Genomic DNA, 119750 nt, shown 5'->3' on the forward strand with positions numbered 1-119750 from the left:
AGCCGCCCCGGCTTCTTCCTGAGTGTGTGTGGCGGAGGGGATGGACGGGGATGGCACCGAGGTTGAGAAGGGGGGGGGGCACATGTCTCCTGCTGCCCAGCCCCCTCAGAAAAGCACAATGGTAAAAAATCCTGTCTGCCCAGCCTGTGGGCAGAGCCTACGGGGGACTGGACACAGCCCACAGAAGGGAGCTGCCCGCATCTCCCCCAAGGCTTCGGGAAAGGAGCAGTGCAAAGTCAGTGCCCTGTGGATAGCTGGCTGCCCCTCGAGGGGGGGGGAGCATTGGGGACTTCTCCACAGGGGGTGGGGGCTTCTTCGGAGCATTTGCCACGTGCTGCCCACGTCCCAGGCCACTGCTGGGAGGGAGCAGGCGGTGTCCAGTCTCCAGGCAGCAGGGCTCAGTCACTGGTCCTGCCCCAGTGTTGGGTGCCCACCAGGGGCACTGTCTCCCAGGGACTCAGTGCTGGATAGGGCCCTGCCCAGCCCCCGGGGGCGCTGTCTCCCAGGCGTGGGTGCCCTGCAGGGGGCGCCGTCTCACAAGCGCGGGCTGCTCTGCAGCAGCGTGGGGAGGGCACTGTGCAGGGAGGCAGCCGTCTTGCGCGAGGCCTTGCGCAGCAAGGGGCTGTCGGGGTGCTGCTCCCGCAGATGGAGCAGGTGACCCTCCTGGCTGTCGGCCGTGCAGCCGCACTCCTCGCACACGTAGAGCTTGGCCCGCCGCTCCTTGTAGGCGTAGCGCTGCTGCACCCCGTGGATCTTCTTCAGGTGTGACTCCAGCGAGCAGCGCTGCGTGAAGGCCTTGTCACACAGGTGGCACTTGTACGGGCGCACGCCTGCAGCGGGGGGAGGGGGATGAAGGGTTAGCACTCCCTGTGCACATTCACCCCTCACATCTCCCTTCGTTCCCGGGGACCTAGCCCCCCTGACTCCCGCCTGCACAGATCCAGCCCCACAAGAGCCCCCACTGCCCAGAAACCCAGTAACCCCCCTGGTGTGTGCACACAGACAGACACAGCAACCCCCAATCCCAGCCCCAGGGGCCCGTTCGTTCTACCAGTGCAGAGAGTGGAGAGGGGTTAAGAAATCCCCCAGAATCCTACATGTAGGGCTAAGGGGTGGGGCCTGTAGCCAGGGCTCACCTGTGCAGGTGCTGGGGCAGGGCTGGGGGGGGGGGCGTGTCTCAGCAGGGGGGCTCTCACCTGTGCAGGTGCTTGGGCAGGGCTGGGGGAGGGTGTCCCAGCAGGGGCAGGGCTCTCACCTGTGCAGGTGCTGGGGCGGGGGGGTGTCCCAGCAGGGGGGCTCTCACCTGTGCAGGTGCTTGGGCAGGGTTGGGGGAGGGTGTCCCAGCAGGGGCAGGGCTCTCACCTGTGCAGGTGCTGGGGCAGGGCTGGGGGGGCAGGGCTCTCACCTGTGTGGGCGCGGGGGTGAGGCTGGCGGGGGCAGGGCTCTCACCTGTGTGTGTGCGGACGTGGCGTTTGAGGTCGAAGGTGTCGTTGAAGCCCTTCCCGCAGTAGGGGCACAGGTGGCGCTTGACCTCGCTGTGGCACTTGAGGTGCCGGTTGAGCATGCGCTGGTAGCTGAAGCCCTTCTGGCACACGGGGCAGGAGAACAGCTCGCCCAGCCCCGCGCCCAACGTCACCTGCCAGGGGCAGGGATGGAGCTGTCAGACATGGAACCCAAGGAGAGGGGTGCCCAGTGGTGGGGCTCTGTCTCCTCCCCCAGGCTCAGAGACACCCCACCACCACCTGCAGCCCTAGGGAGCCGTCCCAAGCACCAGATCCTCCACTGCTCCAGTCCCCTCCCCAAACCATCCTCCACTTCCCTGGACACTCATAAACAGGGACCCCACCCTTCCCCCAAACACCCCCCCCCAGTCTCTGCCCCCCAGCACCATGGGACAGCAGGGGAGCTGGGTGTCAGGATTGAGGGGCATTGGCAAAGCTGTGTGGGCGAGGAGCTCAGGACTGGGACAGAAGGAAGCTGGGCATCGGGAATGCGAGGTGCTCATGATCATGCTCAGACCCTCCCTTGTACCCAGCCACAGTGCAGTGGGCGAGAAGGGGGTTCTCTGGGCACAGACGGATCCTGAGGTTCCCCTGGGCAACCAGCCTGCACAGTCCAGATGGGCCTCACGGGGTCCCTATGCACCCTTAGCCCGGAAGAGCCCCCGACTCGCCTGGCCCCCAATCCATACCTTCATTTTGGGCCGCGGGAACCCATTGTGCTGCCCAGCTGGGGGCACCTCCCCAGGGAGCTGGGCAGCCGTGTAGCTCGGATCTCGCAGGGTCAGGTCCAGGGGCATCGGATACGAGGGGGCTTCAGCCACCGAGGGCTCCAAGTCCTTGCCCAGGGCACAGCCCCCCAGGCAGACTAGGAGAAAGCAGAGGGGAGGGTTATTGGGGGGCTTTGCTCCCTAAGGTCTATGTTGGGGGATACAGGCAGTGGCGGGTGGGAATCAGGCCCGTCCCTCCAGGGCCATATGGGAGATGAGCCACCTGGGCTCCACACGGCCCCATGAGCTTGCAAGCCCCCCAGCGGGCCTCACCCATCATCCACCTGACCCACACTGCATGCAACGGGGGTGATGCCCCAGCAGTGGGGAGTTTCCAGGGGATCCCCCTTCCCTGGCAGGCTCGCCACCCCACCCTCACCCCCAGTGTTCACTGTCTTCCCTCTCCCCTCCCCCCACCAATCAGAATGGAACCAGGTGAAAGAGGCGCCAAGTGGAGTCACCACCTTGGGACAGCCATTGGCTTGTTCACACTCCCCCCTTCCCCGCCACCAGAAACGGAGCAGCCACGGACTGGGGAGGGGCGCACCCTGGCAGCCTGGAGACAGGGGGGAACCGGGCCAGGAGGAACCCCCCACCCATACCCAGTCCCCACCCCCCGAGCCAGCCAGTCCCCCAGCTCTGTGATGGATCAAAGCCAGCACCCCCCAGAGGAGAAGGGCTCCCATATCCTTTTCCCCACCCAGACTGGAGGCAGTGCCCCCCAAAGGGGAACCTCCCTGTACCCCATTGCCTAGTGCTGCAGTAAACAAGCCCCTGGAACCGGTTCCCCGAGATGTTATTGGAAAGTCCGGCCCAGCCCAGGCGGTTAATTGAGCGTTTCCACCTGGGTGTCACCTGCCCCTGGGCCAGCTGGGGAGGCGGGAGGGGGGGGGGTAGAACTAGTCCAGCTAGCCAGTCACCCCAGCACTCCCCTCCACAGCAGAACAGCCTCAATACCTCTCCCCTGCCTCACAGGGTCCAGCCCCCCACCTGTCCAAGGCTTTTATCCTGCAGCCCATCACCATAGCATCCCAGCACCTTCCACAGGAAACCAATAGCAACACAAAGGTCCCTAGTGGACTCCATGGAGTCTCTGGCCCTTCTCCCTTTACAGGGTCAGAACTCTGCATGGGGAAAGGGGTGATCAAATTGTGAGTGTCACTGAGAGCAGAGAGGCTCCATCAAAGAGCCTAGGCTGGATCCGGTGAGGGATTTCCAGTGGCACTAGGGAAGCATTAATGCCCCTGGCCGAGGCAATGGGAAGAGCTCAGCGGGAACACCGTGCGCAGTTCTGGTCACCCGTGTTCAGGAACAAGGGATCCAAACTGGCCCGGTGCAGAGAAGGGCTCCCAGGCTGATCAGGGGAGAGGAGACTGAAAGGCTGGGCCTGTTAAGCCTGGCCAGGCAAAGGCTGAGCAGGGATCTGGTTGTGTCTATAAATATGGGGGGAGGGAGAAGGTCTATTGAAGCTAAAGGACAGTGTTGGCACAAGAGCAAATGAGGATAAACTGGGCAGGAATCAATTGAGGCTGGAGATAAGAAGAAGGTTTCTACCCATCAGAGGTGAGATGTTCTGGAAAATAACACAAGAATGGCCACACTGGGTCAGACCAATGGTCCATCTAGCCCCGTATCCTGTCTCTGATAGTGGCCTGTTCCAGATGCTTCCGTGGGAATGAACAAAACAGGGCAATTTCGAGTGATCCATTCCCTGTCATCCAGTTCCAGCTTCTGGCAGTCGGAGACTAGGGACACCAAGAGCATAGGCCTGCGTCCCTGACCATCTTGGCTGATAGCCATTGATGGACCTGTCCTCCAGGAATTTACCTAATTCTTTTTTGAACCCAGTTATACTTTTGGCCTTCACAACATCCCCTGGCAATGAGTTCCATAGGCTGACTGTACATTGTGTAAAGAAATACGGTCTATTTTTATTTTAAACCTGCTGCCTGTTACTTTCATTGGGTGATCCCTGGTCCTTGTGTTATGGGAAGGGGTAAATAATTCATGATTTTATAGACCTCTATCACATCCCCCCTTAGTTATCTCTTTTCTAAAGTGAACAAACACCATCTTTTTAATCTCTCCTCATAGGAAAGCTGCTCCAGCCCCCTCATCAGTTTCATTGCCCTTCACTGTACCTTTTTCAATTCCAACATCTCTTTTTTTGAGTTGGGGCTGAGCAGAACGGCATGCAGGATTCAAGGGGTAGGCGTCCCATGGCTTTCTATAGTGGGATTATGATATTTTCTGTTTTATTACCTCGCCCTTTTCTAATGGGTCCTAACATTCTCTGAGCATTTTTGACTCCCACTGTCCCTTGAGCAGATGTTTTCAGGGAACTACCCGCAGTGACACCAAGATCTCTTGCCCTGAGTGGTAGCAGCTAATTTAGACCCCATCATTTTGTGTGGATAGTTGGGATTATGTTTTTCAGTGTGCATTACTTTGCACTTACCAACACTGAGAGCCCAACCCAGCTGAGGATGGAGCTGGATGCATGTCTGTCAAGGGGGTGGGTGACTGTGATAGCAGGGCCTGGGCACAATGGCGCAGGAGGTCCCTTTTACCTGGTGTTGGAGAGGAAGGCTTTGCAGGGTTTCCTAGAGCTGGTCAGACTCTGGGCTAGCCTGGTGTCTGGAGGACCGTTGCACGGCTGGGTCCTCTCCCTAGAGAACGCTTTGTCCCTAGCTCATCTTCACGCTTGGTGATGGGATCTGCACGTCCCCAAGGAGTGCAGCGCTCACTGCGGTTTATAGATCAAATATGGGCTTTGGTGCAGCTGGGGCATGATCCCCTAATTGCTTTGAAAATTAGGACCAAGGCTTTAAACTGACACCAGGAGTGAGCTGGGAGCCAGTGGAGAGACTCAAGCACAGACCCGAGCTATGAAAAAGGGAGGCAGCTGCTTTCTGTACTGGCTGGAGCCTGTGCATCATCTTCACATGCAGCTTCAGTGAATTAATAGATACCAAGGCCAGGAAAGCCCAGTGTGATCATCTAGTTTGACTTACTGTAGTACCCAGCCCATAGGGCTTCCCTGTATTAATTCCTGGCTGAATGAAAGCAGATCTGGTGCTGCTATGGGAGAGAGAGGGGGATTATCTGGACCTCTGCCATGGGAAGTTCTGCATTTTCTCAAGTCGTTCTGCAGCGTTTCCCCACCAGCTCGCCACACAACGGCCTGAAATTCTGACCCCTCCGCTAAAGTTGCTAGAGCTCGGGGCCGTTCCTGGAGACTTTCGCAGGGGGGTCATGTATAAAGCCAGAGGTCTTCCTTCTATGTTTTTCTGCCACTGAACAATTACATCCTACTACGTATGCCCCTGGGGGCAAGGACTGTACCGGGTTGTACAGCACCAACCGCAACAGGGTCCAAATAGCCATCAGAGGACAGCAAAGCACATGCGTGGCCAGACATAGAAATGTGGGGCTGACCTCGAGGCGTCACCTAGTCCATCAGCCCCTGCTGAGGCAGGACCAAGGAAACCCCAACCATCCCAGACAGGTGTTTGTCCAAGCTGGTCTTAACCCCCACAAGGACAGGGCTGCTCCAACCTCCCTTGGGAGCCTGTTTGCAGGATCAGGGCCTGTGTGTGTAAATAGATTCCAAGGCCAGAAGAAACCGATGGGATCACCTAGTCTGACCTCCTGTGTAGCATAAGGAAGCCCTAGGACCTGTGTGAAAGCCAGGCTGAACTTGAGCAGATCTTCTAGAAAGCCAGCCAGTCTTGATTTTAAAATGGCCAGTGACGGAGAATCCACCCCAGCCTTTGGTCTGTTGTTCCAACGGTTAATTACCCTCACGGGTACCAATTTGCTCCTTATTTCCCGTCTGAATTTTTCCAGCCTCAATTTCCAGCCATTGGATCTTGTTAGACCATTGCTAGATTGAGGAGACCCTTATTAAATATTTTCTCTTCCCCCGTAGGTAGTTCTATACTGGGATCAAGTCATTCCTTAACCTTTACTGTGTTGAGCTAAATAGACTGAGCTCCTTGAGTCTCTCACTACGAGGCACGTTTCCCAATTTGTTAATCATTCTGGTGGCTCTTCTCTGAGCCCTCTCCAATTTATCAACATCCTTCTTGCATTGTGGCCACCAGAACGGGGCACAGGATTCCAGCAGTGGTCACACCAGTGCCACCTATAGAGGTAACAGAACCTCCCTAATCCTATGTGAGCTTCCCTTGTTTATACAGCCAGGGGTTGCATTAGCCCTTTTAGCCACAGCATTGCACTGAGAGCTCCTGGTCAGCTGATTATCCACCAGGACACCCTTCTCCCAAACCTCTCGCAGAGTCACTGGTCCCCAGCATAGAGTCCCCTCTCCTGTAAGTATGGCTGCAGTCTTGGTTCCTAGCTGTATACGTTTATATTTGGCTCGGTTGAAATGTATATTGTTTACGGGTGCCAGCTTACGAAGTGATCCAGATTGCTCTGGAGCAGTGACTTGTCCTCTTCATTGTTCCCCGCTCCCCCTCTCCATCTGTCATCCGCAAGCGTCATTAAGGAATGGTTTTTTGTTTTCTTTGAGGTCCTTGATAAATGTTAAAAAGCACAGCACCGAGAACCAATCTTAGTGGGAAACCAGAAACACCTGCTCACTGCTGAGTCCCTGTTTACTGTTACATTTTGGGTCCTATCACTTAACCCATTGTCAATCCATTTCATTGGCCGTATTGATCTGGTATCATTCTAGTTTTTTTTACTCACAATATTATGACACCCAATCAAATGCTTTACAGAAATCTACATCTATTACATCACCACTGTGGCCTTTGTCAACCAAACTTTCAATCCCACCAAAAGAGATATCAAGTTCATTTGACAGGATCTATTCTCCATAAACCCAGGTTAATTGGCATTCATTATCTCACCCTCCTTTCATTCTTTATTAATAGAGTCCTGTATCAGTCACTCCCTTATCTTGCCCAGGATAGACATCAGGCTGACAGGCCTATAACTGCCTGGGTTGTCCCATTTACCCTTGCAGAATATTGACACAATATTCTACCACTGACTCTGGGAGAGCAGTGGTCACAGAATATCAGAGTTGGAAAGGACCTCAGGAGGTCATCTAGTCCAACCCCCTGCTCAAAGCAGGACTAATCCCTAGACAGATTTTTGCCCCAGATCCCTAAATGGCCCCCTCAATAATTGAACTCACAACCCTGGGTTTAGCAGGCTAACACTCAAACCACTGAGCTATCCCCTGACAGATAGGCTAGAAGTCAGCTAGGACTCCTGGGTCTCATGTGCTATTTCTACCTTGGGGTGGGGTGGGATGAGAATCTAGTGCTGTTCACACGGTAACGGTGAGGAGAGGGGATCAGCCCCCTCCCTTGCTGTGACTTGGAAAGGAGTGGCCAGGGCTTAAGACAAAGGGGAAGGCCAGAAATACAGGCGGCAGACAACACTGCTCCCCCGCAGGAAATTCCCCAGGAACTGATGCTGGGATCCGCCTCCCCCGCCCCATAGGAGCATGGACCAGGAGCACCAGGTCAGAGATGGGATGCACTTGGCCCCCAGAGCCAGTGACATGCAGGGGCCTCCATGGCCCTGGCTGCCATCTGATCGCTCCCACAGACAGTGAGAGACAGTCCCTGCTCCCAAGAGCTCACAGTGTAAAGAGTGGGAGGGAAAACTGAGGCTCAGAGAGGGGAAGGCCCATGCCCAGGGTCAGTGACAGAGCTGGGAATAGAACCCAGGTGTCCTTAGTCCCAATGCCAGATCAGCTGGTCCCACACAGCTGCTTTGCTGAGCACATAAGAGATGGGAGGAGTTTCGCATGCAGAGACAGCTTCCAGGAGCAGCACTTCCCCCTACACCTGCTGTGCTAACAGAGTCACTGGGACCCACATTTCTAATGCCCTCCCTTGAGCCTCCCAATCATATCACGGCCTGATTTAGCCATGCCAGAATTCACAGAGGCAAAGGTAGGACCAGGATTCAGCCCTCCCTCCACTCCCAGAGCTGGGATAGAACCCAGGAGTCCCAGCTCCCAGACCCCTTTGCAAGTGTCTAACCTGCACTGATGGATATTTAAGCTATTGGCTCCAAGGGATGGTGCCAATTTGAAGGGAGACCCCAAAGTAGGGCTGAGAGGCTTATCTGATCAGAGGGGGCAGCAAAGCTTGACCCATCAGGGGGAGGAGACAGGGTTAAAGGGAACCAGGACCAGCCAATCAGTGAGTTAGTAATCTGTCAAGGGAGAAGTGAACAATACTGAGAGGGAGTAGTGGATAGAGCTGGGACTCAGGACTCCTGGGTTCTATGCCAGCTCTGGAAGAAAGGGTCAATTTCTTTCCCCTCATTGGCTCTCCGTTTTCCCTCTGACATGCGACAAAGATCTCACACTGGCCCTGAGGACGGGGCGGGGGGCATCTAACTGAAATCAGGCCCCTTTGAATTAGTTAATGACCCAGACGGACGCCAGGTTCTGCCAGGAATCAGCAGGTTGGAATCCACAGACAGCTACTCATACAGCATCCGGGTATTAATTACCAGCTAATTACAGACTCCAGGGCCAGGCACTCCCAGGCAGGGTGCTAATACACACTCCCTGCGTGCTGCAGGGTGGGTCATGAGCCAGGTACTCAGCGTCCCGTTGATTTCATTGGGGGGCCTTGCTCAGCAGCCCTGATTCCCCTCCTACCATCAGATTTACAGGTCCCCTTACTCTGATCATCTCCAGCAGCCCTTGGGGCTTCTATGCCCAGCTCTGGGGAGGGATAACTCAGTGGTTTGAGCATTGGCCTGCTAAACCCAGGGTTATGAGCTCAATCCTTGAAGGGGCCATTTAGAGATCTAGGGCAAAAATCTGTCTGGGGATTGGTCCTGCTTTGAGCAGAGGGCTAGACTAGATGAGGTCCCGTTGGACCCTGATATTCTATGATTCTACCCTGTGCCTCAGTCCCCTGTCTGTAAAATGGGGATAACCTCAACAGCCATAGATTTAAAGGGACCTTTAGACCATCTAGTCCCCCTGCACTGAGCTCAGTCACTTGTGTTTGACTAAAGCATGTTCCCAAAAGGCATCTAGGCTTCTCCAAGAGATGGAGATGCCACCCCTTACCTTGGCCATTTGTTCCAATGTTAATCACCCTCACACTTAAACACCTGGGGCCTCCTTTCTCACTTGAATGTGTCTGGCTTTACCCACCCATTGGTTCTTGTTCTGCCTCTTGCAGCTAGATTAAAGGCTCTTCAGTACACTATTTGCTCTGTTACCAAGTTACCTCTCAACCTTCTTTTTGAGAAGTTAAACCAGATTACCTTCCAGCCAGAGGCTTGAGCTCATGTTCTCCAGCCTTTGAGTTTAAGGTCTGTCTGGATCCTAGACAGGTTGAACAGTTAGAACAGGCCCAACCTAGGATTTCTTTGCTTGCATAAGATTTTTTTTTTAACTCCATTCAGTCAAACTTTGAGACCATTCAGTTAAAAAAACATTCAATTAAACTGGTTTCTAAAGCTCCGCTCACTGACTTCTAGTCTCATTCCCAGCTCTGTGAAGGAAGTAGGGTCTAGTGGGGGGGGGGGGGGGGGAGGGGAGTCCGGACCCCTGGATTCTGTTCTCAGCCCAAAGAGGGGAGTGAGGTCTAGTGGTTAGATGGAGCCAGGACTCTGGGATACAATTAGTTCTGGTGTTCCTATCCTGACTCGCCAGTTTGCAGCACTGCCAGGCCCTCCCCCCTCACCGCTGGGAGCCAGCATCCCCACGCACCTCCCAGCCCCTTAGCTAACAAACAAGCTAATCCCAAGAGGGAGTTTAAACATTAAAAGCCACTTCCCTAGCATGGCCGCTGGAGTTCTGCAGAACTGCGCTTCCCCCACTACCTGAGCAGCCACCCGGCTGGGGCTCCCCCGACTGAATGGCCAGGCAAGAAAATGAAGAAGCTGGAGGCTGGCCTGGCAAAGATTCCCAGGGGAAGAGCAGTGTCCAGAAAACGCTGATTGGAAACCCTGGTGGGTCCCTGTGGGGATCCTGGCTCCCGTCCCTAGACACACACACGGGCTCTCATCCGCAGATCAGTTAAGGAAATGAGCTGAGTCCAAAGGTCACCCTCCTGGAATCCGACTCTCGCCACCAAGAAACCGTTGCAGACCCTTCCGTGCAGAGAGGGAGCACGGACTCCTTGCCCCCCCCCCCATTCCAGCCGGCCTGGAGCTGTATGTCAGGGCAGTGCCATTGCTTTGTGTGGCGAGCCCCACTCCCTCCAGCCCAAGCCACTTCCCCTCTTTCCCCAGCGCTGCTGCCCCCCAGCCTCCTGTGCGGAGTTTGGAACAGGTGACTTGCCACCCCAGCAGCAGGCACGATTCGGAAATAGGGACCGTGTGCCATCCACAAGCATTAATGGCAATATTTCTAAGAGCTCTAATCTCCAGCAAGGAAGGCTGGTCTAGGGGTTCGGGCTCTTGCCTAGAACTTGGGAGACTTGAGTTAAATTCCCTCTCTGCCACAGACTCCCCCCGGCGGGACCATGGGAAGTCACTTAGCCTCTGGGTGCTTCAGTTTCCCTTTCTGAGCAATGGGAATGATTGCCCTGTCCTGTCTCCCTTGAGGGTTGTGAGGTGCTCAGATAGCAGGTGTTGGGGGGCAGATAAGTATCTGCCCAGATCTAGCACCCTTCCTTCAGTCAGACTCACCTGGTACATAGATCTCTCCTCTCTCTTCATCGGGCAATTCACTCCAGTTCCTCTTGCCCACAGACACACAGGATTTTTTCACTAAGAAAGCCCGAGGCATCTCTGAGATCAATTAAATTGCCTGGGATTCTTAAACAGATCAATAAATAAATACAAGACTTCTCCCTCTTAGCATAAAAACAGGGAAAAACTTTCCCCCAACTTGGGAAGGGGCCTTTTCCTTTCAAATAAAATAAAAATAAAACAATAAATCAGCAGCGAGAGGGATTTCCAGGGAGTATGTGAAGTTGCAAGAAGAGCAGCGAACAAAGTTTCCTCCACGTTCTAAGGATGGAACGTTGCAACAAGCCAGGCCCGCAGCGTTCTGGGGATGGACCGTTGGGTCCTGGTCGGTTTCACCCAGAGCCGTTCCTTCGCGCGCAGACTGCGCTCTGGTCAGTTTCAGCCTCCCAGCAGGTCAGCCGCGGAAGTTGCGGGGGAAGCAACCGGGGCGGGCTACGGAGCTGGCAGGCTCCCGGGGTTCTCCGATAGCTGCTTCCCTGCCGGGAGAGCCAGGACTTTTGCGGGCTCCGATCCGGAGGGACAGATCGGATCGGGAAGGGGAAAGAACTGTACCTGAGCTGAGCTCATTAGCGAGTTTGTTTTTGAAGGAGGGGGTGGGGATGGCGCATGCGTTTGGAAATAACGGTGTCACCCACCTGTGCGCTACCTGCCCAACCGGTTCCCTGCCAGGAGGAGATTGTGTGACACCCACAGCTGGGGGCGCCCCCCCCCCCCTTGTTTTCTTGAAGCTTCAGCGTTTCCGAAGAGGGAGCCGCTTGGGGCGGCGAGTTGAACAGGGGCGTGAACACACACTCCTGGGGGGAGTGCAGCGGGGGGGAGCAGGGGGTGCAGTGAACACGCTGTGCTCGTGAGTGCGGATCCGTCCAACCCAGGTTGACCCAAACAGCTGGAGCTTGGTGCCATTGAATTTAACACCAGGAAAGGTATTTTCTTGGTTCAGGTCAGTGATTGGCCATAAGGACTTGGCCACACTTCAGTTGTTTTAAACCAGTGTCGCTCCTCCCCCACCCCCACCTGCCCCACTGTATCACCCCCCAATGCACACAACACTGGACTGGTGTGAACAGCAACTTACACTGCATTGTCCTGGTGGTGGAGGTACTGCACCACAATTCATAGTGAGTTGCACTAGTGCAACCTTCTAGTGTGCATGTGCCAAGGTGGTTTGCATGAGTGTGGTCTGGTGTAAAAACCACCTGCACTGGTAGGGCTTCATTAATGCACCCACGTAGGTGCAAGGACCCACTGCCCCACTCTGAGATTTTCCATCAACTAACAGGCCCAGATCTCGCTGGGTGGTCCCCAGGACCCCAAGCCTATCTCTCAGCAGCTGGCACAGGGTTTTGCCCATGCATAGGAGCTGGCAGAATCAAGGAGGGGGCCTGGCTTCATGGCTGCCCGACTGGGGACACCTTGCACCTGATCACTAGCGGCACCAAGCTCCCATAACCCCACATTGCTCCCCTCTCATTTAGGCATGGAAATAAGCTGCTGAGATCTTTCCACAGGGCTCGGCGCCCCCGTCTCTTATGACAATCCCCCCCAAATTAGACCTCACTGGTGCTATGGATCCCTGGGCAAAATCCACCCCCTCCGTTGTGGGGCACTGAGGCCCTGGGAATCAGGCCTCAGATGTCTCACGATGGGCTCCTGCAGCCAACAGTAGATGTTAGTCCCAAGAGCCCCAGGGGAAGGGGTGGGAAGGAGAAGCTGTGCTGTTTATTCCTGGGTGCAGCTCAGCTCCATCTGGAGGCGTCTGCTCCTGTTTCAAGGGACAAGTCAGCGGGGTGGTGCTGGTTGCGTTAGAAGGGAATGTCAGCACGGCGTGGGTTCGCGGGATGGAGGTTAGCCAGGCTGCACTTAGCCAGGCCGGAAAAGCAACTTGGCAGGAATCATAGACTCGTAGGACTGGAAGGGAGGTCATCTAGGCCAGGCCCTGGCACTCACGGCAGGACTAAGTATGAATGAATTCCTCCACTGAGACACACGCATGGCGAGGGCATCTGCAAAGGTCCATGGAGCAAATTTTAACACGCAGGATGTTCAGAGTTCAGATCCCGCACACGCACCCCCAGCAGTTCTCCCCCTCCCGCATGGAAATAGAAGCACACACCCCAGAAACAGGTGCATCCCAGGTCTCCAAAGCACAGAGTTTGAATGTGTTGGAGGGGGGATTTTGAGGGAAGGGTGTGAGGGGAGGGGTGTTTTGCAGGGGAATATATGGGACTGGGGAATGAGATGTTCTGGGGTGAGTGGTTGCGGTGAGCAAGGGATTGTGGGGGAATTTGGGGTGGCATTTTGAGAGGCTTTGGGGGAGAGTTAGAGCAGGGAAGGCTGGGAGTCAGGGCTCCTGGGCTCTATCCCTGGCTCTGGGAAGAGAGTGGGGCCCTGTGGTAGAACAGAGGGGGCTGAGGCTCAGGACTCCTGGGTTCTATTCCTTGCCCTAGGAGGGAGTGGGGTTAATTGGGCTAGAACAGGGGGGCTGGGAGCCAGTACCCCTGGGTTCTGATCCCAGCTCTGGGAGGAGAGTGGGAGAAGCAGGGGGTAGTGAAGAGGTTTAGCCATGACCCACACATCACAGCACTTAATCCCATATAGGCCCTTCTAACCATGTGTCCCCTGCCTCCCCGAGCGGCTGCTTCGTGCAGCCCAGCAGATTCCCCAGCCTGGGATGGGGAAGGAACTGTTTGTGATTCACCCGCTGCTCAGGAGAGCCGGAGCGTCGGGCGGATGCTGGAAGCCAACGCCTGGCGGGTGCGGGGGGAGTGGGGACGAGAGCCGCGGGCCCTGCTAGGCCCAGCTCCAAAGAATCTTAATTGCAGCCGGCTTGGCACCTGTTGGCCGAGATGCTCCTGTCCTGGCACACGCAGCACATTCCTGGGGCCAGGAGTCCCGCAAGCCAGGCCTTGACACACATAAACCTGGGAGCGGAACACAGGCACTTCTTCAAGGGCTGCTGGCTCAAATCCAGGTCCAGGATGTGGGGACTGGTTGGCTCAGAGGGGTGGGGGATGGGACATGGCCTCTCCCTTACCAACTTGGGGCTGGATGGGAACTGGTGCCCCCTAGAGGGGAAAGGCCCCATTCCCTCCTCCTCCCAACCTGGATTGGAGCAACAGGCCCAGAATATGTGCCCCTTATCTGGGCGGGGAAGGTATGGACCCATTAATTATCTGTCCAGCCCCGCTCACGACTAGTACCAAGGAAAAGCTTGAGGCCTGAAACATATAATTATCCTGCCTATGTTTCCTCTAGTGGCCCTGTCCCATAACACGCCAGAGAGGGGCAGAGATCACCCCACCCACAGCTGCAATGCGGCCAGCCCTGGGGTGGAACGCACTGGAGTGGTGGAGTGTAACAGCACACAGCAACGCTACACAGCACTGGCAGCTGGGGGCGGGTGGGGGGGAGAGGTGGTCCAGGTTCAGTCTGAAACTGGGGCACAGAGAGGCAGAACCAAGTCAACAGAGCAGGGGTTTGGCCAGGACACTGGAGTTCACACCCCAGCATGTAGGGAAAGTGCCAGGAGGTTTAACAACCATAAATGGGGCAGGGTCATGGTTTTACATCTCACTCGAATGAGTGAATCACAGTGATAGGAACAGCACAGCAGCCCCCCCCCCCCCCATGAAGTGGAGAGCACCCCCTCTACTGAGCTCCCCCCTGGTGCTGCACTGGGGCATTGGGGTCATCACTGGCTGTGAGAGGAGGGTACCCCTTATGAGCTCTCCACCACACTCCCTGCAGCACAGCGCCCCTTTGCACTGCAGTTGACCACTGGGGCCAGCGGTGACTGAGAAGGGAGAGCACCCGCTACCCACTCCCTGCAGCTCCTTAGTGGTCTCCCCTCCCATCCCAACTGAAACCAGTCCTGCTTAGCCTGCCATCTCCAGGCATCCCAGCATAGGCAGGGCTCCGGCTGCCTCTTGAGCCTCAGCCCACAGGCAAAGCGGATGTCAGCATGTCTTGGATGTGGGAAACACCCAGGGCCAGGCAGGTGGTGCCAGCCCAACGGGTTCAACCAAATACCCGGGTGAATAACCTCAGGGAGGAGAAGACGACAAACAGGAATTCTGGGATGGCAGCGTATCTAGTGGTTACAGGGGGAGCGAGGCCTCCTGGGGTTTAGCCCTGCTCCTGGCGGGGAGTGAGGTCAGAACAAAGGGGGCGGGGCTGTGAGGCAGAACCCCTGAATTCCATGCCTCGGTTTCCCCTCACTCCATTGAGGGGATTCTCCTCGCTGGGCGGTTTCATTGGCAAATGTGAGCACCTAGCTGTGAGGCTGGTGATGATGAGCTGGGCTGGGCACTGCCCAGGCTCGTGGCACTGGCAGCCCGTGCACTGCAGCACATAGCCTGCATCTATAACATGCCTTCAAAGAACTTGGCTAATTAACGCACGGGTGAAGCAGCATCAAAACCACTCACACAGGGAAACTGAGGCACCACCACTTCCTCGGAGCCAGCACTCGGGATACAACCCAGTTCTCACTCCCAGCCCCCATAACCACTAGGCTCCCCTCCCCTCACACAGCTGCAAATAAAAGAACCCAGGTGTCCTGGCTCCCAGACCACTAGACTCTACTCCCAGAACCAGGGATAGAACCCAGGTGTCCTGGCTCCCAGCCAGGCTCTCTGGGTTGGGGTGCTCCCAAAATCCCAGCTGGAGTTTCGACCTGGCTAGTTCCTGGTTTTGGGACGCATCCCAGCCTCAGCCCCAGGGGGGAATGAGTCTCGTGGCAGGGATGGGGCAGACGCGGGGGAACCAGTCTGGATGTGGATGGGAGGGGTGCGGCCGGAGCCTGTGGGGGGGGGGGGAGGGCTGTCCCTAGCTCTACCACTGACTCACTGGTGATCCTTCCCGCTCCTTGCCTCAATTTCCCCATCTCCTCATGGGTATGGCGTCTCTGAGAGGCTACCCAGAGACACCGAATAGCGCCATGTTCATTATATACCACTAGTGCTTTTCATCCCCTGCCCAGTGCTGAGATGCAGCCACCTCGGGGGTGGGGCACAGGGGCTGTTTAACAAGTCACAGTAACACCACATAACAGTTTTGGACAGGAAGTGAAAAAGAATTTTGTATCCGATTGAAACTGCAGGGTTTATTGAGACAAGCTATAAACAGTAGAGGTGGAATTTGTCTGGGCACTGGGGTGAAGTACCCTGAGCTAACCACTAGCCCCCACTGCCTTCTCAGAGCCATAAAGAGAAACCAGGATTTCTGACTCCGGCCCCCTTCACCCCAGGCCTTGCTGCTCCTCCTGCCGCTGGGTTCCTCCCTTCTCGCCCCCGCGCCTGGCTAGGGGAGCAGGAAGCTCCCGGCTCCACGTGGGGGCCTCTCCCTGTGCCCCAGGCAGGCCCCGTTCCCGCTGCCATACAGTTAAGTTTCGCCGCCCGCCTACACTCCAACCTATCCCAGCCTTCCCGAGCAAGTAACTCCCTCTCCTCATCCCCTAATCCCAGTGCTGGGGGATCTGGACCTGCCCAAGCCTCTGATTACTGGCAGTGCCGAGCCCCAGGCCAAGAGGGTATCTCCAACCCAGCAGTGCCATGGCTGCTGGCTGAGGGGGGAGGCAGAGGGTAGGAGTTGTATCAGGGCAAGTGCGTGAAATAATGAGGGGGATGGAGGAGTGGGGAGAAAAACAGAAGATACAACGAGCTGCCCTGTGCCTCTTTCCCCCATCTGCCCAACCCATGTCATGCCCTAGGCTCAGTGGGGCACAATCTGCCTCCATGTGTGTCTTCTTTGGCCCCACAGAGCTATGCATGTGGTCAAGGGGTCCCAGGGATAGTAGGGGGCTTCAGGCCAGGATTTTTGGGCCTTGGCAGAGCTGGGGGGGAGGGGAATCCAGAGTTGGGATAGCAAGAGGCTGTGGGTTGGGATTGAGTGGCATTAGCAGAGATTAGGGGGGCCAGGCTGTGATAGCAGGTTAGGGAGCACCACTCAGCCCCTAGGTACCTGCAACCTGTTAGCTGAGGTCTCTGGTGTGGCTCAGGTGGGGGTGGTTTAATGAGACTGTTACTCAGAGGTTACACAACGAAACTGAAGCAAGTCAGCACCTGCTTCTGCCCCCTCATCCCAGACCTCCGGGGCAACAGAGCCAGGACTCAGCCATCGCCTCCTCCGTTAGATGCTCTGGAGACAGAGCCCTGCCACTCCTCCCTGCTTCATCCCATAGGCCAGCCCTGCCTGTCACCCTCAATCCTACCCCCTGCTATCCCAATCCTGGGCTCCTCACCAGCTCTGCCTGTGCCCCTCAATCCTGACCCCCAGCCCCCTGCTAATCCAATCCTGGGCTTCCCACCGACCAGCTCTGCCACTGCCAGTGCCTGTCAGCTTGGATTTGCAGCCCCCTGATATCCCTCCACCCAGTGCCCTGAAACTGACGAGGATCCTGAGCGGATGGGGTGATGTGGGGTGATAGTCCTTGAGGGTGAGAGGAACCCCTGGCTGGATGGGCCCATTGGTCGGGGGGCGGGGCGGAGCAGGCAGCGACAGAGAGGAGAGGGGTTGCTCCGGCTGGGGGACGGCAATGTTGCGGGGCGAAGGGGTATACCCAGAGCAGCGAGGCAGGGGGAGGGGCCGGGCAGTGACTCGGGGCAGGAGGATACGGGGGTAGTGACGCGGGGGGGGGGCAGTAAGGCAAGGGGGATACCCGGGGGGAGGGGCCAGGCAGTGACGCGGGGAGGGGGATACCCGGGGGAGGGGCCGGACAGTGACTCGGGGGAGGAGGATACGGGGGTAGTGACGCGGGGGGGCAGTAAGGCAAGGGGGATACCCCGGGGGGAGGGGCCAGGCAGTGACGCGGGGAGGGGGATACCCGGGGGAGGGGCCGGACAGTGACTCGGGGGAGGAGGATACGGGGGGGTAGTGACGCGGGGGGCAGTAAGGCAAGGGGGATACCCCGGGGGGAGGGGCCAGGCAGTGACGCGGGGAGGGGGGATACTCGGGGGAGGGGCCGGGCAGTGACGCGAGGACATACTGGGGAATACAGCCCAGCCGACCGGTTCTGGCCCCATCTAGCGGCTGGCGGGGAAGCAGGAAGGGCGGGGGCCGAGGCGGCTGCTGCGTCGGGCGGTGAGCGGGCCGGGCTGGGAATCAGGGGGATGCCCCGGGGTTCCCCCGTGGAGGGGGCCGAGTAGGGGGTGCGTCCCGTCCTTCCCTCGGGGCGGGGCTTCCCTGGGCCTCTCTTGGGGCCATCTCGGGCTGCCGCATTGAGACCCCCCCCCAACACAGCCCGCCAGGAAGTCCCACCCCACCGCATCCGTTACCCCCAACCTCCCCCCCCCCCAGCTATTGCCCCAACACTCCCCACTCCCTATCACCCACAATCCCCTGGGACCCCGACCCAGCACCGCCATATTCTCTGTTACCCACACACCCTTGCGTGGGGTCATCATGGACCCCTCCCCCATTGCCCACACTCCCCTGCGTGGGACCATGGACCCCCTCCCCCATTACCTACACTCCCGTGCGTGGGCCCGTTCCCCAGCCGTAGTCTGTTCTCCAGGATTCTGAATCTTCTGAACACCCTGCCCGCCCCCAGCCCCCGCTCGCTCTTACCGAAACCCCAAGGTTCCCACTCGTCCCTGGCCTCAATCGGTGTCCCACAGGGCCCCTCCAGCCCCTTTTCCTGGGATTGCTACTTGCCCCATTTTCTTGATGCCTCAATTTCCCCAGGATTAAAACTGGGTTAGTAGCAGGCTGGCCCACAGAGAGAGTCCTGATTCTCAGTTCAATAATCCCATTACATACAGGCACTGAGATGTCGCCACCACTGAGGTGGGGTGTGGGGGCTGCTTGTACAAAGATCCCTGTCCAGTGCTGCCAACTCTGGGGCAGGGCTTGAGCGAGACTAGCAGCTTGTGGCTCTCGTGTGGGACACTCTTTTGCTCTAACAGCTTCTCTCTCCCACCCAGGGGTTGCCATGAGTGTGCGGAGTGGGGAGAGCTGGACCCAGCTTATAACAACCTTCCGAGCAGGCCCCACAGCCTTCCTTCTGGCCCGTGGGAGTGATGATACCTTCCTGGCTGAGCTGCTGCAGGACCTGAGCAGCGAGAGGATCAGTGAGCAAACCAAGGTACGTGGGGTTGGGCAGGACGCCTGGGTTCTATTCTTGGCTCGGGGAGGGGTGTAATGGGCTAAAGCAAATTTATACAGGGACTCCTGGATTTTATCTTCAGCTTTGAAGGAGGAATGGAGTGGGGTTTAGCGGTTAAAGCTGTGGGGGACTCCTGGGTTGTCTCTTTGGCTTTGGGAGGTGAGTAGGGTCTAGTACTTAGAGCAGTGGGGCTGGGAGTCAGGACACCTAGCTTCAATCCCTGGCTCTGGCAAGGACTAGAGCAGGGGCATGAGAGTCAAGACTCCTGGGTTCTGTCAGTGGCTTTCCCGTTCTATCTCTTGGTGGTGCCTCTGTACATTGCAGCCCCCTGACTGCACTCCTCTCTCTTTCTCTCTCTCTGTTGCAGGTCTCCATGCTGACCCTTCTGCTGGAGTTCCCCACCCTGCTGTGCCCAGACCCCGAGGTGGGCGAGCAGGTGGCTGGCTCTCTCCTGGCTAACTTTGCCCAGCTGCCCCACTCACCCAAGCTGTCCTGGCTGCGGCGCCACCTGCTGGTGGTGGTGGGGACTGTGCTGATCTCCACTGAGGCCTTTGGGGAGGGCTCCCAGGCCTCCCGTGACTACCTCTCTCTGCTGCTACACCTGGCCTCGGACCTCAACGACCAGCGGCAGGGGCTGGGTGACCGCGGGATGCGGGCGGCCGCCTGCGAGAGTCTGAGGGAGCTGGAGTGCTGCTACCCCGGCCTGTTCTCCCGGCGGTTGGACTCGCTGCGCTCCATGCAGCAGCAGGAGCTCACGCCTGTCCACCAGGGCTATACGCTGCTATACAGCCTGGCCCTGCGCAATGCCGTGCTGCTGCTGGCCTGCCGGGGCAAGGGGGCTCTCAGTGAATTGCTGGCTGGCAACGAGGGGCTGGCTTGGGAGGCGGTGGGGAATGCTGGGGCAGTCTCTCCAGCCTCCATTGACCGCCTGCTGCTGCTGCCCACCCCGGCCGAGACCAAGGAGCTGAAGTCGGTGCTGTCCCAGCTGCTGGATGGCTCCTATCTGCTGACACCACCTGCCCAGAGCCAGCTTCTGTGGCATCTGGCCCAGGTGTTGTGCGTGATCCGCACCCAGTCACCTGCCATCTTCAAGGCGCAGCTGGTGCGGTTGTTTGGCACAGCCCACGTGGCGCTGCTACACGCCAGCCTGCAGCTCAAAGGGCTTTTCACCGACAGCCTCTTCACGGCCGAGGACGAGGCCTTCCTCCTGCGCCGCCTGGTGGGCATGGCCCAGCATCCCTCACTGCCCTCGCCCCTCAAACTCTTCTACCTCGACTGCCTGCTGCACTTCCCCGAGAACCGCCCGCTGGGCTCTGGCTCTGAGGAGGGGCTGCCCGTCCTGCTCACACCCCGCCTGGCCTCCTGCCTCTTCCCCTCCCTCTTCAACGACCCGGGCACCATGCTGGCACGCCTCAACCTGCTGAGTCTGGTGTGCCTGGAAAACCAGGGCCCCGAGGCTGAGCGGGGTGTTGGGTATATCTTTGAGCATGTCCTGGCACTGGCAGACACCGTGGCAGGCAAAGGTGGGTGTGAGGCCACTGGGCTCTTCTTCCGAGCCGCCTACCTCTTTGCCCGCTACTTTGGCTCAAGGCCGCAGCTTATGGCAGAGCTGACGAGCACCCTGGTGGGGCTGTATCGCCAGCGCTGCTCCCTGGCCCCCAACCTCATAAACCTGCTCAATGAGACCCAGGCGGTGCTGGATGATCCAGCCTGGCCCGCATCCTTGAGCAAGGCCCTCCAGGAGCTGACTGTGGGCATGCCGCTGCTGCCACCCTGGGAGCAGGAGCTGGGCTGGCACCTCAAGCTGTTGGCCCGGGTGGCAAAGGAGAGTGGGGTCCCGCAGGGCAGCACACTTGGGTTCCTGCAGCGCCTGGTGCGGCTGGCAGGTGCTGGACAGGTGGGAGATTGGCACATTGGCCAGGCTTTGCTGAGCGTCTGCCGCAACCTGCTGCAGCACCAGCCTCCACCTGCCATGGGGTGCCAGCTGGCTGAGCTGCTCCAAGACGTCTCACTGAGCTACCCTGATGTGGATGTGCAGGATCGGGCTCGCTTCTACTACACACTCCTGTCGTGCCTGTCCGGGGACAAGCTGGGGGCAGTGCTGGCACCTGGGGGGCGCCTCAAAGCCCGGACTCTCTCCTCCTCCATCATGGCAGATAGCGAGAACTTCGCTGCTGCACTAACCGTGCACCCAGCCCCGCAACCCCTGCTGCAGCTGCAGCGCGAGGCCCCAGCCAAGCCCACCCTGGTACCAGTGCCAGCCTTCCAGCCGTGCCCTGCTGATGCTCAGGAGGTGAAGGACTGCTGCCGACAGCTCCTGGAGCTGCATTCTCCAGCCCGGCTCAGCCTGACGTACCGGCTGCTCCACACAGGGTCCTCACCTGAGCGACTGTTCTGCCTCCTGCTGCGCTTCGAGCGCTCTGACAACTTCTATGAGCCAGTGCCTGACGTGTGCGTGCCCTGCCTCTCCACCACCCACCCATCACCCATCCTCTCACTCCACCTGCAGCCCCGCTGCCCCTACCCCACCGAGCTGGCAGTGAGCGCCTTGTACACCACGCAAACCGGCCTCACCTATTGCAGCCAGCTAGAACCACTGCAGGTGGCCTTTCCGGACATCTTCCTGCCTCTGGCACTGCCTGTGAATTGGGACTGTGAGAGCCGGCGCCACCTCTTTGACACCCTCTGGTCCTCCCTGTGCCCAGATGGGTCAGGTGACTGCGCTGAGAGCCTCTTTTGCTGGCCCACCACCCAACAGCCCCTGGGTGTCCTGGTGCAGGCTCACTTTGCCAGCTACCTAGTGGCAGAGGAGCCAGGCACCTACAAGATTGCCATAGCCCTGCCACCCCACTACCATGTGCTGCTGCAGGCACAGGGGACCCAGGGGGCAGCGCGTGTCACCATTCGCACTGACAACTGGAAGGTGCTCCCCCACCTGAGTGCCTATCTGCGGAAGGTGGTGGAGTGACAAAGCCTCAAATAGGGATTGAGAGGTATCTGTGAGTTGGACACCCCCCAGGAAGGGGGATCTGTGAATGGGAGTAAAGGGGACATGTCTCCAGCCACCTGGGGGGGATTTGAGAGTGGACATAGCGGGACACATCTCCAGTCCCCCGAGGGACCAATCTCTGAGTGGGGCTGGGAGCCCGAAATGTAAATTTCTGAAGCTCTGTACAAATGCCTTTTGCAAGTAAAATTTGCAGTGAAATGAACAAATTAGTGCATGTGGGGAGGAGTGCATTGGGGTGGGGATTGGGGTGGTGCATTGGGAGCTGTGGGGAAAGATGCAATGGGGTGGAGCTGGAGGAGTGTGGAGGTGGTGCTATGCATTTGTGGGGAGTGCAATGAGGTGGTGCTATGTGCCTGAGCTCCTGTACTGCTCCCAGGTAATGGGGAGGCTCCAGCACTGGTGTTGCTTGGAGCAGCTGAGCTGTAGTGCTGAAAGGACAGTTGGGATGCATTCTCCCCCTCACAAGCTGGAAGACTCCATGCCTGCCCTGTGGGCCCAATGCTGAAAGGAGGGTTTGGTTTCTGAGGCCTATTCGGTCCCTGGCTACTCTGCTGGTACAGGGGTTGGTGAGCAAGGGCTGGCCCTAGGTGTTTTGTCACCCAGGTTGGAAAAGATTTTTGGTGCCCCATGCCAGGGCTCTGGTGCCCCCAAATGAGGTAAGTTGGTGTCCCTGAATGTTGGGTCCGAGGCTGGCCCCCCTGCTCGCCGGCCCCCCGAAGCCTGGCTCTGCTGGGTCGTGCCTGTGGGGGATGTGCAGGGAGGGGGACCCTGCTTTATTGGGAATACAGCTCGCAATGCAATCAGCCGTCTCCATGGCAACTGCTGAGCAGGGTCTGAATTAGGGTTGTTCCCCCTGGTACAAAAACACAGGCCAGCCGGCAGCTCCCCCTGCACGGCTCCCTCCAGCGGGCAACCCCGCTCTGAATGCAACCCAGTGTCCTATCCCTGCCCCGAGCCAGCCAGCCAGGCCCTGCTCTCGCATGTGGGTCAGCGCGGGGAAGGGAGGCGCTCCAGAGGCTGCTTCTCCATCTTCCCGCATGATTGGAGGGAGGGGTTTCACTCAGGGTGGAAACTACCGCGCCCATCATGCACCGGGGCGGGACTACCACTCCCATCATGCACCGGGTGCGAGGTTTGCCTCCTGTGGCATGCGCTGGCCTCAGGACTACACCCCCCAGCATGCACCGGGAGAGGCGTGCGGTGCGGTGTGAAGGGATTCCCGTCGGCGTCTTCCCATTCCCCTGCTGTGCGCGGGACGCTCGGTGAGGGCGGCAGGTGAACGGGGCTCCAGGGTGCCGGCGGAAGTGGACGCGCCCAGCACGAACCGGGCCCGGAGACCCCCCCTTACTACTGCCCCTTCCCGGGCAGGGTCCTGCCCACGTGGGGATGCGGATTCCTGACAAGGCTCCTCCCCTGGCCCCCCAGAAACTCCCCCCCGCAATGGATGAGGCGCCCTGGTCAGGAACTCCCTCCCCTCCCCCCCGCAAGGGATGAGGATCGCTGGTCAGGAACTGCCCCCACAACCCTCCCCCCCTCACTGTCTCTCTCGCCAGGCCCCAGCTGAGCAGTGCCTGTCTCTGGAGCAAGATGTCTGAGAGCAGCAGCCCCATTCGGCTGGACCTGAGCTCCCTGCGGGAGGCGCCCCAAGATGTCTTACACCTGCTGCCCTGCGAGGTGGATCACAACGGCAGCGCCCCTGTGGACAGATACTTCACCCCGGCCATCCGCCAGGGCTCGCAGGGTTGGTGACTCCCTCCATACTTGCCAGGGATGATGTGCTGCAGGGAGCAGGATGGGGGCTCCTACCCCTTAGTCAGTGCTGACCTTAGGAGGCGCTGTGCTGCTGCAGGGATGGGATGGGGGCTCCGTAAGGGGTGCTCTCCCCTCAGTCAGCATAGACCCCAGTACCCCTGCATGGAACTTAGGTTGCTGTGCCCATTTCTCAGTCGAGTGCATCCCCTGGCCAGGTTCCTCTGTCTCCCCAGCTCAGTGTCGGTCTCTCTCCCCACAGAGAAATCTGTATCCTTCCGTGGCAGGAGCCTCAAGGGGCAGGAGGTGATAGTGCCCCAAGGTTATGTGGGGCTGGTTCTGAAGGAGGATCAAAGGCCCTGCACAGAGGAGGAGGTGAGCCCTGTGGGGGTGGGGTGGATAGGGGAGAAGCAGCCCTGGGATGCTAGCACCTGCCTGGGGGAAGGCTGTGGGGCTGGACCCATGGTCTTGCCTTGGGTTGTGATCCAGCAGGAGGGGGCACTGGTAGCTTCTGGGGACACATGCCCTCTTTGGGGCTGGGTGGGAGGGGTGGTGTTACACCTTTGGGGACAAGGCCATCAGAGCTGGGAACAGCGTAGTGTTAACCCTCACGCTAAAGGGAGGTGTGCCTTGGAGCTGGCTGGGGGCCTGCTCAGTCCCACTGCCTGTCCCCCTCCCTGACTCCCAGCCTCCTGTGCTGCAGGAGCGGACCGTGCGGCTGAAATCAACCTTTGGGACGCTGACAGTTTGGAACCTGGAGCGGGCTCCAAGTGCGGATGATGGGCTGCTCCTGGCTCTGAGCTGGCCAGGGATCGCCGAGGCCGTAAGTACTGGTGTGCTGCTCTCCTGTCCGTTACCCCCACCCCAGAACGGTGAGGGGGGCTGGTGGTGCGTGTTAGGGCCTGGTCTTGCTGCCACGGCAACTTCAAAGGGATGGGGGGCAAGATCCCCCCCCCCCCATTCCACAAAGACTCTTACACTAGCTCTGTGTTTGGTCCATTATAGCAATGAACAGGTATGTTCTCAGCCCTGCCCCATCCAATTATCAGGCTGCTTCTGTGGTTCGCCCAGTATCCCTTGAGTTGCTAGGGGTGAGGCAATCGTTACATCTCATAATACCCCTGCATTCACCTACACACTCTGTTAGTGAAGGGGGGCTGGCTGTGTGTATGGGGCCTGGTAAATGCCATAATGATTGGTCCCCTCAGAGTGAGTCAAATACTCTGGGATGAAATAACTATAGCCCATAATATATACCCTCCATGGACACCCAGCCATGCCCCTGCCCCATAATATATCCCCAGTACCCCAGCAGCTGTGAATAGGGGGAATGCCTCCAGGCCTGGCAGAGTGCTGAGGCTGTCTTGGCCTGCAAGGGGTGGCTGTGTGTTCTTGGGCCTTGACGTGGGCAAATGGAAAATGCTGTCCAAAGCATTTTGCCCAGCCTGGCGGGCACTACCCCGTTGTGGGGAAAGTGGAAAAGGCAAAGTAATTGCCGTGCAGGACTGGGGCTCAGAACTCCTGCCCTTGGCCCCATCTGTGCCTCAGTTTCCCCTCCACTCTGTTGATTATGACAGAGCTTCATAAAGCAATGAGTCTCATGGGGTGTTTGTGCAATGCTTGGCCCAACAGGAGCCCCAGTCTCAGTGGGGGGGAGCAGTGTAGTGCCTGGTACAATGGCGGACCTCCCCACTTTGTCAGGGCCTCTAGGCAGTACTGTGCTACACCTAACAGCAGCAGCTGTTCCTGCACTGCTATCCCTTCAGGGCTGGAATCCTATGGGTGCAGGGGGGCAGGTGACTTTTGACAGGTCACCTCTCTCATTGCAGATCCATGCACCAGTGTCGAGGAAGGAACAGTGAGCCCATGGCGGAGGCAGCGGTCCCACGACTGCTAGCCACTGGCTGCCTCTCAGGTCTGCCCTGGGGGTTTTTTTGGCCCCACCACCCTGCGTGGTAGCTCCATGCTGAGAATACATGGATCTCACAGAGATGCCTGCTTGGTCTGAGTCATGATTCCAGAGTTCACTGAGCCAGCACCTGGAAACAGGTGGGACAGCATCTCCCCTGGTCCACGGCTGGCTGTCTGCCCTCTGCCTGGAGATTGGGGACGGGAAGGCTGAGTGCTGTGGACCTTATGCTGCAAACACTGATCCCTCAGGTCCCTGGGACAGGCAGCTTCAACATCCGGCACAGGGCAAAACTGAGGCTTGCTGAAGTCTGGCCCAAGTCACAGCAGCTGAGTGGGATAGAACCCAGGTGACCTGACTCCCAACCACTCTTCAAACTACTTGGCCATGATTCTCCCTAGATGTCTCATGCTACCCAGGAAGGACTCTAATGCAGGAGCCAGGGCTCCTGGGTACTTTTCCCCCTCCTCCCTGCTGTGCCTCCATTTCCCCCTCTGAATGAGGCAGGGAAGAGTGCTAGCACATTCAAGAGACCCTGACAGGACTGACCAGCTAGAGGCAGGACAGGGCAGCAGGGTTGTGCTTGCAGCTTCTTCTCTCTTCCCCTCTCTCCAGGCTACCACAAGCTATGGCACGATGCGGGTCCCCGCCCAGAACCATTCTTGCCAAGGGAATATTCAGCATTGTTACTTTATGGAGGGGAGCACCCTGTTAGCAGGGCCTACTTTATGGGGGGGAGCACCCTGTTAGCAGGGCCTAACTCCGCTGTGTGGCTGCTGTTTGCAGGTGGGCCTGTGGCCAGACCTGGAGGGGAGGGGAGGGCAAGGCTAGTCAGGCCCAGAGGCTTGGCCGAAGTAGCGGGACGGGGATCAGCACCATGAGTCTGCCAGAGAAGCTGGTGGGGGGGAGGGAGGGGAGAGAAGTGTTTAGTGCTCAGCCCTAAGTGTCTTGGCCCAATGGCAATCAGCCCATCACCTGTCCATTGCTCAGTGCTGCGGCACTGGGGGACATCTGGTTCCAGATCCTGCTGTAACTGCTGCTCCCAGGGAGAGAGAAATGTGCTATCAGGGCAGGGGGAGCATAGCAGCTTTGAGGTCCTAAACTTGTGTTTGGCCACAGCTTCAGGCAGCCTGCATCCTTCCAGGGTTCGGGTGTGTTCATTGCACAGGGAGTGCTGCAGCTGGCTCTGGGGTGACACACAGCAGCTGCTGTTGGCAGGGACACTGCTCACTAGTGGAAGAAGTGGCTGCCCCCCAGAATTCCTGGGAGTCAGGGCCTGATGCTGCTCAGGGTATTGCACAGCCCTGGGGAGGATAATGCAGCCTGAGCACCCCTCATCCTTCTCTAGCTGATTAAAAAGGTCCAGGATCAATCATTTTCGTTCCAGGATCTTTATCAAAAACTCAGATCGAGTGACAGAGAAATGCAAATGCTGGCCAGCTGCCGAGGGCCCAGGGCCACCCATTCTCAGCCTTTGGGCTCCTCGGTCACAGCCCACACTGTACAAGGTGGCCTGGCAAGATGCAAGCCCTACGCACAAATGGGGCCCTCACCCTGGCGCTGAGACAAGGAGAGCAGCATGGGGGCCTCTGCCCCTTCCCATGGGGCTTGAGCCATGGCCGGAGAACGATGCAGCCCCAGCCTAGCCCTGTGGCAGAGCACATGATCATCCTTGGAGATGCTGTTGCCCAGTCTGTCCCGGCCCTGGGATAAACTCCCAGGAGCTGCACGTTAGCTGGATGTCTGTGAGGCCCCATGCCAGGGCCATGGGGGAGTGGGTGGCAGATAGGCCCTGCCTCTCACCACTTGCCCCTCTTGCTCCAGTCCTTGGGGGTGAAGTGCAGACACTTGGAGTCAATGCGCAGGATCCGCTTCAGCATCGCCCGCTCGTGCCCGTCCACTATGTCCTCTGAGAGCGTCAGAATGTACTGGCCCTTTAAGGGAGACAGCAGGGGCCCAAGTCAGCGATGGGGTTCAAGAGAAATGTCTTGTCAGGGTCCCTGAGAAAATTAGTGAAGGGACCTGAGCCAACCTAGCTGCTTGTCTCCATTGATGTGTTTTGGTCCCATGTGGCAGCCCAATCAGCATCCCCTGTCTCCCAGAGCCAGGGACAGACCTCGTGAGTCCTGCCTTCTGCCCCCCCTTAATTCAGCTACCGTAATGCCTTGGTATCTCTCCATGCTAGTGACATATACAAGGAAGCCACTTGCCCCTCTTGGGTACCGCTAGGAATCTCACTCCAGAGCATTCCCCCCAGGGTGGATACCTTGTAGTAATTGATGAGGTTCAGGTACTGCAGCGTGGAGATCACATCCTCCTTCTTGATGCTGGTGATCTCACTGATTTCACTGAAAGGGAATGGGAGACATGAAGGGGTGGAAGGCAGTGACCTGGGGGTCACGGAGGGGAGGGGGGAGTGCATGGGAGCCAACAGCACCTTCCCCATGTGCCCTGAGGCCATTCTGTCTGCGACCAGCCCTGGAATCACAGTCGAGGGAATGATTTTGAAGCAACCCTCCGTGAAGTGTTAACTCTGACTCCTAATGACAACTGGGTCTGTGTTCCCTGTCACTGATTATTGGTGCAGAATCCTCTGCTCTGGGATTGAGGGTGGAGTTTGGGATTGTGGGCAGGGCACTCACTTGATGGTGATCTGTGGGCGGGGCTTACTTGATGGTGATCTGTGGGCGCTCCCCGTTCTCAGACTTCAGGTTCATGAGGATCTCCAGGATGGTCTGGGACCAGTAGCTGCGGTAGGAGAGGAGCCCGAGGTCTGAGAGTGGCTTCTCTGGCGTCCCTGTCTTCCCTTCCACCTTGGAGAGCTCGTAGCCTGCCAGGGGGGTGGGAGGAGATGAGGTGAGGGAGATGGAGATCAGGGGAGGGAGCTGGGGTGGGAAGGTGCCACTTACTGAATTCAATGAGCAGCTTGCCATAGCCTCGCCTCTGGTACGGGGGCAGGGTCAAGATGCAGGCCACATTGTAGTCTTCTGTTGACTCCTTCTCCTACGGCAAACAGCAAAGGATTCACACCTCAGCCAGTGGCTGCAGATTGCTTTGATGCTGGGTGTTCCAGTGACTCCCCTACCATCAAGACTGCCACAGATCCCCATGCCTTGTACCATGAGTTCTGGCCTCATCCACTGCAGCCCCTACATGAATTCCCGCTCATGCCCCCTTCCACAAATCCTGACCCTGGCCACAGATTCCTGCTCACACACCCTCCCACGGATCCTCTCTCAGGCCACAATAGCCCCCTGCCACAGATTGGGGCCATGACCACATTATCTGGGCCTTCAAGCCCCACCTATGGCAACAGCCACACCAGTCCCCTCCCTCACCCCAACCACAAGTTCCCATCCATGGTCACAGCAGCCCCTTCCCCCTCATCCCAGATAGCCACAGCAGCCCACAGACAGAGCCTGGTCAATGGGGGAGTGGCTGTGACAAGGCACAGCGATTCCCTGACCAACAGCTAGTGTCTCAGATGCTCCCTAGCTTCAATGACCCTTCAGGCATCTCCATGGGGAGGCTCTGATCTCATCAGGCAGTGGGGCCAGCCCATGGGATTCCTATTATACCACAGTGACCTGCTCTGACTGGCCAGAGAACAGTGGGAGAGCAAGGGCTGTGACAGGAGCAGGGATGGAGGGTCCCATCCAGGGAGCGGGGAGCACAGGGCAGTGCCCCTCACCTTGGAGAAATAGCCCACGATGTGGAAGCCCTTGCAGTCATACTCTGTCATGACGTAGAAGAGGAAGGGGTCAGTGTCATAGTACAGGGTCTTGTGGTCCAGGAAGCACTTCGCCAGCAGGCAGAGGTTCTGTGAGTAGCTCTGCAGGGACAGCATAAGCCGGAAGCGTTAACATCCTCACTCTACTGCCAGGATATGTGTGTGTGTGTGTGTCAGCTAGCTTCAGGGGGCTGCTGGGGAGGGCCCCAGCTCTAGTTACCAGCCCCTGGCCCAACGGGGATCTGCACTCAGACCTTCTCCAGCCCGCTTCATCAGACTGGCTCAGGCCACAGTACTAAAGTCCCACGTTGCCCAGGACGCTGTCATAAGCAAACTAGAGAAATGTGACGAGGAGTCCGGTGGCACCTTAAAGACCAACAGATTTATTTGGGCATAAGCTTTCGTGGGTAAAACCCCCCACAAAATCTGAAGAAGTGGGGTTTTTTATGCCCAAATAAATCCGTTAGTCTTTAAGGTGCCACCGGACTCCTCGTTGTTTTTGTGGATACAGACTAACACAGTTACCCCTCTGATACTAGAGAAATGTGGTCTCAGTGTTTCTCAACCTTTTTGATACCAGGGACCAGCTTGCTGCCTTCCTAACCTGTGTCAGGGAGATCTCAAGGACTGGCTCTGGTCTAGATAAAGTTACTATATGGTGGGTGCACAACTAGTTAAAAGACCGTACTCAAGGGGTAGTTATCAATGGTTCACTGTCAAACTGGGAGGGCGAAGCTAGTAGGATGCCATAGGCATCAGTCCTGGGTCCAGTACTATTCAATATTGTCATTAATGACTTTAGATATTGGAGTGGAGACTATGCTTATAAAATTTGCAGGTGACAACAAGCTGGGAGAGGTTGCAAGCACTTTGGAGGATAGGTTTAGAATTCAGAATGATCTTGATACATTGGGAGAATTGGTCTGAAATCAACAAAATGAATTTCAATAAAGACAAGTGCAAAGTACCGCACTTAGTGGTAGTCCTGCTGAAAAGAATCGGGGGGTTAGTATGAGTCAACAATGTGATGCAGTTGCAGAAAAGGCTAATGTCATTTTGGGGTGTATTAACCGGAGTGTCGTATGTGAGATGTGGGAGGTCCCGTTCTACTCAGCACTGGTGAGGTCTCAGCTGGAGAACTGTGTCCAGATTTGGATGCCACACTTCTAGTTAAGTATTAGAATAGGTTTCCAAGGGAGGTTGTAAAATCCCAGTCACTGGAGGTTTTTTAAGACAGGTTGTTAGACAAACACCTGTCAGGGATGATCTAGGTTTATTGGTCCTGCCTTAGCACAGGGACTGCGCTAGATGACCTCTTGAGACCTCTTCCAGGCCTACATTTCTATGATTCTATGGAGGAGGAGAGTGTGACAGAATCCCTTACAGGGGAAACGGAGGCACGGAGATGGGAAGGAACTTCCCCAGGTTACCCAGAGAGGCATCAGTCAGGCTGGGAATGAACCCAGGAGTCCTGACTCCCAGCCCCTCTCTGTTGTAGCCACTTGAACCCATTCCCACAGCCAGACATCCCTGTCACATACCCAGGCTCCCAGACCCTGGAATCAGGCAGTCTCCTAAGGGTTAAAGGTGGAACAGAGAGCCCCACCCCAGCCGTGCCCTAGTGAGGGGACCTCCTGCCCCAGATCTGCCCCTTGCCTTGTTCTTGCGCCCATCAATTTCAAAGAAGGAGATGGTGCCTTTGCGGTAGATTTCATTCCCAGGCGGGTGCCGCAGGTCGCACTTAGTCTGTGGGAGAGAGAATCCCATGCGAGCAGTCAGATCCTGCACCTTGCACATGGGGCACCTCGATTGCAGAATGACACCAATGATTGGGGGCCAGAGGGGCTGAGTTCCAAGGGGAGAGGGAAAGAACTGGATGCATCTAGCAGAGTTCAGGGGAGCGGCTAACAGGCTACTTGGAGCCAAAGAGTAAACCCCCCAGAGATCGAGTCTGCCTCTCCCTCTCCTTCCAGCTAGTAGAACTAGGATTAGAGAATTATACAGCTACAGGGACTCCTCACCCTGCACTGAGATGCAACATCCTCTGGGGGTGGGGCAAAGGGGGCTGTTTATACAGGTATCCCTTGCCTGGTGCCAAGTGGGGCTGGGGTCAGCACCGACTTGGAGGGAAATGCAGCCCCTACTGAGTCACCCACCCTGCTCCCTGCAGGCCAGAGCCCCTAGTGCCACGCTAGGGAACACACTCAGGGGCAGAAGCCCTGGGATCATGGAGTCAAGGCTGTGCCTGCCGGGGGCCATGCAGGGGCATGGGGAGGGTGATACGTACTAGGTGCCTCTGCAGGCACTTGAGGCTCTTGACGTATTTGAGGCAGAACTCGCAGAGGTACAGCACAGGCAGGGTGGTGAGCTCCTGCGGGTAGGGTGAGAAGTACCAGGGCTTCAGGCGGTGCCGGCCCAGCTCGATGCATTCTATGTTCTTCATGCGTGTGATGATGTCGTCGTGGCTGCGGTCCGACACGAGGCTGCCCGTCATGCGCGGGGCCGAGGGGATGCCATCAGAGCTGTCCTGAGAGTCCTGCAGGCGGCACAGAGGCAGGGTCAGGAGCTGCTGGACATGCCCTCCTAACCCCTCCTCTCTGGGCCCCGCCCCCAACTCGGTCTCAAACCAGGCCTCCTTGTGCCCTTCCCAAGGGCCTCCAGAACCCAAGGGCTGGCTGCTGATGGTGTGTGCACGGTGGCACAGAAAGGAATCCTGGCTCCTCTCCCAGATCCTGCAGGGCTTCCAGGTCCGAGAGAATGGGCCTGGGAGATCCCCCACCCCACTTCTCCCCACCCAGCACACCCAACCCTGATGGTGCTGCAGCCTCGGCCTTGGGCAGGCTATGACTTCACCTGTACTGGGGCTCAGGGCTGCTCCTTGAGCCAGCAGCATCTCCCCCAGGGAAAGGGGCAGGAGCTAGCAGAGAGCTGGGGAGATAAAGTTCCGGTCAGCGGCTGCTCCAGGCCGAATCCTGGAGGGACCCCACTGATCACTCATGGAGTGGATCCCTGCCTGCTGCCCTGGGAACCTGAGAGAGCTCCTCCACTGCTGGCTATGGCTGGTGGTTTCCCTGGCTGGGGGCAGCTAACACCCCATCCCTCCATTCAAGCCAGGGCAGAGTTTACCTCATCTGTGCCCAGGCAGTTGGATTTCCTCTTCCTGCCAGGCTGGGCAGCCACTGCTCTCCTGGCTGAGCCGTTCTGGAAGAGAAGGTGAGAGGGGTATTATGTGCAGGCCATGGGTGGGAGGAGGGATCAGCCATTTCCTGGCAGCAGCACAGGGAGGGGCTCCGCCTCCCATTATCACCTGACCAGTGGGATGAAGCTAGGAACAAGGCAGTTTTACGGCAATCCGACACCACAAGGCAGGCCCTGGCCCCACCGGGAGCCAAGGAGTCAGGGCTGGAAGCATGGGGACCCATCAGAACTTCCCCCAGCAGGCAGGCGGGTGTCGTCTCCACTGGGGCTGAACCCTTTCTGTTCCACACACAGCACCTTGCTGAGTCCACTAAGCAGTGGGGCTGGGGGTTAATGCCCTTTGGAGATGCCCAGAGCAGCTCTATCTCGGAGGGATTGGCTCAGGCTCTCTGCAGACTCAGGCATTGCTGTATTGGTTGCATTTGGGTTACATTTTCTCCCCAAGCATGAGGGTGAGAAGCTGTGATTTTGCCCTGATCACAAAACTCCAGGAGCTCAGGCCCTGGTCTCAGGGTAATTGTGCCTGGGCCTACATCCAGCCCTGCGCAGGAAGGAGCAAGGAACAGTGCCCAGAGCTCTCCCTGTGATGGAAATACTCCTCGCCCCTGCACATCCCATCAACCCCTCTGCTCTTACCTGGGGGAAAACAGAGGCTTGAGTGGTCTCTGTGGAAGCAGGGACGGGGGTTGCTGGGGAAACCACCTCCACCTTCCGCTTCTGAAACAGACCCAAAAAATGGTTCATCCACATGGGATGTTGCAAAGCTTCACAGTCGTCCACCCCTGCACAGCATCCCCCGCGGGGGCAGCTTCTCATCTGCAGATGTACGGGCATCACAGTATCTTGTAATCTCAAAAGAAACTTTCTAGGCTGTTTATATGGGGATCCCTCACCCAGCACTGACTTGCAGCTGCCTCTGGGGTGGGGCACAGGGCTGTTTATACAGAGATCCCTGGCCTGGTGCTGAGAGACTTCCCCCCTCTGGGGTGGGGTGTGAGGGCTGTTTAACAGTGCATGACAGTGTAGAGCAGGAGGATAAAAATCTCTTTTCCAGCTAAAACTGCATGAAGTTCTAGGGAGGCAGAAAGTAACTGTCCAAGCTCTGATTTGGCTAGGACTCCGTGGTTCACACCAAGACTCTGAGGGAAGGGCCGAGAGATCTTTAATGACCAAGAGTGGTTCCTTATCTGCATCGTTTGACTGAGGTCTCACAGCACCCTCTAGCTTCACACTAACTGTGAGGGAAAAGTGCCCCTATTGGACCCCCACTGCCAGCAGCGCACTGCCCTCTAGCATCATGATATGAAGGACAGTGAGCTCTGGATGGGGGGGAGAATGCCCCCTAGTGAATCCCCAGCACCATGCCTTGGGGGTCTCCCATGCAAGTCCAGACCCAGCCCGACCCCGGCCAGCTTGTATGACCTGGCGCGATCCCAGCCTGTGGCCATGCCCAGACCATGCTGAGGACACGAGGTGGGGGAGGTATCCCCGGCGCCGGTGCGTACCGTTGTCCGATGGTTCGGCTGGACACAGGAGCTGGAGGAGAGGGGTTGGTCAGGCTCCCCGGGAACAGCCTCCCTCTCCTTGGGTAGGTTAAAGCGGAGCGTTATCTGCACTGGGATGGGCAGGGTTTTACCGCTGGCTGGAGTTGAGGCAGGTTGTAGAGACAGATCCAAGGTCTTCCTCTGAGTAGGGATGAAGATGGAGGTGTGGGGGGAGTTACCAACACACCCAGTGGGGGAGAGGATGCAATGCTGGTCAGGTGAGGGGGGCGTGGCAACACTGTCCCAGCTCGCCGCGGGCCAGGCAGCGAGAGGAGTACGTGGGTCCAGAGAGATACGATGACTTAGTGCTAGGGCCAATGCTGGGCCCTGCTCTTAGGATAAGTGGTACTCTAGCATCTCTGCCTTGGAGACCTGTATGTTTGCAACTCCTGGATCGGGATCAGGTGGAGGGAGCCGGTCTGGGCCATCAGGGAGAACACTGTTATGGGTAAGCGTCCACATCTCCCCATCCCCCCTTGCCATCCCAAGACCCTCCAACCATCCCTGATGTCCTCCTCCTGATCCCCAGGCCAGCACTCTCATCCCAGCCCGCTCCCTATAGCATCCCCCAGAGCAGCACTAGCATCCTCCCTGGCCTATGGCCAGCTCCTCTTACCACTTCCCGCTCTGGGGAGCTGGGCCGGGAGCCAGGCAGCCCATTCTTGGTGGGAGTCTTGGCTTCCTTCTTGGGGAACTGGATCTTCTTCAGGTCCAGCCGGTCATGGGTCACCCATTCGTCCAGACGCTTGTTAACTGCGGCGGTGGGGAGACCAGGTTAGTGGTGTTCTCTGTTAGGGTGATGGGAGAGGAGGAAAGAGGCCCCTGCGGACAGCCAGTCCCAGGCAGAAAAGTGGTGCTAAGATCTGCCCAAGGCTGGAGAGGGATGGATGAACTGCAGAGGGGAAAGCAATGCCTCACACTGGTGAACAGCACCACCCTCTGGCCATTTGGACAGTTGAACCCAAAACATTTAGCTCCATCAGAGTCTCGTCTCCAGAAGCAGGAGTCCTGGCTTCCTTGTATGAGTGAGGTTTATGATGAGAGGGGAAAGGTCTTCAGGAGGGAAAGTACAAGCCCAAGAACTCAGGACATTCATAATTATGCCACTATACGCAACGCCCCCACCTGTGTGTGCGCGCAACAGGAGACCGACAAACAGGACAGTGTCCTGCTGGGCAGTGGGGTCAGTTCTGATTCTGAAGTAAGCGCACTACCTACTGGGTCCCTGACCCCACTTGCCATGGTACTCTGATGGGAAACCTCAAAGGATCCAGAGTTCCTTGAGCTGGATCAGAGCCAACGCCCCCTAGAGGGGAAAGGCCCGGTGTTCCACTCCCTCCCCCCCATCCCCGAGCCAGCTAGTCCCCACGGTATAAGGCCAGATTGGAGACAACATCCACTAAAGGAGGAAAACCCCATAGCCTATTTCCCAGAATCCAGAGGAACTCCCTATTCGAGGGCCAGCCAGTTTACTCACAGTCAATGTAATGCACATAGAAAAGCTTCCGGCCACTGATGTCCTTAACACTGAGGATTTCAGCCAGAGCTGCAGGGAGAGAAGGAAATAGCATTTCAGAGGAAATTTCCACTCAGAGCAGAGATGCAAGAAACCCTCCCTTGTAATGTTTATTTAAATTAAATTTAAATTAATGGAGATATCCCATCTCCTAGAGCTGGAAGGGACCTTGAAAGGTCATTGAGTCCAGCCCCCTGCCTTCACTAGCAGGACCAAGTACTGATTTTGCCCCAGATCCCTAAGTGGCCCCCTCAAGGATTGAACTCACAACCCTGGGTTTAGCAGGCCAATGCTCAAACCACTGAGCTATCCCTCCCCCACAAAAACTCAATATCATAGAATATCAGGGTTGGAAGGGACCTCAGGAGGTTATCTATTCCAACCTCCTGCTTAAAGCAGGACCAATCCCCAGACAGATTTTTGCCCCAGATCCCTAAATGGTTCCCTTAAGGACTGAACTCACAACCCTGGGCTTAGGAGGCCAAATGCTCAAACCACTGAGCTATCCCTCTGCCCATATACACCACAGGGATCCAGAGTTAGGAACAGAATGCACAGGGTGGCTGCTTGACACCAGGAATTGGCAGGGGGGAACACAGTTACAACAGGCTGCATGAAGTTAGGTGCTGTGATGGGAGGGTCATGCCCAAATCTCTTCCCCCCCCACCCCCGCTTCTCCCTCTCCCCTCCCAGAGCAGAGAATAGAACACAGGTGGCCTGGCCCCTAGTGTTCTAGTTTCCAATCCTGGATGTGGAAGGGGAGTAGAAATCCTGACTCCCAGCCCTCAGCTCTAACCACTAGACCCAACTGCCTCCATATAAACACCACCCCAACGATGAGTAGTGAAGGCAGCATATTTTAGACAGAAACTGACAATTTTTCGAAATTGCCATATTTTGAAAAGATCTCAGTTTGTGACACTGTTTCCCAGGAAACACTCCGGCTCTGATGCTGCACTCTATAACATGCTAGAGGACTCAATGGGAAGTGCTGGGCATGGCGGGATCGGGGCAATCTCCCAGATATTGTTTATATTCCTTTCAAAACACTTTTAGAAGGGTTTTTTCTTCCTAACCCCATGTTGATGCTTATAAAGGGATTTTTTCAGCAATGAAGAATTTGACTATGGAGAGTTAAGAGTGAAACTGCATTGAGCTGTCAAATGCACACAGTGAACAATCTGGGAAGAAAAGAAAAAAATATGTATATTAGTTTGATTCAATTCCTTCAGTTCTAGTCATCTTTGGCATTACTTTTAACTACTATAGGTCCAAAAGGCGCAAGGTCACACAGCTAAGAGAGCAGGTGAACTGTTTAAGATGGGTATTGTATTGTGGAAAGCAGCAACTCTGAAAAGGTCATAGGGTTCATGGTAGATAACCAGTTGAACATGAGCTTCCAGTGTGACGCTGTAGCTAAAAGGGTGAATGTAATTCTTGGATGGATAAGCAGGAGTATCTCAAGCAGGAGCTGGGATGGGCTATATACAGAGGTAATAGCATTACTGGATACTGTGTCCCGTTCAGATGGCCACACTTCAAAAAGGAAGCTGAAAAATTGGAAAGAGAGCTACAAGAATGATTTGAGGTCTGGAAGTGAGTGCCTGACAGTGAGTGCAATCTATGTCGCTTATACAGGAGAAGGTTAAAAGATGACTGGACCATGCTACATGAGGAGAAGATTCTTGACAGCAGAGGGCTCATTAATGTAGCAGATAAAGCTAGAAGGTGATCCAACAGCCGGAAGCTGGATATTCAGGCTAGAAATGAGTCTGGAAATGAGTCTTTAAATCAAGATTAGACATCTCTTTCTAAAAGCTACACTCTAGCTCAACCACCAGATCTGGGCTGGATGCAGGAATGGCTGTGACGGATTCTCAGGCTTGGGTGATGCTGGAGGTCAGAATGGATGGCCAGGCCTTGGAATCCAGATCACTGCGTTCAGTTTTGGACACCCCAGCTCAACAAGAATGTACCAGAATTTGAGGGGGGGTTCAGAGATAGGTTAGCAATAGGTACCTGGGGGGGAAAAAAAACTCTCCTGGGAAGAGATGAAATGACTGGGATTGTTTGTCTTACAGAGGAGATGAAGAAAATGTTACACGATAAAAGTATATAAAAGAATGACTGGGATAGAGAATGGGGATGGGAACCTCTGTTCTCCATGTCTCGTAGCACAAGAGCAATGGGAATTTCAGAGAAACTTCAAAACAGATCAAAGGACATTCTTTTTCACGTAATACACCATCAGCCTCTGGAACTCATTGACACTTGACACAGCTGAGTGCAGGATCCCAAAAGAGACTGGGAGTTTATAAGGATAATGACACTGTCCAGGGTCAACAGAAAAAAGAACAGGAGTTTTGGAATCCTCCCATCCTCTAAATATTGGGGGAATCCACCCCGTATCAGGTTATTCCACTGCGAAGTAAGAGATTTTACACCTCTGCTCGTGGAATTTTTCCTATGCTTGTGGAATTGTTTAAGTGGGAAGGCTGTGAAGAGTATAAAATAAAAATACCTTCTGCAAGTTAGTTACAGATTTAGGGCAATGACCCACATGATTCTATTGGATCTGGCAGGAGAAATCTTCGCAGAACTTGGGAGGGTGACAATATAGACATATAAGAGGTTATCATGTTAATACAGGAGTATGTCTGGAAAAACACATGCTGTTTGGATTTCACTGGAATAAGACATTTTTCATGCTAGAGCTTGGTTTTGTCCCAACTCTGGCAGCATTTCACTACAGCCAACATTTTCTGTGTGTCTATGTCATTCATTATAAATCATAATTAATACACAAATAGTGTGATTAATTATATATTGATAAAAGAGGGCCCTGGGAGTCAGAACTCCTGAGTTCTATTCCTGGCTCTGGGAGGGGAGTGAAAAGTAATCTTTAGAGGAGAAGGGGCTTTGTACTGCCGTCCATAACTGTAGCATCGGAGGCATGGAATCAGGACTTGTTGGTTCTCTTGCCAGTTCTGACAGGGGAGTATGGCCTTCAAAAATCTCTGAACCTACTGGAAAGATCAGAGGAGTAGGAGTCAAGACTCGAAGATTCTGTCCCTAGTTCTGCCATTTGACATGTGACTATGGACAAGTTTCTTTCCCTCCCTGTGCCTCAATTTCTCCATCTATAAAATAAGAATACTACTAGTGACCTGCCTGGGATTGAGGATTCATGGAGCTTTGAGATCCCTGGATGGGAAGTACAAGGCATTACTATCTACATCTTTTTTATTATTCACTATTTGTATCATGATAGGGCCTAGATTGATCACAGATCAGGGGTCCATTGTGCCAGACAACAGACAGACTCATACCAGGATCAGGGGGTCTCCCCACTGTGCCAGGCACTGCACAATGAGAGACAATCCCTGCTCAAAAGAGCTCACAGTCCAAGTATATGATGAGAGATAATAAGTGAGTAGGAAGAAAGGTGCACAAGGAATCATCTGTGTTTATAGGTACCAAGGACCACTCAGAGGCTAGTGCATCCCTGCAGCACACATTCTCACCCGGGCCAACTCTGGTTCTCAATACAGTTCTACAGTTACATGAGATCATTCTGATTCTGGGGCAGTGCCCTGGGTATTACCCAGTGTCTCCTCCACCCAGTGTGTGACTAGCCCCTGCCTTCAAATGCTGCCCTGGGGTCCTCGATCATAACCTAAAGTGGGGGTGGTTATCCCACACACTTGGGGCACCCCATGTGATCAGGAGATGGGCAGGCAGCTCCAAAATGACAGGCCAACATTTCCTTCCCTAGGGAGCCTAAGACTCATACCTGGAGAATGCCAAGGTCTCAAGATGACCAACCACCCTCACAATCTGGGTTCAAGGCCTCTACAAGGAAAGAGGGGCGCAGCTCCACGTGGTTACTGCCCCATCACACTCCCCGTTCCATCTTCCATAAATATCCCAACCTTATCCCTCTTCCAACTAGGGCCCCCTATTGGCCCCTCCTCCAATCCTCCTCATTGGGCCTACCTCTCCCTCCACCCCATCTCTTCATTGGCCCCAACCCTATATCCTCCTTAGGACCCCGCCCTCCCTTTCCACAGGAAGCACCATATCCCCACATGTCCCACCCCCTCTTCTCCAGCTATCCCACATCGTACTCATATACCCTCTAGCCCCTCCCCTTTAAGCCACACCCTCTTCCAGTTAGCCCCGCCCCTCACTTACGCCATTCATCTTCGTTGTCCTGGTTGCGACGCAACACGGGCAGGCGGCAGCCCTCGGTTACCTCCCCCTGCGGGCGGGATGCAAAGCGGTTAGCGGGGACTCCCGGGAATCCCGCCCCCACCCTGCCGGACACCACCCTCCAGACCCCACTCACCACCTCCGCCATCTTGGATGCTCGCCGGGGAGCGCGGCCTTCTCTTCCGTTCCCCGCGCCGGGACACTTCCGGGATCGCGTAGAGTCCCTTCCGGTCTGTCATAGTTACTTCCGGCCCACTCAACATCAGCTTCGGTAGAGTTTGGCTCTGGCCCTGTTCAGAATTACTTCCGGGAGTATGAGTGACCCCTTCCGGTCCCGGCTAGGCCCCAGTCCGGGGCTGTTCACGGCGCTCGACTGGCTTGGAAAGGGAATCTGAGGAGCCGGCGGGGCCAGTGTTAGGGAGCGAGGCGTAAATGGCGGCAGCGGGGGATTGACCCAGGCACCTGGGCAGCTAGCTGGACTCATGGGAGGAAGTCATGTGACACCACGAGGCCAGTTGAGGGCCCGGCAGCGTGTGTCGAGGGGTCCCCGAGGTCCGGCTCCTCACCCTCCCCTGGTTCTAAAACCTCAACCCCGGGAGAGGGGGAGCCCCCGAGCCCGACACCGCAGCCAGCCAGCCTGGGCCCACAGCGACCTGACTTGGAGCCACAGAGACTCGTCTCAGGGGCTGGGAGCCAGAGATCAGGAGTTCAAGCTTCGTCCATTGTTTGCTGCTAATATTTCCATCCGCTTCCCAGCCCTCTAGCTAGGGGAGGTGACTAGCATCATTTCTATTGTACAGGTAGGAAGCTAGGGGCACTTAAAGCGAAGCTGGGAATAGAGCCCATCTCTCTAAGGTGGTGTGGCAGCGTCTCCCTCCATAGCACTTACGGTGGCACCACTTGCCTTGCCTCAGTTTCCCCAGGGTTCTTTAATCCCCTTTTTTGGGGCTTTCCAGGTCTGTCTTTTAATCACCCTTTAATTAGGAGTTCAGCCTCAGAGAGGCTGTTGACAGGCAATCTTTTATCTCAGCATGCCCAGGACCAGGGCCCCATTATGCAAGGTACTGTACAAACACAAAACCTACCTCACGATCTATAAATCAAGAAATGACAGATAGATACAGCCAGACAGGAACAATGAGACAATCCTGGTCTGCATGCTGGGCATTGGGTTCACAACACCAACAGCCTAAACATCATGCTTTTTATAGGCATTGTGACATAGTGGGGATTTTCCCTTGTTATGTTGTATGTGAGCCTATGTGACTCTTACTGTTTTGCATGAATGCTGTGTGTGCTTCAGTTTCCCTGTGTATTGCACCAATGTCTAGGTTGCAGGAATAAGGGTGTGTGACTTTTGTGGGAGTTGCTCCAGCTGCCTGCACGGATGCTATGGCCGCCCCTTTGTAACTTGAGAACCAGAAGGGGGATGTGATCAGGTGACTCTTGGCCCAGGAAGTGAGACAAAGGCCAGAGGAGGAACAACGGGCAGGGCAGGGGCCAGGCAGCTGGAAGCGAGTCAGTCTCTGCTGGCTTAGGGCACAGAGGGAGGACCAGAGCCCTGGCTCTGGGCTCCCCTCCTCCCAAGATGGACTTCGCTGAAAGTCACTGATTTCTGTGCTAACAAGTTCTGTCCCACGCTGTGTTCCTGTCGACTAATAAACCTTCTGTTTTACCGGCTGGCCGAGAGTCACATCTGACTGCGGAGTTGGGGTGCAGGGCCCTCTGGCTTCCCCAGGAACCCTGTCCAGGTGGACTCGCTGCGGGAAGCACACGGTGTGGAAGGGGATGCTGAATGCTCCGAGGTCAGACCCAGGAAGGTCGAAGCTGTGTAAGCTTCTTGCCCTGGTGACAATATGCTCAGAGAGAGGAGGCTCCCCCAGAGTCCTGGCTGGCTTCATACGGAGTAGTTCCAGAGCATCGACCAGGTGACTCCGTGACAGGCATCCCAACAAAGGATAGTTTGAAAGAGGACAATGAGATGGCTCTGCGGGTATTTACAGCGAGCTCCTCACAAACATAAGTGATAGCATGGGAGAAAGGATGAAGGGGCTGTTGACAAATGTAACAAGTGAGCAGTGGATGCTGCCAGTACAGGCTGATTGGGGATGGGAATTGGCTTCTTTATACTAAATGAGAGATCACAAGTGCTGGAACTAGGGGTGCTGCTGCATCCCCTGGCTTGAAGTGGCTTCCATTATGTACAGGGTTTACAATTTGGCTCAATGGCTCTCAGCACCTCTACTATACAAATTGTTCCAGCACCCCTGTGAGAGATTATAGGTCAGGTGGGGATTGGCCATGGAGGGCCTTGAAAGGGAAGAGAAGCAGCTTATGACTGATCTAGGAGAGAAGGGAAGACCAGTGAAGGGAAGCACAGAGAGGGGTGACACAGTCAAAGTAATGGCCTAGGAGAATGATCTTTGCACCAGCAAAGGAACTTACAACAAGGAGTGATCTCCCTGAGAGACTTCTGGGGGAAGAGGTAAGGTGATGTGGCTGTGTCCTCCTTAAGGGAGGTTGGTGTGAGTGAGTTTATTTGCTAATGGTGCCCATGGTGTCCTAGAGACAGGGAACAGAACAGTATCTCTGCCAGAAACAGCCTTGAGGGTTCACCTCTGAGGTCCGAAGCCCCAAGAGGTGACTGTAGGGCCATCAAACATTGACTCAGCCATTTACTGCTGTGGGCATTTGGCCTAAAAACCCATTGGGGAGGCCACAGCAGCTGTGCTAAGACTCTTATCCTTCCTGGTTCCTTTGTGGCCTTGTCACATCCTATATGGCATGTGCAGCCCCCTATATAATTTTGTAACACCCCACAGTGGTCCCTGTCCAATGCAGTAGTGCCCCACCCTAGTCCCAATCACATCTCATGAACTGGTCCCTATGTGGCCCCATAATGATCCACTGTAGTTCCTAAATAACCCCAGAGCACTCATTGGCCAGGTCCTTATACTAGCCCATAAAATCCCAGTCCCTATATGGCCTATATGTAATGCTTCTCCCTCTACCCTATGTGGTTTGTAACACCATGCCCTGGTGCCCATATGGACCCATTCTGCCCAATGTGTGGGTCCTATATAACAGGGGCTCTCAACCTTTTTCTTTTGGAGCCCCCCATGCTATATAAACTCCATGGCCCAGCTGTGCCGTCACAACTGGTTTTCTGCAAATAAAAGCCAGAGTGACATTAGTGGGTAGAAAGCTGGGCAACTGCCTGGGGCCCCATGCCACAGCGAGCCCGACACAGCTAAGTTGTTCAGGCTTCAACTTTAGCCCCAGGTGGCAGAGCTCAGGGCCCGGGGCTTCAGGTCTGCACAGCAGGGCTTTGGCTTTCTGCCCTGGGCTCCAGTGAGTCTAACGCTGATCCCTGGTTGAAAACTGCTGCTATATAATGGCCCAGCCTAAATGCTGCACCCTAGTGCCTATATAGCCTAATAGTGTCCCACACGCAAGTCCGTATGGTCACATGACACCCAGCGTATGGGTCCCATGTGGCCCTATGACGCCTTGCCCTGGTACTTGCCGCCTCTCTATTTTTCGTTCTCTCCCTCGCTGGTGTGGAATTCGCCCCTGCTCCATCCCTCGCTTCCGCGCCTGCGTAGAATCCCCCGCTCATTTGCATGGTGGGCGGGGCTTTCCCAGCAGCCGGGCGGGTCACGTGCCGCGGGCATTTCCGCGTGCGGCGTAGTTTGCGAACGGATACAGCGGCGGCACCTGGACCCGATCCCGCCGGAGGCCCCCGCCTGGACCACGCCCCCGGCCCCGCCCCTGCCTCGGACCCCCGATTGGAGCCGGAGCCCCCTTCCGCCTCGGAGCCCTTCGAGGGGCTGGACCCGCCCTAGCTGGGCTCCCTCTCGGACAGACTCCCCGGGGCATACCCACCTGCACCCCCTCCCGATTGGGGCTGGGACCCGCCATAGGGGTCGGGACCCCCGCAGGAGTCAGAATCCCCCCCGTTCCCTATCAGAATCCTCCCTAGTGGGGGCCCCACCCCAAAGAGGCCCCCATCTCCTTGGCGCCTACATCCCCCCTCTCGGGGTGGGACCAGCTGTTGTACTGAGACACCCCCGACCCCGCACACGCTCTTATTGTGGACTGGAGTCCATCTTCTGAGCCCCCACGCAGGGGCCAGTCCTAGCCTGCGGAGCCCCCCCCCCCCCCAGCCTAGTATCCCCTGGATTCTTCTGGTTCCCAAACTGGGAGCCCCCCTCCTTGACTCCCTCCAGCCAGGGAGCCCCTACCCCCGTACCTCCTTGATTCCCAGCCTGGGACCTAGCCTGACTTCTGGCAGAAATGGATGGTAAGTGTGTACCCCCAATCCAGCAATATGGACTTTCCCCCAAATCTAGAACCCCCATTTATCTCTGGGGTGTCTCTACTCCCCTCACCCCCATCTCTGGAGGGGTGTGTGTAAAATGGGAGTCGCTGGGACAGGTGGGTGTGTGGAAGCAGCTGAGTTCATAGGGATGTGGGGGGGGAAGCCCCCCATTATTGGAGTGCTGGTTATGAATATGGGGGGCTTGGAGAGCAGCTGGGATTCCCCAGGAGCTTGGGTTTCCCCCGCTTTGTCCCATCCCCCACCGCCCATTATTTCCCCAGCGGCTGCATTTCTGGGTCCCTGCCTTGTTTTGAAAAAGTTTTGTTGTGGTGATGTCTGGTGAGACCTGCTTCCGGGACCTTGGTTGGCAGCGATTTCCCTGTTTGCTTTGGGGGTCAGGCAGGCACAGTAGATTTGGGGGCTGAAATGTGGGGCAGGGGGAAGAGAGAGGGTTTGTGTCTCTTAAAAAAAGCCAACACGTTGGGAAAAACACAGATAGTGGAATCCTTTGGCATGGAGGAAGGGCCAGGCTGGAGTTGACTGGACACTGTAGAGCAGGGAAACGGCAGGTCTAATATGATGTATTGGGCCTGTAACCCTTCATATATTAACACCTAGTTCTTATATAGTGTGGCACTTCCCATATTATCCCATAACCCAGAGCGTTTCTGTCCCGCCAACCAGGGCAGAAATACAGTGACAGAGTAAATGAAATCCTTCAAACCGGAAGTGTTTTGTTGTTATGTGCTTGAGACTTGAGGAACTTAATCTGTTTAGCCTAACAAAGAGAAGGGCTGATTTGATCGGTCTGTGAGCACTACATGGGGAACAGAAATTTGATAATGGGCTGTTCAGTCTAGCAGACAAAGGTCTCACAACTTGGAAGCTGAAGCTACACAAATTCAGACTAGAAATAAAGTGTTTCTGTTTTTACAGCGAGGGGAATTAATACACTGGGACAACTTCCCAAGTGCTATGGTGGATTCTCCATCACGGGCAACTTTTAAACTAAATTGGATCTTTTTTCTAAGAGATCTGCTCTAGTTCAGTTGGGAATTAATTCGGGGCTGGCCTATGGCCTGTTCTACCAGAGTTCAGACTAGATGATCACAGTGGTTGTTTCTGGCGTTAGAATCAGCAAATCTTTGTATTGCAGTAGCATGTAGGAGCCCCAGTCATGGCCCAGGACCCCTTGTGCTGGGTGCTGTACAGACCCAGAACAGAAAGATGGTCCCTGCCCCAACAAGCTGACAATTCCTACTGAATTAACCCCGTGAGTGGCTCATGTGCTGGGTGCATCCCCCAGATGTGTAGCTCACTAGAACTGTACCACCTACAGACTCCAGTCAAGATTCTCTTCTGCCTAGGTACTTTTCATGTAGACGTACTCGGTGTTGCTTTCCTTAGAAATTCCGGGGTGGCGGAGCGGGGAGGTTTGGGCAGCTGGGCCTGTAGGCTCTGGAGAAGGGTTTGCGGCTGAGCCAGCCACCCATTTTGGCTGAATGGCTCAACATGAAACAGCTGATTGTGTGGCTGTTTTGGGACAGTCATCATTAGGTTTCAAAGTTAACGTGTCAAGTATCAGAGGGGTAGCCGTGTTAGTCTGAATCTGTAAAAAGCAACAGAGGGTCCTGTGGCACCTTTAAGACTAACAGAAGTATTGGGAGCATAAGCTTTCGTGGGTAAGAACCTCACTTCTTCAGATGCAAGTCATCTGAAGAAGTGAGGTTCTTACCCACGAAAGCTTATGCTCCCAATACTTCTGTTAGTCTTAAAGGTGCCACAGGACCCTCTGTTGAAAGTTAACGTGGTGATTGTGTGGGGGGAGGGCAAGAGCATGTTGGTGACAGTCTGTTTTTAAAGGGCTATTTTTTCACAACCCAGAGACTAGAAAGGATGGATATATCTGTATAACAAACTCTGTTTTCCACACCCCCATCAATTCAGGCTATCCCCACCCCAGTTCTCTGCTCCTCTCTGGCCCTTGTAGGCTCAGAAGTGGGGAACTACAACAAGCCCTAGAGGTCACCAGTCCTCATGTCAGGGCTTCTGTTGAGGGGTTGGGAAGGAATTTCTCTCCACCCCACACAGCCGCCTTGAGGAGGTGGGGTACTGGGCTGATGGAGCCCACTGGTTTGACCTGGTACAGCTAAGCCTAACACTTCCAAGTACCTTAAATAGCCAGACCCTGCCACCAAAACCAGAAGCCCAAATACCACTGGGGCAAGACCTTAGGGTTAAAACAAAGAACACCACCTTTTCCTGCTGCTAATAGTTATTTATTAGGTGTATTGCGGTAGCACCTAGACTCTTTTCCCCCTCCCCACCCTCCTGGCTGAGGTCAGGGGATGGTGCTGCCTAGACCTCTGGCTGAGACACAGCGCCCCCAGTTGTGCTGGGCATGGCCCAGACACACAGCAAGGGACAGGCCCTGCACGAAGAGCTTTCAAACCTTGTCTAAGGTAAAAGGTTTTGCCAGATATGTTGGCAGAACCCACAACGCGGCCAGCGCAGTGGAGACATCTTTGCTAGTATACCCTGCCTAGTGTAGACAGGGTGTTGAAAGACATGGGGTGAGAGGGGAAACTGAGGCACGGAGAGGGAAAGGGACTTGCCTAAAGTTGGTGGCAGACCTGGGAATAGAACCCAGGTGTCCTGAGTCCCAGTCCAGTGCCCTAGCCACTCACCCTGGTGCAGGGCAGGGATTGTCTTTCAGTGTGTGTCTGTGCAGCACCAGACATGGTGGGGGACTGTGTGGCTCCTGGCATCACAAGGTGTTCCCAGTCTTGGCCAGGGCCTCTAGACATTTCTGTAATACGAGTAATAATAATGGAACAGGTTATTCTGTTCCTGCTCTCTGTTATACTCCCAGTCCTAGGCGCTGATTCAGCAGAGTGCTTGTGTGTAATTCTATCCAGCATGAGAATTAGTATTGCTGTGTATTTCATATGTGCTGGTAGCACCAGGAGCCCCAGTCCCACAGCAGAACTCCATTGCGCTAGGCGCTGTACAAAGAGAACAAAGATATTCCCTGCCCCAGTGAGCTGGCTGGGAGTTACTGCAATGACTTACTTTGAACTCGGGCTACTTGCAAGGCTGGATCAGGCCTGAAGTCCTTCTAGCCCCATGGCTGACCATGGCTGTGAAACCAGCTGCTTCAGAGGCAGGCACAAGACGCCCCCATGGGAGCAGCTGAGGGGGAATAATCTGGCCCCCTTCAGTAGTCTCCTCCCAACTCTGTCCTCCCAACTTTGACCGAACAGAGAGCAGCTTCATCGCTCTGGCAGGAGGTTTGATGTCCTGTCCAAAGCTCTGTCTGATTTTACAGCCTCCGCCCTTCCAACTCCATGTAGTCTTGTTCTCCAAAGAAATGGCCAGTCCCTGCTCGGCCCCCAGCCTCAGTCGCAGCCTGTGGCAATGGGTTCTGCAGGTGAACGGTGCCGTGTGTGGAAATCCTTTCCTCTGATCAGTTCTGAATTCATTGCCTTCTGATCTCAGCCAGGACTCGATTCAGGGCATGCCTATGGCCTGTGTGAGACAGGAGGTCAGCCTATCTCAGGGGGCCCTTCCGGCCTTAGAATCTATGACTGTCCTAGTGCTGCCAGAAAGCAAGGGATGCTCCCAATCTCCTCTTTACCATCCTCAGCTCAGATCCAAGGTGAGCAGTCCCCACTGCTCTAGGCCTCTCAGCCTACTAGGAGCCCCCTGTGATTTTGGGCCCTGTGAGAGGCGGCGTTCCCAGTGCGCTGTGTGACTGCACCATTGGTTTATATGCTGGCATTGGAAGACCCTTCATCCCGCTCTTAGGGAGTTGTGTAATGTGTTTGCTTTTTGACTGCTGCTTTTAATCAATTCGTCCCATCAGACGCCTCAACCCTTGGTCTAATGCACTTATTCAATATTATTTGTATTATGGTTGTAACTCAAGGTTCCAACTGAGATCACGGTCCCCCCATGTGCACAGCTGAGGGGGGGTGAGAGGGGCCATCCCGTTGTGCCAGGCACAGACACACAGTGAGACGGTCCCTGCCCTGGAGGAGCTCACAGTCTGAATAGACGAAGGGTGGGTGGGGAGTCAGAGGCACCAAGAGGGGAAAAGACTTGCCCAAGGTCATGCAGCAGCTCAGTCGCAGATCTGGGAATAGAACTCAGGAGTCCTGACGCTCAGGCCAGTGCCCCTATCCACTGGACCACGCTGCCTCTTAATTCTTGTCAGTCATGTATCATAGTAGATTTCAAGGCCAGAAGGGACATTGTTGTGATCATCCAGTCTGACCACCTGCATAACCCAGGCCAGAGAACCATTCCCAGCCATTCCTGCCTCCAGCCCAGATCTGGTGGTTGAGCTAGAACACTGGTTTTAGAGTGACGTGTGAGCTGGATCGAAAGACCCCAAGTAATAGACACTCCACCCAGTCCTGGAGTCAGCTGTTCTAATGGTTAATCCCCCTTCCTGTTAAAAATTTGCAACTTATTTCTGGTCTGAATTTGTCAAGCTTCAGCTCCAGGCCATTGGGTCTTGTTCTGTCTTTGGTCTGCTGATTTAATGAGTCCTCTGCTCTCTGAAATCTCCTCCACATAGAGGTGCTTAAAGCCCAGGTTCGAATCAGTTCTTATACTTTGCTTGGAGAAGCTAAACAGACAGTGCTCTCAAGTCCTTTGCTGTGGGGCAGCTTTCTAGACTCATCCTGATCTGTCTCTGTAGTTTCATACTGAGTGGATAACATTCAATGATTTTATTTAAAAAAAAAAAAAATCAGTTTTTTTAATTTTTATTTTTATTTAAATTATACGTTTTCTTTTTCAAAATAAACCTGGTTAAATGAAATCTGAATTTAATACAAAATATGTAAAACCTATACATTTATTATAATCTTTTAAAATGTTATTAAATAAAAATATGCTGAATCCATGAGATTCTATTAAAAAAAACCCTTTGAGTTCAAGGCTGCCTTTCTGTATAAAGAAAGAATCAGGGGGAAACATCTAACTTTTGAGTTCAGGCTTTAGAAATATGGCACAATACGTCAGCCTAAGTAATATGGGAGCCTGTCTCATTTTAAAGAGACTTAGGTGAGACTAGGAATTTAAACCCCAGTCTCTTTCACTTAGGCATGTTTGAAAATGTTCCCAGGCTGACCTGAAACAATCAGTTTAATTCACTGACTACAGTTAATCCCTCTGTTTCTTTAATTTAGTTGTAAGCGTGAAACATGTTTTGATAAGAGAAGTTTATGGATCCAAAACATTTAAGGTTTTGTTTAATAAAAATGCATTTTAGATGCTGTTGTGTATTTAATTAAATTCCAGTTACCCTCCTAATGCGTCTTGACACAAATAATGAGCAAAAAGTTAATTATCTAGTAAATAAGCTATATATCTTTTACTATTTTCTAACATGCTGAAGATGTTCAGTTAATAAGAATCTGAAAATATTAAGCTATATAATTGCTAAAATAAATGCATATTGTTATAGTGTATTCTCTTAGGCAGCAAAAAGATGTACCAAATCTAGCATAAAGGCTCGGTTTAGTTGTAACTCAGCTTGTTTTAATGAGAGGGCACCTTTCTTTAGAAAATTACTGAAGTACAAATGGAAAAGTTTATGAAAATGGATGATTGAAATTGAGGCTTTCCACTTCGTAATTTAAATCACCTTGATTTTAAATCAGTCCACTCTGGTTTCCTAGAGTTTAAGGACACAAGAGACCATCAGATCGTCCAGTCTGACTCTCTGTAGAACACGGGTTCATTATCACCCAATTCTGCTCGTATTGAGCCCAATGCGTTTGAGTCCTCAGGAGACTAAATTGTTGTGAGCCCCAGGCAGAGAACAGGGAAGACCGAGGAGCCCACAGTGCCCAAGGGCCCTGTGCTGGCAGGGAATTGATGAGGTGAGCCATGCCCAGCTGATCCCAGGAGGCGACCTGCACCCTATGCTGCAGAGGGAGGTGAAAACCCCCAAGGTGCCTGCCAATCTGGCCTGGGAGAAAATCCTTCACGACCCCCAATCTGGTGATGTGCTGAACCCTGAGCATCTGGGCAAGGTCCACCAGCCAGGCAGCTAGAGAGGGGATTTGATACCACCTCAGAGCACTGGCTCACCCCATCCAGTGTTCCAGCTGGGCTGATCTCTGGTGCTTCAGAGGAAGTCAGAAAAAAATCCCCAACCCAGACATAAGAACGGCCATACTGGGTCAGACCAATGGTCCATCTAGCCCAGAATCCTGTCTTCCGACAATGGCCAATGCCAGGTGCTTCAAAGGGAATGAACAGAACAGGTAATCATCAAGTGATCCATCCCCTGTTGCCCATTCCTAGCTTCTGGCAAACAGGTCCATATGTAATATTCACCTCCCTCTGTGATGATCCACAGAGGATGGGAATCTCGCAGCTCCCAGCTACGCAGCCTAGCTCTGTAGCTCAAACTGTAATGACACTGTCCTAGTCTAAACTAGAAAGGATTTGTCAGTATTGCTATACCAGTACAGTCATGCCGGTAAACCTTTCTAGTGGAGACTCTGCTTATACCGGCAAAACACTCCTTATACCAGTTCCCTGAGCAAAACAAGCCACTGACAAGAGGACTGTTTTATCATTATTATCATCAGTGCTCTGAGTCTGTTTGCTGCTATAACCGTGTCTGCATTGGAGCTTTTGCTAGTATAAAATGTTGTTAACAAATCTCACCCATGAGTGACATTGCTTTACCAGCAAATGTTTCGAGTGTCAATCTGGCCTCAGCCTTTTAGCTCGGGAAGTCCCCTGTTCAGTCCCTGGGCTCAGCCAGGATTGGGGCTGTCCTGCATGTGTGTATTTTACATACACCCTCCCCTGTATGCACCTCTCGGGTATATACACAGGGAACAGAAAGTACCTACATGGGGACAGAAATTGGATAACATGAGGGCTCTTAAGTTCGGCAGTCAGAGGTGTAACGTGATCCAGCAGCTGGAAATAGAAGCCTGCGGAATGCAGATCGGAAATAAGGCAACATATTTTTACCAGCGAGGGGAATTCACCATTGGACCAACTGTGGGCTGTGGTGGATTCTCCATCACTGGCAATGTTTAAATCAAGATTGGATGGTTTTCTAGAAGATCTGCTCTGTCCTGGATGAATTAATTCTGGGCCGGCCTATGTTATATATAGGGCCCTACCAAATTCACGTTCCATTTTGGTCAATTTCACGGGCACAGGATTTTAAAAATCATTAATTTCATGATTTCAGCTATTTACAGCTGAAATTTCACAGTGTTGTAATTGTTGGGATCCTGACCCAAAAAGGAGTTGTGAGGGGGGTTGCAAGGTTATTGTAGGGGGGGGTTGCGACACTGCTACCCTTCTGCGCAGGTGCAGGCGGCGCTGCCTTCAGAACTGGGCAGCTGGAGAGCGGTGGCTGCTGGCCGGGAGCCCAGCTCTGAAGGCAGAGCCGCCGCCAGCAGTAGTGCAGAAGTAAGGGTGGCATGGTATGGTATTGCCACCCTTACTTCTGCACTGCTGCCTGCAAAGCTGGGCCCTCTGTCAGCAGCCGCCACTCTCCGGCTGCCCAGGTCTGAAGGCGGCAATGCAGAGGTAAGGATGGCATGGTATGGTGTTGCCACCCTTGCTTTTGCGCTGCTGCTGGTGGGGCGCTGCCTTCAGGACTGGGTACCTGGCCAACAGCTGCTGCTCTCCGGCTGCCCAGCTCTGAAGGCAGCGTAGAAGTGAGGGGTGGCAATTCCGCAATCCTCCTACCATAACCTTGTGACCCCCCTGCAACTCCCTTTTGGGTCAGGACTTCCAATTTGAGAAACGCTGGTCTCCCCTGTGAAATCTGTATAGTATAGGGTAAAAGCACACGAGACCGGATTTCACGGGGGGAGACCAGATTTCATGGTCTGTGATGCGTTTTTCATGGCTGTGAATTTGGTAGGCACTAGCTATACATGACATCAGACTAGATGATCGCAGTGGGCCCGTCTGGCCTTACAGACGAAGGACACTCTCTCCGTCTCCCCTGTACATCTCCCCTGTACATGTGTGCGTGCTTGTCACCCACTTTGCAGACAAGCAGGACACAAAGGCGGTTCCTGCTGGCATCCGAACGTTGATGGCTTTTGCAGAGAGATTTGGGAGGGAGGGGGTACTGGCCCCAGGGGTCAGTGGGGAGGCATAGCTTGGTTGTCTCTGGAAGAAGGCGGGAAAAAAACCTTGCTGCCTCCCAGACTCCTAGTCCCCACTCCCCTCCCAGAGCTGCAGCTAGAACCCAGGAGACTGACACATCACCAAATGTTCCCTGAAACTTGAATGGACCTGCATGTGGAGGCAGCCCAGTGCATAAAGCACAGGACTCCTGGGTTCTTTTTGTCACCTTGGGCAGGTCCCTCCCCCTCTCTGTACTTCAGTTTCCCCTCCCACCCTTTCTTTCTGTGTAGGTTATTAGATCTCCAGAGCAGGGACTGTCTCTCACTGTGTGTCTGTGCAGCAGCCCTGATCTCAGCAGGGTCTGTGCAGCGCCCGCCATGACGGGGCCCTGAGCTCGGCCGGGGTCTGTGCAGCGCCCGCCATGACGGGGCCCGGAGCTCGGCCGGGGTCTGTGCAGCGCCCGCCATGACGGGGCCCGGAGCTCGGCCGGGGTCTGTGCAGCGCCCGCCATGACGGGGCCCGGAGCTCGGCCGGGGTCTGTGCAGCGCCCGCCATGACGGGGCCCGGAGCTCGGCCGGGGTCTGTGCAGCGCCCGCCATGACGGGGCCCGGAGCTCGGCTGGGGTCTGTGCAGCGCCCGCCATGACGGGGCCCGGCACTACTGTAATGCCCGTAATTCATAGAGATGAGAAGTCCCCATCTAGTTCCGTTCTGTCCCCTCCACTTCAGCACCCAGGGCAGGATTGTCCCCCAGGACTCCAGTTCTCTGTCCTCCCTGTGCTGGGCTCCTGCCACTCCCCTGGCTGGGGGACTGTCGGCCCAGCCTCTGGTCACAAGATTCTTGCACAAAACAGATGACGTCAAGGGGAAAGAATTGTGTTCCCTCTGCCCCTCCCCCTGCATCCCAGCAGCTGCAGCATGCTGGGAGGGGGCATGGATCCTAGGGGACCAGGGCTCCCCATTCCTGGAGCTGGCAGGCCTGGGATCAGTGGGTACGTATGGGGCAGTGGTTAGAATATTGCCCCCCACCCCTCATTATTTCCACTTTAAAAACTTAGTGCTGAAACAGGCAGAAAACTCCCTTCAGGAGCCCTTCACTCCTGCCCCGCAGCCCCCTGCTAGGCCAGTCCTGGGCTCCCCAAACAGCTCTGCTGGAGCCCCTCACTCTTGCCCCGCAGCCCCCTGCTAGGCCAGCCCTGGGTTACACCTCCCCTCTCCCACCACCTGTGGGTTTTGAGTTGAAATACAGTTTCTGTTGTTCTTCCTCTTCCTAAATTGCTGCCTCCCTTGGTCCCTGCACAGGCCCCATAAATCACCTCCCACTAGCAGTGCTGCTGGGACAATGGTACCTGGTTAATGAGTGAGCTGGGCCCCTTGGGAACCAGGGTGCAGCTCCCAGCTCTGCAAACAGAAACTAAGGGCACTAATTGCTGGTCTGAGCCGAGCTGGGAGCCCTGGGCTGGGCAGAATCAGGCTGCAGTCCTGGAGGCTTCAGTGGGTGCTGGGGGAGCTCAGTAGGGGGTGCTGTCCCCTCACAGTCAGTGCTGGCCCCAGTGCCCCTGCCTGGTGCTAGGGGGCACAGTGCTGCAGATGCGGCCAAGGCTGTGATGTCTTCGCCCAGCAGAGGAGTGGGGAACGAGGGCAGCATTGGCTGCTTGTACGTATCAGGGCAGCGCCGGTCTAGTCCCACTTAGAATCATAGAATATCAGGGTTGGAAGGGACCTCAGGAGGTCATCTAGTCCAACCCCCTGCTCAAAGCAGGACCAATTCCCAACTAAATCATCCCAGCCAGGGCTTTGTCAAGCCGGGCCTTAAAAACCTCCAAGGAAGGAGACTCCACCACCTCCCTAGGTAACGCATTCCAGTGCTTCACCACCCTCCTAGTGAAATAGTGTTTCCTAATATCCAACCTAGACCTCCCCCACTGCAACTTGAGACCATTGCTCCTTGTTCTGTCATCTGCCACCATTGAGAACAGCCGAGTTCCATCCTCTTTGGAACCCCCCTTCAGGTAGTTGAAGGCTGCTATCAAATCCCCCCTCATTCTTCTCTTCTGGAGACTAAACAATCCCAGTTCCCTCAGCCTCTCCTCATAAGTCACGTGCTCCAGACCCCTAATCATTTTTGTTGCCCTCCGCTGGACTCTTTCTAATTTTTCCACATCCTTCTTGTAGTGCGGGGCCCAAAACTGGACACAGTACTCCAGATGAGGCCTCACCAATGTCGAATAAAGGGGAACGATCACGTCCCTCGATCTGCTGGCAATGCCCCTACTTATACAGCCCAAAATGCCGTTAGCCTTCTTGGCAACAAGGGCACACTGTTGACTCTTATCCAGCTTCTCGTCCACTGTGACCCCTAGGTCCTTTTCTGCAGAACTGCTGCCTAGCCACTCGGTCCCTAGTCTGTAGCAGTGCATGGGATTCTTCCGTCCTAAGTGCAGGACTCTGCACTTGTCCTTGTTGAACCTCATCAGGTTTCTGGTTCTCAGCAGCTCAGTCTTCTCAGGAATTCCCTGTTGGAGCCTTTGCTCCATGGAGGTGCTCTGTGGAGACGGGGGGGCTCAGGGCTCTGCCTGAGAGGTGATTGGGGCACCCAAAACCACGGCTCCTCTCCCAGAGCCAGGAATGAGACCCAGGAGTCCTAACTCCCAGTCCACTGCTCTAACCACTAGTCACTATTCCCCTCTTAGAGCTGGGACTAGAACCCAGGAGTCCTAGGACTCAATGCTGACCTGCCTGCATCTCCGCTGGGTCGACGCTCCGGACTTACGTTGGTATAACTACATTGCTCAGGGATGTGGGAAATCCACCCCCCGGAGCGATGCAGTTACACCGACTTAACTCCCAGGGCAGACAGCGCTGAGTCAACAGGAGAGCTTCTCCCACCGACCACTCCTGCCTCTTGGGGATGTTGAGTACCTACGCCGAGAGACGCTGCAGCACTGGAAGCATGGATGAGCCCTATGTGACAATGCCCCACTCCCTCCCCACTTGGAAGGATTTGGGTGTGTCACTGGGCAGGGTCCTTCACAAACCAGGCCCTGATCACCCCATGCCTGAAATCCACACATCACCTGGCTGGGGCAACGAGCACCAGGGAGAAAGCATGGGATTGTCTTCCCAAAGGAAGCAGCCAGAAGCCAGGTGCCTGGGGGTGTTCAATGGGAAAATCCTGTGCCATATAATTTACAAATGACCCACCCCAGAAGTGGCTGCATCTCAGTGCCAGGCAAGGGATCCCTTGGGTGTGTTTCTGAAAGATGTGTGCTTGGGAGGGGAAGCTCTCTGTAACAGGGTTTGTCTGGTGCTTGCTGTTACCCAGAGTTGGAGGCCTCTCTGGTCCTGTAGGAATGACATGTCTAGTGTGCAGACCATTCTATAGCTGCTATAGAAACCATGCATCATTTCATTCTCCAACAAAATGCAGCCACTTCTAGGGTGGAGCATGGCAATGTATAACAGCCACACAACAACACTGCACATGGGTGTCTGCGGTGAGTAAGAACAGCTGGAACTGCTGGAGCATCTAGGGAGAGCAATGGAATTGCCTGAGCTGGACATTCCCAGGACAGTGGGGTTGAGAGGTCAGGATCAGCACAGTGTCCCCTAGTGCTGCACTGGGGCATCTGTGCCAGCCCTGACTGCGATGGGAGAGAGCCTGTTCCCTTCAGCACTCAGTATTTCTCTTGGAGGTGTACCAGCTGCATCCTGACCTGGCAGTGCCTGCAGTCTGGGTGCCCTGTGACAACTGGGAGTGGTGCCAGAGTAGCACAGGCCCCATGTGAGTTACGGGAAAGAGGAGCAGGCTGTGGGAGCTGGGACTTTCCTGTCTCTGGGACAGGATCTGAGATCAGGAGCTGTTAACTCCCCGTCACGAGCCCCCTGCGCTGCCTGCCCAATTCCCCAAATCCTCATGCTGCCTGGACATCAAGGGGTGAAATAGCCCCGAGTGCAGGTGCACGTCACTTGGCATGTGAACCCTGTGTCCAGGCCACCTCCCACCCCAGCAGATTCCGTTCTTCCTCCCTGAATAACCCCCTTCTGTTTTAACCCCATTCACCATTTTCTTTTATTTCTAATTCCAAATGACTATGCAGCTGCTAGCCAGCCCTGTGCCTACCCCAGAGGCAGTTGGATCTCACCCCCACTCTTTCCCCTGGGGCAGCATGAGCCCCGTTGCTGGAGGGCAAGTCAGGATTCTGGGCAGCATGGAGGACTGGTCTCATAGAAGCATGTAATAGGCATGGGGAGTGAGAGTGGAGAGGGGATGAGGTGCAATGCCAGGTATGGACACTAGGTGGAGCTGATTGATTACAAGAAATCTGTTTTCCCAGTTAGGGCCCTTGTATGGTCCCATCTGCCTCCTGTACCTCTGGAACTCCCTGCTGCAGGAGGTTGCTAAAACCCTGGCTCTATCATGCCAATAATACCTCCCATTCTTGCCTTTCAGACCTGCTGCCACTTGTCCTCCTCCATCAGGACTGGGGCCTCCAGGGTGAGTCATGATTCAACTTGCATATTTAAATTGAATGTAATTAACAAAATTATGATTGTTAATAATGTATTTCACTAGCAACTGCTCTCCAAGGCTGTTAGAGCTGTCGAAGCACTAGTCCCTTGCAAAACCATCTCAAGCACTAGAGATTATCCCCGTAGAACCCAGGAGTCCTGGCTCCCAGCACCTCCTGCTGTAACCCACTTGATCCCACTCTCGTCCCAGAGCCAGGAATAGAGTGCAGGAGGCCGCTGTGCTGCAGTGAGTGGGGCAGGGGCTCAGTAGGGAGCACTCTCTCCTCAGAGTAAGTGCTACCCCAGTACCGCATCATGTCTCTAGGGTGTGCCGTGGTGCTAGAAATGCCATGAATTGCATGAGACACAAGTGACACTACATCTCAGCACCAGGTGAGGGATCCGTGTATAAACAGCCCCCTTACCCCTCCCCAGAGGCGGCTACATCTCAGCACTCCGGGATCCTGGTGCCAGGGGTTCCCCTGCCTGGTGGGGTGGGAGTTGGGATGACTCATCATGGACTCTGGATTAGTCACATTGTGAGGTGGATTCCTGCAGCGGAAGCTGCAGTCAGTGGTTGTGCCCTGTGTGACAAGGTTCAAGACTGGCTCTGGCTGGAGATCTCCTGGGGACTCCCATCTCCTCCCTGCAGGGCTGCTGGCCTAATGCCAGCAAAGTGTGATGTGAGGGGCTGTACATTCCACTGTTGCATTAAAGCTCCAGTCAGGGGAAATCCCCAAGAGGGAGTAGCTGCCCCAGACTTGACAGGGCTGTGCTGAGATGTGGGGTCAGGGGGCTGTTTATATAGGGATCCCTTGCCCCATGCCGAGCTGCAGCCACCTTTGGGCTGGGGGCATAGGGGCTGTTCAAAAGGACTCCTGGGTTCTGTCCAGTTCTGAAAGAAGAGTGGGATCTAGTGGATAGGGCAGGAGGGGCTGGGAGTCAGGACTCCTGGGTTTTATTCCCTAGTTCGGCCACTGACCCAATCCATGTGACTCAGTTTCCCTCCATGCTCCATGGGATTTATGTCCCTCACGCTAAAGCCATTGCTGATTGCAGAGGTGTGGGCGATGCCGAGGGTTGGTCTGTCCTTCGCTCACGTCTGTCTCTCTGTGCCCCCAGAGCCCACCCCCAGCAGCACCCCCTACGTGGAGATCATCGAACAGCCCAAGCAGCGCGGCATGCGCTTCCGCTACAAGTGTGAGGGGCGCTCGGCCGGCAGCATCCCTGGGGAGCGCAGCACCGACACCACCAAGACCCACCCCACCATCAAGGTCAGTCCCCGCCCCAGTGCACCTCTCCCCCACACTTCACCCTCAAGATCAGCCCCTCCCCACACTCACCGACAAGGTCTTTGCACCTCCAGTGCCCCCTCCTCTGCCCCCTATGCATTCCCAATCTCTCACCTCTGGGTGGGTGGCCTGGACCCCCTAATGAAATCCTGGGGAATTGAGCACTGCCTAGTGGATAGAGCAGAGAGCTGGGAGCCAGAACTCCTGGGTTCTATCCCTAGCTCTGGGAAGGGAGTGGAGTCTCGTGGGACAGAGTAGGCGGGGTGAGGGTGAGCTGGGAGCTAGGTTCTTTTTCTGGCTCTCTGGATTTGCTGCATGACCCCAGGGTATGCTGCTCCCCCACTCTGTGACTCACTTCCCCCCCCCCATGAGATTGGAGGAGGGGCTCTGAGTGTTAACACTCCCATGCTCCCACGTGGAGTGGGACCTCAACAATGCCTGATGCCAAAGGGGCCAGACCCCTGCAGCTGCTGCCCCCTGGAGGCTCATGGATGCAGTGAGTTTGGAAGGTCTCAGCCTGATTTCCAGTGGGGAATGGCGGGGAGGGGCTCCTTTCTAGCCCTGCTGAGGATCCTTGGAGCCCCTAACCTTTGCCCCCATCTCCCACCCCCAGATCAATAATTACACAGGCCCCGGGAAGGTTCGTATCTCTCTGGTGACCAAGGACGCCCCCCACCGACCCCACCCCCACGAGCTGGTGGGCAAAGATTGCAAGGATGGCTACTATGAGGCCGAGCTATCACCTGAGCGCAACGTCCACAGGTGAGCCCGGACGCCTGAGTTCAATCCTTTGGTAGGGGCGTGGGGTCAGCTGCAGTAGGGATGGGAGGCTGGAGTCAGGACTCCTGGGTTCTGTCCCTGGAATTCGGGGAAGGGTGGGCGTCGAGTGGGTTAAAGCCATGTGGTGGGGTGGGGAGCCGGGCATCAGGACTCCTGGGTTCTATTTCAGGCCTGGTCTACACTGGCGGGGGGATCGACCTAAGATACGCAAGTTCACCTAAGAGAATAGCGTAGCTGAAGTTGACGTATCTTAGGTCGACTTACCTCGTGTCCTCACGGCGTGGGGTCAACTGCCGTCGCACTCCCGTCGACTCCGCTTCCACCTCTCGCCGCGGTGGAGTAACAGGAGTCGACGGCAGAGCGATCGGGGATCGATTTATTGCATCTACACTCGACGCGATTAATCGATCCCCGATAGATTGATCACTACCCGCTGATCCATCGAAGTAGTGTAGATGTATCCTCAGCTTTGCTGCTGATTCGCTTTGTGGGAAACTGGCACCGCGAGGGGAGGGGACTTACCCAGGATCTCGCAGCAAGTTGGGCAGAGCTGGGGACGGAACCCAGGGGTCCAGCCCCCCATCCTCCCCGGGGCTGGGCTGGCACCATGCAGGGAGGGGCTGTGGGTAACCCCTGCCTGCATCTCAGCTTCCAGAATCTGGGCATCCAGTGTGTGAAGAAACGGGAGCTGGACGAGGCTGTGGCACAGCGCATCCGCACCAACAACAACCCCTTCAATGGTGAGTGAGGGACTGCCTGGGCGTGGGGCAGAACCAACCACAGCCCCTTCCATGGGAGGAGGACTGCCTGGGGGTGGGGCAGAACCAACCACAGCCCCTTCCATGGGGGGAGGACTGCCTGGGGGTGGGGCAGAACCAACCACAGCCCCTTCCATGGGGGGAGGACTGCCTGGGGGTGGGGCAGAACCAACCACAGCCCCTTCCATGTGGGGGGGGGAGGGATAGCTCAGTGATTTGAGCATTGGCCTGCTAAACCCAGGGTTGTGAGTTCAATCCTTGAGGGGGCCACTTAGGGATCTGGGGCAAAAATCAGTACTTGGTCCTGCTAGTGAAGGCAGGGGGCTGGACTCGATGTCCTTTCAAGGTCCCTTCCAGTTCTAGGAGATGGGATATCTCCATGTGGGGGAGGACTGCCTGGGGGTGGGACAGAACCAACCACAGCCCCTTCAATACGGGGGAGGACTGCCTGGGGGTGGGACAGAACCAATCACAGCCCCTTCGATGCGGGGGAGGACTGCCTGGGGCTTGGGCAGAACCAACCACAGCCCCTTCGATGCGGGGGAGGACTGCCTGGGGGTAGGGCAGAACCAACCACAGCCCCTTCGATGTGAGGGGGGACAAACAGGAACCCTTTGATGGGGAGGGGTCAGAGCCAGTAACAGCCCCTTCCGTCAATGTGGGAGGGGGAGAAATTGCCCAGGCAGGGTTGGAGCCAAGGGTCCCAGGAGAGGGGAGGTGGGGACGGGGATCTCAGCCACCCTGTGTGAGTCTCATTCCCCCCCTTTCGCCCCCACAGTGCCCTTGGACAACCAGAAGGGGGACTATGACCTGAATGCCGTGCGGCTCTGCTTCCAGGTGTGGGTGCAGGACCCTGTGGGCACTGGGCACCTCGTCCAGCTGCCCCTCGTGGTGTCACAGCCGATCTACGACAACCGTGAGCCCTGGAGGGAGGGGGCCGGGCCCAGCTGGGGAGGACAGAGGGATTGGAAGTGGGGGCCTGGCCCAGCTGCAGGGGTGGGGGGTCACAAGCACAGCAGTGGGGGAGAGGGTACCTAGGGGAGGGTCCTTGGCCCAGAGATTGGAGGAGTTGGTGGGGGTCCCTGGAGCAGCAGTGGGGGGTGGTACAGGAGGATGGAGGGGCTGAGGGTTGCTGTGGGGAGGGGGTCCCTAGCACATGGATATGGGGGGGCCCAGTGAGAGCCCCAGGGGAAGAGACCCACCCGTGCCCCCATGTTGGTTTGTCCTGGGGTCCCTGACTCCCACTTTCCCTCCCCAGGAGCCCCCAACACGGCTGAGCTGAAGATCTGCCGGGTCAATCGCAACTCGGGGAGCTGCCTGGGGGGGGACGAGATCTTCCTGCTCTGCGACAAGGTGCAGAAGGGTGAGTGCTTGGGGGGAGCCCTGAGGCTGGAGGGGGCTCCCTGGGAGTGTGGGTGCAAGCCTGGGGCTCCTAGCACGTGTGTGTGTGTGTGGGGGGGGGGGGATGAATGGGCGTGCTGGGTCTCCACAGAGGGGGTGAGTACAGGGGTCCTCTTCTTCCATCAGGGCACAGTTGGCTTTATCCCCAAAAGCTGGATCTCCAGCCTGGCTCCCTCCACAGGGATGGTGACTCCAACCCCTCTCCCCCCCATACACTCCCACCTCCCAAGCAGCTGGTTCCATTGCTCTCTGATGAGGAAACCAGAGGTTAGAGTGGGGCGGCCTGGGGTCAGGACTCCTGGGGTCTATCCACAGCTCTGAGAGGGCAGTAAGGTTTAGTGGTTGGGGGGCTGGGAGCCCAGACTCCTGGGTCCTATCTCCAGCTCTCCCATTGGTGCCTGCAGCCCCCTCATCCCCCCCCTTTTGCCTCCCCCAGAGGACATTGAGGTCCGGTTCTTCAAGGACTCGTGGGAGGCCAAGGGCTCCTTCTCGCAGGCAGATGTGCACCGGCAGGTCGCCATCGTGTTCAAAACCCCCCCATACCAGGACCAGGCACTCAGGGAGCCGGTGACAGTGCAGATGCAGCTCCGGCGCCCATCTGACAAGGAGGTCAGCGAGGCCATGGAGTTCCGCTACCTGCCAGACGAAGGTATCAGGGGGCCTTTCCTCTAGGGGGCGCCAGCTCCACTCTGGCCTGAGGGCAGGGGGCTGGCTGGCTCCAGGAGTGGGGAATGGGACCCCACCCCGGGGCAGAGGGGAATCAGCCCCCAGGGCTAAAGGGTCATGCTCTCCCCTAGGTGACTTCCACCGCATCGAGGAGAAGCGCAAGCGAACGCGGGACACCTTCAAGAACTTTGTGCAGAAAGCGCCTTTCACAGGTGAGGCTGGGGGTGGGCGACGGTTCTTAACGGGGCAGGGGGGCAGAGAATCTGGGCGGATGGGGAGGAGATTGTGGGGGTCTCTTTGCTGAAGGGGTGGTCTCTTAGCTGGGAAGGGGGTTGGAGGGGCTGGGAAGGGGGGGCTCTTTGAGGGAGGGCAGCTCAGGAGGGTGGGTGGCTCTTGAGGGACAGGGGGGTGTGAGCCTTATAGTTGGGCTTCAGGCACCTAAGCCAAGGGGGATTGGGAGAGAGGAGACTGAACTTCGTTGTCTCCAGTACCGGTGGGGTGGAGGGGGAGGCGGGATGACATGTCTGTGGTTTTGGGAGGTGGAGCTCATTAGCCTCCTACATGGAGGGGCATCTGAGGGTGGCCTAGCTGCGGTGGGGGGGTTCTCTGCTGTGTCATCCCCCCATGTCACTGACCCTGTCTCTCCTCCCAGCAGTGGTGGTTCCGGAGTCACGTTCCCCGCGTCGGATTGCTGTCCCTGTCCGCACAGCCGTGCCCAAACCCAGTGGTAAGGGGGCTCCAGCCACATTGCGCCAGGGTGGGGAATGGGCCTTTCCCCTCTAGGGGGCACCAGCTCCAATCCAGCCCCAGTGTGGGGGGACTGCACAATCCCCCATAATGCTTCTCTGTACCATGCTGCCCTGGGGGGGAGGCACTGGGGTCCCTGCCCATGGGGTTGGCCCCCCCGCCTCTCAGCACTAACCTCTCCCTTCTTTAGGTCTCACCGGAATGGCAGGCACCATGGGGCAGCTGCCGCCCCTCCAGAAGCCACAGGCCACGGCCCAGCACCCCTCCTTACCCTTCACTGGGCCCAGCCGAGCTCCTCCTCCTCCCGCCCCCCAGATGGGCTTCAGTACAGTCAATCTGGAGGAGTTCTCCAGCCTGGGCATCTCAAGCCGGGCCCAGCCCCCACCCCCTGCTCCCGAGGCCGAGCCCAACTTTGACCCCTTCTTCCACCTGCCGTTTGAGGGCGGGGGCGACCCAACCGCCATGGAGCTGGGGGCCTTGCTGGAGGACACCACCTACACCAGCCTGGAGTCCATCAACACTACTGAGTTCCGGCAGCTGCTGAACCAGGGGTCATCCACCGAGGGTGCTGATGGGCACAGCATGCTCCTGACCTATCCCGAGTCGATCACTCGCCTGATGAGCAGCCAGCGTGGTGTGGTGGGCATGACAGGGGAGGAGCCTCAGGGCAACAGTGGGGGTGGGGGGGGCAGCAGTGCCAACAGCTTCCTCAATGGGGTCCTGGGCAACCTCCCGGAAGAGAGCCTCACCTCCATGGGGGATCTGGACTTCAGCGCCCTGCTCAGCCAATTCAGCTCCTCCTAGTGGGGATGTTGGGAAAGACGGACTGACGGTGACAATGCCCACCTGGCTCTGCGCAAGGGGACTCAGGGGTGGGTAACTGCTTATCCACCGAGAGTCCCCCCGGGGGGGATCGGACTCTGCCCTGGACTCAGTCAGCCCAGGTCCCCCATCTGGGCTGCCTGGGCCTTGTATTACTGGCTTCATTTGGCTATAGATCTCACTGTCCGCCCACCCCATGCCTCCCCAGAGCTCTGCTCTGTATCCCCCTATTCAATCCCCTGCACTACAGGGTGTTTCCCACCTGTCAGGCTGAGGGGGCAGCGCCAGGGGTTAGTTCCTCCCCGGTTGCAGGGAGGCAGGGAGAGGAGCAAAGAATAGCCCCACCCTCTTTTCACAGGAATGGAGGGGGGAGGAGCAGACAATGGACTGATTTATTGTCAGGACGGTAGAGGACGGGCTTGACCCATTATTCACAGGAGGGAGGAGGAGGGGAGTGAAGCTGCCCTGAGCTTCTGAGTTCCTTCTGCTCTGTCCTCCCTTACCTGAAAACTGTTGGCTGGGGTGGGGGAGCTCTACCTTAGCTCCTGCAGCAGCTCTGATTGGCTGCCTATCCCCATTCCCAGCCTCCTGGGGATGGGCAGCCAATCAGAAAGGGTTTCCTCAAGGCCGGGCTGGGGTTCTGGCATCCAGACCAGACTGGCTCTGTGTTGTGGGTGTACTGCGGGGGGGGGGGGGGGGATTCTCCTTCCCACCCTCAGGAGGTGCCTTAGCAGAAGCAGCATTAACTCCCACATCCCTTTGCAGCTGGGGGGTGTGAACAGGACCCCTCCCACCCAGCAGAGGGCCTGTTGCACATTTGGCTTTGGGAGCTCTACAGGCTGTGTAAGGGGGGTGCGGGTTGTTGCTGCACCCTGTTTTGGGGCATTCTCCAATTCTTGTATTATAATGTGCCTTGCCATGCGGTAGGAAGTGGTGGCACTGCCCCTCCCTGCCTAGTGCCCCTGGATCTCCCCATCCCTGCTCCATGACTCAGATGGGCCTGCAGTGGGGGTGGGGGCAGTGCTCAGAACAACCAGGAGTAGGTGCCCTGTTGCACAAAGCACTCTCGCAGGTCTGTAAAACGAAGCTGGCTCTGCTAGGTGTCCTAAGAGAGGCTATGAACCTATCAGAGAATCTGGGCCACTCCTCCAGCTGGCCCTGGCCTGCAGCAGGAAGGCCCAGAGAGCACCTAGGCCCATCGTGGCCTCCTGGCCCCTCTCTGCATTCGCCATTGCAGGGTTTGTATAGCATTCCTGACCCTATATTTTGGCTTCCACTGTCGTTTGTCTTACTATTGGCTAAATGTAGAGGGACGGTTTTAACCGTGAGTGACGCGTATTATTAATGTATTTGCTATCTCTGGGGCACAGGGACTTGCTTCCGTGCCCAGTTTTTCCGCTGACTTACGTTCCTAATAAACCTGAGTCAAAGCGCAGTCCCCGGCTTCTTATTGGCAAATAGGGATGGTGCCGCCTACTGGATCCCCTCTGAGACCAGTCCATGGTGGGCCTTGACCTCCTCAGTCATGCAGTCCCATGCTATTGCAGGCAACCCCTTCAGCTGTTTCCCATTCCCTCAGCATTGCTTCCACAGCTGCAAGATAGAATCCAGCTGGTACTACTGTAGTTCCAGCACCCCCTGCAGGGGCCGCCTGGGAGTGTCATGGGTGTATAAGTGAAGCCAGTTGACGCAGGGGGGAGTGGGCCAGGTCAGAATTGTTATCTTGACTGTGGACTGGATCTTGCTCTTTGAATCTGGAGTGACTCCAGATATGGGGGTGAAATTAAGGCCAGATCTTGCTCACTAAACTCAGAGCACCCTTAGGAGTGTGGGTGAAGTTAGGCCTCAAATCTTATGCTCTGGCCTTTCTCTGAGACATTCTCTCTGAGGATCCAACATGCCCCCCATTGCAGTCAATGGCCTCGCTCCAGATCTGGCTAACAACTCATACACCCTGTGGTGCGGGGAGCAAAGAGGCTTCACCCTGTTCTTGCTGTTCTAGGAAGTGGCCAGAAAATGGTTTAAAACAAAAAGACTTGCTTAATTTTTAGCCTTGAAATTATGGTTGTAGGAAATGCCAGATCAGCCCCATCTAGTCCTAGCTGTGGTCTCTGACAGCAGCCAGCACCAGGTGCAAGAACCTGCCAGTAGCAACTGTGGCATAATCTGCCCCTATGAAGGTCTCATCCTGCCCCCTAATTGTTGAGAGCAATTTAAGATAAAGCATCAGTTTAATATCCCATAGTGGCTAGTGGCTGGCTGTTCTTATCCAGATAAATGGCCACTTGCTCTTTCAGTCATAAATTTGCAGCCTCAATGCGGCCCTCTGATAAGAGTTCCCCAGGCTAACTAGACCTAGAGCTTTGCTGTTCATCAGTTAGCTCTTTGGGCCACAAGGCAGAGCAAACCAAAGTGCCCACACTGCCACCTCTCCCATAATTTTATATCCTTTTCTCCCCTCTTGAAGATGAACGCTCCCAACCTTCCTTCCACAGAGTGTTTTCCCACCAGGCCTTAGATTGTTCTCCTCCCCCTTCAATTCGGCAGTGAAATTCAGTGGGAGTTCCCATATTCCAGGGGCATCCAACCAGGCCTTCAAAAGCAAATCCTCTCTAGCTGCTTGGCTGGTGGGTCTTGCCCAGATGTGCAGGGTCCAGCTGATCACCAGATTGAGGGCTGGGAAGGAATTTTCCGCAGGTCAGATTGGCAGGGACCTTGGGGTTTTCATCTTCCTCTGTGGCATGGGTCACCTGCTAGGATCATCTGGGCATGTGTCACATCAATTCCCTGCCATCGCAAGGGCCTTGGGGACCGTTCTCTGCCCAGGGCTCACAACAGATTAGTCTCCTGAGGACTGAAATGCTTTGGTCTAACTCAAATCACTGGAGTCAATACAGAGGTAAGAGGGTGGAACTGAATGGCTTGTGATAGTCAAGAGCATCAGCCTGGATGATCTATTGGTCCCTTCTGGCCTTGAACTCTATGAATCATCAAGTAGAAATCCACTGCTCCAGCTGTTTTCTTCTCATCAACTAGCCAAAGAGCGAGCAGAGGACAAGGCAGCAGGAATATGTCCCAGGTCCACTGTGGGTTATAAGGAACGTAAGGGAATGGATCCACTGGTGGCTCAGGGGGAGGAGATGCTGGGTTGTCTGTTTTTGGGGCGGGGGTCTCTTCCCCAGCTTCTAGACCCCAGGAATTCAGAGATGGCTCTTGGCCCAGTGTTGAGCTTAAAGCTGAAGTCCCAGTAAGAAACTACAGGGATCCCTGTTCCCTCTCCCTGCTTCAATTGGGCCATCTTAGAGGTGCCATTACCTGTTCAGAGGATGGGGTGGGATTGGGAATCAAGGCTCCTGGGTTCTAGTCCCAGCTGTAGCTGGGGCCAGAAGTGAGGACTGCTGGGGATCAGGGATGCAAACACACCATCCCGGGTTGTAGCTAAAGGGAGTTCCCAGCCACTAGGTGTCAGCTTATGCTCCTCCCTCTTCCAGCCCATCATTTTGGGTGCTGGTGGTGCCCCCTGCTGGCTAATGCACAGCCTGTATATTACACTCAGTGCCCCCTCCCACCCCCACCCCACATGCACCTTCTGCTATTTGTTTCCCCCCCTCACTCCCCGTTATCCTGCAGAGGCATCTCTGCTCCAGGCTGCCTTAACTCCAGTCATCAAGCAAGAGGCCAGGATTGTGTGAGAAGAGCTTTCATGTGTCCCACAGCAAGGCCCTCCTCCCCCGGTTCTCCCTCCCCAGCAGGAGGGCAGCTACTTGCAGGGACACAGGACATGCCCCTCCCTTTGCACAGAAGGGGGGATGCTAACGGCGCTTGGGCCACCCAGCTGGCATTGGACCTGCCCCACCAGGGTGTTGTGGCCTCCTCACCCCAAGAAATAGAACCCCATTCACTGGAGAGGAGTTGTTTTTATTAATCCTGTTTACACCTCAAACACCCATTGAACAGCTGGGAGAAACACCCTGCAGGAAAGATACAACCCCCTTGCTCCACTGTCATCCCCAGGAGCCCTGAGGTTCCTTCCTGCTTTCCCTTCCCCACCAGTGAGGGTCAGGATTCAACATGCTCAAGCCCCAGGAGAGGCATTTTAAAGACAACCTTTGCACACAGCAGAGCAGGCCTCTGGGCAAGGAGACAACAGCTATTCATGGCTCCTAAAGCAGGCAGAGGGGTTCCAGTGCTGTATCTACAACCCCTTTTGACTGTTAAATGTCCCCAAAAGGGGGGGTTAAACAATCTGCGCCATTCAGGGGACTTGACATACAGCCCTTTTCCAGGGCAGGAAGAGCCAGAGATGTGTGTGCACAGACCCTATGTTCTGAGAGCTGTATGGGGAACAGGCTCAGTGAAGGATCTACAGTACTTAGTGGGGGCGGCAGTGGACACCTACTACTTCCTCCTGTTTTCCAAGAGCCATGGCCCTGCTCCTGTTACCCTCAGCCACCTTAATGGGCCCTGCAGAGACCTATGACTTCTTTCATGTGGCACCCTTTCCCCCACCAATGAGGGGCTGCAATAGCTAGAGAGAGAACTAGTTACTGAGAAGGCTGTTGGAAACATCACCCAGCTGCTGCTGCATGAGCAGTAGAGGAGGCAATCCTGAGCTCTAAGTGAGCTCTGTGTCTCAGGGAAAGGGCTTTCCTAAAGGACAGGCTGCTAGGAGCTGTGGCACTTTCAACATACAAATATCACTGGAAGGTGGTAGTGATGAGTTGAACCCACAGCCCTAGCCCTCGGCTATATGGTAACACACAGACCATGAAGGAGTTAATAAGCATGCAGAGTGGCACCAGCAAACCCCAGGGGCTTTGGGAATTTAAAGAGACAGTGCCAGCTGGTCGCAAGGACCTCCTGAGTCTTCTATCAAAGTGACTGCAGCCCAGGGGAGCAGAGGTGGCTTTCCAGGGAAACAGGGAGAACCTCATTAATATAGAGCCAGCTAGCGGCATGGCCAGTGCTGCATCATGCAGGAGTGTGCCAAACGTGGCTGAGAATCCTGCAAGATAGTCCACTGTCATCTTTAACAGAGGTGTGACCAGCAGAGACTACATCTCCCAGCAGCCAATGCTCCTCCCTGCTGACTGAAGGATCTCAGCTAGTAGCAGTTACCAGCAGAGCACCTGTCCTTTGAAAGAGGGAGCCTGTTACAGAAGCGTGGAGCATTGCATGCTGGGATTTGTAGTCTGTGTGGGGCCTCCAATCCACTCTAGGTTCTATATACATTAAGTGCAGGCCACACCAAACAGACCAATCAAAATGTAATTAGTTTCAGAGCACAGTTGGGAGGCATTGGTGCCAGCTGTTGGAGAGGGGAAAGGAGGAACTGCCAGCTGGGGAGCGGGGCCCAGTCTAAGTCACCTCAGTGTTGCTGACTTTGTTGATGATACGGGAGCGGCGGGGGATGCACTCTAGGTCGAACTTGCTCTCGTAGATGGTGGGGCAGAGGTGCCAGCGATTGTCCCGGTAGATGCCTAGGTAGGTGTAGACATCGGGCTTGTAGGAGAGCAGGCACTTGACGCCAGTGCCCCGGATGGCAGCGTCCGCATCCATCACCTTCTCCTCATCGGTGAAGTCATCTGTGTAGATGCAGATGACATGCTTGCGGTCCGAGTTGGGGTAGCAGGGGCTGACTTTGGCCACCCCAAAGTGCCCCTCCAACACGGAACGGGCGATGCCACTCCAGGCATGGTCCACCTTGAAGCCGGTGTCCAGATGCATCAGCCACTTGCCGGTAAGGACGCAGTGGTTGAGTGCCAGCTCGCGGATGGTGTCGAAGGTGACATGGCGCCCACTGATCTGGAGCCGCTCCCAGGCCTCCTGCAGCCCCACTACATCACCTGACTCTGGACAGTAGTTTGGACCGTAGATGGCAATCCAGCCCACAGGCTCAGTGCGGCGCTCGGGGTCCCCAAAACGAGACACCCGCGAGGGCTGATAGGTCTGCAGCCACTCCTCGAACTCGGCCCGTGGGGTCTTTCGTGCATCAAACACCACCCAGGGGTCCATGTCGGCTGCCATGGACTCAGCGGCCAGGTGCTCGGCCGAGAAGGCCCCTCCCTTCCCCATATCACCATCGTCCTGGTCTGACATCGCTCACTGGCCGGTGGAAGGATGGAACCTAGGATGGAAGGGTCAGGGAGATTGGAAGCAACCTGATGATGTACCATCTAGCCCAATCTCCACAGCAGGACCCAGGCCAGAATCAACCCCTAGAGTCCATCCCTCAGGACCCTGCCCAGTGTGAATAGAGATTTCCCCCACTCCCATTAGTACCCCCGATCTCCTTCAGGACTCTGCCCACTATGGATGGAGACCCCCATTAGCTCCCATCCCCGCACAGCAGGACTGTCCCCTATAGCCCATCCCAGGGCTCCTTGCCCACTGTTGATTGAGACACCCCATTAGTTCCCATCCATGAACCAGAATAATTTACCTGTGTTCGTGGGCTGCTGGGGAAGTGAACACAATGCAGGATGGGTATCCAAATGCAGGACGAGCAATCAAGGGCTTGGAACGAGCAACACTAATGTAAAGGCCACCTGGAAACCCAACTGAGGACCTGTGAGGCAGTGCTTGGCAGGCTGCCTGCTGTACATGCCCCACAAAGATGCTGCTTCGACTTTCCTATTAAAGAAAAATCATGGCTCACCGTGGAGGACAGAGAGCAGAGCACACTAAATGATCTGTACAGCCCAGTTAGAAACACTACCATGCCAACAGGGTATAAGCTCCAGATCCCCCACTGTGTCTTTTAAACTTGTCCTAGATCAGCTGCACTCAGCCCCTTCCCCACACAGCACAGTGGGAAAGGCAGGGGGCATGACACAAACACTTCATGTACTGAGGCCAGCAACATCCATTCCTTTGTCAGGCCAAGAACGCTTGAATTGGCTTGTCCCGTACCACTTAGCGATTCTCGCCCACCCTGAAGATCCCTAGATTGTCATAGCACAGTGTCAACTTAAGGATTATGACTCTTCTCCCCTCAAGAGATGCTGCTGGTGGTACAGAATGAGATATGTCCCACATCAAGGGGCTTTAAGGAGAGACAGTGGGAGTTAGTATCATTAACCTCTTTATTACAGATGGGATAAACTGAAATGCTGAAAGGGATTCACCCACCCAGCAGCTCTGAAGCAGAGCTGGGAAGAGAACCCAGGAGTCCTGCTTCCCTCCCCCCCATTCTAACCCACCAGAGCCCACTCCCCACCCCCAAAAAAAAGCTGGGAAGAGAACCCAGGAGTCCTGCCCCCCTCTCACTCTGAGCGAACGCGGAGCAAAGCCCGCGGGCCCCTCCAGGGCTGCACACAGCGGCAGGGGACACCCCTCCGGCGCGCCCGCCAGGCCCCCTCCTCCCCACGCAGCGCCGCTGGGCCCCTCCCGAGACAGCTCCGCAAGCGCCCGCCAGGGCTAAGCCTCACCGGCCCCTTCCCGCGCTCAGCTCCCGACCGCCCCCATACTGCAGCCCCCCCCGCTCCGCCTCACACGGGGGTAACGGCCACGGGGGCGGGGTCTCGGCCTAACCCGGATGGGGAAACGCGGGGCCGGGAGGGATGAAATGAAAGACCCGGATGTGGTACGGTGGCGTGGGAGGGGCTAATCAGAGAGGGGGCGGGGGCTAGCGTGCGGAAGAGGATTCTCTGGGGCTGGGGGCGGGGCTAAAGCAACCAATCCGCTCCAGCCTGAGCCCTTTCCCCCGCCCAGCAGTTTGTGGCTGTGACTCTAGCGCGCTCCGCTGTTCCTGTGCGTGCGCAGGCTTGTGGGGCTGGACTGCAGCCAAGACGCCGCAGCTGGGTTTAGTGGCCCATGGCGGAAAGGCGAGCAAGGCATCGCAGAGGGCCCCAAGCCAGTGGCAGGCCCATAGCCTGACCCTGGGCGGTGTTCTGTGGGAGTAATGGGTGTTAAACCCCCGCTGGGGCCATTATACAGAGACTCCTCACCCGGTGCAGCCACCTCTGGGATGGGACACAGGCTGTTTATACAGGGCTCCCTTGCCCAGCACTGAGATGTAGCGGGGTAGGGCACGTGGCTGAGAGAGGGGGAAAGAGCCAAAGACATTCCCTCTGGGGCATCTGGCGTTGGCCACTGTTGGAAGACAAGATACCTTTGGTCTGACCCAGTGTGGCCGTTCTTAGGTACATCAATGCAAAAGCAAAGTCACTCTGCCATCCTTAGTGCTCCAGGAGAACCTCAGACCCATGGATAGCGATCTGTGGAACTCAATCTACCTGCTCAGGGAAAGGGGGCTTGCCTCAGACCCTCCATAGGGGGGTGGGGAGGGCACAAGGACTTCATAGACCCCCCATCTCTGGTGGTGGGGGCCAACCTGGGACACCATGGATCCTCCATCTTCCAGGGATGGGGAGCAAGCAATCCCAGGGAGCCCATGTCTCAGGAACTGGGTGGCTCTTGGAGGGCCTCCATAGCCTGGTGATGGGGGACCCCAGGACCCTTTGGCATGGAGGAGGGGCTGTAAGATCTGCTTTCTCTGGGATGGCTGGAAGAGGGAGAAGAGAGGAGGCGGAATAGCAGATGGAGGACACCAGTCCTGGTGGCTGGTAGAGAGAGCAGAGTTGTGGGCCCCTAGGTCCTGGTACTGCGGGGAGGGGGACCCTGAAGCAGGGGGGAGACCCTGGAGGTGGCATTGGAGGACCCGGTCCTGTGAGAACGGAGAAATGCGGTGGGAGGGGGAGATCGGGGGCGGGGGACGGAGAGTCACAGGGTGGCACCTGTGCTAAGGGCTAGGGGGGCCCCAGCGCGCGCGGGGGGGGGGGGGCTGGAAAAGGGAGGAGTCCGGGGGGAAGGGCAATGGATGGAGTCAGCCCGGCGCTGGCACGTTCCGGTGGCGCTAGGCGCTAGGACCCAGGCGGCCGGTGCGGCGGCGGGTGACGCCGGGAGCCGGCGGGGCGGGCTGGGGTCGCTGCTGCCGCTGCTGGAGACTGAGCCTGAGCCCCGCGATGCCGAGCAAGAAAAAGAAATACAACGCGCGCTTCCCGCCGGTGAGTGCGGGTCCGAGCCCCCGGCTGGCACCCCCAGCCCCCGGACCGGCCTAGCTCCCCAGCACCCCGACCCCGACCCCCCCCCCGGGCCGGCCTAGCGCCCCCGCCACCCCCAGGGGCAGGCCTAGCTCCCAAGCACCCCCAGCCCCCGGGCCGGCCTAGCGCCCCAGCACCCCGAACCCGACCCCCCGGGCCGGCCTAGCGCCCCCCGCCGCCCCCAACCCCACCCCTCCCGGGGCTGGCCTAGCTTCCCAGCACCCCCAGCCCCCGGGCCGGCCTAGCGCCCCAGCACAGCCAACCCCCGGGCCGGCCTAGCCACCCCCTAGCCACCCCCGGGCCGGCCTAGCCACCCCCGGGCCGGCCTAGCCACCCCCGGCACCCCCAACCCCACCCCCGGGCCGACCTAGCGCCCCCCCCCGGCACCCTAACCCCAGCCCCCGGGACGGCCTAGCTCCCCGGCATCCCTAACCCAACACCCCACCCCACCCCCGGGGCTGGCCTAACCCACCCACAGGCACCCCTTAACGCCATCTCCCTGGGCTGGCCTAGTGCCCCCTGGTACCCCCAGCCCCCGGACCGGCCAAGCTCCCCAACCCCAGCACCCCCAACCCGACCCCCCCCCCCGAGCCAGCCTAGCTCTCCCTGGCACCCCCAACCACAGCCCTCGGGCCAGCTTAGCTCTCCCTGGCACCCCCAACCACAGCCCCTGGGCCGGCCTAGCGCCCCCCCCCCCCAGCACCCCTAACCCAATCTGCTCCCGGCCTAGTGCACCCCCCACAGCACCCCTAATCTGACACACACACCCTGGCATCCCTAACCCGACCCTCCCCCTGGGCCGGCCTAGCCCACCCACAGGCACCCCTTAACCCCGTCTCCCCGGGCTGGCCTAGCACCCCCTGGCACCCTTAATCCAACCTCCCTGGTCCAGCATAGCACCCCACAGGCACCCCTGGGCCGGTCTAGCCCACTCGTGGGCACTCCTCATACTCATGCCCCTGTTCCAATCCTTCTGGGCCCAGCCCAGCCCCCAACACCCTATAAGCCGCTCTCCCCACACCCCTGGGTCAGCCTGAGCCCCTGTGAACCCCGCATCCGCCCCCACACCAGGTCTGGCCTAGCTCCCTCCTTTCCCAGCAAGTCCAGCCCACCAGCCTCTTTTTTCCAAAGCCTGGACCTATCCCCACAGGCCCAGTTTTCCTCTTCCTCCCTTTACTGGCCCCAGTCCAACATTGTCTCCTTCCCCCATAGGGATGCTTCTGCTGCCTCCTCTTTTATAGGGTCCCCTGTGCACCTCAGAGACATACTTGGACTCTCCACTTCTCCCTATAGTGTGTGCCTCCTATATAGGACTCCCCTGCTGTCCCATAAAGATGTTCCTGCTACCCTCTTCCCCCTACAGGGATCCCCACAGCCCCATATAGGGATTCCTCCCCATACCACCCACTGCTAATCCCCACAAGGATGCCCCTTCCCTCTGAAGACCCTTCCCCCTATGATCTGGCCTCATTATGTTGATCTCCCACCTCTTCAGGGATCCTCTGGGAACCCCCTCCCTGATGAAGTCTCATCTCCCCTCCCATGACCTCTCTGGTCAGTGCACCCAACCCATATAGGGGTCTGGCTCTTCATGAACACCCCCTAACCATAATGAACTGCCTCCCTCACCCAAAGGCTCTCTTTCCCCCTCCCCCAAAGGATGATGAATTCCCCACACCTATCCTTTGGGACACCATCTCTGGTGGGCAAATGGGGGAATGTGTGCAGTTCAGACTATCCTGTCCAGTGAGACTGTGGTCTGCCTTAGGATTCCTGGGTTCTATCCCTGGTTCTGGGTGGCGAGTAGGGTCTAGTGGGTTACAACGTGGCCAGAGGGGTCGGGGGGAAGGCGGGTTGCACGGGAGCCAGGACTCCTGGGTTCTAACCCAAGCACTGCCATCTGTGCTGTCCTAGTAAGGGTGGAAGGGACACTTCCCTCTGCTCTCCTTTCCATAAAATGGGTTCATTCCGGACTCGCCTCTCCGGGGACTCTACTGTAGGGTGGAGGACCTCAGTCAAAAGTGGGAAAGGTTCTTATTGGAATGGCAGGAGGGGGCTGCTACTGTGGAAGAAGTGGATAGATTTACTGTTTATAGGCCTCCTTTTTCCCTGGGATTCAGTGGGGCCTACTCGCACCACAAAGCACTCCTTTTCTATCTCGGTCACATCTTCAGCATTGGGGTAGGATGGGAACTGAAAGCAGCCTGGTCAGTTTCACCTTCTCTTCCCTGTCAGTTTCATTTCCTCCTTTCCTGGGTTGGGGTCCCTGATGCCTCCCTCCCCACCAAATGACTGAAATCTGCTTTGCCATCCTCAAATGATTAAAAATCTGGGATCAGGCCCTTAAAAAACATGATTAAAAAAAAATCAATTGGGGGGGGGGTATTTTGTTTGCCTTTTGCTCTGTGGAGGAGCTTTTAAGGGTCAAGATGATAAGCTTTAAATGAAAGCTGTGATTCTCCCTGCATCTCTTGAGTCAACAAGCTGGGGATTTATACTGTGAAACTGATGGTAAGATCATGAGAGTTGGCAGCACTGAATCTAGCCCCCATCCCCCTTCAGTTCCCAAAGCTACGGTTCAGACTTTGTGGTTAAGGCACCGGGATGGGGCTGGAGATCTGTGTTCAGTGCCTGGCTGTGCTATATATTCCCTCTGTGACTTTGGGCAAGACATGTCGCTTGGTGCCTCAGTTTCTCCATCTGTAATCTGAGGATAAAACTTCCTCTGTTTAGACTGTGAGCGCTATAGGGCAGTGACTGCCTCACTCTGTGTCTGTGAAGCACTTGGTGCAACAAGGGCCCTGAACTTGGGTCAGGGTCCATGTGGTACCTGGCACAATGGAGCTCCCCAGTCTCAGGTTGGGATCTGTGCAATACCTGGCAGGATGGGGGTCCCCTAATCTCGGGTTGGTGTCTGGACAGTGCCCAGCACAACAAGGAAGCTCCCAATCTCGAGGTCAGAGTCGTTTTCAATGGCTTGTGCTCAGCTTTGGTCCTCACAGTTTACGCCTGGGTTATGACAGCCGACACCTTGTGGTTTGCCCCCTTAGCTGGGTGTAGGGTATATTATTGCCCTGTGACATGGACACAAACATCCTTTGGTTCTGACACGCCCCAGTCAAGAGCGTTGATTCTGCATCTGGAGGGGTGGATCGCGAGTCTGGACCTGATCTTGTGAGGGGAAACGGGAGGCCCTGCTGCATTGCTAAGCCACAGGGCACAAGGAGAGAACACAGAGCCATAATAGGGGCAGGGAATAGCTCTGGTGTGAGGCTACCAGTGCCATTGGGTAGAGGTGATGTCCCATGGGGGTTGGGCAGGCATGGAACAAGTTGATGGTTCTCAGCCTTGGCCCCTGCCTGACAACCGGCCATGGGATGTGTCCCATAGTCACCAAAGAGGCTGAGGAGCCAGCCACCCATGGAGGCTCTGCTCTTGTGTCAATCACCTCCCTGGGGACGCAGCATGCAATGGTTGTTCTCAGGGAAGGATGACCCAGAGAAGGGGTGGTGGTGTAATGCAGGAATTGGAGAGGTGCATGGCCCCTGTGTCCAGGGATCTAAAGTCACTTGAGAGGAGTGGGGTCTAGTGGTTAGAGCAGAGGACCTGGGAGTACAAATCCAGCCCTAGGTCGGGGACTGGCTGGTTCCAGGGGGCATGGAATGGGATCTGGGGCCTTTTGCTGTTAGGGCCGCAGACTGGCTGGTTCAGGGGAATGGGGAATGAGTTATGGTGCCTTTCCCCTCTAGGGGGCGCTCTCTCTGGTCCACATAGCCATGTTCCTGGCACTGACTGTTGATAGGAGGGTGGGGCCCTGGGGGCAGTTCATAACACCCCACCCCTAATATTAACTATTTCCTCTCGTCTCCCCTCCAGGCCCGGATCAAGAAGATCATGCAGACGGATGAGGAGATTGGGAAGGTGGCCGCTGCCGTCCCTGTCATTATATGTATCCTTGGGAGTGCTGTGGTGCCCAGCTCCCACTCCTGAAACCCCAATTGCCGCCTTGTGCTCCGGCCAATCCTGGGGGATCTCCCTCCCAGACAGGCTTGGTTCATCATCCTGTAGGTTTCATTGCCCTGGCTGGTGGCTAATTACAACAACAGGTTAGACAGAGAATCAGAGGCAGCTCATCTAGTGGTTCAAGTGGCGGGAGGAGGATGGGAGTCAGAACTCCTGGGTTCTGTCCGAGCTCTGGGAGGGAGTGGTCTTAGACTGGGGCGATGGGAGGGACTGGGAGCCAGGTCTCCTGGTTCTATCCCCACCTCTGGGAGGGGAGGAGGGCTAGTGGGTCAGAGCAGGATGGGGGATGGCTGGGAGCCAGGACTCTTGGGTTCTATCCGCATGAACTATGATCCGAGTACAGAGGTGGGCAAACTACGGCCTGTGGGCCACATCCGACCCGTGGGACCGTCCTGCCCGACCCCCGAGCTCCTGGCCCGGGAGGCTAGCCCCGGCCCCTCCTCTACTGTTCCCCCTCCCCCGCAGCCTCAGCTCGCTCGCTCCGCCATCGGCGCAATGCTCTGGGCGGCGGGGCTGTGAGCTCCTGGGGCAGCGCAGCTGCAGAGCCCGGCCTGACCCGGTCTCTGTGCTGCATGGTGGCAGTGGTGGCGTGGCCCAGCTCCAGGTAAGGGGGTGAGGGGGGTTGGATAGAGGGCAGGGGAGTTCGGGGTGGTGGGCAGGGGGCAGGGGTGTGGATAGGGGTCGGGGGGGAGCAGTGGTTGAATGGGGGCAGGGGTCCCGGGGGGGGCAGTCAGGAAGGAGTGGGGGTTGGATGGGACGGCAGGGGCAGTCAGGGGCAGGGGTTTCGGGGGCAGTCAGGGGACAAGGAGAAGAGGTGGTTGGATGGGGCAGGGGTCCCAGGGGGCTGTCAGGAATGAGAGGAGGGGTTGGATGGGGCGGCGGAGCTCCGGGGGTGGTCAGGGGACAGGGAACGGGGGTATGTGGATGGGGCAGGGGTCCCGGGGGGGCCGTCAGGGAACGGGGGGTTGGATGGGGCAGGAGTCCCGGGGGGGGGGGCGGGGCAGATAGGAGGTGGGGGCTGGGCCACGACCCCCTTCCCTAACCGTCCCTCCATACAATTTATGAAACCCGATGTGGCCCTCAGGCCAAAAAGTTTGCCCACCCCTGTCCTAGTACAAGCGGTGTTCTGTTCTGATCCCAGTGCTGAGTTCCCTTAACCCTTGGCTTGCCCTAGCCCGGGCGCTGGAGCTCTTCCTGGAGTCGCTCCTCAGGAAGGCCTGTCAGGTGACACAGTCCAGAAATGCCAAGACCATGACCACCTCCCACCTGTAAGTACCCTACTTCCACCTGCATTCCCCCCTCTTCTGCCCAGCTGGGGACTTTTTGACCTAACCTGCAGTACTGGAGCAAGGAAATGCCAGATCTACTCCACAAGCAGACCTGCCCCGCTACGGACAGACTTCTCTCACTTTTCTTGGAGCAGGGGGCTGGGAGCCAGGACTCCTGGGTTCTGTTCCCCGCTTTGCCACCAACTCACTGTGGCACTTCTGGACAGTCCCTTCCCTTCCTCTGTGCCTCAGTTTCCCCCCTTTTCAACTGGGGGGAGGCAGGGGTGAAGCACTAATCCCGAGCAGGGCTGAAGCTCATGGAGGTAATGGTGATTAGTGTTGTTATGGAGGGGGAAGGGGTGGCTTTAAATCCTGCATCCCCAGCTGGGATGGATACACCATGGGGGGTCTCTAGTAGCCCTCAGGAAGCCAATAGGGGCTGGGGGTCAGGTCCCCAGGGTTTCTGGGGGTGGGGGTGCTGCAGTCCCCTCCCCCAGAGTCTGAGCTGCTCTCCACTCCCTGCAGGAAGCAGTGCATAGAGCTGGAGCAGCAGTTCGACTTCCTCAAGGATCTGGTGGCCTCGGTGCCTGACATGCAGGGAGATGTGGAGGATAACCACGCTGAGGGCGAGAAGGTCTCCAGGAGGTGGGCAGTAGGAGGCGCTGTGCTACAGGGAGAGGGGCAAGGGCTCAGTAGGGGGTGCTCTTCCCTTGCACCCAGTGCTGGCCTATGTCCCAGTGTGCCACCATGGGCACTGTGCTACAGGGAATGAGGCAGGGGCTCAGTAGGGGGCACTCTCCCCTCACAGCCAGGGCTGGTCTCGATGCCCCAGTGTGCTGCAGGGAGCGGGTGGGACTCAGTACTGGATGTGCCCCCTTTCAGTCACTGCTGGCCCCAGCACAGCACTAGGGGGTGCTGTGCTGCAGAGAGACACCGACAGATGGTGGTCACTACAGATGCGATCACGCTTCACTAAGAATCTGGAAACGAACTCCAGTGTCCTAGCTCAATTCCCATTCTGCTGATTCCATTCTGCCTCCCAAAACCCCCGCTCTGCCATCAGAACTCGGTGTGGGGCTTCTCTTTGCTTCCTACCCCGAACCCATGCCGTGTTGCTGTGTGCCGTTACCCAGCCACCATGCCACACACCAGAGATGTCTACACTCCAGTGATGTGGCAAAGCGATTCCTAAATACCTCTTCCCCATTGCATCCCACGGGGGATTGGGACACGTCGTAGGTGACTGTCCCAGTGGGGAGTGCTGTGGCTGGGTTGGGAGCTTGGGAGGTGGAACCCCAAAGCGTTGCTGTAGATCATTGGGGTGGTATGTGGCCAGGGAGCCCTGGTGTGGAGTCAGGGGACTGGGTGGGTGACCCTTGGGTGCGGTCAAGAGATTCCTTCTGCACCAATCTCTGCTGGAGCCCCCATCCATTGGCAGTGCCCCAATGACTCCTTGGTCTCTCTCCGGATGCAGGGGCCGGAAGCCGGGCAGTGGGCGGAAGAACGGCGGCACTGGCAGCAAAGGAAAGGATCCGAAGCAGTCAGGCACGGACTCCGATCAGGAGGTGAATCTGGCAGGAGGTGTCTCCCAGCCCGCAGGCTCCGTCCTGCATGCAGCAGTGCCCCCTCCTGGCTGAGCCTTGCTGAGGTGCATGGGGAGCTGAGTGAAGGAGGTAGTCCCCCATGGGGCACAGATGGTGAAGGGTCTGGAATGCCATCCCCTCCCCCTGTCTTAGGAGGTTCCCCTCCTGGCTGCCTCCCTGTATGATCTATGGGCTGAGTATCCCAGGAGGGGTGTAGGGTCTGGTGGTTACAGCAGGGGGCGGTGCTGAGAGCCAGGACTCTTGAGTTCTATTTCGACCTGGGGTGAGTCCCTTTCCCCTCTCTCTGCTTCAGTTTCCCATGAGGCCAGCTCTGGGGAGCATCAGTCACTGTGTCCCTCAGGTGGTGCCGTCTCCATGCTGAGCTCTCTGCTTACCCTGCCCCCACAGGAGGATTCTGAGGACAGCGAGAGTGATGGGGAGGAGGAGACGTCCCAGTCCACGCCCCCCAGCCGCCCCACCACCCACTTCCCCAGGTACGAATCGGGGCCTGTCCAGTCAGGATCCAGAGGGCCTCCCATGCTCAGTAGTGCTGACAGGCTGGGCAGTGGCTGCCTAGTGCTTAGATCTTGGGCTGGGGGGACAAGACTTCTGGGTTCTATCCCTGATTCAGGGATGGGAGTGGGATCTAGTGGTTAGAGCAGAGCATTAGCTACTTAAGAGTAGTGATAACTAGAAACCTAATAGCAGTTAGTATGATCCAGTTGGAGCCTGAACCCTGTTACAGGGGTGGGGGCATACCAGGCTGGATGGGCCTCTCGCCCCGATGGAGGGGGTGACTACCAGACTGGATGGGACTATGGGTCTAATCCAGGGTGGGGATACTGAAAGGGCCCATGGATCTGATTGGGCCAAGGGTTGGGGTGAGGAATGTGGGGTAGATGATCTCCCCTCCCCCACAATAACCTTCTTCCTTCTCCCCTCCCTGGCTCCAGCTCTCCGGCGCCATATTTGCACTTCACCTGCCCCCCACAGTCCACCATGGCCATGCCTGTCTCCGTGCCCCCGGCCCTGCCTGCCATGATGCCCTCTGCGCCAGCACCCCCCGCCCCAGCACAGGACGAGGAGGAGGAAGATTATGACTCGTAGCCCCGTTTCCTTTTAGTTTGTTTTAGTTGCTGCATTCGGGGGGGAGGGGGTGGTTCTTAAATTTATTAAAAAAAGAGAGAAAAGCATTTTACCTCCACGTGGTTTGTTTTTATTGTGTCCCTGGGTTGGGCTCGAACCCCTGATTCTCAGAGCCCAGATCGCCTCGTCCCTCCCCACTGTGTCATCCCTCTCTGTAGCGCCTTCCCCAACAGACAGAGCATGACTGAGCCAACCCAGTGATTAGCTGCAGGTGTCTCCAGAGATGGGAAATGGGGACAAAACAGCCACCCCAGCTTGTGAAACCTCCTCCCCTTTCATTGTGACTTGATTTCTCCCTCCTCAGCCCCAAGGAATCAGGGGGGTCTTTCCCAGAGAGTGTAGGGCTAGCGCTTACATTGGTGTTACGGGTGTAATCCAGGCTTTGTCTAGGACATTCAGTTCCATTCCAGGCCTCGGTGTTGTCAGTCTGTCAGATCACGGGGCTCTTTGGCGTTGGGTAAGATTTTTTTCAGTGGTGCCCTCAGCTCTGCCCCCACCCAGCAACCATAGTTCTTGGTGGGGGCGCTGAGCTCTATTTTTCTTAGAAGCAGGATATTTGGTTCCATCCCAGCCCTGGTTCGGTGTCCCCCTTTTCTCTGCCCCCAGCACTGCTCTCTCAGATCCTGGGGGGGGGGGGGGGGGCCTCTTTGTACTGGCTGGTCCTACATCCATTGGAGGAGGGAGGGACACAGTGAATCTCACAAGCAGCTTCTCCCCCTGTCCCCCATCACTGCATGTGAAATTCACTTGGATCTGATGATTGGTTTGGGATGACTCTGAAGTAGGGAGATGTAATTAGAGCGGGAGAAGGAGTCCCCCCACATGAAAGGACTCAGTGTCTCTGGGCATGTCTATCCTGGGCTTAACTGTATCTGCCACTGGAAGATGGTCCTGTGGTTTCACCCATCAGAATCCCCAACACACACCCAGCTGCCTCAATTTCACCCCCGGGATGGGGGCGAGGAATCTGTGAGCTATGGGGCTTTTAAGCACTCTTTTTAAAAATGAATGTCCCAGGCGCTGTATGTTCTCAATCCTTCATGCCATTTGCATGTCCCCCTCCAAGTGGGACTGGGAGCCAGCACTCTTGGGAAGGGAGTGGGATCTAATAATTAGAGCAGAGAAGTGCTGGGAGCCAGGACTCCTGGGTTCTTTTCCCCTCTCCCTCCCTGTCCTTTCTGTCCCTGGATATTGAGTGGATTCAATCTCCATTCTTTTCTTGCGGCTAAACCCCAGGGCTCCATCACCCCACCCCTGTGCAGTGTAGTCCTAAGGTTCCTAAGAGGCAGGAATTTCCACAGCGCCTTTTTACACCGATCTGTCCTGTTGGGAATGGGTTGTTTCCATGTGGGGGGTGGGTCCTGGCATCCCTTCAGGGCAGGGGTGCTTTAAGCTATCTTGGGGTGGGGGAAACGGGGACGAGGGGTTAAACGCTGTGTGGCTTGCGGCCACCTTGAGAGCTGGGATGCTGCGACTTTTAACGCGTTTGTTTGATTTTTTTGTATTGACTCAATAAAGTTCTGATTTCACTAGAATCCGTCAGTGTTTAGGATGAAATTTACAATGGGGTGGTTCTTATTGGAGAAGGGCAACAGAACTGGCCAGGACTCCTGGGTTCTATCCCCAGCTCTGGGAGGGGAGTGGGGTCTAGAGGGCTGGGAGCCAGGACTCCTGGATTCTATCCCCAGCTTTGCTACTGATTCAATGTGGCAGGGGAGAGCTTTGTCAGAGTGTTTGGAATGAGCTGTGGGATCCTTGGCAGCTGCAGGGACTGGCTGAGCATCCCTGCTCCCAAACACCAGCCCCATTGGCCTGGACTACATCCCCCAACCTTCCCCTCGCGCTTTGGCCTGGGCTATGGCAGTCTCCCTCCCCCTCCCCGCCAGGTGAGATCCCACCCCTCCCCACATTGACATAGGCTGGTAGTTTGTCCCCCTACCCCTGCAGACTGCCCCTTCCCCATCCCCTGTGCCCTGGGCTGAGTCCCCTCTGTACCTCCCCAGATGTGGGAGGCTTAGGGATACCTAGTGCCCATGCCTGCAACCCCACCTTAATCTTGGGTGCCTCCCCCACTCCCCCTGCAGAGAAGTCATCAAGGGACTAGCTTCTAACCCCCTTCCATCTAACAGTCCCCACACTCCACTGCAGCTCCAGTCTCTTCCCAATCCCCTGGTGCAAGTGCATCCTCCTCCGCAGCACCTGCCTTCCTGTCCCCCAGCTGGGCTGGTGCCCCATCCTCTCTCTCCAAGGGGGAGCAGGGAGGTGGCTGCATCCCTGGGGGGGTTTCGCTCCCTGTTCTAAGTGCCTTGGAAAAAGCTTTCACAAGCAAATTCCTGTTCTTCTCTGGGAGGATCAGCCCCTAGAGGGGGAGACCGTTCACCTTATCACTGTGCCCACAACTATGTAGGAACTGGTGCTAGAATCAGGTGTGTCAGGATTCCTGGGTTCTCTCCCTGGCTCCTCCCCCTGGCTCTGGGGGGCGAGAGGACAGGCTAGAGAGAGCCCAGCCAAGTGTAGTCTTCAAATCAAGGCTGGAGACCTTTCCCGAAGAGCCAACCACAGGTTGCTGGGCCCAGCAGAGGGCGACCCTGGGCTGTGAGAGACAGGAGCTCAGACTGAATAGGCTAATGTTCCCTTTGTCCTAGTTGTCTGCAGGGCTGTAGCCCTCCTGGTCCCAATATATTAGAGAGACATGGGGATGGTCCCATAGCCGATATTACCTTACTCCCTTGTGTTTCTTTGCACTACTGACTGTCCTGATCCTCGGGCTCAGCTATAGGACATCTGTGCTGGCTGACACCAGGTCAGAAAAGGCACTGGCAACATGACCAGATGTCAGGAGAGGAACCATGGGAGTTTTCATTTGACCCCTCCCACTCCCAAAATTCCTGGAGTTTCTGGTAGGCATCTCATAAAAAAAAAAAAAGTGGAAATCAAATCCTAGTGAGGCAAATAGAAAGGAGCACAAACACTGCCAACTTAAGTGCAAGAGTGTAATAAGAAAAGCCAAAGAGGAGTTTGAAGAACGGCTAGCCAAAAACTCCAAAGGTAGTAACAAAATGTTTTTTAAGTACATCAGAAGCAGGAAGCCTGCTAAACAACCAGTGGGGCCCCTTGACGATGAAAATACAAAAGGAGCGCTTAAAGATGATAAAGTCATTGCGGAGAAACTAAATGGATTCTTTGCTTCAGTCTTCACGGCTGAGGATGTTAGGGAGATTCCCAAACCTGAGCTGGCTTTTGTAGGTGACAAATCTGAGGAACTGTCACAGATTGAAGTATCACTAGAGGAGGTTTTGGAATTAATTGATAAACTCAACATTAACAAGTCACCGGGACCAGATGGCATTCACCCAAGAGTTCTGAAAGAACTCAAATGTGAAGTTGCGGAACTATTAACTAAGGTTTGTAACCTGTCCTTTAAATCGGCTTCGGTACCCAATGACTGGAAGTTAGCTAATGTAACGCCAATATTTAAAAAGGGCTCTAGGGGTGATCCCGGCAATTACAGACCGGTAAGTCTAACGTCGGTACCGGGCAAATTAGTTGAAACAATAGTAAAGAACAAAATTGTCAGACACATAGAAAAACATAAACTCTTGAGCAATAGTCAACATGGTTTCTGTAAAGGGAAATCGTGTCTTACTAATCTATTAGAGTTCTTTGAAGGGGTCAACAAACATGTGGACAAGGGGGATCCGGTGGACATAGTGTACTTAGATTTCCAGAAAGCCTTTGACAAGGTCCCTCACCAAAGGCTCTTACGTAAATTAAGCTGTCATGGGATAAAAGGGAAGGTCCTTTCATGGATTGAGAACTGGTTAAAGGACAGGGAACAAAGGGTAGGAATTAATGGTAAATTCTCAGAATGGAGAGGGGTAACTAGTGGTGTTCCCCAAGGGTCAGTCCTAGGACCTATCCTATTCAATTTATTCATAAATGATCTGGAGAAAGGGGTAAACAGTGAGGTGGCAAAGTTTGCAGATGATACTAAACTACTCAAGATAGTTAAGACCAAAGCAGATTGTGAAGAACTTCAAAAAGATCTCACAAAACTAAGTGATTGGGCAACAAAATGGCAAATGAAATTTAATGTGGATAAATGTAAAGTAATGCACATTGGAAAAAATAACCCCAACTATACATACAACATGATGGGGGCTAATTTAGCTACAACGAGTCAGGAAAAAGATCTTGGCGTCATCGTGGATAGTTCTCTAAAGATGTCCACGCAGTGTGCAGAGGCGGTCAAAAAAGCAAACAGGATGTTAGGAATCATTAAAAAGGGGATAGAGAATAAGACTGAGAATATATTATTGCCCTTATATAAATCCATGGTTCGCCCACATCTCGAATACTGTGTACAGATGTGGTCTCCTCACCTCAAAAAAGATATTCTAGCACTAGAAAAGGTTCAGAAAAGAGCAACTAAAATGATTAAGGGTTTAGAGAGGGTCCCATATGAGGAAAGATTAAAGAGGCTAGGACTCTTCAGTTTGGAAAAGAGAAGACTAAGGGGGGATATGATAGAGGTATATAAAATCATGAGTGATGTTGAGAAAGTGGATAAGGAAAAGTTATTTACTTATTCCCATAATACAAGAACTAGGGGTCACCAAAAGAAATTAATAGGCAGCAGGTTTAAAACAAATAAAAGGAAGTTCTTCTTCACGCAGCGCACAGTCAACTTGTGGAACTCCTTACCTGAGGAGGTTGTGAAGGCTAGGACTATAACAATGTTTAAAAGGGGACTGGATAAATTCATGGTGGCTAAATCCATAAATGGCTATTAGCCAGGATGGGTAAGAATGGTGTCCCTAGCCTCTGTTCGTCAGAGGATGGAGATGGATGGCAGGAGAGAGATCACTTGATCATTGCCTGTTAGGTTCACTCCCTCTGGGGCACCTGGCATTGGCCACTGTCGGTAGACAGATACTGGGCTAGATGGACCTTTGGTCTGACCCAGTACGGCCTTTCTTATGTTCTTATGGATGCATAAAGGGGAATCTCAAGTAGGAGAAGGGAGGTTCTATTACCTCTCTATTTGGCACTGGTGCAGCCGCTGCTGGAATCCTGTGGCCAGTTCTGGTGCCCACAGTTTAGAACAGGGGTCTCAAACACGTGGCCAGCGAGCCCCTCGCAGCCCCCGCGCCCTCCGCCAGTGTTTACCAGAGCGGCCGGACGAGCACCGGGAGCAGGGCAAGCTCCCTGCCTGCCTTGCCCTGCGCAGCTCCGGGAAGAGGCTGGAACGTGGGGAAGGGGGGGCGGAGTGGCTGTAACTTTAGGAAGCGCCCCCAGCAGCTCCCATTGGCCGGGAACGGGGAACCGCGGCCAATGGGAGCTGCTGAAGGCGGTGCCTCAAGCAACAGAAACGCACAGCCCCTCCGCCCCCCCTCCCCCTTCCCCACGTTTCAGCCTCTTGCGGGGGCAGGGCAGACAGAGAGCCTGCCCTGCCCCCGGTACGCGCCGGGCCAGATCCTGCCCCCCAAACCCCTCCTGCAGCCGAACCCCCTGCCCTGAGCCCCCTGCGGCACCCTGCACCCCGACCCCCTGCCATACCCTGCACCCCTCCTATACCCTGACTCCCTGCCTCACCCCGCACCCCTCCTGCATCCCAACCCACTGCCCTGAGCCCCCTGCTGCACCCTGCACTCCTCCTGCACCCTGACCCCCTGCCTCACCCTTCCTGCATCCCAACCCACTACCCTGAGCTCCATGCCGCACCCCTCCTGCACCCCGACCCCCTGCCGTACCCTGCACCCAACCCCCTGCTCTGAGCCCCCTGCCGCACCCCACACTCCTCTTGCACCCCAACCCACTGCCCTGATCCCCCTGCTGCACCCTGCACCCCTCTTGCACCCCAACCCCCTGCCCTGAGCCCCCTGCTGCACCCTGCACCCTGACCCCTTGCTGTACCCCTCACCCCTCCTGCACCCCACACCCCAACTCCCTGCCCTGAGCCCCCAGCACACCCCTCCTGCACCCCCTGGGGGCAGGGAGGGGGCAGAGTTGGGGTGGGGATTTCAGGGAAGGGGTTGGAATGGGGGCAGGGAAGGGGTAGGAAGAGGCGGGGTAGGGGCGGGGCCTCATGGAAGGGGTGGAGTGGGGCGGGGCCGAGGGCAGCGGGGGGGTGGGGTGGGGGGGGAGGTGTCAGTAATGCGGCCCTCGGGCCAATGTACTAGTCCTCATGTGGCCCTCATGGTCATTTGAGTTTGAGACCCCTGGTTTAGAAGGATGTTGCTAAATTGGAGAGGGGGCCAATAGCAAAGTGGTGGAATGTTACACCATGGGATCCCTGCCTAGAATGCTGTGTGGTGAATTTGAACTGATGCAGAGCTGTATGGCTGCAAGGAAAAGGACTGTAGCAAAGGGGTGCGGATGCACTTCAATTCACTGTGATTACATTGCTGCATTTTGAGTGAGCAAACCATACTGCTGTAACATCACCATGAAGACATGGCCTTAGGGTGTGCCCTTGTGTGGGTCCCAGGCAGGGAGCAAACCTGGGAATTTCCTGATTTAAAAGGATGGCATTCTGCCCATCGAGCTACAGGACAATGAATGGGAGTGCAGAGGCAGCAGCAGGTATGAGCTCTTGCCACCAGGGAACACTCATTGCAGTGTTAGCAGGGAGTACACAAGCATGTAGTTTGGGCCATTCCTTCTGAAAGGCAAAGTGACTGAGACCTGGGCCTGTGGGTGGGTCTATGCCCAGCTCTGCCTGGGGTTTCCTTACTTGTGAAATGATTGCAAGGTTGTTGCCTACTAAGGCTGGGGTGTGAGGCTTTGTTCTTTGGACTGTGAAGGTAACAGCTCTGTTAAGGTAAGCTAATCAGAGCTGTAGGACCTTGGGTGATATCCATACGCTGAGGGGCTGAGACCCAACAGAACTCATTGCTGATGTAGGTCTGGAGCAATGGGGCAAGCAATGCTGTCATTTCTTCATCCGCTGCTTCAGCCAGAGCAAGGGGTGGATGCTCGAGCCCACCCCCCTGCAGCCTCAGAGGCCCCCCAATCTCCCAAGATACCAAGGGGCACCACACCCAGCTGATACCCCCCATTGTCCCCCTGCAGTGTCCCAGGGTGCCCCGCACCCCCATCTCCTCAGCTGCCAGGGGTCACCCCCTAGGCCCCTACCCAGCTGGGACCCCAGGGAGAGGGAGCACACGCACACTTATCTTCCCTACGCCCCCCACTTCCCCGCCTGTTGTGTGACGGATGGGAATCCCGGCGAATGGGAGCGAGGACTCCGTGCCCGGGCCCAATGGGGAGGAGGGGCGTGGAATAGCTGTCACAACCGATTTAAAGGGACAACACCCTCCGCCCGCGCCGTCCCCTCCCCATTCCTAGTCAGCTGATGAGGCCTGAGCCTGGGTTCATCTGCAGGGCATCCTGGGCTGCTCTCTTCCTGGGGGCGCATGGAGGAGCCGCTGGAGATGCCGCCTGGGGAGGAGAGCAAGGTGAGCCTGGGACCCCCGTCCCCACGACGGGGTCCTGCATTCCCCACCCGGGAGAGGAGGCAGTACCCTGTTGCTCCCCCGCCCCGTGCCCTGGGTCGGGCATCGCCCTGCCCCCCCCCCGGTGGGGTGCCCCTATATCTAACCCTCTTCTCTTCCCCAGCCTTGCTCACTCTCGGAGGAGCTCGCCACTGACCCCTCCTTGCAGGTTGAGATCTCAGACGCAGTGAGCGAACGGGACAAGGTGAAATTCACTGTCCAGACCAAGGTGAGGGGATTGGAAAGACAGGGTGGAAGGGGTCCCTTATGGGGGGTTTCCCACCATAGGGCTCTGATGTTTGGGGGGTCTCCAGGGAATGTCTAGTGAGGTTTGGGGGTCCTTGGCTTGGGTGTCCCCATTTGGGGTGGTCTCTGACAGGTCCACATATTGAAGGGGATTCTGGGGGTCCCAGGTTTGGAGTGTCTCACCCCTTGCCCCCCTGTTGCAGAGCTCCCTGCCCCACTTCACCCGCCCAGCGCTCTCCGTGGTCCGGCAGCATGAGGACTTTGTTTGGCTGCACGACACCTTCTCTGAAAATGATGAATACGCTGGCATCATTGTAAGTGGGAGTAGAGGGGATGAGAGGGACTGGGGGGACATTGTAAAGGGTGAGAGGAGATATGGGGATCATGATAAGGAGGGCATCTGGGGGGGCATGGGGCAGTGTGTCGTAAGGGGGAACGTCATGTCAGGTTCTGGTGTCCACAACTCAAGAAGGCTATTGCTAAATTGGGTTCAGAGAAGAATCACGAGAATGGTTAAAGGACTGGAAAACATGCTGTGATAGTGAGGGACTCCAAGAGCTCAGTTTAACCAAGAGACGGTTAATTGGTGTCTTGCTCCTAGTCTGCAAATAAAGGTCTAACAAGATCCATGGGCTGGAAGTTGAAGCCAGAAATAGGGTGCAAATTGGTACCAGTGGGGGGAATGAACCAATGGAGCAATTTACCAAGAGCTGTGGTAGATTCTCCATCACTGGACATTTTTCAGTCAAGACTGGGTGTTTTTCTAGTCTGCTCTAATTCACAGCAGCAGCAGATTCACATAGCTGTGGTGCACATAAAATTAACTTCCATCCTGAATAGTCCCTTGCAAGTCTTTTTCCTTCAGCAAGAGTCAGCATGGGAGGATTTAGGCTTCTTAAATCCTTCAAAATGGCATCTTCCAACCTCATTTGTGGTTGGTCTCATGCTCTACTTTCTTTGACCTCAGGTCTATTAAGCTTCTGTAAAAGCACACCTTCTTCTCCATGTGATGACCACACCATTGCAGTCTTCTTCTCAGCGGATGCAAGATTGCAACTTGCCGGGGTCATCTAAGTATCTCTTTGTTTGTGACAAAATCAAACCAGTGGATGTTTTGACACTGACAACTGTTTAGTTTCCTCTCCTCGCCTGGTTTTTATGGCTTTGTTTCTGCTCCATACAACAGAGTTCTCATCACTACCACATTGAACACTTGTATCTTAGTTGTCACATGGACATCCTGCTACCCAGAGGCATAGGTGCTGGAACTAGGGATGCTGGGGGTGCTGCCGCACCCCCTGGCTTGAAGTGGTTTCCATTCTATACAGGGTTTACAGTTTGGTTCAATGGCTCTCAGCACCCCCACCAGGAGCGCCGCCAGCTTTTCTGCCGCCCTAGGCGGCGGAAGGTCCTGCCCCAAAATACCGCCCCCCACAGAGGCGGCGGAAGGTCCCGCCGCTGAAATACCGCCGTGGTCGCCGCCCCCCAAATTGTAGCGCCCTAGGTGACCGCCTAGGTCGCCTAATGGGTTGCGCCGGCCCTGACCCCCACTATACAAATTGTTCCAGCACCCCTGTCCAGAGGCCTTTGAAGACACCAAAATGCCATGCATGCAAGACCAGTCCAACGTGTGACTTCTTCGGATATAGAGCCTCGTACTGTCAAGTGATTACCCAGATAGATACACCTATTCACCCAGTCAATGTCATTGCTGTCTACAAGCATCATTTGCAGGTCATTCGTTTCTGTTTTGTAGGAAGCCTGCATAGCTTTGGTTTGATCACCATTGACCCTAAGTCCCAGAGATTCTGCTGTTTTTCACAGCTCTCCCAGCATTAGCTGTAGTTGGCCAGTAATCTCTCCAAGTAAGGCAATAATATCAGCATGGTAAAGATCATCTAAAGATGAATCTCTCAATTTCACGTCTCCTACTTTGGCCACAGTCAGTTTTATTGTCAGATAGTCTATCAGAACATTAGATTATGTAGGTGAGAGAACATATCCCTAGTGTACCCCTGATTCTACTGAAAACCAGTCTGTAATACAGCCATTGACCTTCACGCAGCTAAATGTACCATGGTACAGTTTCTCCACCAGGCACACTAAGGGTATGTCTACACTTAAATTGCTACAGTGGCATCACATCCTATATTGACGAGAGGACTTCTCTTATTGGCATAGGTAATCCACCTCCCTGAGATGCAGTAGCTAGGTCGAAGAAGAATTCAAACCCTGCATCTAGGCAGGAGGTTAGTCTAGATGACCCTTGTGGTTCTTTCTAAACCTATGATTCTATGACCTAGTGCTGGCTACACTGGGGGGTAGGTCGCCATAGCTACTTCTCTCAGGAGTGTGGCTCTTTCACCCCAAGTCTTCAGGCACCCCATCCTGGCACAGAAGTGTTCACAGTGGAGTCAAAAGCAGCTGGAGAGTCTTTAAATGCGGTGTTAACGTCCTTTTGTTGTTTTTCAGTAACATCTCACAGAGCACAGATAGCTGGATTGTAGTTCAACCTGGGCAGAAACCACAAGGGTTGTCTCTCATGTTTGGGGTGAGACAGTATTTCAGCTGGCTCAGTAACGTGATGGTAAACACCTTCCCTGGGACTGACAGCAGCGGTATTCCCCGGCAATTTGAGCAAGCTGATCACTCTTTTTTGAAAAAAGGGAGGATTCAGCCTCCTTTCCACTCTTCTGGGATGTGACCGGGTTCCCAAACTATTTAGACAACTGAATTCAATCCAGGTCTCCACTCTTTAGCAGTTCTAATGAAATATGGTCAAAACCAGGTGCTTTATCATGTCATAACTGTTTGACCACAAGCATCATTGCCTCTAAGGTCACCTGCCCATTTTCTCCTGGGTTCATTTTTGGATTAAGTTGTAGTTTACATCTTGGCGGTGAATCAATTCACAAAAATGCTCCCACCAACTTTTAAGTGGTGCACCGATATCCTGGCAGTATTCTCCATTTTTGTCCTTAACTGGCAGAAGCTGAGAGAATGGACATCCAATGAGGACCTTCAAAATCTCAAATACACCTTTCTGGTCACGTCTTTCAGAGGCTTCCTCAATGTGCTGTGCGAAACTGTTCCACCATTGATTGCGATCATTCCGACAGGTTCTCTTGACTCCTCAGTCAAGACATTTGTTTCCCTCTATTGCTCATTTCCTCCTCCCTTCACTGACTTGACTCTAACCTTCCAGTGCATCCATTCTGCACAGCACCTCTTTTTTTCTGTCCCAAAATTTGATGGTATCATCTGTAATCCAGGGTTGCTTTTTCATTCTCCTTAGTCCAAGTGGTTCTCCAGCAATCTCAGTGATAGTGTAACACCGACAGACCCTGGTCGTCTCTCGAACCTGGGATCTCTGAAGCTTAGTGCATGAGTCTCTACTGCATGAGCTAAAAGCCACATGGCTCTTAGCTGAGGCGGAAACTCATTAATCTCTCTCTCTCTACGTGGTCTTGGTGCCACTAGATGGGACAGAACACCACACCCAGGAGGTGTATGGGTTACAATGGCATCCTAAAATAAAGTCCACTCTTCCCCTGCACTAGACAGCTGGCCATCCAATGTAGAGTACTCCTTGGAAATTGCCACCACTTACCTATTAGAGATCGCTTCATCATGAAGCTTATCAACCCTGAAGCATTTCAATGCAATGGTTGCCCCTCTGTGGAACTGTATGAAACGGAACATCATTGTTGCTATTAGGTGTCAATGCTCATACGCAACCAGGAGTTAATTCCAGGCAGCCTTAAGGCCTGTGTTATCCAGGAGGATTAGATGATCACAGTGGGCCCCCGATCAGTGAATCTGTGAATTGTAAGGGCATGGAGCTTGGGGTGCAGGGGGAGACACAGGATCACTGTAAGGGGGGCAGGGGTGTGTGGAGAAGGAAGAGTGTTTCTAGAGGAGGGGGATCCTTTAGTCATTGACATCCTGCCCCTAATGGACCCCCCCAATGGCCCTGCCCTAGCCCGAGGCATCATCCCCCAACAGGACATCTGAGCCCTTTGCCTTCCTGCTCTGAGACCTCCCCCCGCCCCATAGCTACTGGCTGTGAATCCTTTCTCAGCCCCTCCAGCTCCACCTCCCAGCCTCCCTTGTCGCAATCATTAGCCCCCTGCCAGCTTCACTCCCCTCCCCCAACTGTGAGGCCCCCTTAGCTCTGCCCTTTCACCCCCATGCCTCAACCATGAGCCCCCATCAGCTCCACCCTCACCCCTGGCCTGCCCTGCTCCTCCCTTTTCTCCCACCCTGCCCCACAGCTAGTATCAGGGGGCCATGGGGGCTTGGGGTCACAGAGGTTTGAGAGGCTGAAGGAGGGGTTCAGAGCTAATATTTCTCCTGGTTCTTCCCCCACCACCCCCGGCCCAGATCCCCCCTGCGCCCCCCAGGCCTGACTTCGAGGCATCGCGGGAGAAGCTGCAGCGCCTTGGGGAGGGGAACAGCACCCTGACGCGGGAGGAGTTTGCCAAGATGAAGCAGGAGCTGGAGGGGTGAGTGACACCAGGGGAGGGTGGGGGCTGACCTCAATGCCCCAGTGTGGCACTAGGGGGCGCTGTGCCATGGGGCAGTACAGGCGATCAGCGAGAGGTGATACAGAGGGGTTAGTAGGGGGCACTGCAGGGGGGGCAGTACAGGGAGGCAGTGGGGGTGGTCCAGGGAGTCAGTACCAGGACACTGTCCCTGCAGATGCTCACCCGCCTGTCTCCCGCAGCGAGTACCTGGCCATCTTCAAAAAGACGGTGGCAATGCACGAGGTGTTCCTGCAGCGCCTGGCAGCCCATCCCGTCCTACGCCGGGACCACAACTTCTATGTCTTCCTGGAATACGACCAAGACGTGAGCCCCCCAGCACCCCACCCCTGAGTGAGCCCCCTGACCCCCCCCACCCACCTGAGGCTCCCTCTGATCCTACTGGCCTCCTGAAACACCTGCCCCCGGCCCCCCAGCTCTCCTCTCCCCTGCTGAACCCCCCACCTCCTCCCCACTGAGCCACCCCCCACTACCAGCCTTCTCCGCTGCTGAGCTGCAACCCCCGCACCCCTGCTGACCTGCTTGTCTTCCTGGCACAGGCCCCTGGTACCCAATTTGAGGCCATTCCCGTCTCCACCACCTCCCACCAACAAGAGGGGGCCATGTGGGAGCTTGCCCCCCACAACGTGAGGAGCACAGGGCCTGGAAGGAGCCAGGGAGGTGAGGGGGGCACTTCCTTCTCCCCCCACTGCCCTGCCCCCCTCTCCCTTCCAATCCTGGCCTTCACAGATCCCTCCCCTAATGCTCATATTATCTCTGGCTGTGGGCAGCCCCTGTGCTGGGCTGGGAGGGATGTGAGGTGCAGAGGGTCCTGGGGGGCCCTCTCCCGCCCCCCCCCCACACACACACACCTGGCACTCCCTCTCCTTGCAGCTCAGTGTGCGTGGCAAGAATCGCAAGGAGCTGCTGGGCGGCTTCTTCCGGAACATCGTCAAGTCAGCTGACGAGGCGCTCATCACCGGGGTGTCGGGGCTGAAGGTGAGCCAGGACCCACTGCATGCGGGGAAGGGGGGGGGTGAGTGTATGCCTCCATCAGATCCCATCTCCCCAGAAATCCATGGGCCCTGCACAGATCCCCTAGTGACAATCAGGACTAATGCCTGTCCTGCAGCTCTGGGTGCCTTCAGTGCTCTGCTGTTGTGGCTCACAGTCCTGACACCAACAGCCAGGCTATCGCCATGCAGGTCACACCCTGCCTTCCACCCCCAGTGACCCCAACACCCTCTCCCCCCGTCCCGACTTTGCCCCAAACAGTCCTGCACTGTCCAGCCCTCTCCTGCAACACTCACTGAAGTAAGGAAGTTCGTTGTTCCTTCAGAGGGACAATCCAGGGCCGCTCACTGACTTCACTGGGGTTTGACAAACGCTCTTATGGCAGTCCCAGCGCCGAACTGGTGGATAGTAAAACACGTTTAGTGAAGGCAAAGGCAGAAGTTTAAAGGGTACCCGTAGGAGGAGTGAAGATAAATGGTTACACCTGTGCTTCTAAGACTGACACTTCACTTCAGCGAGTTACAACCCTTGCCTGAGCCTCACCTAAACTCAGTTCCCGGGTACTTCAACCGCTTGGCTGGAGGACCCAGCGGCCTGGGATTTCAAGTGCTCTGGCCCCTTGAATCCTTCCTCGTTATACTTTTATAATACAGGAATACTATCTACAAGCAGTTGATTGTTGCTTATCATTTGTGGTTCAGATCCCCTGTCTGTATAGTTAAGAGGCCTCTCCCCAAACTGCTAGGCTGCTGGTTTTGTTCACCTTTGTACGCAGAGATTTCTTCACTGTTTCTGCCTGATGACCGGTCAGCCGAGCAAATACACGTTCCTTTGCCTAGGGCAGACTGGGCTTATGCACTGCTTGCCAAACCCATCTGAAGAACATCATTCTAGTGCTTACTTCCAACTCTTTGTACACACCCGGGTCCTACATCACACTGGAATATTAATGAGCAGGGAGTTAGTTTTCCAGTGATATCTCATGATACCAGTGTGTTAGGTGTAGTGAGTGTGTCGGGCCTGATAGGAGTGGCTGACAGAGTAGCAAATCACCAACGGGGCTCTGTCACACCCCCCCCACACCCCCACACCAAGCCCCAGTGCAGAGAGTAACCTGGCCTGCACAGATCACCCCCCACCCCGACTGCAGCAAGTGGCACAGCTGGTGCAACCCTCCCCCCACCATGGTACCACAGAGAGTGGCACGGCATGCTGTCCCCCCCGCACTCAGTGGAGAGTGGCACAGCCCGCACAGGTTCCTCCCCCTGCAGCAGTGACCATGTTAGCACTTAGCCCAGCCCATGTAGATGCCCCCCCCCCATCCTGTGCAAGGACCACATGGCACCCCCCCTCCCCCGGGCTTGAGGGGCTGCATGGTGTGTGCCGATCCCCCTCCCCTGTTACGGGTGGGGCGGTGTGTGGGGCACCCCTCGGCTCTCTGGCTCCCTGTCACCCCCTGCAGGAGGTGGACGAGTTCTTTGAGCACGAGCGGACGTTCCTGCTGGAGTACCACGCCCGGGTGCGCGACACCTGCCTCAAGGCCGACCGCGTCATGCGCTCCCACAAGAGTACGTGAGGAGTGGGATTCTCCCTCTCCGGTCCCTCCCCTACAGCCCCCTCTGGGACCAGGATCACCCTCCTGCCCCACCCTGGCCCCTGGCACTGCCCCTTTCAGGAGTGTTTCCCCTGAGGAGGGGAGCTTCCCGGTGGTCGGGGCACTCGTGGGTGGGGACCCCCTGGGGTGCTTAGCACCAGGGATCCCCTGGCGAGTGGCAGCTGCCTAGGAGCTGTCCCCTATGTGGAGGCAGTGGGGGAGTCCTTAGGGGTCAGAGGGGCAGGGTGGTGGAGGCTCTGGGGAGGGGAACCCCCATCGGGCTCCTGGAGGTGGGTGTGAGGCAGGGACTCCTGATTTGGTGGGGGGGAGTCCCTAGGCTAATGGGGTACATCCCCTGCCCTGATGGCTGCCCCCCAATACAGGCCTGGCAGAGGACTATATCCCCATCTCGGTGGCACTGGGCAGCCTAGGCACACAGGAAGTCCGCCAGCTCCAGACGTGAGTATTGAGGTGCAGGGAAGGGGCTCCCTACAGGCCCCCAGAACTGCTTGCTGGGGGAGCTGTGTTGGGGAAAGAGGCGCTGGGACTGGGGCTTGAATAACCCCCACCAAGCTTGGGGGGGCTGCTATAAGGTGTGCCCTCCCCCAGAATGGACTCTGTTCCCCCCCTGCAATGACCCCAGTTGGGCACCAGGGGGCACTTCCACTCCCAGCCTAGGGTGCCAAATGGGGATTAGATGCTGGGGGGAGAGTGGTGAGGTGGGAGGCATTTTGGGGGTGCAGAAGGCAGCCCAGTGTGGTGGTGATGGGGCCCTGTGGATAGTTGGGCGCTGATGGGGGGGGGCGGCACTTCCCAGTGTGGCGGTAGAGTTCTGGGGGGAAGGAGGCATCTCAGACAGAGCTGGGGGATGGGTGCTGTCTGGTGGGGGGCAGGACACAGGGGACACTGAAGGGGATGGGGTGCTGTCTGGTGGGGGAGATGCAATATCAGGGGGTCCTAATGTAGGGGAAGGGTGTGGGGGCACTAGGGGGCTGGTGGTGTGGGGGAGGGGGCGTAATGGGTGGGTTACTGGGGGGAAAGTACCAGGGGGGTCACTGATGAGTCTCCCCTTCGCTCCCCAGGAGCTTCCTGAAATTGGCTGAACTCTTTGAACGGCTGCGGGTGAGTGAAGGCTCCTCCCCGCGCGAGGAGCCTCTCCCCATCCCCTACTCTAACATGGGCCCCCTCTGCTCTGGGGCTTCTACCTTCCCCCACACACAAACACTCTGCCACCATTTCTCATGCTCCAGACCTCCCCAATCTCCTGGTGTCCCCCACCTTCCTCTGAACCGCACAACCAGGATCAGCCGCACCCCACAGACTCTGCAGTGGGGAGGCAGGGCCTTCATGGCCCCCATCCTGCACCTCCAGCCCCCTTCTCAGGGGGTCTCCACCCCCACTTGCTAGCGCCCCCTATGGCTGGATGTTGGGGACCTCTGAGGGGGTGACATTAGCTCAGAAGGATGGGGTGTAGAGGCTCAGGATTAACTGTGGGATTAACACACACACCCTTTGCTGATCAACCTCCCCCCACTTCTGTCCTCTCCTCCCCAGAAGTTGGAGGGCCGTGTGGCATCAGATGAGGATCTGAAACTGTCTGACCTGCTCAAGTACTACATGAGAGACTCACAGGCAGCCAAGGTACAGGCAGCACGGTGCAGAGATGCAACCACCTCTGGGATGGGGCCTGGGGCTGTTAATATAGGGCTCCCTCACCCAGCACTGAGATGCAGCCACCTCTGGGGTGGGGCATGGAGATGTATAACTGTCTGTGTCCCCAGGATCTGCTATACCGGCGCCTGCGGGCACTGGCTGATTACGAGAATGCCAACAAGGCACTGGACAGAGCCCGCATGAGGAACAAGGAGGTGAAGCCGGCTGAGGCCCATCAGCAGCTGTGCTGTCAGCGCTTTGAACAGCTATCAGCCTCCGCCAAGCAAGGTGAATACAGAAGGGCTAGGAGCCAGGACTCCTGGGCTCTGTCCCTGTCTCTGGGAGGGGAAGTGGGGGGGATGTCTAATGGGTTAGAGCAGGGGGCTAGGATACAGATCTCCTGGGTTCTCTCTCTCTCCCGGGGCAGAACTGACTGATTTCAAGTCACGTCGAATCTCCGCATTTCGCAAGAACCTGATCGAGCTGGCGGAGTTGGAGCTGAAACACGCCAAGGTATCAGGGACCCCCAGAAATCTTGCAACCCTGCCTGGGGCCCACCCACCTCCCTGCTAGCCCTTGGGAACCCCCCTACCCCAGCCTGAGTATGGAGCTGCAAGAACTACCACTTCCCCCCCACCCTCCAGAAACTCCTCCAACCCTGGCTGGGAACCCCTGGGGATCCCTCCCCCCCAACTACCTGCCTCCCCCCCAAACCTGAACTGGGACCCTTCAGAAGCTCCCATCTCTTTCTTACCCTCCTCACCCAGGGCATGCTCTGCCTCCCCAAGCCCCTGGGGAGCCCTGTTCCTCCCCCCCATGACCTCTGCACCCTGGGGTGGGGGGCTGGAGGGTTGTCTGAGCTCCCCCCAATCACCTGCATGCCCCCATCAGCACAGACCCTGTCCTAAGTTGCAATACCCAGGTGTGGCCTGCAGGGGGAAGCAGTGCGACACACTTGGGTCCTCGTACAGGTTCAGTGCCTGCAATGCCACTCCCAGTTAGGCTGGGAGCCAGGACTCCTGGGTTCTGTCCCCAGCTGTGAGAGGGGTGTGGGGTGGGTCATTTTAGGTTTTCTTGGGGTCCTGGTTTCCCCTGGAGCATTGCACTGGGGGGGGTCTCCCCCTCTCTAACCCCCTCCCCTCTCTTCCAGGCCAGTAGCCTGCTGCTGCGGAACACCCTGATTGTGCTGAAGGGCGACGCCTGATACTACCACCCAGCCCTGCACCTGGGGGAGGGGCCTCTCAGCACCTTGGTGCAGAGACCCCCCCAGCGCTACTGCTGCTGCCTCATAATCCAGCCCCATATATCCCTGCCCCAACCCTGTTGGCATTCCAGCCCCCCCATACCTGCTCTGCCAACTCTGGGGGGCCCCATCTGACTGTGGGGGCAACCCCCCCAACACCCATTAACTTCCTCCCCCTGGCCTCCCAGAGATGGCTGCAACCTAGAGTTCCTTTAGGAGGGGAGTGGGCTGGGAGCCAGGACTCCTGGGGTCTATCCCCAGCTTTGGAAGGACAGTGAGGTATAGTGGGTTAGAGCAGGAGGGCTTGGAGACAGGTCTTAGTGTGTCTTAGGTGAGCCCCTTCCTCTCTGTCCCCCACCTCCCCACTGCAGTAAGACCACATGGGGTGGGGGATGTTAAGGTGCATTCAAGTACATAAAAGGTTATTTAAAGGAGGAAGGAGAAAAAATTTCTTCTTAACCTCTGAGGATAGGACAAGAAGCAATGGGCTCAAATTGCAGCAAGGGCGGTGTAGGTTGGACATTAGGAAAAACTTCCTAACTGTCAGGGTGGTTAAGCACTGGAATAAATTGCCTAGGGAGGTTGTGGAATCTCCATCATGGGGGATTTTTAAGAGCATATTAGACAAACACCTGTCAGAGATTTTCCTGGATAATACTTAGTCCTGCCTTCAGTGCAGGGGACTGGACTAGATGACCTCTTGAGGTCCCTTCCAGTCCTCTGATTTGGAGGTGTTCTAGCCATGCACAAGAATCCAGGCTAGATGCCATCTCCCAGCAACCAGATGCAGGGGGGAGGGGCAGAATGAGGGGAGGAAGGGGTGTGAGATGGGGGGGAAAGTGTGAAACTGCAGTAGGAAGACAAGCAACCACAGCCTGGTGGCTATCATCATTCAATTCTATCCATCCACAGCTCTGTACCCCCCAGCCCCAAACTCCCCCAATAAAGGCCCATTTTGTATCCAGCTCCACCCCATGCAGCCTCATTATCAACCGCCCCCTTTGCCAAACCTGCCCAGGCTCAGCTAGGGCCCAGCCCCCCCACAGCATCAAGGCTCTCACCCCAGCCCTGCTTCCTCCCTTGCTGCTGCTGTGACTTCCCTGTTTCAAAGGTTGCTCACCCTGACTCCCACCAGCCCCAGCCCTTTGTCCAGAGCCCCAGCTCCTGCATTGCTCGATCACAGCACCCTGAGCTGATCACTCCTAGCAGAGAAGCTGGCCTAGCATCCCAAACTGGTGTGAACTCCCAGATTGGGCCTTGCTGTGGGGTGGGAGAGGCTTGGCCTCCCCCCAGCAGGGCCAACACAGCTGCCAGGAAGAGCTCTCCCCTCCCCTGGCTCCCCATGTGAGGGAATACACCCCAGAAGGCAGGGAACCTGTTCAGGCCCCATCCCCTGCTAAGGCTGTACATAGCATGGCAGGGACTAGCACTAGGAAAGGAGACCTTCAAACACAACCAGGGATCCTGGCTCCTGCCCCACCCCAAACCCTTCCAAGCATCACTCACCCATGGTCCAGTTAGACCATAAGGCGGCTGTTAGCTAGGACTCCTGGGTTCTAGCTCCCCCTCGGGGGCTGGTGGATTAGAGCAGGTTAGCTTTAGCCAGTTGCACGCCTGTGGGGTAATGCTAGCCTCCTTCTCCCTCCACACAGGATGAAGCTGTGGGTGGCTTCTGGGGGCAGCAAGAGATGGTGAGAGCAGGGAGGGGGCAGCACCATTGTCCCCCTCATAGTCCCAACCCCCTGAACACTCTGCTGGCAGGTCCAAGGAGCAAAGGGCTGATCCCAGCTGTGATTTATGCCTGCCCCCCCCCGCCCTTATCCACCCCCAGGCCAGGCTAATGCAGGGCTTCCATAGGAGACACTACACGGAGGGAGATGCTTGCAGGTCTCAGCACCGCTGCTCCTTCACATCCAGCATGGGACTTTGAACAGCTGCAAGAGGGCTAGGGCACCACGCCAGGCCTGACTGACCGGAGACAGGTGGAGCTGGCCTCAGGAAGGGGGTGGGGAGCAGTCTAGCTGCCTAGGGCAGGACCTGCCCAGGTCCCCTGCACTCCTGTGTGTTTTACAAGAAAAGGCAGGTGCTGTTACTCATAAGCAGCAGCCACACCCAGCTCCCATGGCCACCCACACCCAAGGCTCAGCACTGATTGCAGGCTCCCAGGAGCCAGGACTCCTGGGTACTAGTCCCAGCCCTAATGTCCCTCTGCCTCAGTTTCCCTGGTGGCCTCAAACCTTCCAAATAAAACCAGGTAGGGCAGTAGCTTGTTAGCATTCATTTTTTAATTGAAGGTCATTACAGGTGCTGCTTCCATATTAGTAAGTTCCACTGGAAGGGTGTGTCCCAGCCTCCAGTTACTTAAATTTTGCAAGTTTCTCCACAATATTCCATTTATACACAGTACTACAGACAAGCACAAAGCCACTAAGTCATGGACGCGTTGGCAGCAGGGGGTTGCTTTCCGGGGACACCCCCAGCTCTCCCGGTGGGGCCAGAGAGAATCGGCATCTTTCACTGTTTCAAAACACAAAACCCTTAAAAAAAAAAAATTTACACACACCAGAAATTTCTAATTCCAGTCAGGAGGAGGCTACAGGGATGCAGTTAAGAGGAGCTCCTAGGATGTCACCTTCCACCAGAAACTGCTAGTGGCTCAAGACCTGGGGTTGGCTGTTGGAGGGTCCCTCACTCACTAGCCCCTTTTGGGAACACCCTTGCCAGCAGTGGACTGGCCATCAAGACCTCAGTCCTATGGAGGATTTGAGACGGGCTGTCAGGAGAGGGCAACGTAACGATGAAGCCAGTTGGTCCCTGATCAACCTTTGAAGGAGACGTTACTGGAATGGAAACGGGGAATGGTCCCAGAACTAGACAGAGCTCAGGGGATGATCCCCATGAATGGTGGAACAGTCCCAAGACTGAGCTCCAGCGCTCCAAGAATGGGCCCTTCTTGGTGTCTCTAGACATCAAGCTAGAGAGCTCAATGCATGGTCCCTTCTGATGGTGGAGTAGCCCCGGACCTTGAGGAGAAGCTACAGTGCCCAGGGAATGGTCCCCTTGGTCTCCAAGGCGGAAGTTCCAGGTAACCGAGGAGGCAGTGGGTTTGGCAGGTGCCCTGCACAGCAGTTGTGGCCGGGCCGTGGAGTGTCTTGGGGACTCTGATCGTGCAAACCGGAGAAGGAGACTTAGGAGGCAAAGAATCGGAACATTATCTAAGGAATTATCCCACCCCACCCCCCAACGGCCCTCCCACCCCCACCCTCCCAAAAAAGGTAGCACAGGACTGATTAACATGGAAGCTCCGGTATAAACTGGCACTGGGAGCGGCTCACAAGGGCTTCCCTTCCAAGCTGACGACGGCGTTGCCGCCCAGCTTCTGGGCCAAGGTGCAGCGGTCCTTCACCTCCTCGTAACAGGTTGCTTGCAACTCATGCTTGATACCTTGGGGGTGGGGGAAGAAAGAAATGGGGAAGCTTAGGGCAAGCATTGGGTTGGAGATCAACACCTATCTAGCTGAGATCCAGCCAGAATCTCCGCTCCCTCCCAGATCCAACCCCCCGCACCCCAATCACTCCCTATGGGCAGGGCAGTGAGATTGTGATCCCCAGGCCAAGAAGCCCTGCTGTAGCCTTAGCAAAGGCACCATCTGACTGGGGGCCTGAGAACTCCCAGCTCCGCCCCATCCCAGGAGGGGCCCCTCCCCCACCACACTGGCCCATCAGAGACTGTTTATTTAACATCTCCCAATGGGTCACATGCACCAGGGAATTGACACCCCCATCCAAGAGTGGGGGGTAGCCTCAGAGCACATCAAGGAACCAGATCCAGACCCCTGGGCCGCCCCTGAATGGCTGTACCCCACTAGCCTCCGCTCCCTCCCAGAGCTAGGATAGAACTCAGGAGTCCCGGCATCGCCAGGCCACCCCCAGAGTGCAGTTCCACCTGGCCTTGGCAGGCACAGGCAGACCACGAGATTCAAGTCACACAGCACCTCACTCAGAGGGGCTAGCAGCACAACCATGGGGCTGGGCTGGCGTCCTGCTGCAGAGCTGCCAGCTCATTCACCCGCCATGGGCCGGGGCCCCACAGGTGGCAGAACATGGCCTGCTAGGGGTGCAGGACTCGACTCACCTGTGAGTTTCTTCTTGATGGCATCCTTGGAGCTGGCGTAGATCATCTTGCTCTTGAGGGGGGCACAATCTGGGGCCCTGCGGGGAGAGGGGAGGGACTCACACCAACACCAGGGACTGGAGGCTTCCGCAAGGCACAGCCCAGCGCCTGAGTCCTCAGTCATAGTGCCCACCTGGGCACAGACTGGTGTAAGAGAACAGAGCAGCGGCACAGGGGCTGAAAGGAGCAGGGGGAGGAGCCCTCTCCACCAGGCCATACACTAGGTACAGTGCCCGAGGGGCAGATTCCCAGCAGGAGGCACAAGGAGCAAGAGGAGAATAGCTGGTGGGGGGGGAGGGGGAGGCCCAGGAGAGAAATTGTGGCAGGTCAGCAAGGCAGAGGGGGAGCTCTGGGTCTCTCAGTGCCATGCCTTGCAGAGGGGGCAGGGTAGCTCTGTGCCCAGCACAATAAGGGCCTTTAAATACCACCCCAAATAGGTTTCAGCCAGCACAGCAGCCCCTAGAGATAGTGCTGATGGTCTCCCCTGCCCCACTGCCAGAGAGTTTCAAATCCAGGCCTGTCTTAACTCTCCTGCCCACGGCACCCACTCAGATTCCCCCTATTAACACCCCCCTCATCTGCACCCACTCATGCCTCCCACAACTCCCACCCCTGCAGCCTCTCCATGCCTCCAGCTGGCCCCAGAGCAGGAAGGAGCTAATGTGTTCAGAACCCCCTGAGTACGGTGTACACCCTGGAAGGGGTGCCCCAGCTGGCAGAGTCAGCACAGGATGCACTGATTGGGTCACTCCCAGATCCCCAATCCCTCCCACCTGCCCTAGTCTTGTGGGCCCCACTGCCAGCTGGTCAGCCAGCAGCCCTTTAAACAAGCAGCCGGCACTCCCTGCTGGGCTTGCTCCACCCAGCAGAGGGGCCGGGTGCTGGCACTGGGTGAACAAAGGCAGCTTTCACTGCAGCTCTGCAGAGGGAAGGGGTGGCACGGCCAGCCAGGGAGGAGGAACCAGGGGGCTTCTCAGGCCTGGTGGCAGAGGCCTGGCTAGAGCCAGGAAGCAGGACCATAAGAAGGAATTTGAGGACGGAGGGGCGGGGCCAGAAAGGGGAGGGGCAAGGGGGCCACCCCAGGCTGAGGGGCTTGGCTCTACCAGAAGATGCAGCGGGGAGAATGGCACTGGAGGAGGATGGGAAGGGCACAATACTGGAGAGGGGCGTGGCCAGAACAGGCGTGTGCTCAAAGGATGGACCCATCCAGCAGAGATAATGGGGCACCCCAGGTTTGGACTAGGGAGTGACCAAGACAAGGGGTGTGGCTCCCCCAGTAGTTAGCAGCAGGGGTCCCTAGCCGGTGGAGAGGGTGGGCATAGCCAGCAGGGGCAAAAGGGCTGTACCACCCTGGAGGAAACGGGGCTGGGGCACGGCCCTACCAGAAGACAAAGACCAGATCCTCCTTCTTGCTCTCCTTGGTCTCGTAAGTGGCGTCGTAGAGGGCGTAGCGGCAGTCCGACTCCGGGAGCATCTTGACAAAGTGCAGATAGGGGTCGTCGACTGTCTCACCCACGTCCCCCACCAGGATCTCCTTGCCCTCCTCCAGGATGATGTTCCTCTTGTCCTCGCTCAGGCAGAAGAGCACCGCCTTCTTGCGCTTCTTCACCTCCTCAGGGGTGGAGGCCTTCCGCACCTTCATGTCATTGAAGACCTTGATCACTCCATCAGAGACTGCTACGCCAGATGCCTGGGGGGGGGGGAGGGGGAAGGAGGAGAGGAGAAAGAGAGAGGAGGAGGCATTAGGGGCTCCCCAAGCCCCCAAAGACTGGGTAATGAGGTGCCCATTGCTGGGGTATGAGCCCCAGCACATCAACTCCCAAGGGCCATGAGCAATAGACACTGGAATTTCCTAGCCCTGAGGGGCAGATCTTCACAACAGAAGCCAAGCAGAGGGGGACTGTTGGGGGATCCACTCATTGCCCCCACCAAGAGGCCTTGGGGGCCAGGTAATGTCAGTGCTGGGGGCCACATACTCTACCAGGCCCCAAGCCAATGGGCCCAGAGGATTTAACCCAGCAGCTGCCATGGGCTTTGCAGCTTTGGAGTTGTGGGGGGGGATGGATCGGGCAAGCAGTGGACAACGTTGCTGGTTACACAGGCAGGACACGGGCAGACACACTCCAGCAAGGGCCAGCAGCAAACCAAGTGGGGCTGCTGGTGCCCTAGCCAGAGGCATGCACAATGGGAAGCGCTGCGTCAGTGCCTTACGCAAGCACCCCCCGGCGGGAACCTGAAACCCCACGCAGGAAACGGCGCTGCACGTGACCTGTGCAGAAAGAGGTTGTGCCCGCTGCTTCCCCATCGCCGACCAGCAGCCTGGGCCCTTCCCCCATGGTACAGTCCCAGGGGCAAGGGACCTGCTGCAAGCAACCATCTGCAGGGATGGGGCGACAACCCTTCCCCCATCCCCTGCTCCCCCAGAGCCCTGCCAACCCCCATTCACCCCAGGAGACTGCTACCCCCGGTGCCTGCCAGCCCCCCCCCACACCTCCCATCCCCTATTCCCCCTGCTCACCCTGTGCCTACCCTACCTCCCACTCCCCATTCACCCCAGGAAACCAACCCCATCCCCCCACCCATGGCTACCTCCCCTCTCCCATTCTCCCCCTCCCCCAAGGCAACTGCTTTACTGCACCAAGAGACAGATTGTTGAGCCTCCACGACAGCCTCCTTCCTGGCCTGGGGTTCAGAGCACAGCACCCCCCACGCTACTGAGCCCACCCTTCTCCCCACCCCCACTAGACACCTTCAGACCGAGAGCCTCATTATTTGGGGCCCTGCCATAGCACTTCACACTCCACTGCCTGGCAGCAGGGGGGCCAATCTGAGTAGCTGGGAGCACCCCAAATTCTAACCACCCAGCCCAGGCCCCCCACTGGATGATCCCAAGGGTCCAGCCAAGATCCGAGGCGGCCCTTCAGCAGAGTCTGGCTTCAGCAGCTGGCCGGCAAAGCAGCACAGCGATATGCTCTTATGTGGCAAAGGGAGGCTGTTTTAGGGGAAGCACCAGCCGCTTTGCTCCAGCGGCCGCTGCTGGGGGGAGGGGGGAAATGAAAGGGGCATGGGGGCAATGCAGGGCTCAGAACAGGGCCTGTCAGGGACCAGCACCGGAGAGAGTCAGCAGATCCCCAGGCCTGGGCCTAGATACTTCAGCCAATAAATCCACCCCTGCAGCGAGGCCGTTGCAGCCAGGAGCGGCTCCCCAGCCTCCTAATCGAGTGGGCCCATAGGAGGCTAAAGGGCTTTTGTTCCCAGGCCCAGCGGCCCTGTCTGAACCCATGGCAAAAACCTTAACCCTGTAAATACTAATCAATGCTACTGATTCTGCCAAAGAAATTAGACTGTTCACGGGTCACTGCCGGCACCCTTTGCTAATCACCCTCAGATTTCCCTGTACCCTCCACCCCCAAGTCTCCTCACCTTCCCTCCAAGTGGTGCTCACCGCTTATCCCCCAGTCAGGCAATTCTAGGAGCCCAGGCACCAGGCGAACCAAGCACCTCTTCCCATCCCCCTCCCACCAGCATCTTTGTCCTCAGGCACACGGGCACTGGGAGGGCACTATAGGCTGCATGGGAGCACCCCCACCCCTCAAGACAGTCCAGAGCTGTTAAGGGCCATGAGGGCACCCTGGTGGCCCTGACTGAAGCAGGTTTGGCCAGGGCAAGCTGGGAAATCAGGACTGGGAGCACGAGGCAGAGACGGAGTCAGACATTTTGCAGAGCAACACGCTCACCCACTATCATAGCACATCAGAGGGGAGCAGTGGGGTGCTAAGACTTGGAGGGGGAGCTGAGAGCAGCACAGTGGCTTGACTGATCGGGGGGAGCTAGGACAATGTGGGCACAAAGATGGGTTCAGCTTAGACTCAGATTTTAATGTCAGAAGGGCCCATTATGGCCCCCTTTCAGACCTCACAGGCCAGAGAATCTCCCCACCCATTCCTGTATCCAGCCCACATCTCACTGGCAGCCTCCCGCCGGGGGCCCCACCCATTAGTGATTTGGCCCCCATTCGACACATCAAACATCACCTGCATCCCACCACCCCAAGGGTAGCAGTGGAAAGATAACTACTGCAGACAAGGGGAGTCCTGAGGTCACAGGATCCCACAGACCACAGTGGAGCTAGGACATCAGGAAGAAGAAATGGGACTAGGGGTGGCTGGCAAGCCTCAAACCCCATGCTTGGGGGGGGAGAGAATCTCCCTTTGCCAACCCCCATGCTCTGATTCAATAGCAGCCCCTAGAACAATCTGCCCCCTAAGAGAGAACTAGCCCCCACCCCATCAGAGGCTGGGAGAAGGGGCCAGCCCCACGTGGGACTCACCCATAGGGGTGCACCATCTGCATCCTGCCACACACCTGCACCTATAAGAGAAGTGGCCAGAACAGGCCCTATAGAAAGCCTATAAGAGCCCCTCATAAGGATCCCACTCCCACACGGGAAAAGGAAGCAGACACCCGCTATGAATTCCAAAGGCACCTCCAGATGGATCCTATGGAGGTAGGAGGGAACCCCTCGGAAAGGGCGAGAGTCCCATGGACTCTACACGGGCCTCCCGACACAGAAGGGTGCAGACAAACAGCCACCTATAGATCCCATAGGGGAAACGAGGCTCCCCTTGGAGCTCCCATTCATAGAAATCCCGTACAGAGCAGCGCCCCACCTCCCCCACAGGTGGTGTGGAGGGCGAGATCGGATCCTACAGCGGGATCCCCGATAGCTCTTACAGGCGCCCCCTACAGAGGTGGCGGGTACGCCACTCTCCCCTTCCCCTATGGATCCCATAGGCGCCCCAAAGGCAAGATGGCGGCCGCGGGGCACAAGATGGCGGCGGCGGGCCGGGGTCTCACCATGGTGCTGCGGGCAGGGGGATCACGGTCCGGGCTGCGCGGGGTTCGCTCTGCAGCAGCTTCTCGGTCGGTCGGTGTCGAGACCAAGTACTGCCCCGCCCCAAACCAACCGGCCGCCCGCTTCCGCTTTATGGGGGAGGGGCACTTCCGGGCGGCGCGGGCCGTGGGGCACGCAGGGAAATGGAGTCCGTGCCGTTGGGCAGGAGCCGGGGAGCGCGAGGGAAGGATGAGAGCTGCAGTCCGGTGGATCATGGGAGATGTAGTCCCGGGGGCAGGGAGGCGCTGGCGCGCCTAGTCTGAGAGAAACCACAGCGGGGTGTCCTGCAGTTGCAGTGCATCATGGGTAACGTAGACCCCATTGAATAATGGGATGATGATCTTTAATCATCTCCACGCCGCCAGCAGGGCCCTGGGCTGGGCCCAGACTTAGACCCGCTGCCGTGCTGGGGGCAGCAGGTGGTGCAGGCCGGACTCCTGGGTTCTCGCCCCGGCTCTGGGTGGCGTGTGGGCTCTAGTGGGTTAGAGCAGGGTGGGTGGGAGCCGGGACCCCAGGATTGTGGCCAAGGGGCTTGGTAGCGGGATCCTCCCCAGGGGCTGAGGTCCGACCTCCCACGTGGGACCCCGCCTAGAAATAAAACAACAGTTGCGATAATAAATCAGGTTGTTAAGGAGCTGCTGGTCCCGGGGCTGGGGGGTTGGGTGAGGGAAGCGGTGCAAAGAGGGGGGGGGGGGGTATGTATATAGAGTGACAGGGTCTAGGGCAGCCGAATCCGAAGACCGGCTGCTGGTTGGCTGAGCCTCTCCCTAAACCCGCCCCCTTCCCCTTCCTGGCTCTGTTCCCTCCCCCCCATCATTGCGTCGCTTCCAAATAAGGGCGTGAACAGCAGCACAAAAATAGGCCCCGCCTCCTGCAGCATCCACTCCTTATAAGGACATCTAGGGCAGCCGGGAAGCCCCCCCCACTGGTCCTAGGCGTTGGGGGAGGGACCCAGAGCTGCTCTGGAGGCCTTGCTCCCCGCTCCCTTTTCATTCCCTGGCTGATTACTCTGGCCCCTGCCCAGACCCAGCCTTGTCCAGAGCAGTGTTGCCAACTCTCATGATTTTGTCATGGTAATTATAGTTTTCCTTAAAGCCTCAACTCCTGGAGTCAAGTGGAGATGTGAGGACTTCAGCCTTCATTCTTAAAGAACAATACGTTTCTAGCCCTTGTGGCAGTGGAGAAAGCTTCAAAATGGGACACAGTGCACCCGCACCCTAAAGGCTCAAAAAGCAGAAGACAGCTAAAAAACACCAAATCGATTATGTTTACATAACCTCATGATTTTAAAGCCAATTTCATGACTTTTGAACACTTGGGGTTGGCAATACTGCCAAAGGGATAGTTTGGCTGGGCTGTACCCAGGAGCAATCCTAGGCATTTTGCCTGGCAGGGTTGAAAACATTTTGGGTACCCCCTCAACTGCACTCCCCTGAGGTAGTGGCTGCAGGAAAGGGGGGAAAAAGGCTGAGTGGCACAGTACCCCCTGGAAGTTAGCAGCCAAGGTGACCGCCCTGTTCAACCAACACTACAAGCAACCCCGGTTATACCTCTTAGGGACAATCCTACTGCTGCTCCCATCCTTTGGGCCAAAACCCAAGCACAATTTACATGTCACATATAAGTGGTCACCATTATGCTCCAGAGTTAACAGGCAGTGCCAAACCTCTCTATGCTGCTGTTCCAGGCATCCTGCACGACTCAGCAGGGAGTGCTCTCCCCCAAAACCAATGTTGAGCCTACCACACCAGCGAACCCTGTATTAACAGCCCCTGCACACCACCCCACAGGAAACTGACTCAGAACCAAGGGAGGGATCCCTGTATACACAGTCCCTGTGCCCTACCCCAGAGATACCTGGGTCTCAGAGCTGCGTAAGGGCTGTCTGCGGGGCAGAACTGTCTCCAGGCAAAAGAATATCTATCCCAAGGGATTAACCAAATGCTCCTAGATTATCCCCCTCATAGATCAAATTGAGAAACCACCTGTATGTGTGTGTGTTGGAGGGAGTCATCTGGGTTGGGGAGAGCTGGTGGGGAAGGATGATCTGAAGAAAGGTCAGTGGCTCCCTTGGTGGGGGCAGGTTGGTTCCCCTTCTTTCTCAGCATGACCTCTTGAAGTAGGCTGACCATATGTCCCGTTTTGGCCAGGACAGTCCCTCTTTTAAGCCCTGGCCTGGCCATCCCGACTTTTTTGACTTCATCAGTTGGCAAGAGCAAACGACAAATGCCCACTTTTGTCAAAAAGGTGTGGTGTGGATAAACGTGCAGGGGCAGGCAGGGCTCAGGTGAGCAGTGACCCCAGCCCCAGCTGTGCACGGGAAGGGGGAGGCAGGGCTTGGGTGAGCAGCTCAGGCCAGCCCCGTGGGGTGGGGTGGGGTGGGGGGGGCACTCGGGCCAGGCCCTGCACTGTGTCCCATTTTCCCTTTGGGAAATATGGTCACCCTACCTTGAAGGCCCCATCTGGGTCAACTTCATGAATATGTATGAACCTACTCATCAGTATGTACATTCCTCTTCTCACACACATGCTGCCTCTTCCCCTATCCCTTACCCCCTCCCCAGCCAGGCTAAAAGCCTTATAGCAGTGGATCTCAGTGATCTTCCAGGGGCTACATCAGCTCATCTAGATATTTGCCTACTTTTACAACAGGCTACATAAAAAGCACTAGCAAAGTCAGTACAAACTAAAATTTCATACAATGACCTGTATATATTGCTCTATATATAATGTTTTCACCCCTCAGCTCATAGAGAGCCGAGAAGCAAAATGAAAGTACAATATTTATATTCCATTTGATTTTTTTATAATTGTATGGTAAAAAGGAGAAAGTAAGTAATATTTCAGTAATAATGTGCTGTGACACTTTTCTATTTTTATGTATGATTTTGTAAGCAAGTAGTTTTTAAGTGAGGTGAAATTTCGGGGTATGCAAGACAAATCAGACTCCTGAAAGGGTTACAGTAGTCTGGAAAGGTTGAGAGCCACTGGCCCTGTAGCCTGGCCAGGGAGGGATGGGGGTTGAGCAGGCACCTGCCCCCTAGTGCTTCCTGACCCCCCTGCTTGGTGGCCGAGATCAGGGGAGCCCCACTGCACTGCCAGGGAGGGGGAAGCGATAGAAGGAGCTAAGAAGGAGAGAGGCAGCTAGAGGGGTCTCTGTGGGCATGGGGAGTTGCCTCCTCAGCTCTGCCAGTGACCCTCACCCCCAACCCACAGCTTCCTGCTAGCCGAGCCCTGGGCTCCCCCCAGCTCTGCCAGTGCCCCTCACCCCCAACCCACAGCTTCCTGCTACCCCAGCCCTGGGCTTCCCCCAGCTCTGCCAGTGCCCCCCACCCCCAACCCACAGCCTCCTGCTACCCCAGCCCTGGCTCCCCACAGCTCTGCCAGTGCCCCCCACCCCCAACTCACAGCCTCCTGCTACCCCAGCCCTGGGCGCCCCCCAGCTCTGCCAGTGCCCCCCACCCCCAACCCACAGCCTCCTACTACCCCAGCCCTGGGCTCCCCCCAGCTCTGCCAGTGCCCCCCACCCCCAACTCACAGCCTCCTGCTACCCCAGCCCTGGGCTCCCCCCAGCTCTGCCAGTGGCCCCCACCCCCAACCCACAGCCTCTTGCTACCCCAGCCCTGGGCTCCCCCCAGCTCTGCCAGTGCCCCCCACCCCCAACCCACAGCCTCCTGCTACCCCAGACCTGGGCTCCCCCCAGCTCTGCCAGTGCCCCCCACCCCCAACCCACAGCCTCCTGCTATCCCAGCTCTGCCAGTGCCCCCCACCCCCAACTCACAGCCTCCTGCTACCCCAGCCCTGGGCTCCCCCCAGCTCTGCCAGTGCCCCCCACCCCCAACCCACAGCCTCCTGCTATCCCAGCCCTGGGCTCCCCCGAGCTCTGCCAGTGCCCCCCACCCCCAACCCACAGCCTCCTGCTACCCCAGCCCTGGGCTCCCCCCAGCTCTGCCAGTGCCCCCCACCCCCAACCCACAGCCTCCTGCTACCCCAGCCCTGGGCTCCCCCCAGCTCTGCCAGTGCCCCCCACCCCCAACCCACAGCCTCCTGCTACCCCAGCCCTGGCTCCCCACAGCTCTGCCAGTGCCCCCCACCCCCAACCCACAGCCTCCTGCTACCCCAGCCCTGGGCTCCCCCCAGCTCTGCCAGTGCCCCCCACCCTCAACCCACAGCCTCCTGCTACCCCAGCCCTGGGCTCCCCCCAGCTCTGCCAGTGCCCCCCACCCCCAACCCACAGCCTCCTGCTATCCCAGCTCTGCCAGTGCCCCCCACCCCCAACTCACAGCCTCCTGCTACCCCAGCCCTGGGCTCCCCCCAGCTCTGCCAGTGCCCCCCACCCTCAACCCACAGCCTCCTGCTATCCCAGCTCTGCCAGTGCCCCCCACCCCCAACTCACAGCCTCCTGCTACCCCAGCCCTGGGCTCCAACCCAGCTCTGCCAGTGCCCCCCACCCCCAACCCACAGCCTCCTGCTACCCCAGCCCTGGGCTCCCCCCAGCTCTGCCAGTGCCCCCCACCCCCAACCCACAGCCTCCTACTACCCCAGCCCTGGCTCTCCACAGCTCTGCCAGTGCCCCCCACCCCCAACTCACAGCCTCCTGCTACCCCAGCCCTGGGCTCCCCTCAGCTCTGCCAGTGGCCCCCACCCCCAACCCACAGCCTCCTACTACCCCAGACCTGGGCTCCCCCCAGCTCTGCCAGTGCCCCCAACCCACAGCCTCCTGCTACCCCAGCCCTGGGCTCCCCCCAGCTCTGCCAGTGCCCCCCACCCCCAACCCACAGCCTCCTGCTACCCCAGCCCTGGGCTCCCCCCAGCTCTGCCAGTGCCCCCCACCCCCAACCCACAGCCTCCTGCTATCCCAGCTCTGCCAGTGCCCCCCACCCCCAACCCACAGCCTCCTGCTACCCCAGCCCTGGCTCCCCACAGCTCTGCCAGTGCCCCCCACCCCCACCCCACAGCCTCCTGCTACCTCAGCCCTGGGCTCCCCCCAGCTCTGCCAGTGGCCCCCACCCCCAACCCACAGCCTCCTGCTATCCCAGCTCTGCCAGTGCCCCCCACCCCCAACCCACAGCCTCCTGCTACCCCAGCCCTGGGCTCCCCACAGCTCTGCCAGTGGCCCCCACCCCCAACCCACAGCCTCCTACTACCCCAGCCCTGGGCTCCCCACAGCTCTGCCAGTGCTCCCCACCCCCAACCCACAGCCTCCTACTACCCCAGCCCTGGCTCCCCACAGCTCTGCCAGTGCCCCCCACCCCCAACTCACAGCCTCCTGCTACCCCAGCCCTGGGCTCCCCCCAGCTCTGCCAGTGGCCCCCACCCCCAACCCACAGCCTCTTGCTACCCCAGCCCTGGGCTCCCCCCAGCTCTGCCAGTGCCCCTCACCCCCAACCCACAGCTTCCTGCTACCCCAGCCCTGGGCTTCCCCCAGCTCTGCCAGTGCCCCCCACCCCCAACCCACAGCCTCCTGCTACCCCAGCCCTGGCTCCCCACAGCTCTGCCAGTGCCCCCCACCCCCAACTCACAGCCTCCTGCTACCCCAGCCCTGGGCGCCCCCCAGCTCTGCCAGTGCCCCCCACCCCCAACCCACAGCCTCCTACTACCCCAGCCCTGGGCTCCCCCCAGCTCTGCCAGTGCCCCCCACCCCCAACTCACAGCCTCCTGCTACCCCAGCCCTGGCTCCCCACAGCTCTGCCAGTGCCCCCCACCCCCAACCCACAGCCTCCTGCTACCCCAGCCCTGGCTCCCCACAGCTCTGCCAGTGCCCCCCACCCCCAACCCACAGCCTCCTGCTACCCCAGCCCTGGGCTCCCCCCAGCTCTGCCAGTGCCCCCCACCCTCAACCCACAGCCTCCTGCTACCCCAGCCCTGGGCTCCCCCCAGCTCTGCCAGTGCCCCCCACCCCCAACCCACAGCCTCCTGCTATCCCAGCTCTGCCAGTGCCCCCCACCCCCAACTCACAGCCTCCTGCTACCCCAGCCCTGGGCTCCCCCCAGCTCTGCCAGTGCCCCCCACCCTCAACCCACAGCCTCCTGCTATCCCAGCTCTGCCAGTGCCCCCCACCCCCAACTCACAGCCTCCTGCTACCCCAGCCCTGGGCTCCAACCCAGCTCTGCCAGTGCCCCCCACCCCCAACCCACAGCCTCCTGCTACCCCAGCCCTGGGCTCCCCCCAGCTCTGCCAGTGCCCCCCACCCCCAACCCACAGCCTCCTACTACCCCAGCCCTGGCTCTCCACAGCTCTGCCAGTGCCCCCCACCCCCAACTCACAGCCTCCTGCTACCCCAGCCCTGGGCTCCCCCCAGCTCTGCCAGTGGCCCCCACCCCCAACCCACAGCCTCCTACTACCCCAGACCTGGGCTCCCCCCAGCTCTGCCAGTGCCCCCAACCCACAGCCTCCTGCTACCCCAGCCCTGGGCTCCCCCCAGCTCTGCCAGTGCCCCCCACCCCCAACCCACAGCCTCCTGCTACCCCAGCCCTGGGCTCCCCCCAGCTCTGCCAGTGCCCCCCACCCCCAACCCACAGCCTCCTGCTATCCCAGCTCCGCCAGTGCCCCCCACCCCCAACCCACAGCCTCCTGCTACCCCAGCCCTGGCTCCCCACAGCTCTGCCAGTGCCCCCCACCCCCACCCCACAGCCTCCTGCTACCCCAGCCCTGGGCTCCCCCCAGCTCTGCCAGTGGCCCCCACCCCCAACCCACAGCCTCCTGCTATCCCAGCTCTGCCAGTGCCCCCCACCCCCAACCCACAGCCTCCTGCTACCCCAGCCCTGGGCTCCCCACAGCTCTGCCAGTGGCCCCCACCCCCAACCCACAGCCTCCTACTACCCCAGCCCTGGGCTCCCCACAGCTCTGCCAGTGCTCCCCACCCCCAACCCACAGCCTCCTACTACCCCAGCCCTGGCTCCCCACAGCTCTGCCAGTGCCCCCCACCCCCAACTCACAGCCTCCTGCTACCCCAGCCCTGGGCTCCCCCCAGCTCTGCCAGTGGCCCCCACCCCCAACCCACAGCCTCCTACTACCCCAGCCCTGGGCTCCCCCCAGCTCTGCCAGTGCCCCCCACCCCCAACCCACAGCCTCCTGCTATCCCAGCTCTGCCAGTGCCCCCCACCCCCAACTCACAGCCTCCTGCTACCCCAGCCCTGGGCTCCCCCCAGCTCTGCCAGTGCCCCCCACCCCCAACCCACAGCCTCCTGCTATCCCAGCTCTGCCAGTGGCCCCCACCCCCAACCCACAGCCTCCTGCTACCCCAGCCCTGGGCTCCCCCGAGCTCTGCCAGTGCCCCCCAACCCCAACCCACAGCCTCCTGCTACCCCAGCCCTGGGCTCCCCCCAGCTCTGCCAGTGCCCCCCACCCCCAACCCACAGCCTCCTGCTACCCCAGCCCTGGGCTCCCCCCAGCTCTGCCAGTGCCCCCCACCCCCAACCCACAGCCTCCTGCTACCCCAGCCTTGGCTCCCCACAGCTCTGCCAGTGCCCCCCACCCCCAACCCACAGCCTCCTGCTACCCCAGCCCTGGGCTCCCCCCAGCTCTGCCAGTGCCCCCCACCCTCAACCCACAGCCTCCTGCTACCCCAGCCCTGGGCTCCCCCCAGCTCTGCCAGTGCCACCCACCCCCAACCCACAGCCTCCTGCTATCCCAGCCCTGCCAGTGCCCCCCACCCCCAACTCACAGCCTCCTGCTACCCCAGCCCTGGGCTCCAACCCAGCTCTGCCAGTGCCCCCCACCCCCAACCCACAGCCTCCTACTACCCCAGCCCTGGCTCCCCACAGCTCTGCCAGTGCCCCCCACCCCCAACTCACAGCCTCCTGCTACCCCAGCCCTGGGCTCCCCCCAGCTCTGCCAGTGGCCCCCACCCCCAACCCACAGCCTCCTACTACCCCAGCCCCGGGCTCCCCCCAGCTCTGCCAGTGCCCCCCACCTCCAACCCACAGCCTCCTGCTATCCCAGCTCTGCCAGTGCCCCCCACCCACAACTCACAGCCGCCTGCTACCCCAGCCCTGGGCTCCCCCCAGCTCTGCCAGTGCCCCACACCCCCAACCCACAGCCTCCTGCTATCCCAGCTCTGCCAGTGCCCCCCACCCCCAACTCACAGCCTCCTGCTACCCCAGCCCTGGGCTCCCCCCAGCTCTGCCAGTGGCCCCCACCCCCAACCCACAGCCTCCTGCTACCCCAGCCCTGGGCTCCCCCCAGCTCTGCCAGTGCCCCCCACCCCCAACCCACAGCCTCCTGCTACCCCAGCCCTGGGCGCCCCCCAGCTCTGCCAGTGCCCCCCACCCCCAACCCACAGCCTCCTGCTACCCCAGCCCTGGGCTCCCCCCAGCTCTGCCAGTGCCCCCCACCCCCAACCCACAGCCTCCTGCTACCCCAGACCTGGGCTCCCCCCAGCTCTGCCAGTGCCCCCCACCCCCAACCCACAGCCTCCTGCTATCCCAGCTCTGCCAGTGCCCCCCACCCCCAACTCACAGCCTCCTGCTACCCCAGCCCTGGGCTCCCCCCAGCTCTGCCAGTGCCCCCCACCCCCAACCCACAGCCTCCTGCTATCCCAGCTCTGCTAGTGCCCCCCACCCCCAACCCACAGCCTCCTGCTACCCCAGCCCTGGGCTCCCCCGAGCTCTGCCAGTGCCCCCCACCCCCAACCCACAGCCTCCTGCTACCCCAGCCCTGGGCTCCCCCCAGCTCTGCCAGTGACCCCCACCCCCAACCCACAGCCTCCTGCTACCCCAGCCCTGGGCTCCCCCCAGCTCTGCCAGTGCCCCCCACCCCCAACCCACAGCCTCCTGCTACCCCAGCCCTGGCTCCCCACAGCTCTGCCAGTGCCCCCCACCCCCAACCCACAGCCTCCTGCTACCCCAGCCCTGGGCTCCCCCCAGCTCTGCCAGTGCCCCCCACCCTCAACCCACAGCCTCCTGCTACCCCAGCCCTGGGCTCCCCCCAGCTCTGCCAGTGCCCCCCACCCTCAACCCACAGCCTCCTGCTATCCCAGCTCTGCCAGTGCCCCCCACCCCCAACTCAAAGCCTCCTGCTACCCCAGCCCTGGGCTCCAACCCAGCTCTGCCAGTGCCCCCCACACCCAACCCACAGCCTCCTGCTACCCCAGCCCTGGGCTCCCCCCAGCTCTGCCAGTGCCCCCCACCCCCAACCCACAGCCTCCTACTACCCCAGCCCTGGCTCCCCACAGCTCTGCCAGTGCCCCCAACCCACAGCCTCCTGCTACCCCAGCCCTGGGCTCCCCCCAGCTCTGCCAGTGCCCCCCACCCCCAACCCACAGCCTCCTGCTACCCCAGCCCTGGGCTCCCCCCAGCTCTGCCAGTGCCCCCCACCCCCAACCCACAGCCTCCTGCTATCCCAGCTCTGCCAGTGCCCCCCACACTCAACCCACAGCCTCCTGCTACCCCAGCCCTGGCTCCCCACAGCTCTGCCAGTGCCCCCCACCCCCAACCCACAGCCTCCTGCTACCCCAGCCCTGGGCTCCCCCCAGCTCTGCCAGTGGCCCCCACCCCCAACCTCCTGCTATCCCAGCTCTGCCAGTGCCCCCCACCCCCAACCCACAGCCTCCTGCTACCCCAGCCCTGGGCTCCCCACAGCTCTGCCAGTGGCCCCCACCCCCAACCCACAGCCTCCTACTACCCCAGCCCTGGGCTCCCCCCAGCTCTGCCAGTGCTCCCCACACCCAACCCACAGCCTCCTGCTACCCCAGCCCTGGGCTCCCCCCAGCTCTGCCAGTGCCCCCCACCCTCAACCCACAGCCTCCTGCTACCCCAGCCCTGGGCTCCCCCCAGCTCTGCCAGTGCCCCCCACCCCCAACCCACAGCCTCCTGCTATCCCAGCTCTGCCAGTGTCCCCCACCCCCAACTCACAGCCTCCTGCTACCCCAGCCCTGGGCTCCAACCCAGCTCTGCCAGTGCCCCCCACCCCCAACCCACAGCCTCCTACTACCCCAGCCCTGGCTCCCCACAGCTCTGCCAGTGCCCCCCACCCCCAACTCACAGCCTCCTGCTACCCCAGCCCTGGGCTCCCCCCAGCTCTGCCAGTGGCCCCCACCCCCAACCCACAGCCTCCTACTACCCCAGCCCCGGGCTCCCCCCAGCTCTGCCAGTGCCCCCCACCTCCAACCCACAGCCTCCTGCTATCCCAGCTCTGCCAGTGCCCCCCACCCACAACTCACAGCCGCCTGCTACCCCAGCCCTGGGTTCCCCCCAGCTCTGCCAGTGCCCCACACCCCCAACCCACAGCCTCCTGCTATCCCAGCTCTGCCAGTGCCCCCCACCCCCAACTCACAGCCTCCTGCTACCCCAGCCCTGGGCTCCCCCCAGCTCTGCCAGTGGCCCCCACCCCCAACCCACAGCCTCCTGCTACCCCAGCCCTGGGCTCCCCCCAGCTCTGCCAGTGCCCCCCACCCCCAACCCACAGCCTCCTGCTACCCCAGCCCTGGGCTCCCCCCAGCTCTGCCAGTGCCCCCCACCCCCAACCCACAGCCTCCTGCTACCCCAGCCCTGGGCTCCCCCCAGCTCTGCCAGTGCCCCCCACGCCCAACCCACAGCCTCCTGCTACCCCAGCCCTGGGCGCCCCCCAGCTCTGCCAGTGCCCCCCACCCCCAACCCACAGCCTCCTACTACCCCAGCCCTGGCTCCCCACAGCTCTGCCAGTGCCCCCCACCCCCAACTCACAGCCTCCTGCTACCCCAGCCCTGGGCTCCCCCCAGCTCTGCCAGTGGCCCCCACCCCCAACCCACAGCCTCCTACTACCCCAGCCCCGGGCTCCCCCCAGCTCTGCCAGTGCCCCCCACCTCCAACCCACAGCCTCCTGCTATCCCAGCTCTGCCAGTGCCCCCCACCCACAACTCACAGCCGCCTGCTACCCCAGCCCTGGGCTCCCCCCAGCTCTGCCAGTGCCCCACACCCCCAACCCACAGCCTCCTGCTATCCCAGCTCTGCCAGTGCCCCCCACCCCCAACTCACAGCCTCCTGCTACCCCAGCCCTGGGCTCCCCCCAGCTCTGCCAGTGGCCCCCACCCCCAACCCACAGCCTCCTGCTACCCCAGCCCTGGGCTCCCCCCAGCTCTGCCAGTGCCCCCCACCCCCAACCCACAGCCTCCTGCTACCCCAGCCCTGGGCTCCCCCCAGCTCTGCCAGTGCCCCCCACCCCCAACCCACAGCCTCCTGCTACCCCAGCCCTGGGCTCCCCCCAGCTCTGCCAGTGCCCCCCACGCCCAACCCACAGCCTCCTGCTACCCCAGCCCTGGGCGCCCCCCAGCTCTGCCAGTGCCCCCCACCCCCAACCTCCTGCTACCCCAGCCCTGGGCTCCCCCCAGCTCTGCCAGTGCCCCCCACCCCCAACCCACAGCCTCCTGCTACCCCAGCCCTGGGCTCCCCCCAGCTCTGCCAGTGCCCCCCACCCCCAACCCACAGCCTCCTGCTACCCCAGCCCTGGGCTCCCCCCAGCTCTGCCAGTGCCCCCCACCCCCAACCCACAGCCTCCTGCTACCCCAGCCCTGGGCTCCCCCCAGCTCTGCCAGTGCCCCCCACGCCCAACCCACAGCCTCCTGCTACCCCAGCCCTGGGCGCCCCCCAGCTCTGCCAGTGCCCCCCACCCCCAACCCACAGCCTCCTACTACCCCAGCCCTGGCTCCCCACAGCTCTGCCAGTGCCCCCCACCCCCAACTCACAGCCTCCTGCTACCCCAGCCCTGGGCTCCCCCCAGCTCTGCCAGTGCCCCCCACCCTCAACCCACAGCCTCCTGCTATCCCAGCTCTGCCAGTGCCCCCCACCCCCAACTCACAGCCTCCTGCTACCCCAGCCCTGGGCTCCAACCCAGCTCTGCCAGTGCCCCCCACCCCCAACCCACAGCCTCCTGCTACCCCAGCCCTGGGCTCCCCCCAGCTCTGCCAGTGCCCCCCACCCCCAACCCACAGCCTCCTACTACCCCAGCCCTGGCTCTCCACAGCTCTGCCAGTGCCCCCCACCCCCAACTCACAGCCTCCTGCTACCCCAGCCCTGGGCTCCCCCCAGCTCTGCCAGTGGCCCCCACCCCCAACCCACAGCCTCCTACTACCCCAGACCTGGGCTCCCCCCAGCTCTGCCAGTGCCCCCAACCCACAGCCTTCTGCTACCCCAGCCCTGGGCTCCCCCCAGCTCTGCCAGTGCCCCCCACCCCCAACCCACAGCCTCCTGCTACCCCAGCCCTGGGCTCCCCCCAGCTCTGCCAGTGCCCCCCACCCCCAACCCACAGCCTCCTGCTATCCCAGCTCCGCCAGTGCCCCCCACCCCCAACCCACAGCCTCCTGCTACCCCAGCCCTGGCTCCCCACAGCTCTGCCAGTGCCCCCCACCCCCACCCCACAGCCTCCTGCTACCCCAGCCCTGGGCTCCCCCCAGCTCTGCCAGTGGCCCCCACCCCCAACCCACAGCCTCCTGCTATCCCAGCTCTGCCAGTGCCCCCCACCCCCAACCCACAGCCTCCTGCTACCCCAGCCCTGG

The 119750-nt window shown here is 57.5% G+C and overlaps 9 protein-coding genes across 11 annotated transcripts; 5 read left to right on the top strand and 4 right to left on the bottom strand.

Annotated features, from left to right (window-relative positions):
• Positions 1–534: 534 nt before the first annotated feature.
• OVOL1 (ovo like transcriptional repressor 1) lies at positions 535–11018 on the bottom strand. The gene is made up of 4 exons (XM_065408514.1): positions 10919–11018; positions 2192–2367; positions 1450–1636; positions 535–830 (listed from the first exon to the last, which is right to left on the bottom strand). The coding sequence occupies exons 1-4, from the start codon at positions 11016–11018 to the stop codon at positions 535–537; spliced, it is 759 nt and encodes a 252-aa protein (XP_065264586.1).
• A 7893-nt stretch (positions 11019–18911) lies between these two features.
• AP5B1 (adaptor related protein complex 5 subunit beta 1) lies at positions 18912–22287 on the top strand. Its single transcript, XM_065408160.1, has 2 exons — positions 18912–19064; positions 19453–22287. Exons 1-2 carry the CDS (start codon positions 18912–18914, stop codon positions 22051–22053), a joined length of 2754 nt encoding a protein of 917 aa, XP_065264232.1. The 3' UTR covers positions 22054–22287.
• Positions 22288–23243: 956 nt separating this feature from the next.
• RNASEH2C (ribonuclease H2 subunit C) lies at positions 23244–25833 on the top strand. Its single transcript, XM_065408636.1, is given in 6 exon segments — positions 23244–23300; positions 23303–23370; positions 23649–23836; positions 24107–24219; positions 24548–24667; positions 25674–25833. Coding segments are annotated over 6 exon segments (579 nt in total). The 3' UTR covers positions 25707–25833.
• Positions 25834–27136: 1303 nt separating this feature from the next.
• On the bottom strand, positions 27137–40131 carry KAT5 (lysine acetyltransferase 5). Of its 2 annotated transcripts, XM_065408633.1 has the most exons (14): positions 40090–40131; positions 39936–40002; positions 35703–35771; positions 34842–34978; positions 34187–34366; positions 33318–33398; positions 32610–32684; positions 31771–32019; positions 31140–31229; positions 29445–29585; positions 28663–28756; positions 28424–28583; positions 28020–28101; positions 27137–27687 (listed from the first exon to the last, which is right to left on the bottom strand). In XM_065408633.1, the coding sequence occupies exons 1-14, from the start codon at positions 40099–40101 to the stop codon at positions 27553–27555; spliced, it is 1572 nt and encodes a 523-aa protein (XP_065264705.1). In that variant the 5' UTR covers positions 40102–40131; the 3' UTR covers positions 27137–27552. The 2 variants fall into 2 exon arrangements, with proteins under 2 accessions (XP_065264705.1, XP_065264707.1); XM_065408635.1 differs by lacking the exon at positions 27137–27687 and having other exon boundaries at positions 28019–28101; positions 28396–28583.
• Positions 40132–43787: 3656 nt separating this feature from the next.
• Positions 43788–63467, top strand: RELA (RELA proto-oncogene, NF-kB subunit). Its single transcript, XM_065407579.1, has 11 exons — positions 43788–44256; positions 56854–56898; positions 58035–58186; positions 58818–58966; positions 59633–59724; positions 60521–60658; positions 61001–61105; positions 61580–61792; positions 61941–62021; positions 62462–62536; positions 62747–63467. Exons 1-11 carry the CDS (start codon positions 44250–44252, stop codon positions 63358–63360), a joined length of 1671 nt encoding a protein of 556 aa, XP_065263651.1. The 5' UTR covers positions 43788–44249; the 3' UTR covers positions 63361–63467.
• A 3810-nt stretch (positions 63468–67277) lies between these two features.
• C7H11orf68 (chromosome 7 C11orf68 homolog) lies at positions 67278–70875 on the bottom strand. The gene is made up of 3 exons (XM_065407447.1): positions 70809–70875; positions 69821–70011; positions 67278–69505 (listed from the first exon to the last, which is right to left on the bottom strand). Exon 3 carries the CDS (start codon positions 69475–69477, stop codon positions 68737–68739), a length of 741 nt encoding a protein of 246 aa, XP_065263519.1. The 5' UTR covers positions 69478–69505; positions 69821–70011; positions 70809–70875; the 3' UTR covers positions 67278–68736.
• Positions 70876–72291: 1416 nt separating this feature from the next.
• Positions 72292–80488, top strand: DRAP1 (DR1 associated protein 1). Of its 2 annotated transcripts, XM_065408309.1 has the most exons (7): positions 72292–72386; positions 76299–76371; positions 77620–77713; positions 78239–78358; positions 79188–79278; positions 79705–79790; positions 80250–80488. In XM_065408309.1, exons 1-7 carry the CDS (start codon positions 72345–72347, stop codon positions 80401–80403), a joined length of 660 nt encoding a protein of 219 aa, XP_065264381.1. In that variant the 5' UTR covers positions 72292–72344; the 3' UTR covers positions 80404–80488. The 2 variants fall into 2 exon arrangements, with proteins under 2 accessions (XP_065264381.1, XP_065264382.1); XM_065408310.1 differs by lacking the exon at positions 78239–78358.
• Positions 80489–87860: 7372 nt separating this feature from the next.
• SNX32 (sorting nexin 32) lies at positions 87861–98172 on the top strand. Its single transcript, XM_065407733.1, has 13 exons — positions 87861–87902; positions 88063–88167; positions 88388–88498; positions 92568–92689; positions 92911–93034; positions 93602–93706; positions 95184–95289; positions 95699–95774; positions 96398–96437; positions 96870–96956; positions 97097–97256; positions 97396–97481; positions 98119–98172. Exons 1-13 carry the CDS (start codon positions 87861–87863, stop codon positions 98170–98172), a joined length of 1218 nt encoding a protein of 405 aa, XP_065263805.1.
• A 3322-nt stretch (positions 98173–101494) lies between these two features.
• Positions 101495–107321, bottom strand: CFL1 (cofilin 1). The gene is made up of 4 exons (XM_065407290.1): positions 107242–107321; positions 103767–104074; positions 102346–102422; positions 101495–101655 (listed from the first exon to the last, which is right to left on the bottom strand). The coding sequence occupies exons 1-4, from the start codon at positions 107242–107244 to the stop codon at positions 101543–101545; spliced, it is 501 nt and encodes a 166-aa protein (XP_065263362.1). The 5' UTR covers positions 107245–107321; the 3' UTR covers positions 101495–101542.
• Positions 107322–119750: the final 12429 nt, after the last annotated feature.

This window comes from Emys orbicularis, chromosome 7 (genome assembly GCF_028017835.1).
Source record: "Emys orbicularis isolate rEmyOrb1 chromosome 7, rEmyOrb1.hap1, whole genome shotgun sequence".
Classification (NCBI taxonomy): domain Eukaryota; kingdom Metazoa; phylum Chordata; order Testudines; family Emydidae; genus Emys; species Emys orbicularis.

Excerpts from the sequence above, each read along its gene's own strand:
- RELA (XM_065407579.1), top strand. Across the intron at positions 61,793-61,940 it reads CCGCTACCTGCCAGACGAAG|GTGACTTCCACCGCATCGAG; the intron begins GTATCAGGGGGC and ends GCTCTCCCCTAG. Across the intron at positions 62,537-62,746 it reads AGCCGTGCCCAAACCCAGTG|GTCTCACCGGAATGGCAGGC; the intron begins GTAAGGGGGCTC and ends TCCCTTCTTTAG.
- DRAP1 (XM_065408309.1), top strand. The coding sequence starts at position 72,345 with ATGCCGAGCAAGAAAAAGAAATACAACGCGCGCTTCCCGCCG. Across the intron at positions 77,714-78,238 it reads ACCATGACCACCTCCCACCT|GAAGCAGTGCATAGAGCTGG; the intron begins GTAAGTACCCTA and ends CACTCCCTGCAG. Across the intron at positions 79,791-80,249 it reads CCCACCACCCACTTCCCCAG|CTCTCCGGCGCCATATTTGC; the intron begins GTACGAATCGGG and ends CCCTGGCTCCAG.
- SNX32 (XM_065407733.1), top strand. The coding sequence starts at position 87,861 with ATGGAGGAGCCGCTGGAGATGCCGCCTGGGGAGGAGAGCAAG. Across the intron at positions 93,707-95,183 it reads CCGGGGTGTCGGGGCTGAAG|GAGGTGGACGAGTTCTTTGA; the intron begins GTGAGCCAGGAC and ends CACCCCCTGCAG. Across the intron at positions 96,957-97,096 it reads GAGACTCACAGGCAGCCAAG|GATCTGCTATACCGGCGCCT; the intron begins GTACAGGCAGCA and ends CTGTGTCCCCAG.
- C7H11orf68 (XM_065407447.1), bottom strand. The coding sequence starts at position 69,477 with ATGTCAGACCAGGACGATGGTGATATGGGGAAGGGAGGGGCCTTCTCG.
- CFL1 (XM_065407290.1), bottom strand. Across the intron at positions 102,423-103,766 it reads GATCTGGTCTTTGTCTTCTG|GGCCCCAGATTGTGCCCCCC; the intron begins GTAGGGCCGTGC and ends CTCTCCCCGCAG. Across the intron at positions 101,656-102,345 it reads CATCAAGAAGAAACTCACAG|GTATCAAGCATGAGTTGCAA; the intron begins GTGAGTCGAGTC and ends CCCACCCCCAAG.
- OVOL1 (XM_065408514.1), bottom strand. The coding sequence starts at position 11,018 with ATGCCTCGGGCTTTCTTAGTGAAAAAATCCTGTGTGTCTGTGGGCAAG. Across the intron at positions 2,368-10,918 it reads AGGAGAGATCTATGTACCAG|TCTGCCTGGGGGGCTGTGCC; the intron begins GTGAGTCTGACT and ends GCTTTCTCCTAG. Across the intron at positions 1,637-2,191 it reads TCCCGCGGCCCAAAATGAAG|GTGACGTTGGGCGCGGGGCT; the intron begins GTATGGATTGGG and ends TGCCCCTGGCAG.
- AP5B1 (XM_065408160.1), top strand. The coding sequence starts at position 18,912 with ATGAGTGTGCGGAGTGGGGAGAGCTGGACCCAGCTTATAACAACCTTC. Across the intron at positions 19,065-19,452 it reads GGATCAGTGAGCAAACCAAG|GTCTCCATGCTGACCCTTCT; the intron begins GTACGTGGGGTT and ends TCTCTGTTGCAG.
- KAT5 (XM_065408633.1), bottom strand. Across the intron at positions 32,685-33,317 it reads AAGCCTCTGTTTTCCCCCAG|AACGGCTCAGCCAGGAGAGC; the intron begins GTAAGAGCAGAG and ends CTTCTCTTCCAG. Across the intron at positions 28,102-28,423 it reads CGCCCACAGATCACCATCAA|TGAAATCAGTGAGATCACCA; the intron begins GTAAGCCCCGCC and ends ATTCCCTTTCAG.